This window comes from Meriones unguiculatus, chromosome 10, assembly GCF_030254825.1.
Source record: "Meriones unguiculatus strain TT.TT164.6M chromosome 10, Bangor_MerUng_6.1, whole genome shotgun sequence".
Classification (NCBI taxonomy): Eukaryota; Metazoa; Chordata; class Mammalia; order Rodentia; family Muridae; genus Meriones; species Meriones unguiculatus.
Window position 1 is genome coordinate 76,384,833 of NC_083358.1, and position 144,179 is coordinate 76,529,011.

Genomic DNA, 144,179 nt, shown 5'->3' on the forward strand with positions numbered 1-144,179 from the left:
GATCGCTTATCTCTGCTGAAACTTCTGTAGGTGGTTTGTCTTGGTTATCAAGGAGACACCACCAGGACCAGGCATTTTTGAACAGTCTAACAGAGAAGAAGATGGCTTTGGAGAGAAACAAGGCCAGTCAGTTTATGGAGAGGCACTGCGGGAACTGGATTCCGGGGTGAGACGGAAGTGAGTGGGCTGTGAGAGGAATTAGAGCAGGGCTCTTTCCCAGCCATTGCCCTGGCACTGCAAATACAGATGTGGTAATCCTTTGGTTGCATGTCAGCCAGATGATTGCAAGGAACCATTTCTTAGGCAAACAGGCTCGGGGAGGCAGAAGATGTGCTGTTGGTACTTGGCTGTTCCCTCTTGGTTGCTGTTACGGAGATATCCGGAACCTCTGCATCCTGGTCTCAATACTCTCTGACAAGGCCTTTCCTGAAGATCCTATCTCATACCCTTGCCTGGACTAAGACTCCTGTACGCACGATGGAACCACCTGACTTCAGTCAGGCTGGCCCTCTGGAAAAGGTGCCTTGCGGTCATCCGGCTGCACTGGAACTAAGCCCGAGATTACCACGTCTATATTTAGCGACTTCTAATCACAGAATCAGTAAACATGCCTTCTTAGCGCCAAGCGGGATAATCGTGACTACTCCTGTTAGCATCTCGCGTGCCTCAAAGAGCAGTTACTCCTAACGAGCAAGCCGAGGCTCAGAGGATTGTGCATGCTATTGGATGATGTGTGGACGGTGCCTGGAAGGTGTCGCTGGGATTAATCACTGGGGGATTAAAGTTCTTGCCTTAAACACTGCTAAGCTGGAACCCAAGGGCTCATTCTAAGTCTACTAAGGTGAACACCCTGGAACCCAGACTAATAGTAAAGCAACAGAGTGCTGTCAAGGAATAGGTAGGCTCAGTGGAGTTAGGAACAGAAAGAGACGATATGGATGGGTAGTTATGCAGAAGACAGTCACATTAACCTGTGATGGCTGATCAAAAGGTCCTGGCTGTTAAGCTTTAAACCCAAGTGCTCTGACAGGCTGGGGTTTTATTTTATTTTATTTTTCCAATTTTTTATTTTTATTTTTATTAATTACAGTTTATTCACTTTGTATCCCACCTGTAGCTCCCTTCCTTTCCCCCTCCCAATTCTACCCTCCCTCCCTCTTCTTCACCCATGCCCCTCCCCCAGTCCACTGATAGGGGAGGTCCTCCTCTCCTTCCATTTGATCTTAGTCTATCAGGTCTCATCAAGAGTGGCTTCATTGTCTTCCTCTGTGGCCTGGTAAGGCTGTAACCCCTGAGGGAGAGGTGATCAAAGAGCAGCCCAATCAGTTCATGTTGGAGGCCATCCCTGTCTCCATCACTAGGGAACCCACTTGGACACTGAGCTGCCATGGGCTACATCTGTGCAGGGGTTCTAGGTTGTCTCCATGAATGGTCCTTGGTTGGAGTATCAGTCTCAGAAACACCCGTGTCCAGAGTTTTTGATTCTGTTGCTCTCCTTGTGGAGCTCCTGTCCCCTCCAGGTCTTTCTATGTCCCCCTTTTTTTTAATTTTTATTTTATTTTTAATTACTCTTTATTTACTTTGTATCCCCCCTCTAGTTCCCTCCCTACTCCCTCCCAGTCCCTCTCTTCCTCCCCCTTCTCCATGCATGCCCCTCCCCAAGTCCACTGGTAGGGGAGGGTTTCTTTTTCTTCCTTCTGATCCTAGTCTGTTAGGTCTCATCAGGAGTGGCTGCATTGTCTTCCTCTGTGGCCTGGTAAGGCTGCTTTCCCCTCAGAGCTCCTCCTTCTTTTATAAGATTCCCTGCACTCTGCTCAAAGTTTGCCCATAAGTCTCAGCATCTGCTTTGATACTCTGCAGGGTAGAGTCTTTCAGAGGTCCTCTGTGGTAGGCTCCTGTCCTGTTACCTGTTTTCTTCCTCTTCTGATGTCCATCCTCTTTGCCTTTCTGAATGAGGATTGAGCATCTTACCCAGAGTCCTCCTTGTTTAGCTTCTTTAGGTGTACAGATTTTAGTATGTTTATTCTATATTATATGTCTAATATCCAATTGTAAGTGGGTATATGCCATGTGTGTTTTTCTGCTTCTGGGATACCTCATTCAGTATGATCTTTTCTAGTTCCCACCATTTGCCTGCAAATTTCATGATTTCCTTGTTTTTAATTGCTGAGTAATATTCCATTGTGTAGATGTACCACAATTTCTGCATCCATTCCTCCATTGATGGACATCTGGGTTGTTTCCAGCTTCTGGCTATTACAAATAAAGCTGCTACAGATATGGTTGAGCAAATGTCCTTGTTGTGTACTTCAGCATCTTTTGGATATTATGCAGTCGGGGGTTTTAAATGCTCCTTCCTAGTTGTAACACTAGTTGGGGAGGGAACTGTGGAAGTGTCACCCTGCTGGAAGAGGAAGGTCAGGGAGGGGGGAACACTGAAAGTTATATCAAATCCATGCTCCCTGTGAGCCTGAGCAGCCTTCATCATAGGCTTACACCACCATGAACTAAGTTGCCATGTCGTGTCTTCTCCTCCATGATGAATGGACCGTCTGAAATCGTGGGCCAAAACAACATCCCCTCTGTTAGCTGTGTCTGTGATGTACAAAGTAACTAACACATGTGGAGTCCAAAGGCAGATAAGAGCCTTGTGGTTTGTCTTCCTTAGCAGCCTGCCCGGAACCTCTCAGCTCCATGAATGATAGCTCGCGCGAGGAGGTAGCTGCCAGCTCGGTTCTAGATTGATTTGTCTGTGTTCTGTAACCAAAGTCTCTAGCAATAGGGTCTTACCAGCGAGTTCTGGTGGGCAACCAAGAGACCCGGCAACAAGTATTATTTTGGGAGTCTCTTGACCTCCCTCCCCCCAGCCAACAACTTACAGGAAGGTGTCTATTCCAACTCTGTGACTCCTGGGGGCAGCATGATCTACTCACACAGAGCACAGAGTATTTCCATTCAAATTATCTTTTTCTTAATTATATACTTTAGCTGGCTTATAAAGTGTTACGTTTCATTTAGCCTTTTAAAATATCTTTAGCCTCAGTTAACCTTCCCCCCATTCTTCCCCGACTCTTATTCCCCTCTTGTTGCTTAAGCTTTTCTATACCTACAATTTCTCTTCTCTTGCACATTTCATGTGTTTTCCTGTCTTTACCCTTAAGCAGTGGTTCTCCACCTTCCTAATGCTGAAACCCTTCAATACAGTCCGTTATGTTATGGTGATCACCCAAACATAAAATTATTTCATTGCTACCTCCTAACTGTAATTTTGCTACTCTTGTGAATTGGAATATATATGTCTGGTACACAGAATATCTAATATGTGACCTTACAGGTTGAGAACTGTTGCCCTTAAGACATCACCTCCTTTAATTCCCAACCTCTACCTCTTCCTTGCTTGCAGCTTCTGTAAATGCTCACTCCAAATCAAATTAAAAAATCAAATTCAAAGCTATATCCACTTATGTTATAGGAGCTGTACAAAGTGCTGCTACAAAAGTGTCTTCTTGGCGGCACATGCCTTTAGTCCCAGCACTCAGGAGGAAGAGGAAGGCAGCTCTCTGTGAGTTTGAGGACAGCCTGGTCTACAAAGCAAGTTCCAGGACAGCCAAGGCTACACAGAGAAACCTTGTCTCAAAAACAACAACAAAGAGGGTCTCTTCATGGGCTAATAGTCTGTTTGAGAGGACAGTTACTAGGCCACACTGGTTTATAAATACTAAGACAAATTAGTGTATACTAGTGGAGCCAATCCTGTCTACAGGGATCAGCAAAGACTGCTGAGAGCAGGAAGAGGAGGAGCTGGGAAGCCATAGAAAGTGTGAAACCTTTCTCTGCAGATCGGAGGAGGATCTAGGAAGCCATGGAAAATGTGAAGACCCTGCCTGCAAAGTGAGGAATGGGAGGAAGAGTGAAGGAGGCGGCAGTTGCCTCCATGGAAGAACTGAAGGCATGCTGGATTGAATGGGGAAGGTTGAAAATTCTAGGGTCATTGGAGACCCCACTAAGTTTCATTGAACTCAGTACTTTACCCACGAACCCATCTCCCCAGCCTCAGAATAGCACATTGTTGAAGAAATTGCATGTTCCGCAGCCACTATTAAATTTTTCCCCCCCTCAGGTTACAAAAGCCCAAATTCCCCTGCCCCAAATAGATCAGTGAGGACAATAATGATTGCTGTAGTCAGTGGCTGTCCACTGGGGCTAAACTTACTGATGAGGACCAGAGTTCAAATCCCCAGGACCCACACAGAAACCACCAAGCACTGTCTGTGAGCCCAGCATTTTGGAGGCAAAGACTGTAGAGCCCTGGAGTAAGCTGGCTGGTTATGCTAGCTGGAGCAGGAGAGCTCCCTGTTTACTGAGAGACTGCCTCAAAACTAAAAACATGGATCATGATCGAGAAAGACATTCACTGACATGAAAATGTACACCTTGTCCCCCCCACGCTGCATGAGCTTTCATATATGCCAACACAGATAATCACACCCCGCCCCCAACAGAGAGTAAAAGTAAAAGTTGCAAAAAAAAAGAACGTTCTTCTTTCTGTGGTATACACTGTAAGTGCAGAAGCCTGTCGAGTGAAAGGCTAGCCCATTTCATCAAACGGATGCTGGTCCAGGGTTGTAGTGGTGTCCTTGTCTCCCTTCCCGAAAGGCTCCTGTCACATACCATACACATTGCTCCCTCAAGAGGTTCACTGGCTTCTAAAGTAACACAACTTCACTTACTTTGTCTGATGTAACCCAGGCAAGGGTTGCCACGTTGATGAATGAATTTACCGTGTGTGTGTGTGTGTGTGTGTGTGTGTGTCTGTGTGTGTGTCTGTGTGTGTGTGTGTGGCTTCTAAGTAGCAAAGAAGGATATGGTTCCATATCACATATTCACAAGACACATGCTTTAATATGGGAACTGGAATTAATCAATGCCCGCTGTACAAAAGTCTATTTTGCTTCAATCATTTAATCTTATCACCTAATTTTTTCCCCCCTTGAAAGCTTCTGGGAAATTTCCAGAATGGTCTATTGAACTATAAATGTGAATCTAATTATAATTTACAAGAAAGTAAGCCCCAGGCATGTTTTTACAGGTTTAGACTTCTCTGGTTAGTTCTCACAGCAGAAAAGTGAGGGGAAAATGTAGTTTTGGACAGGAGCTCTGAGTCCCATCCAGATTTCAGTGTGCGTGAAGGAATCTGGGGAAAATTTGCATTTACGTGAGTCCCATTAATATTTCTTCTTATGAAAATATTATAACTGCTGTAGCAAACATGGGGGCAGGAAGCACTTGGCTTTTGTTCGAGCTATCACTCGCGAACATTGTTAAATGGAAGCCACAGAGACAGAGGCCTGTGGTCTCAGGGTAATGAGCTATAGTCTCTTGTTAAAACAGAACTCATACCGTTCCGCATTCATGTATACTCTTAAGACTGCAAAGAGCTGTGCCCTTCCAGGGGCGGGGGCGGGGGTGGAGAGACAAAACCAAACCACAAAAGGAGTGCTTTTCTTGCCAAAGAATGTTTGATTGAGTGGCTCTTGAGAGCTCAAGAAGGCACAGCCTGGGTTTGGCTGATTTGCAGCTGCACAGGTATCAATCTGAGGAAAGTGCCTGAGACATTTAGAAGTTGCCACCTCTTCTAAGTTGCATTGGCGATCTAACTGTCTCTCCAGGTGTTCTGTGAGCAGTGAGACAAGTAGTGGCTCCAGTACTTCTACAGAGAACTGATGGAAGGGGTGGGAGAGCTGCCGAATGCAAATGACATCTCCTGGGTTCTAGTCTGGTAGTGGCTCGCTACGGCACATGCCGAGTAACGTTCGCTAAGGGTGGAAAAGATGCCAACTGCAGAGGCCTTTGTTTATTTATGAATAAGAGGTGATGACCATCCACGTTTGATGGATGAGGAAGTCAAGACAGCAAGAAGCTGAGTGGCTCGCCCGTAGTCACACAGCTCATTGGCGACAGACTTCAGATCTAGATGTTTTGACCCTGACGCACACCCTGCTTGACTTCTTGCTGAGCAGTTTCAAGGGTATATCAGAAGGAATTTGCAGGAGCTGAGAGTGGTGGTACATGCCTGTAATCCCAGCACTCCCCGGGAGGCAGAGGAAAGTGGATCACTGTGAGTTCGAGGGCAGCCTGGGTCTATAAAATGAGTCTAGGATAGCCAAGGCTACACAGAGAAACCCTGTCTCAAAAACAAACAAGCAAACAAACAAATAAATAAAATAAAATAATGAAGAAGGAATTTGTAGGCAAAGTTACAGGAAGAACTAAATTCTTTTTGCGTGGGTTCCATCCACTGTTTCACAGCTTTGTCTTATTTGGTAGAAGTCAAGCTAGGGCTGTCAGTTTCCAAGTCCCCAGTTGCTGTTTCTTTTCCTAATGCGTCTAAAATTTCCACTTGATTTTCTTTGAGTCTGTGCCAACTAAACGGGTACAAGCTAAAAAGCTGGTTTAACTTGACCTCAAGTAAGTCTCTGTCCATGTGAATTGACGGAGGCAGGTGCAGCTCCAGCTGGGAGAAGGGACTCACAGGTCGGCTGGAGATGAGGAGTGTGACACATTGAAGGTGGGGGCTAGGTTGGGAACACACAAAATGGTCAGGGAGGGACTTGAAGTGAATACAGGACTCAAGCTGGCTAGAACAGAGTTCTTTAAAGCCACATAAGCCTTTTAACTGGAATAACTGGACCAACAGCAGACACTTGGAAAAACAAACAAACAACAACAACAACAAAACAGCAGTGAGAAGTCACAGCTCTGGTGACAAGGTGCCTACTGACAAAGAGGCAAAGTCAAATGGGAAGTCCCCCTTCTGGAAGTCTCCAGGGTCTTCAGCTATGGGAGTCTTCTGCAGCAAAAGCCAGCTGGCTCAAATTCACTCTGCCACAAGACACACCCGACAGCCAGGGCTGGGGGAAGAGTGACAATGACAAGCTGGCAGCCAAAAGAACATAAAGCAGATTTTTATGGCCTGAAAACTGAGCTCATGCCACAGGGGAAAGCAGTGAGGGGCTATCACTTACAAAGGACCACGAGCTCTGGGGCTTTGTCAGCTGGAGAAAGCAGGCAACTCCTTCATTCTGTGTTGCTTATGTGTATCATGGGACTATCATTATACCCTTGGCAGTGTGGAAACATCCCATAATGTAACTGACTTACATGTCCATCCCGTCCGTCCTCCCTTGAACTTCCCTGATTTGAAAGGTTCAAAAAGTAGACCACGCTCACCTCAAACTCCTTCCATAGATGAAGCTGACCTTAAACTGCTGATCCTCTTGTCTCCACATCCCACTACAGATAGTCCTTGCCGGGTCCAAAATGCATAATTTTATTTATTTAAAGCTTTAACTTAAGTCATCTTTATTTAACTTGTGAAAACATTTTGTGCGTGAATGTGTTTATGTGAGTTTCAGGAAACATTTGTGTGTGTGTGTGTGTGTGTGTGTGTGTTGAGGGGGAGGAGATGGATATGTGTACCTGTTTGTGTGTGTCTCTGTGTGTGTGAGCATATGTTATGTGGGAGGGGTATGTGTGCCTGTTTGTGTGTGCCTCTCTGTCTCTCTGTCTCTGTCTCTGTCTCTGTCTCTGTCTCTCTCTTTCTCTGTGTGTGCATGCGTGTGTGCGTGCATGTGTGTGTGTGTTTGTGGGCATGTGTATGCAGACCAAAAGGCCATCAGGTCCCTTGGAGCTAGAGTTACAGTCATTTTCAGGGTCCTGACTTATTACATGAGTTCTAGGACTCAAATTCTCTGGTTCTCATGATTGCAGAGCAAGAGAGCTCTTAACTGCTAAGCCATCTCTCTAGCTCCAAAGTTCCTATTTTAGAAATTAATTTTAAATCTCACAGCTACAAGAAGGACTAAGTATGGGAGCCTTAAATTTCCAGGCACATAAATATTTATTGACTGAATAAATCAATGTTTGCCCTTGCTGAGACACTATGCCTCTGGTCGTTCTTTCTGTGTTATCTAGAATAAAATATTAAAATTATGATCAAAACACTACTTTTAAATTATTTAACTGAAACGTAATTAAGTAACTGTCATTATCATTTTGCAGGGTGCCTTGCAGTAGGCTTTGTGAAATTTCTCCAAAGCCTGATATGCTTTTGTGATAGTGAGAGAAGAAGGTTAGGGCCTCGTGGTTTACCTGTACCTGATCATACAATTAGATTTCTGCTCTTTCAGTGAGCTCAGCCTGTTAACTGGGGATACAATGGTTTTGTAGGAATTTAATGGGAATATTGCAAAAAGGGAGGAAGTGTGCAAAGCTCTTTGGTAATCATACTGTGTGAGCTTGGTGTGTCCATTGACTGGAATGACTCCGCACATGGACACACTTGTGGTTTTAAGTCTCGGAAATATCTCAGTTTCCAATCTGACAACATAGCTCAACTCAGTTTGTGTCAAAAAACTGAGTAATTTCAAGTTGTAGGAAATATTCACGTTTTTGCCACTGAAAGAAACTTTGAATCTTTGGGGGAAATGGTTGGGTCTGGGTTTGGGTCTGCAAGACAAAAGACATCCTACTACCAATAAGAAGAAAAACAGAAGTCATCCAAGACTACTGAGGACATGACAAGAAAACGTGGAAGCTATCTATGCTCACGAATGGGAGAATCTGAGAAGTCAAGCTATCAAGGACTCCAGCTGGATCAAATATATTGTGTATAGAGAAATCAGTGCATCCATAAAGATAACGAAAGAGTAAAAGAAGCAAGTTCAGGACTCAAAAGCATTTATGGTGGCTGTGTATCAAGACTGGAAACTGGTTATTTAAGCAAAGAATCAGAGACTTGCCAAACTGTCTCTATAAATTCAGTTCAGATTGCCTAAGGGAAGTGGGTCTCAATTTGTGTGTCTCGACTCCTTTGGGTCTGATATCCTGCCTATTAGATATTTACATTATGATTCATAACAGTTGCAAAATTACAGTTATGAAGTAGCAACAAAATAGTTTTATGGCTGGGGGTCACCACAACATGTGTTAAAGCGTCACAGCATTAGAAAGGTTGAGAACCAGTGACCTAGGATAAGGAATTTTTAAAAAAATTCTAACACAAAAGAATTCTAGTTAATATATGCAAAGCTGTCATCCCAGCACTGAGGAGGCTGAGGCGAGGGGATCACAGGTTCAAGGCCGGCCAGGGCTACAAAAGGAGGAGACTCTTCTGTCAAGCAAACAAAGAGACAGACAGGCATCTTGGAAATAATCATAGGCTTTATTTTAAAATTTTGCTCTCTCTCTCTCTCTCTCTCTGTGTGTGTGTGTGTGTGTGTGTGTGTATGTGTACTTGTGTTACAGCTTGTGTGGAATGCAGAGGACAACTTTTAAGAGTTTTCTTCTTCCACAATATGTCTGTCCTGGCAATCGAACCAAGGATGTAAGGTTTGCTGGCAAGCGGTTTTACCTGTCTCTCTGGCTCAGGGATAGGATATTACATGATAGAAACTAGTACTAAGTTTGCAAAGTTTTATAATACCGATTGCATGGTTATATAAGAGGAAGAAAATGTCTCTGAAAAAATGCTTTTTGAGCCAGGTGGTGATGGCACACACTTTTAATTCCAGCAGTCAGGGAGGCTGAGGCAGGTGGATCTCTTTGAGTTTGAGGCTGAACCAGTCTACAGAGTTAGTTTTAGGACAGCCAAGGCTACACAGAGAATCCCTGTCTTGAAAAACCGAGAGAGAGATAGCTAGAGAGAGCTTTTTTATAGTGCTTAAAGGTGAAATGTCATGTTTGAGCATTGCTTCAAAATAAATATGGTAGAAAAGTTATGCACTGGAATATGATCACCCAGTGCAATACTCTCGCCACCTTCTACATCCTTTCATCTTCTAAAACTCTCATAATAAAGGGTTTGATTGGTGGCTGATACAATGAAAATCCTAATCAAACTATCAGCAACATTTCAAAACATAGTAACTATGTCACATTACTTTTTTTAAAGGGCACATGTAGTTTTTACTGTGAGCCATTTCGGTAAGACCTGAAATAATTTTAGGATGTAAGATGTGGTTTTCTTGATAAGCAAAATTTATGTAATAAAAGAAAAGAGAGAGAGAGAGAGAGAGAGAGAGAGAGAGAGAGAGAGAGAGAACAGGAAACAGCTCATACTATTCTGTTGGCAGGACTACTAGACTGTGGTCTGAGGTCTGGGCACTAATGAAGGCTGACCTCGGTTGACTAGCTGCCAAAGGGCAGCTCTTATAATTGAAATGCAGTCACTGTCGTCTAATGGCAAAATAATCAGAAGCAGGAAGTGCACGGAGATCGGAGAGGAAATGTATGTCTAATAGAGATGAGCTTGATGTCAGCCCCACCGTTAACACAGACTGCTAAAGAAGGCTCCATAAATAGCTCGCCTACTCTGAATGGACAAATACATAAATGTGATTCCTCAACTCACAGTCGGGACAGCTTTTTTTTCCCCCATGGCGTCCTTATGGATATTTTTAAAACTGAAGCTAAGCGAATAGTGTACGCTTGATCATACTTCTAAGTGAGTAATATGCACCCATGGGTTTTGGATGACAAGTGCATATTTAGTTATCTGAGAATTTTATGTGAGAAATGCAGGCTGGGCTGTATTGAATATACTAATCTTTAGGGAGTTGGCTATGTTCCTGGATCAAGCTTCTTTCAGCAGAGAACCTGTATAGAATGGAGATCTTCCTTCCTTTTTTCCTCCCTCCCTACTTCCTTTCCTCCCTCCCCGCCTCTTTCTTTCTTTGAACACCTCACTGTGTAGTCCAGGTTTCTCGTTAGGTAATGTAATCTGGCCTTCAACTCCCAGCAACCCTGCACCTTGACATCCAAGCATGTTCTTGACAAACTTGACCATCAAAACTATGCCAGAGGAAGGCCGTCCCACTTTAAATTCAGGTGTTGAAGTTTGCCTGGAAATTATAAACTGTATTATGTAGAAGTGCTGATCTTTAAGCTACATAATACAGAAATTACTTTCTATTGTCTTAATTTTTTTTCACAATATTAATGTCAGAAGTGAGCCTATAGTGAAAATAAATAAATAAATAAATGAAATTACATTCTTGGGCAGGTTAGAAATATATCACTCAGCAGTAGACATTCAGGGGAAGCCTTCTTTCCTTCCCTCCTCAAAGGTCTTGGCTTAGTTTACATGAATGAATGCACAAAACCAAACTGAAACAAGATTGTCAAGCCAGATGTTAAACAACCCAGATTACTGAAATGCAGTTGTTTATCGTTATCTACAGCTCACCCTCTATGTTTTGATTATAGTTCATATTTTGAACAAAGAATGAGTTGAAAACTTTATTGACAGACACTTAGCGTGTCGTTGCTTGGAGTAAGTTCTAACAGCTGGAGAAGAGTAAAAAAATAACAGTAGACACAGCAACGCTGACTAACATTTATCTGCGGTGACCAGGTACCCACAGCTAGGCTAAGCGCTTTGTAAGTATTACATATGTCAGCTCTCAACAGCTACCCAGTCAGTGACATCATTATCTCCTTTGCACAAATGAGGAAACTGAGGCCCAGAATGGTCAAGTAACTATCCCCGATCCCAGCCAGACCTGTGGTTTCAAGCCTGAAAGAAGACACTCGGTAATCCCAGGCACTGCACCACAGGAGATGGCAATGTTCCCAGTGGGGTAAGAAACTGCTCCTATACAGAGGTCCAAAACACAGTCTGCTGGTGAGAAGTTAACACTGAGGGGCTGGGGAGATGGCTCGGCGAGGGATGCACTTTTCATGTCAGCATCGGGGCATAAGTTTGATCCCCAGCACCCAGATAAAACAAGCCGGGTGAGGTGGATCCCTGGAGCTCACTGGTCGTGAGTCAGGAACCAATACACTCTCAGCAATTGTGCTTGCTCTTTTGATTCAAAAACCCAAACCCCGATGCAAAGATTGGTCCTGTATGGGACTAAGTATGTTTACATTCCATGATGCACACACACACACACACACACACACACACACACAGTCTGCTGCTTTCTGGACCCATGTTCGGCTCCTGATAAAGGGAGAAACTTTCCCTCGCAGACCGTCTTACCTGGCCACAGATGCAGCTGTGTCTGGGGGCCACTGAGCCTGGCGCCTTAGAGAGTTTCCCAGGGCCACAAGAAAAATACAGTAAAGGGTTTGATAAGGCCTGGAGAAAGACCTCTGATAGACTTCAAGACAGCTGGCTCTCTCCCTGTGTTGTGATTTCTAGTTAGATGCAAGAGACTTGGCAGACGTCAGGGCTATCCGTGGGCCCACAATCCAGAAAAACAACAAAACCGAACAAAACCAAACTGTGCCCCAGAGGCCAGTGGCTCCCAGGCAGGTTACATAGAGATGAATAGATGAGTCGACAGGGCTGCTTAAGTCAGCTTGGAAAGCCAATTTATTTATGTTCTGTCGATTTCATCATTTAAAAACTCAGTTGAAATCAGAATTGCTTCTCACTTGGGGCCCAAGCGCTCATTTTGCAAAACCACTCTGACATCTTAGAGCGACCCATACGTAAGTAGAAGCCTTAGAGGATGCATGGCAAGGTCGTCTCTTTACTCGCAGAGGTGCTGGCTGCCTCCAACACCCACTGGAGTTTTCATAAATAAAACAGAGCAGAGCAACACCCGGCCCCGAGGGGGCGGGGAGTTTCCCCTCTAGTATGAAAGGAATTAGTGTAGTCAACAAGAAAAGAAGCTGTGTGTGAAACCTCAGAGGGGAGCACAGGGTTTCCACACCGGGGAGGCTGAAGATACCAGAGAGAGACGACGGAATCTTAGTGTGAGGAGGCAGGCCTGAGTCAGGAGGCCAGCACGCGGCGGCTTCCGAGTGTGTCACATTCTGTTGTTTGCTTCCGTGAAGAAGCTGAACTCGGTAAGTTTGTAACAGTGGAAACCCCACCTCCAATCATTAGGTGGAGCCAAGGGGCTAGTAGCAACCAGCGCTTTGTTACAGCAACAGGTACCCGAGCTGGTCACCGTAGAAAGTGGGAAGACTTACCCCAGCGGTTGTGGAGGTTGTCGTCTGCGACTGCCTGGCCCTCTGCTTTGGAGAGAAGCAGCGGAGACTTACAGTCAAGCCAACCCAAATAGGAAATGCAGACCAAGAAGAAAAGTTGGCAATTCTGTGTGTTCTGTTGGGTTTTGTGGAATGCCTGTGTTTGGCGGGGCCTGCCAATTTGGTGTCAGACACTTCCAGAAATCACCAAAGCCCCAGCATACAGATAGGTGAGGCCTGGAGATCCCAGGCACAGCAGGGCACTGAGGAGGAGCCACCTGGGTTACTTTAACTGAGCTGACTGTTGATGTAGGGGGGGCTTTCAGCGACCACTGGCTTAAGATACCAAATTGAAAGTTCTGAGCCCAAACCCAAGTCTGCCTGAGTATCAAGCTGTGCTAACATTGTTGTTTCCATCTTTTCCTTTTTTGTAGGGAGCCTGCTTAGGATATTTCTTAGTGTCAAAGCCGCTGCAGCACACATAGCTAGGCTTCGGTAGAGTAAGCTTGTATATATTTTTGCTTGGTGAATTCATTTCTGAAACCTGCTTCTTAAGACACACCAGAACAGAAACTATAACACATTCAAATTAGGTTTCTTGCTTACTACCCCCCTCTTTTTTATGCTAATTAAAATACTTTATACAGTGTTTTTTTTTTTTTTTTTTTTTTTTTTTTTCAGATCAGCCCTGAATTAAGAAAATACATTAGATAAGAGGAATTGAAAAGTTCTACCTTAAGGATACAAAGATGAGGGGAGGAGCACCATCGGGCTGTGGAAAACCTCCACACGCGTCAGGCTCTTGGGCTTTAAATAGAAATGCCTCACTGCAAGGTTCCAAAGAACCACGAAGAATGACATAAATCGCTGAACCTCAAACAAAGCATGCAACAGTGGCTTAGCACCCAAACTTCGAGGCTAGAATATCTCAGGGCCAAAGAGTGGCTGGTCTGGGCTGCCCCAGCAGCAGTGGGCACGTGAGTGACATTCTGAGGCATGACTAAATCTTCTCTCCAACATATCTTACCCCGAAAACACTGTCTTTTGACTTTTCGACGCTCGATGCAGAATACTGGAATTTGTATTAAAATTTTTTTTTTTTTTTTTCAAATGAATGGATAGAGCAAAACTGGTCTCTAAGATGGTGCGTCATTCCCACCTCCACCACGGTGGTTTTAACAGCGGCCTATTTCATCTCTCTGCCTCATTAAGACTTTATGAAGAACCAAGAGGCATGGGGATCATGTCATCTGTAGGATGTCGTAACCACAAGAAGCCTTCTGGAGGCGCTGGACACCCTGTAGAATTGGCACCCCCTGTTCATAGTCCTTGCATGTCACCCTTGGGCTATCAGGACACACAGGCAAATTTAGCTGTTCCTGTATCCTATCAGCCCATAGACACAGGAATGGCTCCCCAGAGAATTCTGTTTAACCCGCAGTGTCTTACCTGTCCTCTTTGATGGGCTCCATACCAGAGATGAAAAACAAAAAAAAACCAGAGAACAGTATTAAATCAAAAGTTATGATGACTTTATTTTAAATCTTAATACACCAAAAATATTTTTTTTTAATGTCGTGAAATAAGCACTTGAAAATAAGAATTCCAACACTGCTGTGATTTCCTGTGAGGCTTGATAGTGAGCTTCCCTCTGGATGTGGGCTTAGGGCCTAGGAAGCAGAATGCCAGTCAATTTTCAGGGTAGCAGTGAGCAAAAGTCCAGCCCGATCATGCTCAGACCCACACTTCTGAAACACATCCACACCAGTAGGAGGCACAATCAGGGCGTGCCTTGATCTTTGTCACCCAGGAGAAAAAAAGACAAACCAACAAAAATGCCTCAAGTGCCACCAAGCATTGGGGAAATAAGACTGCAATGCCAGTAAGTCAGGTCCTTTCTGATGTGTCCTAACTAGGTTATAATGTGGTTGTATCTTGATCTGAGGGACCAAACAGCTACCCAGGAGAACTTGACGATAATGCAGTTGTTTTATGGGTGGGTGTGGGCACCTGGTGACACAGAAATATCTGAATTTGGCTTTGTCCGAGCTGCAATTCAGTTTTTTAGTTTCCCAGTCTCCCCCAAGCCACCCAGATGGCTCCCTCTGCACCCACCAGAATAACTTTAGGAAATGTTTGCAGGGGGGAAGAAAAGGAAAAAGGAAGCATGGGCTTCTACCACTCTGAGAATACTGACTTTTCAGAGTATCCGTGTTTGAGAATTCTGGAGATTATACAACAGGCCTTTGGGTATTCTGTAGTGCCGAGTAGGTCGACTTTTAGCTGGCCTTTTCATCAATGGATTCTGCCACATGTGTTTCTAAGTACGGTCGTTAAAACGGACACTGAGAATTCTGTACAGGCACCGGCATCTGTTTTGTGCCACTATCAGGCACAGAGGACGTTGGCTCAATGGCCAACGAGGATGCAGAGCTTCGTAGTGAGTGTTCGAACAAAACAGAGCATCCTTGTTTTTATTAGGAGTCACTTTAATATGCAGAAGTGAGAGATTTCTCACCCAAATCACTTTCTGATGGCAGGGATTTCAGCCACCAGGGAGTCGTACATAACAGGGACAGAATGTTGAGCTGTAGAAGACAGTGATTCACATGACCATAGGCTCTGTTGTCCCGAACTGATAGCAACATATTTACTATCAAAACAAAGACTGGAAAGAGAGGCATTTGCTCTAAGCTATCATCATGATATTCTCGCACAACTGTTGCTCTCCAGAATTGAAATGTTCGCAGGGAAATGTGTCTAGACGTGGATCCTACACACACAACTTCAAGTTTGGAGCTCCAGGGGCAGAGAAGTCTACTTGAGCCTTACCATTTTCCCTCTACCTTTGTGCAACTCAATAGTCACTGGCCTGGAAAAGGCTCTCAGAACATGCTGGGGCTGACTTGGCACCAGCATCTGGCAGTCTCTGAGTAAAAGCTCCTCCTATCAGAGCAAGACAGCAACCGGACACTCCCAAGAAATTGAGCAGTTTGGGAATATAGCCAGACTTCTAGAACATTCTACCCCAGTGCAATGGTGCTTCGTAACTCTAATGTGATAGGAGGATCTGTCTTATCGTGAAGATATAATTGACCTAAAACAAACAACAAAATAATCTGTGGGTCTCTTCCTTGGAAGTGATCTGCTAGGCTCCTGTTGATAGTCCATTCACATGAAGCTTCTGCCTGAGCTATGTTAGGCAGTGGACAATATCGTATAGACAGACATAGCAACGAACCTGCTTTCTCCTGAAGCAATGAATACATGTATTTTCCCTCCAGTCTGGAATTTCTATAGTGCAGAAGGATTAGAAATATGGGGGCAGGGAGACTGCCTGAAATAACTTGAGCTGTGATTTTTTATTCAATACTTTGGCCTGGCATTGGACATAAATACAATAAATAAATAATAATAATAGCTGTTCTTTTCTCACAAGTGACACTAGAAGGTCCAGATAAAAATCCCTTACTGTGTGCATGGAGTGTTTCTCACTAGAATTTCATTGCGAACTCATACATTTGAGTTGATGCTCAGACCTAGTGAACGAAACTGCAGTTACACGAAACCACGGATTTGTTTTCATTCAATCCAGGAATAAAGTTTTCACCACCCTGGGATAGGAATGCAGTGAGAAATCTTCAATAGAAAGATACTCTATTGCAGCATAGTGGGGCAGCTACAAAAACTTGCTTGCCCGGAATGTTCACTGATAGCGGGAATAATATTCATGTGGCAGTCAGTTCTCTGGCAGGTTTCAGATGTGTCATAGGCCGGTGATCCAGCCTCGTATCTTGACATAATTGGAGCAGCTAAGCTGGTATGTTAAAAAAGTGTGCTGAGCCTATATTAGAATTCTGTTGTTTTTTTTTTTTTCTTTTTAAAAAAATGTGGCTTTTTTCTTCCCATGATGAACACTGGAAATGCCTATAGATATAGTTAGCTGGTTTAGACACTATTTATTAGATATCCATCCTGCAAATGAAAAAAGTCTAAGTTATTTTACAAGTGAACACAGCATGAAGCGAACACTAAGATTAAAGTGCTTTGGAAGCATAGCTTAGTCTTTTTAAAGTTTATGCTTATTTCCATATTGTAACCTGTATTCTATGATAAATATCTGAATAACTGATTCAACTAAGATGAGCCTCGGGCTGGCCTTTTGATTAGATTCAAGTCAACTGATAGGTGGCCTCTTCTCCATTTTCATTACTTTGCTCATTTTCTTCTGTAAGGCAAGGGAGAGGCTTATTATTGTACACTACTGTGCATTTTACAAAGCTCAAACAAACAATTACGTCCCGACTTGACGCAGTGTCTCTCTACTTTCAGCTCCAGTCAGCTTCTGCCCTAATAACAATACATCCCTCCAATCTTGTCTCACTCATCAGCCACTACACAACGCTAACATGGATGTCCCCCTGGCCGCAGCCCCTGCTCGGCTCCCTTCCCTGCTCTCTCAGTCATGAATGGACCTGCATGGACTCTTTGTTCACTGGTTAACCCATTCACACAGAATGGAATCAAGTCTTATTCTTTCCTAACTCCACACATAAAGAAGCCACTGAAAACACCCATGCCATCTCTCACAGAAAGGCCGGAACAGCTCTTTCAGGAATGACAGCACAATTAAAGCTAAAATAATATAAAAATAATTTGAAAAAAAAAATCCCTTTTACTGTACACTCTCAAGTAAAGGAAGGTAAGTGATAGTTTCTGCTAGCCAAAACTTGTGTTACTATTCACTTGGGCTTTATAGGTCCGTGCACCTCACACTTCTGTGTGTGTGTGTGTGGCTAGGTGTGTATAATCTACGCAGCATAGCAGCCTCTATTTGTTTCTTCTAGTCTGCCTAATCATTAATCTACTTACCCAATTATTATACTATTATATCACATTGAACAACTTTACATAATTGCGTCTTTGAAATATTAGGAACATCGACACATTTATTTGGCTTGTAGAGGACTGAAATATTACAAATAACATTGTCTACCTTGTCTCTTTTCTTTCTCTTTCTTTTGTTCTTTTTTTTTTTTAAGAATATGGCTCTTAATACATTGACTTTCTGAGTTCCCGAGTGAAAGTCGCTTTAGAAATTTATGAAGCTTACTTGAATCAGAGAGGTTCTGTTCTGATTTGGTCAAATGTATGGCGGGTGGTCTTGACAGCACTTAAAACTTAGGGTTTAGTCTGCGCAGGCCCTTGGTGGTCAACTATTTTCAACCTATTATGAAGTGTGTTTGTTGTAGTTTCTCACTTGGCCAGCAGAGGGCAATTCACACGCCTCTGCAGAAGACGCAGAAACAGTGTTTACCCCAAATCAGGCAGAGCCCTGCAGAGCTATTGTTTTTTTGTTTTGTTTTGAAAGTCACAAAAAATATAGAAAACACGGACTGTGTCACAGGGCCTCATTTAGAAAGCCAGAAAGCATGTGTGAAGTCGAACAGGAAGGAGACGCGAACACACTGTCTACTGGAGGAATCCTGGGCTCTTCTCCTGGCCCTTCCTCCAGTGGTGACTGGCTGAGTCTTGTAACAGACAACACAAGATTCCATTTTCAAGTCACCCGGTTGAGCTCCTATCATTTCAGTTCTGCATTTACTCTTCTGTCCTAAAGTCAGGGGCAACTGAACAAAGGATGCTTTGTATCTCACGGAAGAACAGAAATTTAACAGTTGTCAGCGTGAGGGCTCAGCTAGAGGGTCTGCCGTGGGGTCACCTTCTTGGGGCTTGGGCTGCATGGTTTCCACTCTCCCAGAAAAAGCATCACGGGGAAGTGTTGTCCTGTTTGGTTGTAGCAAACTTACTAGCCTGAGGCTGTGCAGTGAAGGGAAAAATATCTATCCTTTTAATTTCAGTCGCAGTAAAAATAATTAAGACATCTTTCGTCAAGGGGTTACATGCTAACCTTTCTTTAAGAGGCCTTGATTTTTGCCTGCCCATCGATGTTCTAGATATAAACCCTGTGTCTCTTCCATGTTTATCTTTTCTACCAGCTCTGGTTTCATGTTGAAAGGACAGAAAGGATTGTGTCTGTGTGTGCTCACATAGTTTGAAGAGGGGGTAACACCCTTATCCTCAGGATGGAGAAGAACTCTGAATGGATTTTTCCCCCCTCAGCCTCTAGTGTTTTGCTTGTTTTCCACTAATCTCTCTGCCTGTGGCTCCCTTTGGATCGAGCGTGTTCTAGAGTTGACAGGTAAGAGGGAAGGGGTCCCTCAGCAGCAGTGCTTTGAGATGGAGATGCGCTCAGTGAGTCCTCACCCGAAAAGGATCATAAACTTACTGGGTTAAGTCAACCTAATCACCACCCCCAAGCTGCCTTGGGGTTTGCGTCTGCTCTTACGTGTGTTTTGTTTTAGCTGCACCATGTATGATTCCTTGTGCCATTTTCTTTTGTCTATTTTTTTTTTTTCGTGATGACCCTGAGCTATGTCTTCCTCCTCAAGTCTGACACTAGTCAGCCTTCGTGGCTTTCTTCACTTTGCCGATGTAGGCCTCAAAGAAGAAATGGCAGAAGAGCACAAGGTAGCTGAGGTACATGAGCGAGGACCAGAAGATGTTCTGAAAGTGGGAGTAACACTGGTCGTTGTCATGCTGCATCCAGTTGAAGACCAGGTAGTTAATGACACAGCCCATCAGCATCTGAGTGATCTGGGATAAGGTGATGAACATGGCAAACTTCCGGGAGACTCGGAACCCCGCAGCCCGCAGGGCATAGTAAGAGTACATGACGGCATGCACGCCGTAGTTCATAGTCATGAACCAGCCGCCCCCAGCCACCATGTCTTTGTAGGAGTACCAAGAGTACAGGAGCACAGTGATATGGTGGTACCAGTGCAGGAAGATCAGCTTCTGCTTCCTCAGAATGATGAATATCGTATCTCCTGGAAGGCAAAGAGCAGAACGAGGGTACGTGAGTGAGGGACGGATGGCAGCCAGCTCTGTAAGGGCTGGAGTAGACGTCTCGGCTACTTTTCAAGAAGGCCAGCAGAAAATTGTTCCAGCTTTTGATCAGAAGGGGACATTACCAACCGGACCCAACCAGACACAAGAGGAAAAATGAGCAGAAGGGGACGGGTGACTGGTCTCAGAGCAACTACGACTAGGAGGCAGCCTGAGAGGGGCTAACAGAACACTCTGAGATTTTATTTCGGGCAAATGGAACTGGCACCCCCCCCCCCCAAGTCTAACGCCTCATACTTTGTGGATGGCCTAGAGTTCTTGGTATAAATAGGGCCAAGTAATGTGGCGCCTTGGAAAGCCCCACGGTTCTGCTGGCTGCGGTTGCACCACTGCAAGTAGTGTCCTGTTGCATTTACCAGGAGCTATTACTTTATTTCTCTGCTGAATTATTAAACAGAATTACTGCATATTTGTTTAAAACAGAAAGCGAAAGTTGCCAGTGCTTACATTTCTAAGCCTATGACAAAGTTTCCATGAAAATGCTCTCTTGTGAGATGTCAGAAGAAAAGAAAGAAGGCGATGGTCACTCTCGTACATATACTTAAGGGTCTAACTCTATTTTCATCTTAAACTATACTGCTCCGTGCCTCCTTTTCCTCTCCGGATTATAATTTGCACATGGCACTTCTAGCCTGCCTTTGTTAGTAGCAGAAAGAAAGTGGAAGTCTAAGGGATTTCACGTTCAAAACAAATCTAGTTAGTCCTAATCAAGATGGATTTTTAAGGAGTGTCGTAACATTCAAGAAAAGCAACAATCCCGATACAGTGCCCGATTGAGGTAATCAGTCAACCTGCCTAACTCTTTAGGCTTCGCTGTCATGTCCCTCTTACAATGATGAACAGAAACAGGACCTGCTGACGTAGCCTGCGCTGCTCCTGTCCATCAGGGGTGGCGGGTGCATGCTGGGGTGCCTCAGAAGGCCTAGTTACTTTGGGAGGAATGTTCCCCGTTTCTTAACAGGGAATAATCTGTCATGAAACCTTGAAAACAAAATCCACGAGAAGCCGGCCATGGTGGTGCACGCTTTTAATTCCAGCACTCAGGGAGGCAGAGGCAGGTGGATCTCTGTGAGTTCAAGGCTGGCCTGGTCTACAAAGTAAGTCCAGGATGGCCAAGGCTACACAGAGAAACCTTGTCTCAAAAGCAAACAAGCAAATGTACTTCTGATGAATCGCTCCAGCACCAATGTTTTCCATTTCCCTGAGTCATGCCAAATCACGGAGTTTGTAAATATGAAGAAGCTGTAGAGGAACTAAGAAATGCATGCTCCCCCAAACTATGATGAGGTTGATGCTGGTCAGCCAATTTTTCTTGAGCAAACATCCATTGGTATTATGGAATCAGTGTTGGCCAAGTATAAACAAAGGGCTTTGATCTCTTGAATGTGTCTGCTTTGTCATTTTTGTTACCCTCTGACTCATGGTCACCTGTCTGTGGTGACACCTACAACCCCTGGCACAGCTCTTTTCAGCCAAGAGACAGCTGGCAGACAAGACATGGATTTTTCTTTTACCCGAGATCTTGTGTGCCTGTGGAGAAGTCAATAGCAACTCTCCTCCCCGGGCAATCCCGACCACCAAGATCTAACTCTGTGTGTGGCTTGTCACAGACGGCAGAACTCCTCTTCTCGGAGTTAGCTGGCGTGCTGCTGAGTCAGGGCTTCAAAACAATGACAGAGCTCCACTGAGCAAGGGCCTAGACTCAGAGCAGATGTTTCCAAGTTTTAACAAAAGCAAATCTCAGCAGGTTTTAATAGAATTCAAACCGTAGGCACTGGCAATTTGGCACAAAGGGTAGAGGGGCGGTTCTCTTGCTCTCACTTGTTCTCATGGAGTGGAGTCCTTTAGATTCACTGAAATGAGTGCACCGTTTCTGCTGAAACAGAGAGCCCTTATCGCCGTCATGAGGAGTTTAGTGATGGGGGGGTGGGGGTCAGTGCTGAGTGAGTTCGGTTTCAGCCGGGGGAGATATAAGAGTTCCAGAAATGGGTGGTGTGATAGTTATGCCACAATGCAAATATTTTGCCTACTTAACCCCCCTCAGGAAAAAAAGAGGGTAGTGAAAATGAGAGGTGCATTCTTTTGGGGGAGGGTATTAGAAGTTGTATTTATGGTGTGTGTGTGTGTCTTTCTCTTTGGTATTTATAAAGGGCTACATAAATCTTAGAATACAGAAAGGGAGGTAGAACCTAAAGATAAGAAAACTTAATTAAAAATAATCCCAATGAATAAATCTCTTTTAGTAATGGTAAGGCTTACTAATTGCAAAAGATTAGGAGTTATTTAACCTTCAAAGCACACAGGTAAATACACTGTGTAAGCAAGTGCCAAGGCTGCTGTTCTGGGGACACCTTTTTGGATTTTTAGACCCATGACTATCAGCGGCTGACCCCAGAGACTAGGCCACTGTTACACAAGCTGTAGACTGTGTGGAGGCCATGGTGCCATGTTTTTACATCGAGAAAGTGCAGTCAGACCTTAAACTACTTCCCATGAAGGCTCTGGAACTGTATGATCAATGTCTTCACACGGGCTTCCTTGGAGGACTGTCAGCATCTTGCACAGTTTCTACCTCAGTCAACCCAAATAACTCCAGTAAGGGTGAGGACCTACGTCTGTCCTCGGAACTCATAACAAAGCAGGCTGTGTGCAGTGTGTAAGGAAGAGGTAGAGAAACGCTTCGGAGCCAACTAGTATGGTGCAGACCCTGGAAAAAACAAGGAGACCTTATTCCCACCCCCTCTTCTCTCTCTGTCTCTGTCTCTCTCTCTGTAAAACAGCTGTGGCTGTCCTGGACTTGCTCCGTAGATCAGGCTGGCCTCGATCACAGAGATTCCCCTGCCTCTGCCTCCTGGGTGCTGGGATTAAAGGTGTGAGCAGCCACCACCTGGCTTACTTCTTTCTTTCTCCAAATCATGGCATGTATATGCCTGCCTTCCAACACGCAAATGTGCGCACACCCACAGCCACACACAATTTCCCGTGGCCTGATCTGTAGTTTTCATATTGTAAAATTCTGTGTAAAGCAGCTTTGGATTTGGATGGGAGGTGCTTATATAAATTCATTGACTGACTGAATCAATATCAATGCATTTATTTGTTCATGGTGTTGCACATATGTGCCTACCATGTGCACGCACACACACGCACACACGCGCACACGCACACACACACTGGGTCCTGTGGAGACCTGTGTTCACATCCTGATCCTCATAGGGTTTAAATGTTTTGGTTTTGTTTTAGTTTTTTGAGACAGGGTTTTTCTGTGTAGCGTTGGTTGTCCTGGACTCGCTTTGTAGACCAGGCTGGCCTTGAACTCACAGAGCTCTGCCCGCTTATAGGAGAGGTTTTTAGACAGAGCTTCTTGGTACTCTTCCTCAATCTCTGACTTGGGAAGACAGCCAGCTGGCCATCATTCCAACCGTCAGCTGCTCGGGGCAGCAGACTTAAACAGCGCATCGCAGCAAGTGGCTCAGCGGCTCCCCAATGCACTGGAAAGAACTTACATCTGCATGGAGGTGCGACCGCAAACCGTGAGGTTTACAAAAGGCCGGTGTCAGGACAGACTGGCAAGTCTTGTGAGAGAGAGAGGACATTTGTTCCCTTTGATTCCACCTTTTAGATGTCTGACCTAAAGCCACGTAATTATTAATGCTGGGTTAAAAAAGTATTAGGAATCTCACGGAGAAGGGTGACCTCTCTTCCTGAAGACTATAGACCAGTTTGTGAGCTCGTGGTCATAGCTCGGAGCCCACTCTTACAAGTGGATTCCTTACTCTGGCAATAAGAACACGTTTCCAGAGAACTGTGCCCAGGCCAATTCCTGGCCATTGGTCAATGCTTCTGCAAACCTATGCCACCCTTACTTTCAAGACCATCAGAGGGCAAAGCGAATCTGCAAGCAGAGCAAGAATTCCACTAGTTTCTAGCAGGTGCCCACATCCACTTTCCTAAGGGCTAGACTCGGGGTGAATGAAATCAAACAGCGGAACTCAACAGTGAGTGTTTGTTAATGAGAACATGAACCCCAAAAGGGAAGCTTACTGTCCCAGTCTGAAACCTAACTCCAGAAAGGAATGTCCGCTTATCTGCACGACTTGAAAATCGCTGAGCTGCTCATTCCTGTCACCTATCTTAATATTAGCTCAGCTGTTAATGGGCCTTAGAGAACAGGCTGTGTGTTATTTCATACATCCCTGAGAGTGGCTTAGTTTTAGCACTGCTAAGAAACTGGCACTTGAAAACTTTTTTTTCTTCCTGTCAATATACACAGTGTACAGTTTCTTAAGGAGGGAGCGGACGGCTGGGAGGGAACCAGTCAAGTTCTTCAAGTTCAGTGCATTCTAGGTTTTCAGCAACCAGCAAAGACAGTCACACACATACACTGTGTTTCTCTTTCCATTGTATGTGAAGCTGCAACAACAGGTGGGTAGGCGTGGGGTGGGGGAGGGGAGGAGAAAAGCCACTCACCTAGCTCAGGTGCTTTGCTGAGCACGAACGCGTAAGCCCAGAATTTGCTGACAGGTCCATTGTAAAAACTCTGGTCACAGACTGACTGCTTCAGGCCTTTGGTCATCAAAATGTACACCATATAAGCACCAGTTCGAAGAGCACCGAATATACTTCCGTAAGAAAGAAAAGAAACAACAGTTAGGGAAGCAATGTCACTCACGACGGTAACCTTCGCTACGGTCTGAACGTTCCCCCATTCCTTTGAGCACCTGGTCCTCAGCCGGTGGCCTGTTCTGGAAGGCTCTGGAATCTTAACGAGGTAAAGCCTCTTCCTCGATGACTTGCGTCACTGGAGGTGGGCCCTGAAGTTGTATAGCCACACTTCCTATCTTCTCCCTGCCACCTAGCTGTGACTGAGCATTACCAGTTGCCCATTGTTCCTCCTGACATACTTGCGTCCCGCAGTGATGGGAGGTATAGCTAACACAACTGCACCTAGAAATTGGGCTAGCCACTGGTGACAGTAGGCAGGGAAGATTGCTAGGACACAGATGCCTGCGTGTGTTTTCCAATGCCCCGTAAAGGAGCTAACACAGCACTCTGTACTTTGTTTTGAAGACCATTTGCTCCTCATCAGTGTTCCAGAAAGAGGTCATGGGAAAGAAGACTTGGTCCTCGCCAGCATCTCATGTGGAACTGTTTCCGCTTAGGAACCTTTTCATGGACAGGAGACAGAATAGCTGTCAGTCCTTGGCATTACCTCAGTTCTGTCTACATCCAGTCACTTGCCAAGTCTCGTTGGCTCCCATCCTTGAAAGTTCTGTTAGTGTTTTTAGGCTAACTCTCCCTCCACATCTGGATCAGGATCCTCTTACAGCAGGATCCAAGCCGCTGGCCCTGGCTACCTTCTGCTCTGTGATCTTCTTTCTCATCAGATTAGAAGGAGTGCCTTCCAGGCTTACCTCTACCTCCCACCCTAGGAGAGCTAAATATATTCACTCAACGGTGCACGCAAATTACCAACACTATTCTTTGATATGTCTGCCTCCACACAGTCACAGATGCTCCATAAACAGGAAACATTATTGACTCTATAAACACATAACAACAACAACAAAAAAAACCCTTTTCAACTTGGACCCGATGAGGAAACAGGAGCATTTTCTAACACCTTGATGTAATCATGCAACAGGAAACATGAAAGGACTTGGCACTTGGAGCAAGGAGATGCCACTGTGAGACAGCCCCTTACGTGTGTGTCCCAGTATGGAATCTACAGTCTCTATGCAAAGAGAGCTAGCTGGCTGGCCCTATGGAGAGATGGATGTGTCAGCCTTCCCTCTACTGCTCACAGAACCCCACAAGTCAGTGGGAGCTACGGTAATGATCCACTGTGGGATGAAGTGGCATCCTCACTGAACTGGGTAATGGGATTTTCCAAAAGAAAGATAGAGAACACTTTTTCTGTGTTGGAGTTGTCCTAGAACAAGTCATTCCTCTAGGAAAATCGGACCGAGAACCCTGTCCACCAAATAGAACTAGAAGTTAACTCTGCCGAGACTGTCAGCAGCCTCTCTGCGAACAGCGTCATTGCCACTTTTTGGTTGACGGTCCTAGAACCCCTCTGTGTTGTTCAGCAGGAACCACATGACCCTGAAGGCTGTCTTTACTGCTCATCTTCACTTCCTGCTGTTCTGCTCAGTGTGCCAGACTGCTGAGCACTTCATGTTCTCTGCCTCAGGACTTTCTGAGGACTCTTCGCTCTGGGAGCTTAGCTGTGTTCACCCCAAGGCTGCCTCCTGATGGGGACCTCCCCCCCATCTAAACGGTTAAATACACGGCCCTAATGTACAGGCAGCAGTCTGCGTTTCACTGGTCAAGTTGGATAATGGAAACCTTCATTCTTAACCTGATTCCCTTTCCTCCCTCCTCCCCTTACTTCCCTAGAAAAAATGGTTTAATATAAAAGGCTCCAACATCTCCAAATGAAGGCTTAACATTTTAGACACTCCACTGCCTTGGAAAACACCAAAGCGCACACAAGCTGTCTCGTCTGATGAAGAGTCACTTGTTCAGGGTGTCCCAATATCTTATTCTTCTGAGAAAAATCAAACACCTTATCCATAGTTTAGACACAGTCTTGGGTATCTAAACCAGCCTCGGCGCCCCCATTTTTTCTCAGCGGGGATTTGTTAGGCTACATGTAGCCAATTTTAGCCAATGTGATGGGTTGGGAATGGCTCCTTAGCTCTTGAATAGCCACTGCTTGAAAATACAGCTGGCATTTTGCAGCTATGGGGACAAAGTCAGCCCAGGATAGCAAAACAGTCTCTCTGGATGTGGCTGAGGTCATGTCCTAATTATCCTGGCCCGAGACTTCCTGTATTCTAGAAATACATCTGTATTGCATAAGCTATTTGGAAACTTTCTGTTAACTTGCAAACCCGAAAGCGCTAGGTGAGTACCACACATGGATATGATTCCCAATAGATTCTGTTTCTTGAACAGCCTGTGCAGAAATCACCTTTGCGGCTCGGAAGTGCAGGTATCATCAGTCCTGCAGTGTGTAGAGCACATGCTGCATCAGCTGCTTCCATACAGGCATGGAGTAGAGGAATAATGAATGACACTTGCTAAGTCTAAAGCAAGGAAAGAGATGTGATGCCCTTCAAAGCAGGCTGGCTCCATCGAGGGCTTTTCTGTATATTTTATAAATCACAATCTTCCCCATCATACTCCGCCCATCATACATACCCCAAACCCATGTGGCCCAGAGACATTTTTCTACTGTGCTGTCAGACTGAGTACAAATAGTCAGAGTAGATCCAAAACAATCTTCCCAATCTTGGAAGTCTCTGCAATTTATTGCCAGTTTTTAATTGTTAATAATTAAACGCATCACCTCGGTTGTTTAGCATAACGTTTTGTTGTGTTTTTTTTTTTTCTTTTTCCTTTTTGATGGTTCTGGGAGACTTCATGGATAGGGTGGACATGTGACCAACTCCAGCCAATGTTGTGTGAGAGTGGCTTTGGGCTGGGATTGGTTTCTTTGCTCTTAGTATGTATTGCACGGAAATGCAGCAGACACTTTGCTAGCATTTGAGTTGGGGGTAAACAGTTATTCATAAGACTGAGGATTAGAGCTTGGGACGGGAGGGGGGATGGTGGCAGTAAAAAAAAAAAAAATCACCTCAGAACCTTCTACATCACGATGACCCGCAATACTGCTGACAAGTTTATAGCACATATTATTGCCTCTCAGAACTGAGGACAGTGGCACTTTTGAGGGACCTTGTGAATGCCAGCCATTGGGCCCATGTGCTCATGGGCAAAGGCGCATTGTTGGACTATGACAATGCTACCACTGGGGAGCAGCGTACGGTTGCCCGGCCAGCGGGGGTGCCTCTCCTCTGTGGGAAGCCACCAGCTCTGCCTCTGCCGCATCCCAGCCACGTGTACTTCGGATCAGGTGGCTCTCACAGAAGTGCTGTGTGGTGACACATTACTAAAATATACTTTAAGGCGAGACCTCTTCCGTCGGTGAGCTGCGTCATTTCTAGAGGCAGTGTGACCCAGCAGCAAGAGCTTTGGTTCTGTGACTGCCCTTCCCTGGGAGGCTTGGCAGGCCCTTTCCCTCTCTGGAACACATCACTGGTCCTTTTTATAGAGAAACACTCTATCCACACCCACAGCTGGAGTTCAAGTCTTCTGGGCCTACGGCGCTGCGAATGGCAGCCATCCTTTTTGAAGTCTTCAGCGAGAGCTTCTGGTGGCTGCAGAGGTTGCTATTGAGAGCATGCTGCTGAGGAGCTCAACTTGATGAGGGGTTGGGGGGGAGGAGAGGGGAGGCGAAGGCACTCTAGGGTTGGCCTAGACTCCCTGCAAACCCCATGTCTGCCAGCTTTCTACCATCTATGTAAGCTAACAAGTTCCTGATTGGACAGACATGAGCATTTTACAGTGAGCATCTTGAAAGAGAGGCACAGAAAAGCAGCCAACTCCTGTGTGCGGTATATTTAGTCAGGTGAGCTGCGAGTCTGGGCGACAGTGGGTGCTGCGGGCGGGGGACCGCCGCAGTGATGCTTTTCCTGCTGTGAAGTCACACCCATCATCGTCTAAGCTATTTATCAGTTCTGAGGGTGTGCACCTTCTCTTGCAAAGCTTAGTTCTGTTTCTAACAGTGATGGGAGAGCAGAATGCCCTGGGTCGGTGAAGCGTCCTGCTTAGCTAGCTGGGCTGGTACCTCTTCTAGCCTCCTGACTCAGAGTTAAGTGCAAGGAAGTGTGTTTTGAACCTCCTGCCAGCGGGAGTTGTCAGTAGACACTAAACTGGCAAGGCAACAGTCCGAGGGTTGTTGAGAGAACCATGATCTTTATACTTCAGGTATATACATTTAATATTGTTTACTAAAACAAACAAAACAAAACAAAACCCATGCATTAGACTGAATTTAAAAAGCTGCTTGAATGTGGCTGATCACCAACAGACTGAACAAACAATAACAGAGGTGCTAGGGACAAGGCTTACGGCCAACTGTTTGGTGTATAATACACTCCGTGGACTAGTCACAAACCAGCACCAGGATTGTCAGAGAAAAAGGCTGATTCATTTACTGAACCATCAACTGTTTAACAAGCAGCAAGTATAAGCTCCTGAAGGACTCATGGGGAGGGCAAAGAAACTCTGCCACATACCGTAGGAGACAATGACATTTTACACACGCGTGCGCACACACATCGTAAGACAATTTCATTACCCAATCCTGGAAGTAACTGTACTTTTGGTGCAGACCTCAGGGATGGCTGGAGTGTCCCAAAGAGACCATTTCAGAATCCAAATACCTTACAGCTAAAGCATACACACACACACACACACACACACACACACACACACACACAAAGGTATTTGTGCAGTATACACACATACATGTATATATACAATTACTTCCAGATTGGGTAATGAAACTGCTTTATGATACTTCTATCATTTTATGTGTCTGAGATTTCTTCAGTTGTTAAAACATGGAAACAGCTGACTCAGCAGTAGCAGCCCCTTTTATAAACACGAGAGGCCACTGATTTCTGATAACAAAATCCGAGCTGACATTGTTCTTAGACTCAGACAATATCCACAGTAAAATACCCAATGATCCCAGAACAGGATAAAACAAATGAGAAACCAAAACCAACCCCCCCCCCCCCCCGGCAAACCAACCAGCACCCAGCATCCCCAGTAACGCATTCACACTGGGGGAGACTACAAGCATGGTACAGAATCGGGACATCACCCTGCCCCTCTCATCTCTACCCGTAGCTCTGCGTAGCTCAAAGTCTGAACCCCTCCACCCCAGAAGACTGCATTCTCAGTAGAGAACGCCAAAATGTAGGGGACGTTGTTTACCCTTTGCTAAACTGTTTTTCAAAAACACGGCAAGCCAAAGCACGAACTCTTTTTGTTCAGTAAGCCAGCAGCTAATACAAGATAGCTGATCATTTACTCTGTCCCTCCACTATGCGAAGTGTATAACTCTATAATTTTTCTTTAGCTTAGATGGTTGATAAGTATTTCTATAGGTTTTATGTATTCTGGCCTGCAGTACCCATAGAAGCCAGAAGAGGGTGTTGGGTTCCCCTGGAACTGAAGTTAGAGATGATCCTGAACCACCATGTCAATGCCGGGAATTTAACCTGGGTCCTCTGGAACAAGACAGTGCTCGTGACCACTGAGCCATGTTTCTTTTCCAGCCTGTTGAGTCATTTATTTCTACTTGGAATATTAACCCAGCTACTTCAATTGGGAATTGGAAAAATCTCCCAAATATGGTGGCACAAAAGGCAAAATTTGTACATGATATGAATCATAATTGACATGACACGTGTGCTTGGACCCTCTTCTCCTCCCCAGAAGCTACTGGAAAACTAATTCTAAACTCTCATTGTTTTCTTTCATCCTATTTTTAAGCAACGTACAAAGTAAGAGATTTCTCTGTATGATGAAACTCTCATTTCTAATGTTAATAACGTTTATTTTATATTTGGTCTTTGGGATTCCCTTTTAGTATTTGATTAAGAAAAGATACCTTCGGAGCTCTGATGTTACTCAGACAGTACTTCCTTCCTGAAGAGCAATAATCAAGCAAAAGGATAGAAATGAGTAACTGGAGCTGAGGACAGGTGATAAGAACGTATTGGGTGTAAGAGGTGAGCCTAGGTCATAAGGAGGAAAACCAAAGGTCACACTACCATCATCAAGTAGCTTCCAGTTCATTTTCATATGTCATGACATGGAAAAGTGACCGAGAAGAGGCACATAACAATTTCATGTGCTCCCAGGCTACGGAAAGGCTCCATGTTGTGGTATGGCATCCACTAGTCCGTGCAGGCCACAGTCGGCATGGAAAAAAGTCTCAGCACAGAGAAGCTTTGTAAGTGGCTCAGAATGTGCCCTAGAAGCCCATGTTCTATGGTGGGTATGCAGTGTCCAGCTGCTGTCTCCATTCACAACACCTCGCTGATAAGTCAGGGAACCCCTGCCTCAGTTGTTCTAATTCTGTTGATAGGATGGGCTGGCTTTGATTCATTTTCTGATATGTCAGTTTCACTCCCTTAACATGTAAATATAAGCAAATTATAGCATCTTCAACAAATGGTGCTGGTCTAACTGGATATCTACATGTAGAAAAATGCAAATAGATCCATATTTATCACCCTGCACGAAACTAAAGTCCAAGTGGATCAAAGACCTCAACATAAAACCAGACACATTAAATCAGTTAGAAGAAAAAGTGGGCAAGACCCTAGAACTCATTGGTACAGGAGACAACTTCCTGAACAGAACACCAACAGCACAGGCTCTAAGAGCAACAATCAATAAATGGGGCCTCATAAAACTGAAAAGCTTTTGTAAAGCAAAGGACACCGTCATCAAAACAAAACGAATGCCTACAGATTGGGAAAGAATGTTCACCAACCCTCTATCTGACAGAGGGCTAATATCCAGTATATATAAGGAGGTTGTGGAGAAAGGGGAACCCTCCTCCACTGCTGGTGGAAATGTAAACTTGTACAACCACCCTGGAAATCAATCTGGAGCTTTCTTAGCCAACTAGGTATAACACTTCCTCGAGATCCAGCCATACCACTCCTAGGCATATATAAACAAAAGAGGCTCAAGTACACAATAATGACATTTGCTCAAACATGTTTGTAGCAGCTTTATTTGTAATAGCCAGAAGCTGGAAACAACCCAGATGCCCCTCAACTGAAGAATGGATACAGAAATTGTGGTACATCTACACAATGGAATATTACTCAGCAATGAAAAACAAGGAAATCATGAAATTTGCAGGTAAATGGTAGGAACTGGAAAAGATCATCCTGCGTGAGCTGTCCCCAGAAACAGAAAGACACACACTGTATATACTCACTCATATAGGATAAACATATTAAAATCTGTGTATCTAAAGAAACTATTCAAGAGGGAGGACTCTGACTAAAATGCTCAATCCCCATCCTGAAAAGCAAAGAGGATGGACATCAGAAGAAGAAGAAAATAGGAAACAAGTTAGGAACCTGCCACAGAGGGCCTCTGAAAGGCTCTGCCCTGCAGACTATCAAAGCAGATGCTGAGACTTATGGCCAACTGTTGGGCAGAGTGCATGGAATCTTATGAAAGAAGCTGGAAATAGTAAGATCTGGAGAGGACAGGAACTCCACAAGGAGAGCAACAGAACCAGAAAGTTGAACACAGGGGTCTTCCCAGAGACACATACTCCAGCCAAGTACCAGGCATGGAGATAACCTAGAACCCCTGCACAGATGTAGCCCATGACACTTCAGTGTCCGAGTGGGTTTCATAGCAATGGGAAGAGGGACTGTCTCTGACATAATCTGATTGGCCTGCTCTTTGGTCACCTCCACCTGAGAGGGGAGCAGCCTTACCAGGCCACAGAAGATGACAATGCAGCCACTCCTGACAAGAGTTGATAGACTGAGATCAGAAGGAAGGAGAGGAGGACCTCCCCTATTAGTGGACTTGGGGAGGAGCATGCATGCAGAAGTGGGAGGGAAGGTGGGATTAGGAGGGGAGGAGCAAGGGGTTTATGGGGGGGGATACAAAGTGAATGAAGTGTAACTAATAAAAGTTGAAAAAAATAAAAATAAAAGAAAGCCTTAGGGGTCCAAATGTGGTTTAAATAATCACTCTGTATCTCCCAGGGACCCGGCATGTTAAACATAGCTGAGCTGGTGCTTATATCTGGAGTGTACAACTTGAAAATGACCCACTTGTCCCAAGAACCTGGCAAAGTACTGAACTGACACTCGAGGCCAAGTTTGAAGGACCAACTTGATTTAAAAAAAAAAAAAAAGCCTTAGAGAGTGGGGAGGGGAGCAGCAAGAAGAAATTAAAATAAATTATGAGGGCAATGGGTACCAGTGCGGTCCATTAGCAGCTGCCATAGGGAATAGGATGGATGGCTGTAGGATCTGACACTTTAGTTTAGGATCATGTTTTCAAAACACAGCCAGATCTTCTGTTACCGAAGCTCCCATTACAGTTTCCCCATGGGTCACATGGATGTCTGTCTGGCTAGCACAACTTGTGGATTTAGTTCCTTCAGGACCAATGAGGGAAGAGCCCATGCCAAACTCACCCTCACTTCCACAACCTGACAATGCCAGCTCAGTGCAGGTGGGCTCAAACTTGACTCTGCAGCTATCTCAGGATGTCTCACCTCTGAGGAACTCCGTTCAGCCCCTAAATGATGCAATCCCTAGCTCCATGAGGTATTATCATCTCTGTTTCATAGGCAAAGACACAGGCAGCAAGAGGGTTGTGGGCTAAATTAAGGACCCCCAGTTCCTACTGCAGCAGACAGTCAATAGCTTAGCTCTGAGCTGCTTCTGAAAACCCACCAGAGTGTCACTTAGGGAAGTGGCTCTTGATTTGACAAGAAAATCTCCTGCAAGCCCTAAACTGATTTCAATGCCTGGGGCAAAGCTCAGCCCAAGGACAGTTTAGCCCTTGGTCTTGGGAGCGATGCCTGGTGCTAGCCCTAAGCTAAGAACGTTCTGGAGACGTTCCATTTCAAGATGCCTCTTGCTCCATAATCTGTGCGTGATGCTATGATCACGGGCATTCAAGCAAGAACCCTTCTTCTTGAATCTGAAGCAAGAGGGTTCAGAGAATTCTGTAAACCTTTCAAAGTCAGTGTCTTCTAACAGGTGTGCTTTCTTCCTCTGAGTCCACTCCAGAGAAGGCTGGCCCAGGCCTAAGAAATATTTTCAATTTCATATGGGAAGAACGACATGCAGGTGCCTGGACTTTTGTAATGAAAACGACAAACAAAACACTATCAACAGTGCCAGTGTGCTAGGAAACCCCAAGAGTTATGTGGACTAGAAAGAACCTGAAATGAAGGAGGCTACTGGGAAGATTAACAAAGCCAAAGCCAAAAACAAAGGAACATAATAAAACAACAACAAAATACCACCTCACAAACACCACAAAAAAAAAAAAAAAAAAAAAAAAAAAAAAAAAGGTTAGTCATTTTGGTTCTCCAGAAAACTTAGTTCTTCAGGAAAACTCATCACGTTTGGATGATGAGCAGATCATTAAAGCAGTGATGATGATTCCGGTGACAATCGCCTTGCTCTATCAACACGACTTCACAGGCTTTCCTGGCTTACACAGCTACAAGAGGAAGGCAAACTCTTCCGAGGGATGACTAAGGACAATCTCGTGGGGAGAGTTCTTGAAGCGTGCTATAGGACATTGTGTGTGGTCTCTCCCTGCAACCTAATTTAACCAACCTCGGGGGAGGAGGAAGCAAAGAAGGAAAAGGAGAAAGAGGAGAGAAGGAGGAGGACGAGGACGAGGACGAGGAGAACGAGGAGGAGGAGAAAAGGAGGGAGTACAGTGAGGTTTACCATGGTCCTCAGTTTCTCACATTCTTAAAAGGAATGGGCTGGGGATATCCTTCAGGAGACCAGCTTTGGGCTCCCCTGCACTCAAACTACAGCTTTGAGGAAGGGAGGAACCACAAATCATTACATTTCTGACCCTTTACATATCCAATTTCTTCCTTTGGGCACATTAATCTAAAGGTCCATCAGGTCTTGATCACATTAACTCCTTTAGAAATTGGCACTGTCATCACATAATTGGATCATTAGTATCACAAGGCATATCGAAGACGGTGAAGCCAAAAGATGGTCATTCCACAAATGTTAAGTGCAAGCGCTCGCTGGGTGATAAGCTGTACTCTTAATAAGCGCTTAGTTTTGCTCCCCCCCATATCCAATTATTTTTACTAGGTGGGGGCACGTTCTGTAAAATATTCACTCACTTGTGAACGTAAACATTAATGTGCATTTCTCTGTCACCAACTCACACACAGACGATTCCCAGGGTCTAGACACAACAAACTACCTCAAGTAACAAACCACTTTCCTTCTAAAGAGAACAGAGATTCGATCTTAGACTGATTCCCACTTAACCTCTCAGTCTCAATTTTCCCCCTAGTGTGCTCAACCCTCTGCAAAGGAAGGTGGGCATCTACCCACGTGAGAAACCTTGGAGAGGGCATTTTTATTTACCAAGCAATTGACCAAATAGTTATCTGGAAAGAGATGATAGGAAAAGACTTTTCTTCTTAAACCATATCTTTAGCTGATTAGAGAGAGAAAGAGAGAGAGAGAGAGAGGTATATGTAGAAGTACATGTAGTCTGGGTAGCTTTTTGTCATCTTGACACAGACTAGAGTCATATGAGAAGCTGGAACCTTAATTGAGAAAATGCTCCCATCACACTGTCCTATGGGAAAGCCTGTGGGGGATTTTTTGATTGATTTTTGATGTGCATTGATTTTTGATTGAACCACTGTGGATGCTTCCATCCTCAGGCAGATGGTCCTGGGGAGCAGAAAAAAAGCCAACTGTAAAGCAGCTTGGTTTCTATTCCAGTTCCTGCCTTCAGAATTTTTGCCCTGACTTCCCTCACTGTGACCCAAGAGCTGTAAGATCAAATAAAACGTTTTCCTCCCCACGCTGCTTTTGATCGGGACATTTTACCACAGCAACAGAAACCTAACTGAGAACGCAAGATCGTTTCCTGGGCCTGGCAAGCGCTTTGTCGGATGAGCACAATCAGAGGTGGCACGGCCAGCTCTGCATCACCCGGGTCCCTTATCTGAAGCTGAGTGGTTCTCATACACCTCAGGCCACTGCCTTGGGATGAGAAAGATAGAGAGGTTTGGCCTGTTGACCACTCATAACTGACCCCTGAACCCCTAGTATGACAGTGATCCTGCAGAACACTGAGTACGCAGGGTGAAAGAAAAAAATAGAGGCGATGCCTGTAAAAAAAAAAAAAAATCTTTGTACTTTTTTATTTTTAAAAATCACAGGAGCAGGCTGGAGAGATGGCTCAGTGGTTAGTTAAGAGCATCTAGGGCTCTTCCAGAGGACTGGAATTATTTCCCACCTCCCACAACTGTCTGTGACTCCAGTTCCAGAGGAGCCAACCCTTCCCCATACGTGCGGGCAAAACACCAATGCACATAAAGTGAAAATAAATAATTTTTAAAAAGAACCACAGGAATTTGGGCAGAGATAGACGCCTTAGAGGTTAAAAGCACTGGCTGCTCTTCCAGAAGACGGAGGTTCAATTCCCAGTACCCACATGGTGGCTCATGACTGTCTGTAACTCAAGTTCCAGAGGGACCTGATGTCCTCTTCTGGCCTTCTTGGGCAGCAGGCAAACACATTGCCCACAGACATGAAAGTGGGCAAAACACTTATACGCATAATAAAAGTAAGCAGACACAAGAATTTGCCTTCTAACGGAAACTTACTATTAAGGTTTCTTAGTTGTGAAGTGTACACGCATGGAGCTCAGGTTACTCCGCAATGGATCAGCCTTACAGCCCCTGTCAGTGGCGGAGTCACAGAGCGGACACCAAGCGGAGCACACCAGGCCACACTTTCAGCACTGAACTTGTAAGACAACTGAGATTTAGTTTCCCAATTTAATAGCTCCAGAATACCGGCATAGCTCCTCCTGACATCCGTGAATGGCCATGAGGCTGTCCCTGGCACCCTAACCTAAACTTGAAGGCTTCGCTTTCGTTGGAAGGACGCCTGGCAATTTTTGCCCTGTGGTACTTAAAGCCCCAAATCAAAGCCTTTCATGGATCCATAGGACGGGCTGTAAAAACTCGCAGCCCTGATGGAACCACAAAATGATTTTGAAAAAGAAAACCAGTGTGCATATTAGTACATGTTAATATGCTTAACAGGTCTGATTTAAGAAGAGAAACCAATGCAGGTCCATCAATCTCACGATAGTCAAGCTTGGGCTTTCCTAGGTATTCAGCTGATGTCAACACTTCTCTTCATAAACTTCATAAACATTTGAAGGACAATCTGCTGGACTTCCATGACAGCTCGGGTACTTTTCCTAGAGGCATCAGTGGACACGTGATCTTGTCAGTGAGGAGGCCTGACAGTTGATACCTCGGACTGCAGCCTGGCTCAGCATCCTACCAGTCCCACCCCAGAGCTGTTGCCTCCTACAAAGCCATCTTGTTTTTGATGACCAGCATGGTTACTATCAGAAAACACGTAGTGCTGGCTAGACCCCTTTGGTGCCGACGGGAGGGATGTAAACTGGAAGGAAATGCTGAGAATATAGTATAGCAGTCCCCCTAAAAGTTGAAATCACAGGACCACATGACATAGTGGTCTTACCTGGAGCACAGTTTATCCACTAGAACTAAAAACAAAACCTTATGACGTTATCTTCACACACGTGTTCCAGCAACATTATTCACAACAGCCAAGAGGTGGGAGGAACTCAGGTGCCTGGCGATTAATGAATGCATAGCAAAATGTGGAATATTCAAATGATGCATTAATGGGCCGCAAAAAGAAACGGACATAAGCGACAACACATGGGCAAACAGCGAGGACTCTGCGTTAAGTGAAATAAGCCCACTGCAAAAAAGGCAAATGCTACACGACTTAGATTTTAAGTCAAACATGTACAGACCAAAAGAAAAGAAAGTGGTGACTTCCGGGGGTGCAGGGTAAGAGAGGTGGAAACAGACAGCTACCTTTTAATTGGCAGTTTCAATTCTGCAAGATAAAAAGTCCTAAACTTCATTGCACAACCATGTTAGGTGAACACACACACAGGCAAACAGTTGATATCAAAAGAAAAAAAAAGAAGAAAAGCTGGGGGCGGGGAGCTGCACTGAAAAAGGGTCTTTCAAGTATCTCAAACTCTAAATTCTTATGCTTCGAGGTCTCCCTTACATAAAACCAGCTCAAGCGGGTTTCTTGATTAACGACACTTAGGATGTTAAGGGAAAAAAGGGAAAAGAAGTTCAAATGTAAGCTGAAAGTAATGGCCAGCCTGTGCCACCTAGCAAGACTTTGTCCAAACATCACCCACTGTCCCACACTCCGACACAGTTAGCAGCATTTTGATAAAAATGCTAAAGTGGCTTCTTGAAATCAATCAAAAGTTCTAACAGTGAAGAGATAAACGAACAGATTCCCTGAAGCTGTAACAGGCCCGTGGCTGGCCACAAGTCAGAACACACATGACAGCATACAGCAAGAGGATTCGAGACACCAAGACACCGAGCACCTTGGCACGGCCAGCCGCCTGCGAGGGGACCTTGGTTGCCATGGCTCGATAATGACTCTGCGTCAACGACAAATCAGTTTACGGAATTCAATACGGGCACTAGTGAAAAGAGAAACGCTGGTGTGGATGTCGTGGGGCGAGAACGGCTAAGGATAGGACTGTCTCTGTGATGGCTGGGTCAAGTCTGCCGGATCAACAGAGAACCAGCTATGACCCACGGCGGCAGCAGCAAACCAGTGAAGCTTTCTGTTTTCAGGCACTTCTGTGTCAATACCGTAACTAGTTCATTGTAACTGAAGGGCCACACAGGCTTTAGTGTCCCACCTGAAAACAGCTAGAGAGCCAGCGCATAGACGGCTGCCCACAAAACTCTGGTTCAGTTAGATTGTTTCTATCCGGATTTATTTTTAGAAAATGTTTTACTCTATACTTACTACATGCTAGGCTCTCTTTAGTATCCCAGAGATTAAAAAGCCTAGGATAAGAAAGAAATCCATATTTTGCTGAAGTCAAACAACACACAGAGTAACTTAATGATTTCATGATTTACTATCTTAGTGATGGTAAATCTTGGCAAAGTGTCAGTGATGAGTAAGAGGGGGCAGGGCAATCCACTGAGGTGAGAAGCCAAAGAGGTGACAGGTGAGTTGATATTGGGTTCCTGAGAGGCAGCCTGTATTGTCACAGCCTTGATAGGAACACACTGGGCACAGCAGACAAGTCAGCCAAGGCCAGAAAGGCTGGTTGTACTGGGGTGGGGATGAGATATGGCTTTGTAGATAGGTATGGCCACAGAGTGTGGAGCCTCTGAGGATCTCGTAAGGCACAATAACTAGCAACAGTAGAAGCCATTCACTCAATGGCATTGTAGAGCACTGTCTTGGCTTTACACAGCCCAGGGATATGATATGCTTTATTGTTTTAGAGACAATATAGTTTTCTGCCACATGGAGAAAGGACCACAACATGGGATAGCAAACTCTGGCTTTTTAACATACACAATTATGGGTTTTTAAATTAAAAAGAATTATTTTTTTTTACTCGATAGGGTAACTAAAGAGAACATTTAGAAAGGCCTAGCTCTCTCATTCCTAAGGATGCTGGTCGCTGGTAAGAGCAGACATGATGATATGTCAGCAGCTCTCTGAAACACTGCCATGGGTGTCACACAGCAAGGAAGACAGACTAAAGGTCACGGGCCTAAGCAACAGGGGTCTTGAGATAAAAGGGAGCTAGTTTAATTATTAACTTGTTTTCTACTGATTAATTAACTTGTTGGGAATTCTTAGTGGACTAAGAACATTTTTTCTTTTAATGAGGCTCTTCGGAGCATGCTAAGTTTGAGGCAAGATAAACTACTGGTGAAAATGTAGACCTCTATGAAGCAGAGATTCAGGAGCTATTTCCCTCTCGGGAAGTCACCAGAGGGAACTAGACAGTTTACTTGGTAACTGTCTCTCCTGGCTCTGCCAAGATGGCATTGGGCCAACCAGGAAGCTGACTGAAAAAAAGCCACTCCCTGAAGTGAAAGTTTACCAGGGCAGTGCTGCTGTCTCAGGTGAAGGCATCCAGCTAATAGTCCACAGAGGTGGAGAAAAATGGCTGTAGAGAGGTCAGCCCATGAATACAAAGCTTATGAATACAGACAAGCAAGCCAAGCGGGCCACAATCCCAGTCAGACGGCCCTGAAGCACAGCAGGCCATACTGGGCGTCTTGTCTAGACATGTCCCACAGCCTCTGGCTGTTGAAAAGAGACATCTAAGGTGTGGAGAGTTTGAGTCATGTTAGCCCCTAAAATGATATGGAATTGTGGCTTACTGTTAAACCATGGCTGTTATAATAAATGCAGATTTTTAGGTTCAGCCACTAGAGGCCCCAAGTTAACAGCTCGAGGGGAGAACCCAGAAGGCACAATTTTTAATTAACAATGCTTTTATGTAAATGACTGCCAAGTCAGGGCTTGAGAGCACTCCACCTGTGGGCCACAGCCCAGCCTAACCATCCTCTCCAACTGCAATTTCTTAGTCTCTCGCGGCTTAGCCTTCTTCAAAACTCGGGCTGTCCAATTATACAAAGAACAGGGAACTCAGCAAACAGCACTGTCAGGTTAGCTCATGATGTCTGTATACTTGTTTATGGGGACATTTCTTCCCACTCTGTAAGCCCTTTCATCGGGACATGAATCACTACGTTCCGAAATATTCCTCATGCAATTCCACGACATGGGTACCCCAACAATAAACTACATTCAAGAGACAATTTCAAAGCTAGTGTCCACAAAGGAGCAGCGCCTGAAAGTTTCTCCCTGTCCTTCATTGTCAAACTCTGCAATTCTGTTGATTAGGCCAGCCGTGAGTCCCCGGCGTGACCTGGGTGGTAACTGTGCTGGAGGTGGAACTCTGGGATTCGGGTGGGCTGAGCAAGTGCCCCGGTGCACTGGGCCACACCGGCAACCTGACTCGCTGTTTTGCACAGACCAAGCTCAAACTTGTAACTCCCCTGCTACCGGCCCCCAAGCCCTGGCACTATGCTACATTGGTGTGCTACTGTGCCGGACTCACTGGTGAACTGCAGCAGTGCTACTCATATCACCTCTAAATGGTAGTGCTAAGTCAGCTATGAGGACCACGCTTAGACAATAAGGACCCCCGAGGGGATGGAAAACTACTGCTAGTATATGTTCGCTGTGTTGAAAATTATGTTTTGATGCAGGGAGTTACAGGGATCTAGATCTATGCGTTCTGACAATCCCCGTTTGGTTTTTATTCCCACGGGAAAAATAAACCTTGAGCTATAGCAGTTCAGAAATACGACTGTTCTGACATATTGAAAGAACTTGCCTGTCGGAACTAAAGGCTGCAAACCTAGGTAGTATATTCTTTGTAGTTTGGTTGTAGGATGATGGATTAAAAAAAAAAAAAAACACAAAACAAAACCAAACCTGACATACATTGTAGAGGAAAGCCTGTAATTTTTCTGTTTCCAACAGAAGAAAGCTGTTCGTTTTAAATTAGGGTAAAACAAATTTTGGAACAGCAAGCATTTACCACTAAATACGGAGGGTGTCTTCCTGTGCCTTTGCTCTCCTGTCTGTTCTGCAGAAGGCTTGGGTGTGGTGGGCTCTGAGCAGCCACCCCTGCCCTGGGCAGACAGACCCAGCCTGCAGGAGGCTCCTGCAGAAATGTTAGGTAGAGAATGCTCACCTGTTTACCTCAGGTCCACGGCCTCCCCAGTCCCTCCAGAGAAAGATCAGAGTCATCCAAACAGCCTGACAACTTGGCAGTGCAAAAGCAATCATTTTGACTTTTGGACCTTATCCAAAACAGGAAACAATAAAGGGACTCAGGGAACATTCCCAAGCCATCTGCTGACAACACTCCCCATTCTTCAAAATGAGATCTGAATGGTTCTTAGCACGCACCTGCCACTAATGCCACAGGAAGAAGACTCATGTACAGTTACTTAGCCACATCTGCATTTTTACTTAATTTTGTGATTTCTGAGACAGGGTCCTCCTATGTTGCCCAAGGTGGCCGAGAACTCTCCAATCTCCCACCTGTCTCCCTGGTGGTGGAAGGACAGGCATGTGTCACCACACTTGGCTCACAGTTCTGGGCTTGCAAGAAGAAACAATACTTTGCAACTTTCAGTGGATGGGATGAAGGAAGAAGTAATTTTTGAAAAGCAGTTTTTGTTTTTATGTGGCTTCACGATGTCACTTCTAATCGCAGATTAGATTTCCGGTGACTTTGTTTTGTTAAAAGATCTCTCTTTTTACCAGATCCCTACCCTCTGAAGCAAAGGTGGTACATGTTTGATTACTAAATGTTGTGTTTTAAATTATAAATCCACTGAAGGATTTGCATTAACATATCACAGGGTTTGCTTTTTAAGAAAACCAGACAGAGCTGGAGCACAGGCAGGCTGAGATGACCCTGACCATCCTCAGTCTGGAAACTTCTAGGCCCTCACTGCATTCCCGTCAAAGAGGCCCATGGAACTGTGCATATGGAATTTGCTTAATCCAAAGCCAACATAGGGCCCTTACTAGGATGCAGCAGTTGTGTATTTCGTGGAGTAAAACCAAAACAAACAAACAACAACAAAACAGTAAATCCTAACAAAAAGTGACTGCATGCTTTTCTGGGATGCAGCAGAAAGGGGTAATGCTGCTCTTCCAGGCAGGACAGAGGAGGTGGTTCCCCTGGAGACCCTGAAGAAAGCTGGCATCCCTGATTTAGAGCTGACTTTAGATCCCATTCAATTTGTAACCCTACCGTAGTGTTTGGCCGTGAAAGGAGCAATAGTCAATGCATTACAAGGGCAGGCAGAAGGAAGGCCAGTAGATCAGTCACAAGTCAGGCAGAGAGGGCAGGAAGCGGGCAAAGGCAATTTAAGTGGAAATACTGAGTCGTGAAAATGCTTTTTTTTTCTTGACTATGTGTGATCTCACACTATCAATTTAAGGAGCTATGCTATCAAAAAGAACAAAAAAATTATATAAACACTCTAGGCATCCGTTGGCAGATTACAGGACGCTCGAGCGGGGGTCATGCTGTCTTAAATTGCAATGGGAGTCATGTTGTTGTACAAACTCAAATGTTCTTTTACAGAGAACTTAAGTTGTGACAAAAGATTAATGCAAGTACTTTCATCAAAACATTAGGAGTAAATATCTGTGAGTAATAAGATTTATGACTTTCTATTTCTTGAACAACTTGTACAACTAGAAATTAAGATTTAAAAATCTACTGAATAACTAAATAATAATAACAACAATAACAAAAACAACTACAATTACGGGGGAATGTTCCTGGTGCTAGGTCAGCATCGCATGTGAAACTGTGACCTGCCTGTAAGATGGCTATAACCAGAGGCTGTTCCCCGAGAAGACACAGCCCTGCTGTGTGAGGTTTGTGTGCTTCCAACGCAGGAGAACGACCTGCAGGTCAAGTCCATCACAAGGCAGCAAGCCGTGCACACTGCCAGAGCCCACGTGCCATCTGCAGAGCAGGTTACCTACATCTGTCTTCCTGACTTCTCTTTAGTAAACCCCTCATGTACAGCTGGGAAATCACTCCAATTCTAGGCCTTAAAAAACAACAACAACAACAACAAACAAATAAAATAACATTCTACCACAAGAACACACTGCAAATTTACTTATTTAATCTAATAACTACTTTCTTGGAAATACTAAAAACTCTTTTGCTTCTAGATTCAATAGGTCTTATCCCCTTTTATAAAGAAATGTAAACCAGTTGTTGGTAAATCGCCTTCCTTAATTTCCATTACTAATTTTAGAAAAGGACCGTTTAACACGTACTTGGGTTCAAACTTGTCTTTAGTTTTGAAAATGTTAGCAGGTGTCTATCCTGCAGGCAGAAAGCCAGAACTGAGGGCGCTAAATCAAACAGATACTGGTTTTTCAATGGCAGCAAGCTTTAATACTTCTCATTTATTTATGCACATCGATACTTCCTATTTACCTTTGTGCAGAGGTTACGTATAAGTCTGTGACTTGACATCGGGCACAACCCATGTGTGTCAGCTAACATGGTTCCTGTGTTCTTCTCCCTCATTTTGCCTGTTTGATGCTTCAAGAACGGAGCGTGAGAAAAAACTGATTCTACAAAGGAAACTTTTATGCATCCAACTTTCAAAAAAGAATAATAAAAGACAAATATATCTGCTTTGTTCTCAATAAGATAATGAATCACACACATACACAGACAAATTTAAAATTTCTAAAACAGCAGGCCCACTAAAACCAAGCTCTCATTACTGAAATTTGGCTTTCTTTTCTAGTAAATAGTAGGTATTTAATAATTGAAAGTAGGGGCTGGAGAGATGGCTCAGGTTAAGAGCACTGGCTACTCTTCCAGAAGTCCTGAGTGCAATTCCCAGCACCCACATGGTGGCTCACGACCATACAATGCATAATAAAGAAATCTTTAAATAAATAAATAAATAATTGAAAGCATGTCTCCTTTGCCTTCCAAGATGTAATTTTTCTCCTATAATCGTTTCAAAGACTTTTATGAATATTTACATTTATTAATGAATGATATACAAATGTTACAGTTAATGAATAGCCTTTGCATGTACATTATTGAGCAAATTTTTTTAAATACACCAATATATCTTGCTTTATTATTTTAACCATACCACATATTTCAAGGTACTAGAAAAATGTATGCACTTCAGATTACTAATTATGGTGGTTTGAATAAAACTGGCTCCCAAAGGCCCATAGAAAGTGGCACTATTAAGAGGAATGTCCTTGTTGGAGGAAGTGTGTCACTGGGGGTGGTCTTTGAGGTTTCAGATGCTCAAGCTAGGCTCAGTGTCTCTCTCTCTTCCTACTGCCTGCTGATCTGTATGTAAAACTCTCAACTACCTCTCCAGTACCATGTCTACCCGTGCTTTGCCATGCTTCCTACCATGATGATAATGGACTAAACCTCTGGACTATAAGCCAGGTCCAATTAAAAGTTGCCGTGGTCATGGAGTCTTTCCACAGCAACAGAAACCCTAACATCTAGACACTGGTAAGGTAAAATTCTTATAGAAAGTTTTGTGAAATATTAAACATGAATATAATCAACTGACTGTTAAGACAAGGAGGGTTCAAAAGGGTAAAACCAAGCAAAATCCATCCCAGGGGAAACTCTACGGGATAAAGTATAAGGAGTAAAGGGTTGAGTGTCCTCAAAGGATGCATTAGAGAGGGAGAGGGAGGGAAAAAGAAGGCAAAGAAATCTGGAATGAAAGTACACAGAGCTCATTTTGGTTCAGATTTTTTTATAAACAAACTATAAAAAGGAAACTGTAAGTCAAGTAGAAAAATTTGGGTGCATGGTGAATCATTGTACTTTAATCTGTTTATGGGTTAGACAACAGCAAAGAAAAAGGGTTTGGAGGAATATTGAAAAACCAATTTTTCTAAAAGTCCTCTTTAGAATATGAAGACCCCCCCCCCCCCCACATACACACACACTCACCACTGCTAATATCAAAATTCTTCAGGTAGAACATGCTCAGTCAACCAGAAGTATAAACACAAATGGAAATGCTACTTCTTTTTAGAGACTCCCGACTTGACAGGAAAAGAACTGGAAGTCTTCATCTATAGACCCAAGGACAAGCTCTTTGAGTCACCGGCCTCCCCAAATCCAGTGCAATAAAAAGTAGGACCCTGTAGGGATGAGCAATCGTGGCTTCACATGCAGGCAGGCAGCGTAATTCAATGCGTAACTCCTGGAGCTCCATGGAAAAATCTTCTTCCTGAGTGATCCTAATACGTTATATGTGACTAATGAGGCTTTTAATGACACCATCCATCTCTCCTCAGTGCTAGAAAAGTTAGCTTATCATTCCAGAAACTGTAAATGAATGGTTGTAAGATGACAGTGACAGGCTTTGTCTTGCATTCTCTCTCTTCTGCCTCCTTCAACCCTTTTCCTCAACCCAGTCCCAAACTTTGCTGGATTTGAAAGGCAAATCACAATTAGGACAAGTGACTTTGTCAGCGCTGTAGATGAATCCTGGCACCTGCCCGGACTCCAGCTGGGTGCTAATCAGCCTCGTGGCGGCCTACATCACCCATTATTAAAAACTGGAAATGCTCCTTAAGGCTTCCAACAGAATGTGCTTACTTGCAGACTGACTGACGTCCCTGGAGGAGCTGGGGAGCTGTGCGTCAACTCCACAGCTTCTGTGTTGAGTCCTGCCAGGCACACAGAAGGACAGGCTGTATGAACACATGCCGGACAGAGCAGGGAGTGAGTGGATGGGGCAGTGAGGGATGCGGAGCAGCCATGCTCTGTGGTCCAGTGATTCCGGCACAGACTTTCACCCAGTTGGTGGCCTTGCATCTCAGTGCCATCTTTAGGTTAAGTATAGTGACAGCACACCCATGACACTGGGTTCTGATTTCCAATGGACTTAACAACTTACTTGTGTATCTTTGCATTTCGCCTTCTGCTTATGTTTATGCAACTGGCATTACTGAATGACCAACTTGGATAGGAAAAGAGAAGGCCCAAGACCTCAGCCCATGAAAACATGAGTGCACAAGAGCTAATGTGACCAGAACAAAGCATCTCTGTACATGACTTTATGTTTGTAGTGAACTGAAAAAAAAAAAAAAAAATCAAAATATCAGATGCAAAGATTGCTTTCTCTCGGCAGCTCTGAGCAAATGAGAGGAATGCAACCTACCTGAAGACTGCAAGAGTCAGTGACCAGAGCACTAACGGCTTCCGCAGCTCAAACTTTGCTCGCTTGTTCATCAGATGCCGACCACCAAATATAAAGGCAGCATACAGTGCGGAAAACAGGAAAGATTTCTTCCTATGAAGAAACAAATGGACCAAACCTCATGAGACAGGAGTCCTGAAACACTTTTCACAATAGCTTCCCTGTCTGTACTAAAGTTTGATGAAAAATTAATTCACTTGGAGACATGTTCTGTTGGCAAATTCATCCTGTGGTTGCCAGCAGGACACAGTACACACCATTCAGGGTAAACAGATGTTCTTTTCAGGACCTAAAATCAAGATACTCAACATAGCACCAAGGCATAAAAAAGTGACCTTTTCACTAGAGGAGTTGCCTTCTTTCTTTTCAGATAAATTAATTTAAAGTAGACTCGTGGTTTTCAAAGAAGGCAAGTATTAACTTTCAATATTACCATTAATAAAAAGCATAATTGTCAGACACAAACACAAACACACACACACACACACACACACACAAACTCTGATCTAACCATCTGCGGGATGACTGAATTCATCTCTTCAGGTGAGCTGTAAATCAGAAGACCCTGGATTTATCAGATTAAGCCCACTTTGAGGGACACAGCCACATACATGTTAAAACAAAACAAACAAACAACAAAAACCCCCAGAAATCTTATTTGACCAAACTAGTGTAAAAATGCAGTTGCAATAAAATCAAAGTGCTGCTGAATTTTAAAGCTATTTGTCTATTGTGGATACACATTGAGATATATTTATGAATGAGATAGCATCTTAGAGTTGTTTTTTAAAATACCCCAGGAAACAAACAAAAGTAAACAAATTGGGAAATGACACCAGGAATGACAAAAGGGGTGGTGGAGCTGGGGCTCATCAGCTCTCCCCCTTCCCTCTTGCAAACACACAGAAGCCTCTTTACACACTGAAAATCGTAAAAAAAAAAAAAACACACACACACACACACACACAAAAAACACCCAAAAAAAAACCCAAAATAACAACAAAAACCCACTTCACATTTTAAAATATTCCGTAATAAGTATTTCTAAAAGATGATTAGACTGGAAAATATATGTGTAAGAGTTTTGAACCTCTATTAGAACAGCGTGGGAGGGTGGTCACTGCTGGAGTTGCTGTGGTCTCACTCATAGCAGGGTGGAGGTTAGAAATACGTCAGCGAGATAGCACAGGAACTCCACGTCCCAGTAACTGCTGATATGTTACTGTACACAGTAGAATAATGCCAAGTCATACAAGGAACGAGCGAGAGATGGAAGGGGGTGAGGTGAGGTGGGGACTACAGAGGCCTTGTAAGTAATTTAAACATTTAAGCACACTCCCAGAGACAGAAACCTAGCTCTTAGAACTATGCAACTAGACAAGAGGAAAATGGTCAATGAATAAGTTGCAAGACATAGTGCATACAAGTGCTAAAGAACACAGCATGTAAAATGCTTCATCAAGGATTCCCCTGAGTGGTGGCGCATTACTGTTTATCCAAGGAACACTGCTACTCACATACATGCAGGGACCTACCGGGTGACCCACCTTATAAAGCTACAATTCCAGGAAGCAAGCCATAAACACTGAGGAAACTACTCCGTTACAACCCTGCCACCTTGGCACATGCCTGTTGAGACACATCGGCCCGCCACAGAGTAGGCTCTTAGTGAATGGTGACAATCTCATGCTTTCAACGTTTCTGAAGGAGGCAAATAACAGCACAGTGACACCACAGGTCCTCAGTAAACACTGAACAGATGGGCCGTTGGGGACACTGAAAGAAAGTATATTTCCTCAGCAGTATATTTAGAAACAACCAAAGGAAAAAAACCAAACTATTCAAATATAGAATATGGCACATTTCCCTCCTCCATTCTTTTTCCTCTCAAAAACAGAGCCAAAAAAAAAAAATATATATATATATATTGAGGCAATTTCATGAAAACTGTAACTAAGCAATTTTTCAAAAGCTACTTGATACTTAGATCAATGCACACACAGGACTGTGTTTTTGCTCTAAAACCTGCCAAGGGTATGGTATTAGGTCACACAGGATGAGACCCACTCCTTCAGTACTCACTCGAAGTTAAGACAGATAAAACATGTGACGTCTATGCATAAACGATGACTTGTTAAAAGAAAAGAAATCAAAACCAGGCAGTGGTGGTATTAAACAGTGTAATTCTTCTTTTCTTAATTATAAAGGGAACAAGTGACTGCCCCACAAGGTCCTTATTTACTTCTTAATTCTCCTGGGTGGACGTCGGGAGGAAAGGCCTTATCACTCAATCCTCCTAATTGCCTCACCTTGCAGCGAAAGTCCTACTTCCATGAATGAAATGGGCTTAGGCTTGCCTGATCTCCTCAGATAAAAGAGAGGTTGGTTCTTGATTTGCCGTCACCTAAGCGAGTCAGGATTCCTGTGGTGACATCTGTGTAACTGAGCAGGAAACAGTTTCACCGTGAAAAGCCCAAGGCACCCACTCAATCCACACTATCACGCTCCAACTGTTGACTGTCCCAGGTCTGTGAAATATCCATCCCCATCATCCTTGCTTCCTTGAGAATACCCAAAACATTCCCTCAAATGGACTTTTCGTTTTTGAAAAGCTTTATTTTCATTTTATGTGTACGCTTGAGTGTTGGCTTGCATGCGTGTATGTGCACCAATGGGCCTGCCTGGTGTCTGAGGAGGCCAGCAGCTCGTGTCGAATCCCCTTGGAGCCAGAGTTACAGAGAGTTGTGAGCAGCCATGTGGAAGCAAGAACTGAACTGATCATCTGCAAGAGCAGCAAGTGCTCCTAACCACTGAGCCATCCCTCCCACCCCTCATCGTTATTTCTTAGCCACACAATATAACTCATAAAAACCTTCCCTTCGTTCCTCTGTTGTATAATTATCTTTCTATTGTTTGAAAGCTTTGGCAAGCTGGACAGCCCGGGCAACTGAGAACTGGCATTCCCACCAGTACCTCTCCGGTAAGGGTTGAATTAAGGTCTGGTTGAGCAATGACTGGTCACTGGCCCTCTTGGTATTTAGGGTAGATTAGTGCCCTGATGCTTCAATAGTAATCCAATAATTCTCTATTTTCCTGTAGGCATCCAGGGATGGGAATAATGCTTTATTATCAGATAATTGGCATTTTCTAGGGAGCATGGAGTTACCTAGCTTAATAAATCTTAATGTGCAGCCCTTCCTCAGGTGTATTTAATAAGTGCTTTCAGGGTGGTGAAACTGGAGTTGATTACTAGGCACTGGGCCAAACGAGACAAAAAGAAGACAGCTCAGTAGGTGAGAGGATGCGGGTTTGACTCTCCTGCGCCCATGGAAAAAGCCCCACGTGGCCACGCACGCCCGTAGCGGCCTCACTGTGGGGCTCAGCCAGGAGGATCTCCGGAGCTGTCTGGCTAGGCAGTCTGCTGGGAAACTGACTGTGAGCTTCCGGTTCAGTGAGAAACTTAAAAAAAAAAAAAAAAAAAAAAAAGACCCAACCAAACAACAACAAGAAAATAAGGTGGAGGACGACACACAACACTCTCTCAGGCCCTACACACACACACCTAATGTACGTTGCTCTGTTATGCTTGCACTTTTTTTTTTAAACATGCTGAAATTTTGTCTCTTATATTTCTGTCCTCAATAATGAAGGTGAATAATAATGAAAATGAGCCTATAACTAATAAAAAACAGTTAAGTTAGATACTTCAGAGATTTGGACTTCTCTATAATACTACTTTATCCCTAATCATTCCTAGTGGTGGGTTTTTATTCTCACTAGAATAACTGAACACCCTGAATAAATTCAAATGCTTTAAAAAAAACAACAACAAAACAAAACAAAACAAAAAACTTGTGGAATGCCTCTGAAACCAGTACTTAGCTAGCATGTCCTTAGTGTTCACACTGAAATCTGACAGCCATCAGGCCCTCCTCCAGGAGTCAAGCAAGTTGATTTTCCAATGAAAGAACTTTCCACGTGGGTGGTATTTCAACACAGCATAACGCTAATGAGCACTTTGGAAAGACAGCCTGAGTGCCTTCCTCAATCTATCATGTTGGGCCTAAATGGCTTTGTTTCTGGCTGCCATGAGCGTCGAAGGTAAAAAAACATCTCTGGAAGTGAAGACCAAGCTGTCAGTGGGGAATAAAGAAAGACTAGCTCTAGACACCTCCTGGTTCGGTTGATCCAACTTCTTTCATAAAACGGGTCTGTGCTGCCTGAGCAGGTACTGCCTGTGTTTAATCCCAGCACTTGGGAAGCAGAGACAGGAGGATCTCTGTGTGGTCAAAGCCAGCCTGGTTTACACAGTGAGTTCCATGACAGCCAGGACCTTGTCTCAAAGAGAAAAAAAAATAAACAAAACAGAGTTTACGTGACAAGGGAATGTCTGTAGTTCAAATGCTGGCTCAAACTTTGGTCTGGTCTGGAAAGTAGTTTTTGGAAAGTTGGGGGTCCTCGAGAATAAAGGACATGGCACACTGCTTTGGATGTCTATGTGGCAAAGAATGTGGTAAGAAAACATTTTTTTTTCTCTCGAGACAGGTCCTCAGGGTGTCGCCTTGATGTTCTGCTGATGGCTGAATTCTGTCACGTTTTTTTTTTTTTTTGAGAATTCTAAGAGTCCAAACAAACATATTTTTTCTAAGAAAGCAATCAGAATTTTATCAGTAGTTTTAAGTGTTTTAACACGCAGAAACTAAACACATGCTTCAAAATCTTGAAAAATAACTTTTAACTGCTAGAAATACATCCATGATTAACAGAGGCTTTGAGACGGCAAGGCAAAGCCGTTAACTACAGAAAAGAATGGTGTTCTCATCTGTTATGTTCTGACCCAAGAACCCAAATAATGTGTGATTTCTGAGCTACTTTGAGTGCAAACACCTTTCTCATTTGCTCCTGCTCCCAGGTGCTAATTTAGAGATCACTTGTATTTCTTAAACGTGAGAAAACCATGATTTTGTAATTTAGTTTTTTTATTTTAAAGTAGGCCAAAGTATAACTACATTTAGTGAAACTACATTGAACCACGCCACATGCACCTTCCCATTAGGGTCCAGCCCTTGTAGGAACAGACCTGGCATAAGGCTGTCTATGACGGCAAACAGTGGTTCCTATTTACCATATTCAAAAAATAAAAGAAGGTGCCTAGTTATAACTGAAAACAGGACTATCGGGGAGAGAGAATGCTCTCAAAAATCTAACGACCCTCACCAAAAATTGTCTAAGCATGAGGTTTGAGCCCCAGCATCCATGTAAAAAGCTGGTTATGGTGACGCATCCTAGTATCCGGAGCTCTCTCACTAGCCTGCATGGTGAACTCCAGGCTAATGAGTGAGCATGACTTTAAAAACAATGTGGTCATCTCCCGAACAACGATACCTGAGGTTGACCTCTGACTTCCAGAGGCATGCATGCACATGAATTAGCACACATCTGTGCACCCTCCCCCAAAAAACCTCAAAACAACCAAGCAGCCAGCCAGCCAACCAACCAACCAAACAACAAACAGACTCCAAATCTGGCACCACTCATCTTTCCTTTGTGGGTTTACAACAGGCTTCCAGATACTATTTTAAAGTAAGATATACAAATCTACTTCCTTGCCAGGCAGTGGTGGTGCACAACTTTAGACTTAGCAATAGAGAGGCAGAAGCATACAGATCTCAAAGTTTGAGGGCAAGAAAGAAAGAAAGAGAAGGAGGGAGAGAGGAAAGGAGGAAGAAGGAAGGAAGGAAAAAAGGAAGGAGAGAGGGAAGAAGGGAGGAAGGAAGGAAGGAAAGAAGGAAGGAAGGAAGGAAGGAAGGAAGGAAGGAAGGAAGGAAGGAAGGAAGAAAGATCTATTTCCTTTTGTCTTCAAAATGAAGAAGCCACCAGCATTTTCAAGTCATAAAGACAACATATTTGGGGCCAGAGAAATGGCTCAGCAGTTAAGAGACCTCATTGCTCTTGTAGAAATCTGGACTCCCCAGGCAGGCGGATCTCTGTGAGTTTGACACCAGCCTGGTCTACAAAATGAGTCCAGGACAGCCAAGGCTACACAGAGAAACCCTGGGGGGGGGGAGAGAGAAGAAAAAGAAAAGAAAAAAACAAAACCCAGACTCAGTTTCCAGCATGCCTAATAACCACCTGTAACTCAAGCTCCCACAGATCTGACACAGTCTAGCATTCATGGGTAACTGCACATTCTTGGGGCACATAAAGGAATGTGGGTATAAAAATACACACACAAACCTTAAAAAAATTAACTAGATTTATTATCTGAGTGCTAGAGATCCCAACTGGAAGTGAATGCATTAAAAGGATATCATTATGGATAATGGAAACAAAACTGGATTTCAGATTTAAAAGATTAAGTCAATCTGGGCATAATTTTCCTAGATTCAGATCAAAACAGAGAAAAATGACAGCCCCACAGGCAGCTAGATAAACAGGCAAAAAGTCATCCATGCCTGCTGAGCAATTCTCTATCCTCAAGGGCTGGGTACTGAAAATGAAAGATGGCCCCCGTCTGTTACTACCGCCTTGTATCTACAGAGGATTTCTGTAACTTATTGTCTCTTAGACAGTTGAAAACAAGCTAGAAAATAAAGTTAAGGCAGGAAAACATGTTTTCATCGTAAGCACTGGCTGAGCGAATACACCCATCACTAAACTCTTTCCTTGATATAAAAATTCAGAAGGAAAATGGGTATGCCATGAGAAAACACCAAATGCTATTTCTAGGGCAGAGAGGAAATGGGTGAAGAAAACAGTGAAGATTAAGCCTGAGCAAAAAAGCAGCAGCACAAACTGACAAATGACTTCAGCAATGCTTTCACAAGAGATTACTGCCCATTACCCAGGAAAGGGCTATACATTTGATTTCTTTTGAAAACAATGGCAAATATTTTATCCAGATATTCATATTGCTTCATTCAAAATCCGGATGCTCCCTCCCACAATGAAAAACATTGGTGAGAGCATGAACTAACAAAATATGTGAAGAAAGTATTCTTAAGGTCCTCACTCTCAATACTAATTAAAAGCCCATTAGTCTTACCCTTAAAAGCAAACAAAACCCGAGCATTCAGTGACATAGTTGATTTTTACTTAATTAAAAAAAATTGGTGGCTAAGACAAGAGCTTTTATATTACGGTGTGGAGATCAAAAGTTCGAACCAAGTCTCTTGTGGTTAAAATGTCCTCCTTTTGCCTCCAGGCAGAGCCTGCTTCCCTGCTCTTCACAGCACAGAGGTCCTGAGTGTTCACTGCCTCATCTTCATCTCCCAAGCCCCGCTGGTATGGCCATGTCAACTTCTCTGACTCTCATCCCTTTTCCTGCCCCCTTTCCAGGGTTCTTGAAAGTACCACAGGCCTAGGAGACCATTCATGACCACAACCTAGAAAGCTCCTCCGGGTCTCAAGGACCCATGAGGTCTGATTGGCTCCACTTGTTCTGAAAATAATGTCCTCATCTCACATCCCTTCACCTAAGCATGACTGCAGTCTCTGATGCTACACAAAGCATTCACAGAGGACTACTGAATGCGTGAGGATCCCTTATCCAGTTTGCTGTGGGGACCCTTGAGCTCATGGAAAGACTTCTCCACTAACACCAAGGTCACTAGGCGGCAATACTTTCTGTTCCTAGCATGATGTATGATGATACATACATACATACATACATACATTTATTTATTTATTTTCATTTTCCGACTGGCAGGAAAGTGGGAGGTGACGCCTAGTTTCTATTGTGTGGATACTCAGGAGGCTGAGATCCAGCCACCCACTACAAAACAGGACCTTAAAGAAGTCTCAAAGCTGCTGGGACCCAGTAAACTCTGGAGAAGCCAAAAAACCAAACCAAACCAACCAAACAAAAACACCATTAAGAGAAATTAATTAGAAAACTCAAAGGCCTATTGTTAAGGTAGCATTCAGCCTCACAAATGTTTGCTACTGGGATAGTCCAGCCCGTGCTCCAGTGAACTCAACCTCCCCTTCTGCCGCCAGATTCCGAGCAGGATACATCCAGCAAGGCCTTACCCAGCAGTCCAGGTTAAAACTGAAGGCGTGCTGAAACAGCCAACACGGGCCCCGCATTTCTCCCTTCATTTCTTAGTCTCACAGCCATGGAACAGTGGTCAGGCTACCCACACAGGCTGCTAGATTCATTCAATCATCCAAACCGCTGCAGTTCCGCGGGGCCTCCTCTGCCCTGCAGGTCAACTGAAGCTACATTTGGAAATGGACCCGCAGACAGGAGAGGAGAGGGCAAGCTGAACAGAAGCAGACACAGCTGCCAAGACATCCCCTCTCTCAACCCACACAGAGTTCAAGTTCTTGCAGCAGAGTTCCATGGTTGCTACTGCCTCCATCTTGCCATTAGCTTGTACTTCGCAAGGTAATTAATTATACAAAAGCCTGTCTCAACTCAGGAGGGAGCAGCGTTCCTACCACTCTGCTCCTCGTTTGGGAATGATCTCTTGTTCTGGACAAGAAAATCTGATAAGAAGGTTTCTATGGGAATCGCTCCATATTGAAGTGCTAGAATTATAAAGAAAGTGGGTGTTGGTTGTGATGAACAAACTCAAGGTCATATATAAGTGGGAGAAAGAATGATTCACCCTGTTTGTAGATCCTGGAGGCTTTTGTTCCTCTCTCTGTAGATTGCAGTGTTGCAGGCCAACTTTCTACCGAGGATACAAATAACTAAGTGAGTTCCCCTCATATGCCCTGGTCATCAGTTTCTACTCTGAAACCTGGGTGAATCCTGGCAGACAGTGTCCCAGCCGGCTCAGGAACCTTTTATCTTCGTAGTTTAGGCAACTTTTATCTTTATATCTATTCACATAATTTTCCAAAGACTTTGGTGTCCCTCCTCCTTCATCCTTTATTTATAACTTCAAAGCCAAGAAAGAAAGAAAAAAAAAAATGCAAAGGCCCTGCAGGGTGGGGGGTGGGGAATTCCTAGCGGTAAAAATGTCAAGATCGCTCGGAAAATAAGCATTCATCCAATTCTTTGGAGAATGGAAGACTTTGTTTATCTGTCAGTTTCTGTGTACTGTTAGTTTGTGAGTCAGCCAGGTAATCTCTTCATCATTTGCAAATCAGGTGATGTTTGGGATAGGATCCGATGTACAGCTGGGGTTGATTCTTCAGCATGGCTTCAAAGAAAAGATTATCACAACTCCGGTTTTGCCAGCCCTGGTTTCTCCAGGCAGCCAAGGAAAACGCTTAAGGATGAGAAAACTTGTCTCCTTTCCCTTGAGAACTGGAAGACTAACATGCTTCACATTGCCAGGGGCACCTTCTTTAAAAAACACACACTGTAGCAAGTGTCAGATGCCAACTGGCACCCACACACACAACTGGTCTCACAAGAGCAGGACAGTTTTGTAAAGTCAGGCCTCTCCTTCCATCATTACCTGGGTAGCAGGGGTCAAGCTCAGGGCTCTCACTGCCCAGCAGGTTCCTCGACCCATGAGACACCTCTCCGGCCCAAATTTTTGGCTTTCAGACTGTAAAGCACACCTGACATCCACCTTTTCTCTAAGAAAAAGGAATTGAATTGTCTTATGTGTTTATAAGACAATTAAATTCTCGAAGGGAGAAAAATATGCAAGAAAACCTGAAGAGTGGTATCCAGAGATTAGAAGCGTTCCTTCACCGGCCTCTGCACACTGGGAGTCAGAAACTGATGGCTGGCTTTCCATCAGAGGTTTTCCAGGCGTGCCGGCAGCCGGAGTTCCTTGATCACTTAACAGCAGGATGTAATTTAAGATGTTTGGGAGGCAGGGGAAGATACCTCAGTAGGTAAACACCTGTTGGACAAGCATGAAGACTGAGTTTTTAGGCCCTTGGCACCTAAGTTACAGCCGCCATGTTGGGCTGTGAGCCTGGTGTGGGGCAGAAGTGGGTGGAGAAGTTTACAGGTGCATCTCCTCCTTCAATCAGCTAAAAGTTCAATGGATGGGCAGGCTGTGGTGGCACACTTGGGAGGCAGAGGCAGGAGGATCTCTGTGGGTGTGAGGCCAGCCTGGTTTACAGAGGCTAACTGCAGGACAGCCAGGGCTACACGAAGAAAGCTTGCCTTGCAAACAACAAAACAAACAAACAAACAAAAATCAGGATGGAGAACATTTATTGACCTCTGGCCTTCTACACACGCACTAAAATACTGGAATACACATATGTATATGGCCACAAGAATATATATATATATATCACCAGCACCTATGCACCTACAAACAAACAACACAAAACATCATCGGTATGTCCCACAGGTGTGTGCGTCGTCTCACTTAAATGGATTTATTCCGTAGTTGTTGCTGTTCTAACACCCACTACAGAAGAAAATTTGAGCACACATCACACAGAAAAGTATCAGTAGGAAGTTATACAAGGGCAGGAATTTTATATTTCTATATGTAACAGTCTTCACTATTATTAGCCGACCATTCTATTTATTTAAATACAAATTCTAACTTGTCATTTCGCTGATCCCTGCCAAGTTATTCTCTAGTGTCTTTACTTCATCTTCGCTGTGCGTTCATTTCTCTTTAACACAGCAACTGTAGCATTCATCTCTTGTGAGACATCAGGCTTGCCTCCCCTTCAAATTCCGGATGGGTTGTGGCTGTCTTCCTTAATTTTGGATGCCCAGGGCCTCACATCACAGAGCTGCACATATGTGGCTCTCCGTTATACCACTGCATACAACATATCCTGGATATTTAAAAGAGCTCGTGTTGATGGATATGACAGAGCATACCACTGATCCTAAGACTAGGTCACAGAGGCACGCTGATCTCTAAGAGTTTGAGGGCAGCCAGGTCTACAAAATGAATTCCAGACCAACCATGGTTACGCAGGAAGAGCCTTACATGGTAAGATTTTATTCTAAAATAAGATCTTGCATTGAGGACATATTTTAAGGAAAAAGAAAATCTATTACTGGGAGACTAAAAGAGATAATTTATGCAAAAGCTGCAATTTAAGTCTAGGCAGCTAAAAAACTGATTTTACGGCTTTTCTCTCCCTGAGTGCTAAAAGGGTCCAGCAAGTTACTGTAACCCCATCAGCTTTTGTTTTGTCTTGTTTTGTTTTAAACATCTGTGAAAAGCTTGCCGCGTTTTCCCAGGCAGGCTGCTCCTTCGGCAGCTCTCCTGGGCACTGCTGAGTAAGGCTGGCAAACAGCGTCTCCGTGCCTACTCCTTGCAGGCCTAACACCACCTACTATTTTCTCAGTGTGACTGTTAAAGTCAGCAAAGACAGAGGAATAACTGACTGGCATTGGTGCTGTGGGCATGCAGCCTCTCTTTTGCTAGCTGGGTCCTCTTCTTCAGCCACCACACTTCAAGGGCGCTTACGTAAAGTAAGCAGTGTAACCCACGCTTTGGTGAGCGAGGGTTTCCCATGAAGCATTTTATTCTGATCATCCTGAAAACAGAAAGGTGTGATGCGGCACCACAATAATTAAAATATTTTATTCAAAGAAATTCCCAGGGGGTGGTGGACTGGCTCAAGTTAAATAAAAGCACTTGCCAGGCAAGTTGAAGCTGTAGATAGAGCCCATGGTGGAAGGAGAGAACGTTTTGTCCTCCGACCTCCACACACAAGCACTGGCATGCACAATCCCACACTGACATGCACACACATCACAGACGGACAGAAAACCCCTCCCCCACACACAATTGAAAAAAAAATAATCTCAACTCAGCATACAGGTCACAAGAGTCTGAGCTAATCCAGAAGGGTCATTCACGATCTGAGCTGAAGGTACTGGGGCCACCTAAAAGCATTAAAATAAGGAAGGGATATGATAGAGCGATTCTTATTAGCCTTCTACAGGAGGTGTTTCTAAAAGAAAAAAAAATTTTTTTTTTTTAGCGTTTTCCTTCCTGACCTATTATCATGGATGGAAGGGAGGGGGAAGGCTTCCTGTACATATTTAATTACTTACTGAGTGGCAGTGAGAAGGGGAGTCAGATGTAGCCACTCAGTTGTTTCGAGCAAAAGTTAAAAGGCCCATGACATGCTGGCGATTATCTACACGAATTATCTGCAGTCACGAAACCCAGACAACGAACTACTCACTCCTTTCACAACCAACCAGAAGTACCGTCAGCCCCTTTCAAGCCGGCCAGTCCTGGCTGAGCAGGATTGGCTGTTCGTCTGGGAGTACTGTGTTACAGCCTGCAAGTGTTACAAAAGTCATCGCTCTGCCTTGGGGTAAAGAGTGCAGGACTTTTCACGAGGCTAACTAGGTGTCTAACACCGCCCTCTGCCTCTTTATCATCAGCTGTGAGTTTAAATGGCGTCGAGCTGGAGGACGCTAGGCGTGATGGCGCCATCCTCAGATGGCCAAGAATCTGCCCTTCATCCTGTGCACCTGCTGGGGTGTGTCCCCAAGTGACCCTCAGCAAACACCAGTTTCTTCACAGGAAGTAGCACTTCACCTTTGGGCCGTTAGTAACTCATGCCCTCAGGTTTGCAACATCTGCCCTTTGCCCGTAAAGTCCCATGGACCCTTATTATGAAAAGAAGTGAGGAAGGTGACAGATAACCCGGGTCACACCACCAAAGGAACTCTGAGGTTTTGAAAGGGTCTGGGAGGTCTCTGGTCTGTCAGTACCCTCTTTGTGCTCGCTGAAGCTGGGAAGGGCAGAGAACGGAACCAGTGGCTACCCAGTGTTTCGGCTCTGCCAGCCCTCCATGAGTCTAGCTGTCTAGGGAGGACTTTTTTACCCAGACGGCAACAGGCAAAGGTACTTACCTCCAAGCCTGATAACCTGATCTTCACCCCAGGGACCTACGTGGTGGCGGTGGTGTGGTAGCCATAGAACCCCACAACTGGTCCTCAGACTTCACATGTTCACCCTGGCAACCGTATAGTGACACAAACACACGCGCACACACTACATAAACAAACAGATAGTTTTAAGAATGTCCCATGGGTGGCAAAAGGTTAACTTTATTTTCCTATTTTGGGCACTTCCTTTCTGCCCCTACCACCCCAGCCTTCACCATTTACAGTTAAGTTTTCCTCTGTCACAGACTCTTGGCTATATCCACGCTGAGTTGTAACAACCTATAAAAAAAAAAAAAAAAGACTACCGTATAAAAGCACCTTTGCCCAACGAAGGGCTTCGTAGCCATGAATCCTTACCCATAACTGTGCAGGATAACACAGCTAGAAGAGGCTGTAAGTGACGCCAGAGTAACTTGATCCTTTTTTCTATGCTTAACTTGTTTATCTATTCTTTGGACATTTCATGCACACATACAGTGTATTTCAATCACACGCGCAACTGAGTTTTTGTTCATCATCTATATGCTTCCTTGACACAGGCCCAGAAAGGATGGAGCCAAAGGATCGTCAACAGAAACCTCTGAAAACATGAGCAAAAAAGTCTTCCTGTAAATTAGAGCTCAGACTTTTTTTTCCCTCACAGAACTGGTTATATAGATAAAACTATCTCTGCATAGTTGTGAATGTGACTCCTGATCGAGGGGACATGGGCTCAACAGCAAGCTGTAGGGCAGCTGGGCTCCATTATGTATGAGACACTGTCTTTTTTTTTTTAATTTTTTATTTTATGTGCATTAGTGTGAAGGTGTCAGATCCCTTAGAATTGAGATATAGACAGTTATGAGCTGCCATGTGGGTACTGGGAATTGAACCTGGGTCCTTTGGAAGAACAGACAGTGCTCTTAACCACTGAGCCATCTCTCCAGCCCCCGAGACACTGTCTTTAAAGAAACAGCAAAGAAAGGAAGCACTGCCGCAGCCCCCCACAAAAGACATTTATCTAATCCTCTTTGGCGAAGAAAGCGCGTATCCTTCTTTCCACTCGCGCCTCTTGCAAACCCGAACCTGAGGATATGAGAGCGAAGGCCGCAGCTGGGGAGAGGGCTCAGTGGACAAAGCGGTTGTCATGCAAGCACGAGGACCAGAGTTCAGATCTCCGGCTTCCCATCTGCAAGAGCCGGGTGGGCACGGCGGCATACCTATAATCCCAGGGCCTAGGAAGTGGCGACAGGCGACCCATGGGTCAAGCTGGATAGCTTCGCTGACTGAACAGCTGAGCTCCAATCCCAGGGAGAGAGTCTGCCTCAGTAAATCAGGAGTGACTGGGGAGGGCAACCGAGGCAAAGTCTGGCACCCACACGCACTCGTGTAGGCACCAGCCACCCCGTCTCCCAACAAGGGCTGGCTCTTTAAGAAAGCTGCCAAGATAATTACTTAATTAGACGAGAGCTTGGCTACATTGGTCCTGCTTCACCAGCAAGCTGCTTTTAGGCCCAAGACTGAAGAAACTGTGATTCTTGACAATTAAGGAAATGGATTTTTCAATTTTCTTTGTGAGTCAGCCGGGAGCCGGGAGCCACACAGGTGACTACGGTGCGCGCTGCTGCAGCGCATGCTCAGAAGCAAAGGCTGAATGACACTGCAGAAATGAAACTACCGAAAGAAGCCTTTTAGTGAGAGCGAATAAAGCACGACTTTTCATCGAAAAAAAGCTAAGTGCTTTTGTGGAAAAAAAGACCTGCAGCCCGGATAGCGGCTGGCTAGTGAGCTCCAGGGTGTCTGTCTCTGCGTCCCCAAGGGTGGGGGCGCACACACTACTCTGGCTTTTTACACGGATGACGGGGCTCTAACTCAGGTCCCCATGTCTGCCTGGCAAGCACTGAGGACTGAGTTCTCTCTCCAGCCCATAGTCAGGCTTTCTAAGCACCTTCACCTTAAGTATTTCTCAAAATGGCCCACTGTCTACACCCCCTACCCCCACCACAAACCTCAATGGATGTTAATAACACAGATTTCCCAGCTTCAAGATAATGCAAACGTAGCACAAATCAAAATCAGTTATATCCTATAATAAAATTAAACATTTCTAACTATTGTGTGCACACACACACAAAAAGAATGAGAATGAAAACAAAAGGCTGTGAATGAAAAAGAAGTCTTTTAAAAGGGAGGGGGTCTAAGACAAAGTGGCATAGCAGACTATCCCTCATCTGAGGACAAGGCTCTGTCACCACCATGGTTCCACTCCTACAAAGGTGACCAGTGTCTCACCAAGCTCCCACATCTTCTCCTACGTGAAATCTGACAAAAACATCAAGAGTCCTTACTGTTTCTGGACAGAAAACTGAAACCTAGGAATGGCATCTCTTCTTACAAATAATCAGCTAGACTGGGTGAAATACATTGCTTTCTAGGAATTGCTTTGAGGATGACAATTTGGCCCAGCGATGGAGTGCCAAGGTGTTTATTTACTCAAAAAATCAGAGTGCTCAGCCAGGCGTAGCGATGCACACCTGTAGTCCCAGCAGAGGCAGGTGGATCGATGGGAGTTTGAGGCCAGCCTGGTCTACAAAGTGAGTCCAGGGCAGTCAGGGCTACACAGAGAAACCCATCTCAGGGGGGAAGAAAACAAAAACGATAATAACAACAACAGCGATTATAGTGCTCAACTTTCAAGTTCAAAGAGGGTGGTGATAGATAAAGGCCCCAGAAAGTATGTGGAAGCAAGACGAGGGTTGCCATGGTGGTTTGAATGAAAATGACCTCTATACGCTCATAGGGAGTGGTACTATTAGTGACCTTGTTAGAGGAAGTGTGTCACTGGGGGTGGGCTTTGAGGTTTCAGATGCTGAAGCCAGGCCTAGTGGTTTTCTCTCTCTTGCTGCTGCTTGTGGATCTAGAACTCCGGCTACCTCTCCAGCACCATGTCTCCCTACATGCTTTCCCGCCATGTCGGATAATGGACTAAACCTCTGAACTGTAAGCCAGCCTCAACTGAATCCTTTCCTTTTTAAGAGCTGCCTTGATCATGGTGTCTCTTCAAAGCAATAGAAACCCTAAGACAGCATCAATAGACCATATGAAGTTTCCTTTGAGGCCACGCAGAAGAAAGTCACAGGCTGTGGACTTGTGGGATGGAGTGAAGCAAATGCTTGAATGAATCTTCCAGGAGTGGCCTAGATTTAAGAGCAGTGGCTGAGGCGAGCACCACGTGTAGCTAGGTCACATTCCTAGGCCAGCACACCCCACCCAGGAATCATGGCTGTGTAGTGGATCAAACGTTCCACAGAGGCAGAAGTGCATAAGGTTCAACACTTGCTTTCTGCAAACAACTTCTCTCCATATGTATCGGTGAGCGCTGGGCACACGGTCAAGTCTGACACTTCATCGTTTGTTTCGGTGCTCAATCCTGGCTCAAACATCTCCACCCACTATGTATCAATGGGGACAGTTTCAAGTCTAAGAAAACTGTCACCCATGTTCCCAACCAACAGACAGAAAGCCCTCAAGTACCTGGACATGTACAAGATCCAAGAAAGGCTGGACAGATGAGCACAGGTAAATACGAGATTTAGTGAGCAAGATAAGACCAGTTTTTCCATAGAAATAAAGTTATTATCTTCCAATATGTGACAGATCTACCCCAAGGAAAGGATTATAAATGTTCCTTTTGAAACTGAATTGTACTTTGAAAATATTGAGAGGAGCTTTCCTCCCTGAAGAAAAAGTGAATGCTTGTGAATATCAAATATGAATACTGTGCTCTGTATTTCCTCGGGACATACAAATGCTAGAAGTCCCTTCCTCCTTGCCGCTAAACACAGTGTTCAGAAGTCCTTAAATCTTGCAGAAAGATGCCACAGCACCAGCACGGACAATATATTCCTTGGCATGACCCACAAGATGTCTTCCAATGGGAACTTAGTTGCACTGGGCAGGTTCTCTGTGCCTCTCCAGGTTAACTCAACTCCACCCACAGCATGGTCCTCCTTTGCTTTTTCCCTCTAGTGACAACAGAAACAACGGAATGATGGAGCTGAAACAAGACTACCTAAACAGAAGTGGCTAACTAGCACGCCTCTGAGAAAGTATCTGAAATGTATCCACACAGGAGACATGTTCCCTTCCACCTTCCCCTGACTCAGGCCTGCTCCTGATAGCAGCTATCTTGAACCTCGAGCCAACACATGTGAGAAAGACACAGAGCTTTTCCTGATTTCATCAGTGAGCCTTTAAGTTCTAGTTTAGGTTACCTGGACTTGTGAAACAAGGAACCCCCCACCTTCTAATAATCAAGGTGTGGCTTGTTTATTCTTCATTACACCCAGCACAACCTAACCTCAACACTCTGTTCAAACTCGAATGTATTATACAAAATTCTGTTTCTACAAACAGTATTAAGAATTCCGTAGTAATCACTCACACACACACACACACACACACATACACACCCCTACACAATGACACCTGTACAGCCTCCCTCTCTAAGTACACTGATCTGACCCAACCTATGAGAAAGAGCAAGAAAACTCTCCACATACTTCCTGGGCATCTTGGCCTTAAATAGTCCCATTTGGTCAAGTCCCTAGCATATTAGAATCATCTTAGAAAAACCCTGGATGCAACCCACTTCACCCAAACCCCCTCACCCTCCTCCAGGAAAAAAGGAAAGGACAAAAGGTCCAGTGAAAACCCTTAGGGAAACTAAAGTAACATCATAATAACTAATCTTCAAATCAACCAACAGTTCAGCCATAGCTCACCCTGGTGGCTACTGGATAGTTCACTTGAAGTAAACTGTGTCACAGGGGCTGAAGGCAGCAATGACTCCATGTATTTACTGGGGCACAACCTGACTAGAAGGCTCCAGGAGTCTTCGGTTGGTCTATGTGAACATCACGTGCAATCACGTTAAGATACCAAAGGCAACATGCTTGTATCTGTGCATGAGATGTAGTCACGTAAATGTGGCTAAGTATGCAATTCTGTTCAAAATGATGGCGTGCGGGTTTCACAAGTATAAACAGCATTAGCAGCTGAACTCCCACTTCCGGAAAGAGACTCTGTCTGCAGTTCTGTTTCACTGTTATTGTTCAATCTAATAGAAGCTTCCTAACTCATTAACATTTCTGCACCTTGGACAGTGAGGCAAAAAATAATGAAACACATATGAAAACATCTGCCATGGCATCGCTACTGTTCCCGTGGGCTGCTCTGGGCTTTGTACAGGTTCTAATTTGTGTGAGCACTGTGAGATAACGTGCTGGGAAAATGAGTTCTCCTGTGTGGATTATTTTAAACCTGGACTATTCAGATATGAATATAAATTCGAATAGTTTGGACAGATAAGCAATCTTTGCTCTGAGAACTGTCTGCTTTATAAACATAACGTATATTTTTAGAATTATCAGCAGCAAATCTAAATTACTGCTGTGTATGTGAATGCAACAATATGATGAATGGATCCATTTGGATTTACTTATTTATTCTAAAATATTTATTAAATACCCCTTTGATAAGAACTTGGAAGACAGGTATGGTTTTCCAAACGGATAGCATCATATCCCTGTAACCCTGGCACACAGGACAGAGACAAAAAGATTAAGACTTCAAAGGCAGCCTGACACAACACACACACACACACACACGCATGTACACACACACACACAGAGAGAGAGAGAGAGAGAGAGAGAGAGAGCAAATACATTTTCAAAAGCTAGGAATTCTATTATAAACAAACAGCAATTCTGACTGTGTAGGTACTGTGGGGGTGGGGAGAGGGCTCAAGAAACTCAAGAGATTCCTTGAGTTTCACCGTTAAGCTCAGTCAGTCCTACAGAGCAGAAGGCCAGGCCAATACCGCTCCTGAATAGAATTCATACAATTTCAGGGTTGTCTTTAATAAAAAGTCCACTCCTTGTTGAAATCCTCACTTGAAGCTTTAGAAGCACGTAAAAAGCAGTAAAGAAATCTGTCGTGTTCTAACTAAAGCAGGGCTATCAACAGATACAGTGAGCTAAGCAAGGGAAATACAGCACTTTCATAAACGCCAAAGGAAAGCCAGAGACACAAACATCCTAGGTTTATGAGCATTGATTGTGTTTACCCTGAGTGGATTTCTGTAGTGCTGCCACTGAGCTCGTTGCTCTGGCTGTACCCAGTGACCAAGTGGAGCGTGACCCTTGGAACAGCTGGCTCAGGAGCAGGCAAGGTTCTCTGAGTTCAGGTCACCTTTGTACTTTAAGTCACCAAGTGTTTGTTTCTTCTTAAAACAACAAATGTCTCCCATGTTAACACAATATAGAGCCTAGAGGACGAGGCAGAGCAAGAAGGTGGAAAGCAGAGAACGGAGGCCTAAAAAGAAATGGGATCACGGAAGTCTCCCAATATCTTCTGGGATTGTCAGCTAGAGCCGAGGAACCACATAACTGTAGTTTTCCCGCGCCTACCTCACCCCTTTTTTGCTGAAAGGCCAAGGGCACCATGACATTAAATTCCATACACATTAAAGCTAGGAAAGAAAACTAGCAACTCTGAAAATTTTAAATATATACCTCTACATGTGCAGATATATATCAACAAATAAAAACAAATTCTTATTTCCTTAGAAGACCATCAATCAAGGGAACTTAAGACTTGAGAGTTTATAAGAACTGTGAGTTCTAGGAAGAACGAGAAATGAGTGGTTCCAACCTGGAGCCAGGATTAAAGCAGCCTTCCTGATAAGCAATGACTCAGATGACTGGCTAGTCACTGGAACTTTTAACTACTGATTTTCTTCTTACCCCTAATGGTAATAAAACATAAATCTGTTTGGGCTTTCATGATTCACAAAATACTAATATGACACAAATGTTCTTGACAACAGAGTTTTTCTTATAAAGCACAATGACCTTCCTCTTTGTGACAGTTTCCTCTTAAGTTCATTAAGCTCGTTAACAAGCTCTGGGGCAAGACTGAAAAACCAAGGTCAAAGTCAGTCAGAAACGGAGCCAACTGACCTTTCACCTGGTGAGGAGACTCACTCTGGAACGTCAGCAACCCTGGCTTTCTGAGCGATTACGCTCTCATCAAATTTACCTAGATTTAAAAAGGTAATTGTTTTTAAAAGTGCCAAGTCAGTATTAAGAGAGTCCTCTAATTTTATTGATAGAATCTGTGGAATGTTTAACCAGTGGTAACAATAGAACATAATTAACAAAATGATAACACTAACTAAAGGTCCTTGACAGCACACATATTCCATGCCAGCAGCATTTCCTATTGTTATGTTAAGCAGAACTACCCAGAACTCCTAGCAGTGATGACATTGGGATTTAATGGAAGCTCATGTATCACTCCCATCATCCTTATAGACAAACTTACTGCCTTTTACAGGTAAGAAGAGTGAGGTTCACAGACTCTTTAACAAATGACTGGTGCATTACAGGCCTAGGTTCAAAGGCAGACCAGGCCTTTATTCTTAGCACAGTATCGGCTTAAATCTTTTACAGGGAGGCAGAGCCTTCCTGCTCCCTGCTGTTCAGCACATGAGCCACCTTGATGAGAATGTGGAATTGATAAGTCACTGAAAGACACCCCCTCCCAAACACACACACACACAAAATGGGGCCACTAACACTTCCTTACCAAGGAAAGGGAGTTCTTGGGGGCATGAGTTGACATGCAAGGAACATACGGCTCATGAGACAGTAGCGCTAGCAGCATGGCTCCCCAGGTAAACGGTTGCTGGGTGTTAATAGGTGGTACTTGAGTGAAGCCTGTAAGTTGCCCATACTCAAGTAACCACAACCCATGTTCCTGTGGATAAGCGCATTGGTTCACTAAGTTGACTCGAGTTGCCTTCTGGTCAGCTGCTGGTGTCCTTGCTGCCATGAGAACAGGTGACTCACATAGCCAAGAAAACATACAGTGCAACTGCTACATGTTCCGTCACTTAACCTGTGGCATTACTTCGCTAAGGGATCCACTTGTAAGTTCTGGTGTGGAAGCTTAACTCTGAAGCACCACTCAAATGACGCGACCCTCTCTTCACGGCATTCTGCGTTTGTGCCATCAACCTTTTTACTCTTACAAATGCTTCTGGGAACTTAGCATCTGCTAGGCCCTATTTGAGAGCTGGCTACGCAGTGCTGAACAAGACGGTCACTTACACGAGCCTCACAGAACTCGCTGTGACAACTGGGAGAGAGTGGTGTTATGCAATGAACAAAGAAGAGTAGCCCACAATAAATTATTCAGCAGAGTACACAGGGTTCTGGAAGACCTGGCGGATGTTATGTGGGAGGGCTTTAGAGGGAGAATGGGAGCGACTCCCCCAAGAAATGGCAAATACGCCAACATCACAGAACACAGCCTGGATGGAAGGAAGAGGCCCCACAGGGTGGGAACGCATTCCAGAGAACCTAAGAAACAGGATTTGTCTTTCTCTCCAGCTGAGAAATGGTGGGATGATGAAAGTCCAGTGTGCCAAACTCCTGCCTCCTGACCATGTTGCCCAAAGGCCACAGCTGGAACAACCGAACTGAGCCTAACACCATCATAGTTCAATCACAGAAGGCCGAAATGTCAATATTGCCATCAACTTTTACTGCAAATTAACTACAGAATCATAGCTATTGAGGCAGATATACTGATGAATACAGGGACATCTCTTTCATATGAGAAACTTGAATTTTATATCTCAAGGCAATTTTCACACTTAAATTTAAAAAAAAACAGATTATGAACAAGTCGCATTTTGAGGATGCACATATTAATTAAGGAAAGAACACAATGAAACTCTATTCTACATGGGCTGATTAAATTAGGCAATGAAAACAAATTAGAGCCAAGAATGTTCACTGGAATTGAGCTGAATATGTTTTTATTTGAGAAGTAGATGCATTCCTAGCCCTTTGGCGGTCTTGTCCATCAATATTTTACTCTTCAGACACAGGCCAGTGTTGATGGCCGTGGCAGCATAAGCAACATTCTCGTCTCTAAAGCTACTCTTTTGTCTATTTAGATGATCTTTTGGTTATGGCTTGCGCATACTTTTTGTGAGAATTAGCACACACATCAAAATTTTTCTCCATGCTCTGCTGGACACAGACTTTCTCCCTCCTCTGTCCACTCTTTGTCTTTCTTTTGGGAATTGGGTTTGAAAGCAAAGAAAAGACCTGCTGTAAAATAAATGTTGCTTTTCCTAGCAAAAGAATATTTTGGACTTAGAATGGTGTGTGGGTCCAGATTCATGTGTCTGTGTGTCCATGTACATACTTACATGTCTACATGTATATTCCGAGAAGGCCAGAGGCCAATGTTCCATGTCCCCCTCAATTCCTCTCAAAATTATTTTTTGGAACAGGGTTCCTCACTGAAAACCTTGAGCTTGATCTGACTGATAACCAAGGGCCTGGGTCCTCCTCTCTCTCTTTCCCCAGTGCTGGAGATCCAAATTCTAGTCCTCATGATATGTGGGAGGTATTTCATTGGCAGCCATCTTGGCAGCCATCTTTCCAGGCCCTTGGTTCACAACTGTGAAGTGGAAGTTAGCTTTGCTAGGCGAGGGTTTCCCCGCTCCATCAGGACCAGAGCCTAGCTCTGCTCACCTTCCATGGTCGACTTTAAACATTCTCAACAACTAACAAGCCTCAACTGACCTGAGGTCACTACCCTTGCAAGCTACTTGGTTTTAAACCATTTTGCAATCTCTGTGTGTTAGAAGGCTATGCCCTGTCATCACCCTTCCCTGGCAGGGAACCTTACTTCCACAACCCACGATTTGGGCTGCTCATTGCACCTTCATTGCTGGCTGTTTCGTGTCAGCTTGGTGTTCCCCCAGTGTTGCCATGCAGCCATCATATGGGGCTCATTTGTGGTACATCCTTCCAGCACGCACCCCTGCACTGTCTTGTGAGCTTCACCCCAAGTTGGCTTTCAGCCCTTTGTTCTCTGGGTCACTTGTGAGAAGGACAGGGCTGGCGGCTCTATGAGCTTCAAACTGACTTGTCTTTCACGGAAACAGTAGCTGGCAGAAAGCCTGACACTGCTTCTGTATTGCCCCTTCTTAACTTCTCCATGAGTTGGTTCTACTTTTCTGACTCTGTCCCACTGTTCAAGCCTTGATCCCTCACTGATCACTCAAATGGCAGCAGCCACACAGGGAGTCTGAAGAAGTGACCTTAATAAACCACAGCTGTCACCAAGCCTCCCCACCTACTTTTTATTGGTGGCACTAGAATCTCCCGGGAGTGCTAATGCCCTTTGTGTCACAGCCCTGTGGGGTTGGCAGTCTGACAACCAAAAAGGAAACTTGATATAATTACAGAGGCACTTTTGCTTCCAATCTAATTTCCTTATGGGGGAAAAAAAAGTCTCCTTCTTCATGCTGATATAATGAAATTATTGATTCTAAAATGAGTAGTTCTCCTGTCTAAATAGGATGTTTCCTGACTGACTCTCCAAATGCAAGTGCGCTCTATTACGAACAGGTTTTGAAATATTTTCCATGTATTTTCTTCACAAGAAAAGGTTACCACATCCCCACAGACATGCCCTTTCTGCCATGGCAGGTAGGTGGGAAATAACGCTCTACAGTGAGGAGCATGCAACCTCCTTCGCCCCAAGGATACTATCTCTCCAATCCAAAAAATTTCTTCCCCCTGAGGAACAATAATTTGTAGCATGCAGTTAGGACTGTGGACGTCAGATCTGCAATTTCCTCCCTGTGCGTGGTGTCTTTAAGACACCACATTTCAACAAGGTGCTTTCAATTAATTTGGCACGCTGTAAAAATGCATCCATCCTCCCTGACTCAAAACAAGCTCAGGGCTTCTACAGTTTATGGTATCATTGAAACTGTTGAGGGTGTGGGAGCTTAAAGGGTGCTCCGCTTACTGTCGATTCTGGCCTGTGTTTCATTAGACTGGGCTTCAAACCTCGAAAGGAACTGATTCATACACGTATTTTCTGAGACTATTAAACTGTATTTCTATTTTGTAATCTGGAATTTTAAAACATTCTTTTTTTTTTTTGTAGCCTAATTTTTTTTTTTTTTAATTAGATAAAGTCCAATGCCATTTGGGTCATAGCAAAATGTTTTTGATACTATTCATTCACTGAAAGGATAGCTGCGTTGCCATTTTGGCAGCACGGCTGGCATTCCCACTGGAACTTGGTGGACTGCGGTAGAGGCGTAAGTGGTCTGATGTTTTACTGCAAAGCTTATCTTGGCCTTTAGCTGTCAACTATCATCTGTGTTTCCTGGGTTTCTGAGACGTGGTGAACTTCATCCTGGTTAGCTTGCCCTTTACTAATGTTTAGTGATATCACAGGGTCATAGGAAACCTGCCCAGTTTCTTTAAAACAGTGGTTCTCAACCTTCCCGAGGCTGAGACCCTTTAATATAGTTCCTCATGTTTGTGGTGACCCCCAACCATGAAATTATTTTTGTTCCAACCTCATAACTGTAATTTTGTTCCTGTTATTCTATTGTAACATAAATATCTGTGTTTTTCCAATGGCCTTAGGCAACTTCAATGGAGTTGCAACCCAAAGGTTGAGAACTGCTGCTTTAAAAGAAATTAGCAACAGGTTAGGGTGCATAAGAGCACTGGCTGTTCTTCCAGAGGTCCAGGATTTGATTAGCAGTTCTTGCATGGAGGCTAACAACTGTCTGAAACTCCATATCCCAGGGGTTCTGATGTCCTCTTCTGGCCTCTGTAGGTACCACACACTGAGTGGTGCACAGACATACTTACAGGCAAAACACCCATACACATAAAATAATAATGATGATAGTAATAATTTTAAAATAAAACTCAAAAAATAAAGACACTAGCAGGATTAGCTTTGATTCCATTCTAAAGAGAATTTACAGGGGCAGCTTATGTTCCCACGTCGGCCTGCCTCAACGGTAGCCACTGACCACTGAGGCCTTCAGTCTCTACCGTCAGTTTAAGGAAGTTGTGACAACACAGCTGGAGGAACTAATTATTATGACAACCAGAAAGTTCAATTAACTCTTGCTCTCTTGGTAATCAAATTGGTTCTTCCTCCTCGGGACAGACGATGACATTTACCTAATCATAATGAGTAACTAAATGATATAATTACTAACCCCAGGCTACTTTTTTATACCACTTACTGCCCTGTGGCTGGGAGATTTGCTGGCTAGTCACCATTTCCTCCCACACTTACTAAGCATGGTGCAATCTATTGATTTTTCAGTATAGACTATCTTTTAATCATGGGCATACCTTTTCAGAATGTAACTAATTATACCAACACAAAACCTCTTTAAATTAGAGGTTTTCTGGCTTGTTCCCCTACGGATCTCCCACTTATTTCCTTCAGAGTACACAGAATGACTTATCTCCTTCTAGGCTCCTTAGACCCTTAAATCTACTGATTAAAAGTTAATAGCACTAGAGAAGTGGGGTAGTTAAAAGTGTGTGCCTCTTCTATCCAACTATGACTCCAACTCCAGAGAGATTCAATGACTTCGGCCTGTAGTCCCATGCCCATAAACACAGACACACACAATGTTTTAAAAATCCTTTAAGATGAAAAACCTAACATCTCTCCACCATTGTCTTGTTTTATTACTACAACAAAACACCATAACCAAGAAGCAAGTTGGTGAGGAAACATTCAGCTTCCACTTTCATAAATGCTATTCATCACCAAAGAAGTCAGGACAGGAACTCAAACAGGCCAGGAACCTGGAGGCAGGAGATGACGCAGAAATCGTGGAGGGGTGCTGCTTACTGGCTTGCTCCCCATGGCTTGCTCAGCCTGCTGTTTTACAGAACCCAGGACCACCAGCCCAGGGGCGGCACCACCCACAATGGGCTGGGCCCTCCCCCTGATCGTTAATTGAGAAAATGCCTTACAGCTAGATCTCATGATGACATTTCCCCAACTGAGACTCCTTCCTCTCTGATGACTCTAGCTAGTGTCGAGTTGGCGCAAAACCAGCCGGGACAACCATGTAGCGATGTATGCTGATATTTAATTTTTGATGAGTGCATGAAGAACATTAGGATTTGACACGGAGTCGTCCCCAAAATACAAAAACGATCTTGCCCACATTACTGGGTGCTAATGGTGACTCTCAGCCATGTTGGCTCCCATACACAGAGTCCTTTATGTAAAGACTGTGTCTTTTTTAAAATCCTCTTATTTTATGTGCCATGTGTGTATGCCTATTTCCTGTGGAAGTTGGAAGAGGGCATCAGATTCCTGGAACTGGACTTACAGACGGTTGTGATGGCCATACTGGGATTTTACTGAACTTGGGTCTTCTCCATGAGCAGTAATGCCCTCAACCTGTTTCTTTGTTTATCTCTTTGGTAAGCTCTTTCCTGAGGAACTGTCTGTTTCATGCTTCAGGTGCTCTGTTTCTTTGTGATTCTCTTGTTCTCCATGGGAAAAGAAAACACCAAAAGGTTGGAAACGTGTCAATAGAACACAGATAAACAACAGATTGATAATATCACAGGAGTTCCTGGCTTTCATGAGCCTCAGCTTGAGAACAAAATTTTAAGTAAAAATTGTATAAGAAATCAGTAAAAAATTTAAGGCAGATTATATATTTATGAGCAACATTTAAAAATGATACTAGAAGCTAAGGAAGAAACTGTGACTTTTACAGAAATTGGTAAAGGCATATGTATGTATGTATGTATGTATGTATGTCTGTCTGTCTGTCTCTGGCCTATTTTTCCAAGCTTTATCTACATAGTGAGAATTTTAAACATTTTGTGTGTTCCCCGGCTGCCCAAAGCCTCACAACCAAGCTACAGCATCAGTCCAGGGGATGGAGATAGATCAACCGCCCCTCCACCAAGAGATGTGGGAAACAGCAAGTTCACCGAGTGTGGAAGACAGGGAGGCGTACAGTCACTTGCCTCTTGAATTGCAGACTTCCAGGGGAAGAACCCCGCATATGTTTTGGCATTTAGAAATGGCCCAAGGACTGTTCCACTGTGGGAATGACTTGATTGCCAACCAACATACAACTTCTTAAACAAATGGCACCAATTCTCCAGTAAGTGTAATCACAAAGTTGCCCAAGGTCAGACAGGGACATATTCTAGGGCACACTAGATAGAGAAGACTAATACACATCAGCATCTGCTTCTGCGGGAACCACCCCATAATACCGGGTGATGCCTGCATTTTATGCAGGTCCTCTCAAAAGGAATGCAGATCCACAGGGAGTAGCTATGAATACTTTATATAGATAGGATCTCTTCTATTGTAAACCAAAATACTTGGCTCAATGCTTAACAGCATGTTTATACAGTTAGTATGCTATACTGGAATAAAGATCGTGTCTCCCTACCTCCTCTTCCAATTCTTTGATGAGTAAGAATATCTCTTGGAAATGCAATTTTCCCTAGCTGAGCATGGCTAGCCATCAAAAGACAGTTCATCAGGCTGCTTAGCAAGTTAGTGTCACAAGGCGGAGAGACCGGAGAAGAAACCTCAATTGAGAAAATAGCCTCCAATCCACTTGGCTTGCAGACAAGTCTGGGGGGGTGGTGGTAATTCCACTGATTTGATAATTAATATGGGTGGGCCTAATCCCAAGTGGGTGGTACCGCCCCTGGGCAGGTGGTCCTGGGCTGGGTAAGAAAGCAAGCCAAGCAAGTCAGAAGGAGTAATCCAATAAGCAGTGCTCCTCCATGGTCCCTGCTTTTGTCCCTGCCTCAGGTTACTGCCCTAAATCCCCACCCAGGCCCCTCTTCATGATGGACTGTATTAGCCAAAGAAACCCTTTCCTCCCTGGCTGGTTTTGATTAAGGTGTTTACCACAGCAAAAGAAAATCAAACTAACAGAAATACCAACTCTTTTCAACAGACTCTGTTTGCTTTGAAAAGCTGAACTAATTCCAAGTGGAGCAATTGTATCACTGTGAGGAGGGAGCCTGCCAAAAAACACATGGTTAGAGATGGAGGAGTCGGAGTCCAGCACTTAAGGAGATTGAATTTCAATGACAGAAGCCATGGCCTTCTGAAAGCCTTTCTTCTTGTCTTGTCATCAAGCAGCTACCCCTCTTCTTCTCCTGTGATCTAAACTGCGTTACCCAGCACAAGCTCCCAGAAGTGTGTGATGGCCCTGACAGGGCCGGAGAAGGCCAGTGCTCAGTGTGCTGCAATGTAGTAGCCTCAGCCATGGTAGCTGGGGAAGGAGGTGGTCCAGGGTGGAGGGGAACTGTCTGTCTGAGGATGGTGAGCAGGGCAGACAGAGTCAAGTATGGGGAAGAAGATGGAGGGGCAGGCTTTGTGAGGGGAATTAGGACCCAGCTCCTGGCTGACAGGGCTGACAGAAATAAAGGAGAAACAGCCCAGCCAGCCTGCTGGGGCAATTCTTGCCAGCCACCCATTCTCTCGGCCTCTAATCCATAGGATGAGACACGCGCATGCACAGGATATCCAGGGAGAAGGCTGTTCGTCAGCAGCTCTCACCCTAGGAAATGGCTAAGAATGGCTTTATCAAGACCATTGGCTCTTGAACTGTGGGCTAGCCTGCCAGCATCAAGTGGGAAAACAGCACGACAACAGAACAGCACTGTGTTCTTATTAAATATGGGATGTGGTTTTAGGATTAGAATGGGTGTGGGTTTGGATTCTCTCCAGACCTCAAATTCTATCACTGACCTTGGAGGGCTTGTCTACAACAGATAATACCTTAAACCTGCAAAGGCTGTGAAGTAGAGAAATCAAAAGGTCTGACAAACAAAAAGGATTGCGAACATACCCATTTTCCCTGCATGATTGATTTCTCAATATATTGAAGTGGCTATTAATTTCCTTTCGACACTTCTCTTCCTAATACAAATCAACTGCCTATATGAATGATGCAAGTGCGCCAGAAATAACTGATACACAAATGAATGGATTCTTTGTCAAAGATCAAATCCTACAGGCTTAGGGAGCTTTTTAAAGCCTTCTTAGCTTTCTTTAAATCAAGTACATCATGAGGCACGAAAGAGCACTTCCGTGCATTAAGAAATAGAAATTTAAATAGAAGCTATTCTTCCTTTTTGGCACCATACTTCAGACATTTTGAAATACGCCTGAAGATCCATATGATAAAACTCTCTTCACAAATTTGTTACACTAAGGTTCACCTAACCTTCTCATTGCCTGGCCAGCCAAACTTGAATACTTCCAGCCAAACCTGAACAGGCATGCTACAAGAAACAAAAACTCTTCCACATTTGGGATTCTTTGCATCAACCAATCCTGACTTGCTCAAAGTGGCTTTCAATCCAACAGATGTCTGAATATACTGGTCACATTTAAATGCAAGCCATTTAAATGTTAATTGTTTGTGTATCAATTATTTCTGGGGTGCTTGCATTTCTGTCAGCATAATTCCTGGCACTGCAGCAGGAATTCTTGACATACGGTCCCTCTATCAGCCACTTTCTGAAATGATTTATCAACAAGTCATAACTAGAAAAAAATTAGTCTTCTAGTTTATATTCTTAACACAAAGGGGGCTTAAAGTAGTTTATATTATTTTATGTGTATGGGTTGTTTGCCTGCATGCCTGTGTAGTTTGTGTGTGTGTGGTGCCCAAGGAGACCATATGAGAACATCTGATTTACGAGAACATCTACAGAGAGCTGTGAGGGCTGGGAATTGAACCCTGGTCCTCTGGAAGTGTAGCCAGTGTGCTTAACCACTGCTCCATTTCTCTGGTCCTCCAAATTTTAAAACTGAATTATTTGACACTGAAATGATTTTGGATCCTCTTTGAGTTGAAAAGATCCTTGCATTATTATTTGGTCATATTAAATATGTGTGTTTTAAAATAAAATTATGGCTTTAAAATTAAAACTTTCGAACTCTAAACTGAATGTTTGTTTCTGCCCCATTCTGTCCTATTTCTGTCTGTCTGGCCACCCACAGTGTGTGTGTGTGTGTGTGTGTGTGTGTGTGTGTCAGTTTCTGTGCACGTGTGTGGAGAACAAAGGACAGCCTTAGGTGTCATTTCTCAAAAGCTGTCCACTTAGTTCTTTGAGACAGTCTCTCAATGGCTGAAGCTCCCTGATTAAGCTCTGGTTGGCCCAAGAGTTTCAGAAACCTTCCTGTCTCCTCCGCAGTACTGGACCTCCAAGCAGGTGTCATTTCTGGCTTCTTTCATGCAGCATTTGGGTGTCAGACAAGGTCCTAGTGTCCAACCTTCTCCCCAGTCCTAAATGTCTGTATCTCTTTATGGCAAAGTTCCTGACTGACTGGAGCCTAGGAAGTGTTCTAGCATCACTGATTCATAAACAAGCCACCAATAAGATCAGCACTGGGGTGTGACCAATAGGATAGACACAAGTGGGTGTGTAGAGCCTCTGTGTAATTATTACCAAAAAGATTCCAACTAATTAGAACAGTAATGGGAAGGTTTTATGTGCTTACTCATTTAGAGTCATTACCGTCAGGCCAGTCTAAGACGGGATTCAATGTCAGAAGAAGACGGACTTGCAAGAACATGGATGTTTATTTCTAAACAAACTAACCTTTTTCCTCCTGAGCCAATGCTGCATGTATTTTATGGAACAATATCTTCCATTTGCTTGTTTTCTTTCTTTTCTTTTTTTTTTTGGGGGGGTGTGTGATTCGAGACAGGGTTTCTCTGTGTAATAATCCTTTCTGTCCTTGGCTCGCTTTGAAGATCAGGCTGGCTTCGAACTCAAGAGATCTGACTGCCTCTGCCTCCAGAATGCCGAGATTAAAAGCGTGAACCACCACCACCCGGTGTGGCTTAATTTTTTGTTCAAAGTATTTCCAACAATAGCATTTACTTCTTAGCCTATCACTTTTGAGTGTTTGTTTTAGTTTGGTTTTCAGTGCTTTGAGATGGGGTGGTCTTGCTCTTATAGCTCAGGCTGCCCCATGATGCAGTGTACATCGGGTTCTAGACTATCCTGTCTCTCCTCTCAAATGCTGGGACAAGCGCCACCACACCCAGCTTTTCAAAGAGCTTCTTACTGTAATATCAGTGTGGGCACTTAGTAGCTAATTACAGACTGTGGGGGAAAGACTCCAGTGATAGTCGGACAATTTAAGAACTTGTCTCTTACAGAGGATGAGAAATTCACTCACTGATACAAATCAAGGGTGGGGAGAGAGAGGGAGGGAGGGAGGGGGAGAGAGCACACAAAATAAATGTTTCTTTAAGTTGGCATGGCACAGGGCTTATGATCCTAGCACTGTTTAGGCTGAGGTGGGAAAACCTGGGGAAGGTTTCATAGAATGACAGCCTAGGCCACCTCCTGAGACACCCATCTCAAGTAAGTAATCGAATAAACTAGAGTGACACATTTTTATCCTCATGTAAATCACATTCTTAAAGTAGTTTTCAAACTTCAGGATCCCATACAAATCAGGAATTATTTATAATTATAATCTTTAAAAAGTTTACGTTTTATTTTAATGAATTATATTTTTAAAAATGTTAATACTTAAAGTATTATGATCTTAAGCTTTTTTTTTTTTTAAAGAACTTAAATCTGGGTTCACAGGAGAAGGGTCCACAGATCTTTGTTTAAAGCAAGGTCCTTCCACCATCATTCCTGAAATAACTCTCAGATGGAATAATGGGCTCTTCTCACCTATGGAACTTCTCGCTGCAAATGTAAGCGGCTTTCAGAGGCTCAGCTGGCCCCGCTGACCTAAGAGCATTCTTGACCATACCCACAAGGCGACAGAAATGCAGACTTTGTCTACTAAAAATAACAATCGCAATCCCAGCCCTTGGCAGGCTGAGGCAGGAGGATGATGGGTGAGGGCAGCCTAGGCTACACAGTGAGGCTCAAAACTGAAAAACCAGCAAAACCTACTTCATTCTGTAGCTTTGGGAATTTGTAAAAGTACCACTCTGAGGCTGGTCACTAGTGATTTCCAAGCGCCACCTTGAACGTGTCATTTAACTCTTGCTCTGAAGTTAGTTCTTAAATATCTTTTATCAAATTCCAACTGTTTAGATAACCAGCAGCCAAGTCTTCTCTCACAAGGGTCCCACTGGGACAGCGAAGAAAGCCTGGCCCGCTACAAAAAGACAGTCCGGCCGCCGTGGAGAAGATGTGGAGTCCCCTACTGGGTACCGCGGCGGTGAGGCCTCCCTAGAGGAAGTGGACCGCTGGGGGTGGGCCTTGAGGCTTCTTAGCCCAGCCCCACTTCCTGTCCTGTTTGCTTCCTGACTGCGGATGCAACGTGGCGTCCTGCCTCAGGACACTGTTGCCAGGCCTTTCACTGGAGAGGCTGTGTCCCTTCAACTGTAAACCAAAAGAAACAACGTCCTCCTTTACGTGGCTTCCTGATTCGGGTTTGACCATAGCAATGAGAAGAAATGTTACTAACACACCAGGACACCAGTGCTAGTGTGTTTCATCCTCCTCTGCCATGGACGTTTGGGTATAGTCACATAGACAGGAAACGCAACACTGGCTTTGAAGCCAAACAAAAAACATGGAAGCAGCAGAAAGAGTAACGGCTTCCCAGAGAGAGACAGCTCATATTATTCTGTGACTGGGACCCTCACTTCCCACGGAACCGTTACTGTCACCTTATTACTACATTAGTATAGTTGAAGCATATGGTAGGCCCGTAGCATATTCTTGCTTGACTCCAACAGGAATTTTTAAAGCAAATATGGGGGACAGCTGGTAATATATTTTTAATTTTTAGGTCCATAAAAATATAGTTTTGAAGTATACACTGACCGTGTTTTTATATAGGGTAGAAAAAAAAAACAAAAAACAAAAAACAAAACATCTCCCTTTCACTTAAAACTTTCAGGTCTACGTTGATTTTTCTAAAATGAAATCATGGCCATGACTTTAAACATCTCGCATTTGTTCACAGTTGTGCTAATGCCAGAGACCAGGAGTCTGGTAACTGACCTAGTCTACAACCAAACACTGTGCTGTGTATAAATCAGAAAAACTTTTTTTTTTTCTCCCTAACCTACCGTAATGCAACTACTTCATATTGCAAAGTGAGTATTCTACAAGATTAAAGGTTTTTTTGTGTGTGTGTGCCACAAATGTCAGCGATTAATTATGCTACTAAGTTTGTTACAATGCTTATTTTTACTCTTTACTCCTATTCTTTCCAGAGAGAAGCTCCATATGCCATGCCAAATCAGGTACACATTGCAAGGGCACTTAAAAGCGATCACTTAAATATCTAAGCAGATAAATGGGGCCTAAATATTTTTTAATAGCTGGTTCTCACCACACACTTGCAGAAATTTCAAGATTTTGGTCTTGTGCCTGGGAAACCTTTCCAGGAAATTTCCAGGTAGAAAGCACAAATCATGCGAAGGACCGCTGTATCCTAAATGGCTGTTGTTGCAAAGAGCACAGGGTTAATAAAGCACACAGCATTAAAAAGCTGCTGAGATGGCTCAGTGTGTAAATGCACTTGCCGCCAAGGCTGAGGACCTGAGTTCAATCCCTAGCACCCCCTTGATGGATAGGGAGAACTAACTCTTTCCATCAAATTGTCCTCTGGCCTCCACACATACTTAGGGGCACGAGAGGGCACAAATGAGTATGTACAAGATTTTTCAAAAAGGCGCTGTACAAACACTCCCTTGAAATAGTGCCCTGGCAGGCAGGACTCCAACCATGACTGGATTGCTCCGAATGCCTATTCAAAGGCAAGAAAGGCAGAATGAAAAACAGGGAGGCACACTCAGGAGTCAGAGAGAGGAGAATCTAAGTTCCAGGCTATCAAGGGCTACACTATCTCTTTAGAAACATAAACAAAGACAGCAGGGGGAGAGGGGAATCAAAAGCTGTGGAATAGCAAGTTTTGGAACTGGCCACCCTGACCAAACAAGGACATGGCAGCCATAATGACCCTGCCAGGGCTGGTAAGACTTAAATCATTCATGAAGCCAAAATACCTTGTGGAACGGGATTAGATAACAAGTGATCTACAATTAGAACGTGATTCTCCCCAGAGGGCTGCTGTTCCATGGTGAACAAGCTAAGGGCTTTCCCAAGGATATTTCCATGCTTGACTCCATCTACCAGCTTATCCATGGACATTAACAGAAAGACAGGCTCACTGGCAAGGGAACAAATCTTTTTCTTTTAGGACTTAAGCTACCTCTAGGGGAAATTGTAAGCAAATCATTTGGGATTTCCTTGGTTAATAAAATAAATAGGATTAATCAATGTCTGCCACATAACAAAGTACCATGATTTCTGTTGTTTGGGTTTATATTATGTATTACAATTTATTTACTTTGTGTCCCAGCTGTAGCCCCCACCCTCCTCTCCTCCCCTCAACTCCTCTCATGCCCCCTCCCCAGTCCACTGATAGGGGAGGTCCTCCTCCCCTTCCATCTGACCCTAGCCAATCAGGTCTCATCAGGACTGTCCTTCATACTCTTCCGTTGTGGCCTGGTAAGGCTGGGCTGCCCCCCATCCCCTCATGGGGAGGTGATCAAAGAACCAGCCACTGAGTTCATGTCAGAGACAACCCGTGTTCCCCTTACTAGGGTACCCTCTCGGACACTGAGCTGCCATGGGCTACATCTGTGCAGGCGTTCTAGGTTATCTCCATGCCTAGTCTTTGGTTGGCACATCAGTCTCAGAAAAGACCTCTGGGCCCAGATTTTTTGGTACTGTTGCTCTCGTTGTGGAGCTTCTGTACCCTACAGGTCTTTCTATCTCCCCCTTCTTTCATTAGATTCCCTGCACTCTGCCCAAAGTTTGGCTATGAGTGTCAGCATCTGCTTTAATACCCTGCTGAGTAGAGTCTTTCAGAGCCCTCTGTGGTAGGCTCCTGTCTTGTTCCTTGTTTTCACCTTCTTCCAATGTCTATCCCGTTTGCCTTTCTGAATAAGGATTGAGCATCTTACCCAGGGTCCTCCTTCTTAGCTTCTTTAGGTGTACAGATTTTAGTATGATTATCCTATATTGTATGTCTAATATCCACTTATAAGTAAGTACATACAATTGAGATGTCCCTCAATTGAGGAATGGATACAGAACTGTGGTACATTTACACAATGGAATACTACTCAGAAATTAAAAACAAGGAAATCATGAAATCTGCAGGCAAATGGTGGGAACTAGAAAAGATCATCCTGAGTGAGGTAACCCAGAAGCAGAAAGACACACATGGTATATACTCCCTTATAAATGGATATTAGACATATAATGAGATAAAATTTTTTGTTGTTTTTTTAAGTAATAGAAATAGAGATACAGTTTAGGAAAGAGAAAAGCATTTCTGAGAATGGAAAGTGAGCTGAAGGGCCGGGACAGGTGTGAACCTCAAAAGCCCCTGGAATGAAAGTCGTGATCATTTATAGGTCATTTACACAGTGCCTGCCTCCCTCCCTCTCCACTCCCACACAGGGAGGGGGCTGACACTATGTTACCTGCAGGTAGGAGGGGTTTCCAGTCTTTCTGCCAACTGACTTCTTTCATAATTTTAATCTGGATGCCTGTCTTCCCAAGCCCTGTCCACCTGCCACAGCAGGAAGGAGCAGAATTCACTTATGACTCAGACCCGTGTGTCTTAGCTAACTCCACAAGGTCCTCCTGAGCTCTCCAAATGGATCAGAGTCACCTATGGCTAAAATGGCCTTCCATCTGCCGTGGCAGGGGGTAGATGGGAGGGGAGAACATCCACAGAAGGAAATGACCTCAACTAGAATAGCTCTTCATCCCTGTAGGGATGAAGCACCCAAGTCTGTGTGCCCACAGCAAGGCCAAACAAGGACAGCTGAGCCAGGGCTCAGGTCACTTCTCTTGTGCCTAGTGGATTCACCTCCATGCATACATTCACAGTGCCGGGGTACGCCTGTAAAATATCATTTCCATCTCAGTATCAGCTGCATCAAAGATGAAGACACAGCACACATCATCACCTGTAGCAACCAAGAGAATTCCTTTCAGACGCAGGCCAACCCAGGATTCTCCATGTTGGTAAGAATTTCATGATGAGCCACTATGAAGCAGAGCTTGAATTTATTAGAAGAGATTTTTAGCACAAGAGTTAAGAGAAAGAGAGGCAAGAAGAAAGACACACCCTAGGTAAAGGGAATGGGCTCCAAATAGAAGAGTCGCCATGGGTGAAATGAATCCACAACAATGAATCTTTTGCTGGTAGCTGTAGCCCATGGCTAAAGTTGTTTGTGGCTAACAAGAGCCATACAAAGCCCAGCAAAAATGTTTTTTCCCTGCCACTATCTAGTCAGCAACAGTTGACAGATGCTGGCCAAGTATCCAGTAAATCAATCTCTGGGTATGGGAGTGCCTAAAGGCTGAAGGTTGATACCCAGTGTCTTCCTTGGGTTCCTTCACCTTGTTTTTGAGACAGTGTCTACCACTGAACTTGGGACACACCCACTGGCCGCTGGTGCAGGTGGAACAAACAGCTGCCATTGCATATGAAGCAATGACTCAGCCATCTCCCCAGCACCCTGAGCCACTTGACAGGTCTGCTCAACTGGAAAGGGCCAGCTAGCAAAGAGGTTCCTTAAGCAAGGCGAAGACCTCGCGAAGGTGAGATGTAAAGGAGGTAAGCTTCAATAACCCACTGTCAAGTAAACAACCACCAACTGCACTTGGTCTCTTCACAACTTTCTGCTCCAAGTCGGAAAGTCTGAGGGAATCTAAGAAATTAATTCAATATATATAATTGAGGCAAGACTGCTTAGCACTACTCTATTTTGAGCAGCACATGCTATGTAGTGTCACAGAATAATTGGAGAGAAGAAAAACAAACTATACAACATCCTGAAATAGTTAAGATCTTTGTCTTCCCTTAAGGCAGTGGTCTCCAACTTTCCTAATGGTGGCACCCTTTAACACAGTTCCCCATGTTTGGTGACCCCCCCCAACCACACAATTATTTCACTGCTACTTCATAACTGTAATTTGGCTACTGTTATGAATGGTAAGGTAAATGATCTGATATGGAAGGTATCTGTCTGATACGTGACCCACAAAGGGGTCATGACCCACAGGTTGAGAACCATGGCTTTAACAAGAAGAAAAAACAATAACAGCAACAAACAGGAGCCATTGTATATCCATTTTGAGTACCAACTACCTCAAAAACTCAGATTTTCTGGTGGCAGACAGCAAAGCTCTGAGGAAAACACTCAGGTTGAAATGGATGAAATACTTTATGTCATTATACTAAGTAAATTGTAGCAAGAATGGAAAACAGGAAACAAATAATTCTAAAGTTCAGACTGTACTGGAGAAAAATCTTTCTCCAAGAAGATACGTTTAAATGGTAACTAAATGTGCAGTTACTTTATACTAAACACAAAGGTAAAACAAAGTTCACGGATAGAAGTGGTGGTGGTTTGAATGAAAATGGCTCCCTCATGCTCATATGTTTGAATACATGGTCGTCAGTTGGTGGAACTGTTTGGGAAGGATTACGGGGTGTGGCTTGGTTGGAGGAGGTGTGTCACGGAGTAGAGATTTCAAAAGCCTATGCCATGGCCAGTACATGCTTTTTCTCTGCAGGGTGCTGTGGATCAAGGCGTAAGATCTGAGGTAGTGCTCCGGCACTGTCTGCCTGCCGCCTGCCACCTGCTAAAATGGACATGAACTCTCATTTTCCGCAACAGTGAGACCCAAATTAAATGCTTTCTTTTATAAGTCGCCTTGGTCATGGTGTTTTGTCACTAAGTACCAGGTGGTGGTGGGGGGGTGGGGGGGGCCGATGACAAAAAAAGCAGTGTCCAGTCACTGAACTACATTTACTGCCTACAAAACCTGCTCATTTTCTTGACTTCGATTCAATTGAGAGCATGTAGCGTATAATCAATCATATTCCACATCCATGTTCTACTTTCTGTCATGGACTGGCCCATCTTCTCCTATCACGTACTCATCAGCACAGTTATGTACACAACTCGGGGCTACAAAGTGGGTCACTGTAGGCATGTTCTAATATAACAGGCACTATTTTGAATATCACACACGGCAAAATAACTAAATATGACCCCAAACTATTTTGCCAGTATAGGATCAAGCTACACTTTCCTTGAAACGTTCTAGTATGAGACAGGAACACGTCTTTGGCAAAGGTCCTTAGCAAGATCAAGAACCAGGGGAAAGGTCACAACCACGCTCAAAAGCAATGAGGAAGCTGGGTAATTCAAACAATTCATCGTGACTCAGAATTCCCAGCCTGTTTTAATACTAAACGTACTTGGCACAGATTTTTTTAAAACCTACTTTGATCACTTTTGGAAGCACTCGGGATCTGTCGAGAATCTCTTCTCTTTTAATTATAAAAGCAAAGTTTATTATGTGTATGACAAGCATAGTAGAAATGTTAGGATGATGGACAGCTAGTAAAGAGACGTTTCCATGCTGCTGGGGAGATGACTTTAGTTGAGAAGCTGAGATCAGTTCCCCACCACCCACGTAAAGCAGCCTGTAACTCTAGCCCTGGCCAACCTAGCTAAATCAATGAGCTTTGAGACCCTGTTTAAAAGAATAACATGGAAGTCTGTTTAAGGAAGATGCCCAGTGTGAACTTCTGGCCTCCACACTTGTGCCCACCCCCACCCCCACTCCTCTACTCCTCTCTCCTTCCACTCCACCCCAACACACTTTTTCCACTATGTAGTTAACAAACTTCCAGGAAGGACCCACCGCACTCTCGTTACTAGGACAGAGCCAAATAATTAAGAAGCAGAACTTCTTTACTACAAAAACTCCAGGCGGATCTTGTTTGGTTTTGTTTTTGTTTTTTTGAGACAGGGATTTTCTGTGTAAGAGTGCCCTGGCTTTCCTGGATCAGCTCTGTAGACCAGGCTGGCCTTGAACTCAGAGATCTGCCTACCCCTGCCTCCAGAGTGCTGGGATTAAAGGTGTGCACCACCGCGCCTGGCCCCCATATGGATATTTTTAAGTCAAAAGTAATAGTGTAAAATAAAAACTCTCACATTACTCGAATTTATTAATAGATACATGTTCAGATGCAAAACCATGACAAATCACTGTGAAACTTGGCATCTGTTACACACCCGGACATATTTCTGAGATCTTCTTTACCAACACTTGAGACTGGTATTTTTAACGAGCAGAAAACCCAAAAAGCACTTGAAAAAGTGAAGGAGTTCACACTTCCTCCAAAAGCATTTTCTTTCAAACACTGAGATTGCTCAAAAATTTGAGTGTCCCTAAACCTACAGTAATTGCAGCTTTATCTCTTCAGTTATGATTGTAGTTAAGCACTTTTCATACGTCTGTCAGAAAAAAAAAAAGACTAAGTAACATTCTCTTTTATGGGTTCTTCCTATTCAGGCCTTCACACTTCTTTTTCTTATGAATCTGTAAGACCTTCTAACATTATAGGGACCAGTTCATGAGTATGAACTGGTCATTGTCTATGCATGTGGGCAGGCACACACACAAACACACATATGTATGCAAGACACAGGCACACACAAACGTGGGAAATGCCTAACCGATACTATAGCTGCGAGTCCTGAGGATCTTTCCTTAACAGTACCTTGCACCAGCCCTCCCTTTTTAAACTTACATAGTCCATGGTGAGTGTGCCAGACTTTTGCACCTCAGTTCTCTGCTGGCCCTTTAAGGACTTAACCGTAACACACAGTGCTGCAAAGGAACTCCATCACACCTATATCTTTCTAGACATATGGGTAAGGGAGGGAACAGTGGACGGGAAATACCAGACGTTCCCCAAGAAGACTGTAGCCACCAGCTGCCTCTCTAGCAACATGACTGTCTGGTCCTCACACTGATTAAGGCCTCTCCAAGCGCTGTCCCGGACACCCAAGGCTACACAAAGAAACCCTGTCTTGAAAAACAAAACACCCCAGCATCTGGCTCCCAAGTCTTTATCGGCAAAGTCAAACGTGAGATTTTGTTAAAAACTATTATTTCCCACAAGCTACTTGGGAGCGAGCACTGAATGTATTTGTAATCCACTTGTGCCTCAAGAAAGGGAACTGTTGCCCTTCATAACAAACACCCTTTCACAGAGTGATTTTATGCACATTTAAAATTTTATGTATATGTCCTGTTTTTGTTTTAAAGTGAATTAAAGTGAATTAAAAAAAAAAATCAAGAGTGCCCACAGGTGAACATTGAACAGATGCTTTTCAGAGACTATCCAGCATCAGACTAATTCTAAAGGAAGGAGACAGCCTTCCTTTATATAAATGTGTCTTGATTTTAGTCAGACTCGGAACTTTAATGTAGCTAATCTGAAGGGCCATTAAGAATTATTTTGCCATTTGTTTGGGCCTGTGGTGGTACATTCCTGTGGGTTTAGGGTCATATGCCCCTGTGTCCCGCAGTCCCACAGAGAGCAAGCCTTGAGTGCCCCAGAGAACTCCCACAAGGCTCTACCTTGAAAGGACAGCATCACTGCTTTCTTTCAGCAGCCAGGAAGATGGCTGCTACTTGGACATGGCATCTGTCCATCTTTCCAATAGGACGGCTCTGCTGGGAGAAACTGGCATAGGGATCCCCCCTTCAATACTGTCTGCCGGCTTTGGGACACCCAAAGAAGTCACTGAGGACAACTACGTACACAAGCAATGCCCTGTCAGTACTAGTTTCTCCATCCAAAAGCCAGATGGGATGTGGCATGGTGATGCAAGATGGCAGGGTCGCTGTTGTCTCAGGGACCACCTCCACTGCATCTGCAAGCCCAGTGTTGAGGGTGGGTAGTGGCCCTGCACACCTGTGTTTCTGCTTCAGAACAGCCAGTGGGCAGCACTGTTACAGCGGGCTAGTGCAGGCCACCAAGCAACATGGAGTGTATCGATAGGTTTAAGACCCCCAAGGCCATCTGTAGCAAGGTGCAATTCTAGAAGTGCTGAAGCCAGATGCTGGCCCACACCCTCAGAATGAGATAAGCTGGATCACCTGTTTAAATCAAGTTTCCACTGTCTCTCAGTGGTGCCTTGCTTGTGCCCCAGACTTTACCATATGGATTTTTGGGATACCCCTATGTACCAAACTACAGCAGCACACAAACATAACACGTAACACATAAGGGACTTTATTTTGAGCTCCTATCACATGACAAGGTACCTGACAGCCATCACTTAATGACTCACTACTCCATCAAGTACTGAATGGAATCCTATTCAACACGGGAAGCCTGAGTAATGGTGTGTGTGGTGGTGGAGGGGGGGTGACTTATACCTAGGGAGAACAAAGATTTGAACTAAATGTTCTGTCTAAGAACATGCAAAGGAAAAGCAGCATCCTGTGAGAACAGCCAATGATTTAGATGAAAACATCTCTGACCCATATTGAGAATACACAAACTCAAATATCCGACTCACACGTGCCATCAATATCTGAGAAATGTTACAAAACAGAATGGGAAGCTGGTGCTTACTGCGGCTCCGAGGGAGAGGAAGCTGCTGACCTGCTGTGTCTCACCTGTTTCCTCCTCTCCCACGCCCTCGGCACTGCCACGGTCTTCTCAACGATGGTGATCCTTCAGAGCAGCAGTTCTCAACCTTCCTAATGCTGCCACCCTTTAATGCAGTTCCTCATGCTGGGGTGACCCCCAACCACAAAATTATTTTTTGTTGCTACTTCATATCTGTAATTTTGTTAATGTTAGGATTAATAAAGTAAGTATCTGAGATGCAGGATATCAGATGTGACCTCTGAGAGAGGACTGTTTGACCCCCCCAAAGGACATGCAACCCACAGGTTGAGAACGCTTTAGGTAGTCCCTCCTGGCCTGTTATACAGCATTCATTTGTTTGCATGTTTAACAGCTTTAACACCATGGCATGCTCCTACGACAACAGGGGTCTTGGGCCTAGAACAGCATCTACCAAACAGCAGCCAACGTATTGAGTCAGTGAAAATCTGCAATGTGGCTGCACCTACTGCATGCTAGGTAGTTGACAGTCAAGTCTTATCAGGAATACAACAACAGCAATAGCCTTAAAGTACTAAGCATATGTGATCATGAGAAAAACTAACCAGTGTCCAATAGGAAGCAAAAACTGAAGAATCAGGAGTTCAAACACAAAGTTCCAAACTACCAGAGAGCCTAAAAAGACTTTATGAGGTGGTAGCATGAATAAAAAAAGGTGACATCTTCCAGGTGACATGCTGGCTGGTCAGCTGACCAGAGTCCAAAAGCTAGATGCTGGGAGGGGAGCCTTTAAGGCTGAAATGATGAGCTGGAGGCAGAACTTAGGAGTCTGTTATATCAGGATGGGAAACTCATGTCACCATGATAGATAAGTAATGTGGCAGCAATGAAAAATCCTGGGCAGGGTGGTGACATGGCATTCCTGCACCCTTTATTAGTTAAAAGGCACCGTTGATATGCTGAAAGCAGGGCAGGGCTACTGGGTATCTGCCATTCCTACAGGCAGAGCTATTGTGTAGAGCGGAATTATACAGTGTCTGATACTATGTAGGCCATCGACACCCCTCAAACTGTATAATTCTTACCACAGCCCCATTTGATTATCTCATTTTTGCTCTTAGAAATGAAAAGGCCTGCTCCATGAAAAAGCCTGCACTCACGTCCATGAACCAACCAGTTTCAGAGAGAGACTTGTATAAGGACCCGTGTTTGCCATAGATTAACTCACTGCTTGCCTGGTAACAAATTCCGGGTAAGGAAGGAGGAGGCCAGAGGCATCTCAGAAGAGGAAGGCTGCGGGTATGGCTTGAGCGCTCTGAGCAAGGCGGCTAGGCAAGCCCTTTCACAAGTCAGCCACTCAGTGAGAGCAGGCAGTACGGGAGGATTGCCTCAACTCTGCGCCGTTGCCATTTGTGGCCCTTTTGTGTATTTAGGCTTTATAATACCCACCCAAAGCGTGGCACACACAAGCCTGTGAGGCAGGTTTGCTTGACCTCTATTTTGCAAAAAGAGAATTGGCTTCAACTAGTTGGACAAGCCAAACAGCCTGCGTGCTTGCTTGACACCTGCAGGCAGCAGCTGGCCAGGATGGCAGCCTCTGCATTATCCTTCACATAAAAAGCAAATCTGGGAAGAAAACAGGACCGGCAAACCTGTCTGGTGGAGCCAGGCCTTTTCACAGAACCAAACAAATCACTTTGTATTTACCATCCTCGAGATTATTTACGTTTATAGCAGATGAAGCCACTTCGGCCATGCTGTTCCTTCTTGGATTCATATGGTTCCTGTCTGTCTACCGTATCTTTTTCCAGTTCCTCAGGCTGGCTCCCAAACTGCTGGTACTTCCCCCTGCTCAGATACCTGACTTTATTCTCCCCAATAAATACTCTTAAACCTCAGTCAAGTCTGTCCGGTTCTCCTCTCAGCTGTAGATGCTTATCAAATCAGCATTTTAATGATGCTGCAAAAATCAGAATAAGCACGAATGTGCTCGCCCAGATCACAAAGGCGTGAGAAGGTTTCACATTAGCTGCATTCTCTTTGACACATGCTGCGTGGGCAGGGAAGCGTAGGCCCTGATCTCGAGCTGGGCAGCTCTGATCTCAGTCACACACCCCATGAAGGGCAGGGGTGAGTTAATCACCTCTCCTGCTGGATTACAGGCCAACAATGATACTGCGTTCCTGCCAGGATTATCAAGGTTTACAAAATAAGGTATGTGGAAATCCTCAGGGTTTAATGCCTGCTTGGAAAAACAGAACATTTACCCGTGAAAAATCAAAGACTAACTCCCATAGGCAACACCACAGGTCTGCCTGTACCCTCTGGTCTTTCCCCTATACCAGGGAAAGTGTTGGAAAGTGGGGTTCTCTTCTCCAGGCAAGATGGCCGACTTAGGCTTCTCTAGGCCAATAAACAGCTACAACTCTCCTGTAACAGCTTAGCAAAAAATAGCCTAGCCCAGAGCTGATCTTAGGAGCAGATACCAAGAGCACTATCTGTTCCTCAGGCGCTGTATGTGACTTCCAATGGGCTATCAGGTGAGATCTCCAGAAGGTTGCTCAAGCCCATATTAATTTAGCCCCTGGACTGCCTGTTCTTGGACATTTTCATCTGTAACTAGCCCTCGAGTCTTTAATACCTTTGTTTGTCCTTAACCTACCTCCTGTGAAAGCATAAGGCTCCCTCCAACAGTCATTAGACATGGCTCCTCCTTTCAGGTTATAAGAACACTCTTCCATTCTGGGCTCCTCTCTTTGCACACCACCACCCCATCGCAGTGTGGTCAGCCCTCAAGGCTTTTAGCACGAGGCACTATGCCACCATTCCTGTCAGGAAAGTACCCCACCATAGCCACCGCCCCTTCATTAATCCTACTATAAACCCAGGCCCCAGCTTCTCCATCGCCTGCAGAGCCCACGACCCAGTCATTTTCCTCTTGCGTTGGCCAGGAGTTGCTATATGCCAGCCCCGGACCTGTGTTTTGCACGCACATTTTTTCTTCCTGGACAGACAATAACTCAAGTGAGTTGAAAGAGTTAAGGCTACTTTGCCTTAACCTTGTCTCCCACTGTAACAAGCTACTCCAATCATCCCGCACTCACCAGCTGGCTGACCAAAGGGCAGTTTAGTTTGCACAGCCTCACTGCACACAGCGGCTAGAGGCCAAAGCTCTGAACCAGAACAAGTATTTGGTGCGCAGATTTACTCTTAGTATCCTGACAACATGAAACATTACCCTCTCCTCTGAGATAAGCACAGTTAGAATATGGTGTCAGTGCAGACACTAAGTCCCAATCCTATGCTAACCATGTTTTTACATCGTGGGCACAGGTGCTCTATAATCTGTACAGACCTGCTGTATTACACCTTTGCATACACCTGCTGTCGACTTCTCCCTATTTTATAATGTAAATTTCCCATCCAAATATACTCTTCAATACCATGATTTTAATGGTTATATAACGGTCTACTGAAGGATTGGGGAACTGGGGAGAATTCATTAAGCAGGTATTTTACTATATGTTTGATCTTTGTAAAAACAAACAAACACACAAAATAGCCCTCATGACATTAAAAAAAAAAAAAACAACAAAACATGTAGACTTCTCTGATTTTTCTTTTAATAGAGGGAAAAGAACCAAATGTTTCCACTTAAAGTTAATCTGATGGTTTTTATAAAACTCCTTGAGGCCTGTAAGGGCTGACAAGTATCTGACCATTTAAGGATGTTTCCCTTGTGTTTTAGGGGTGCTACTTTAGATTAAGTGCTACGGCCTAGTTAGGGAGTGTTTGTTATTCACGATTAATGTTTCAGTCGAAATGTTGCTTTCTGAGTACAACCAGAATTTAAGTGACATAAAAAAAGAATCATTCAGAGGCAAACATTAGCATTCTTCGAAGAATGAATCAGCATTTTGTCCCACGTTCTACCACGTGCTATGAATTAACAGACTCCTGGGACAGGTAAGTAGACGTGAGAGGCTGTCAAAAATTGGCAACTCGTGTATTTTCACTGAGCTGAGCCTTCTTTAATGAAATGCACCCACCTCACCCCCTCAAGAGATAGTGTCCACAATGATCCAAGTATGTAACCAAGTCTCAGTCCGAGGGAAGAGGTGGGACACAGCTATCTGGGGACCCCAAAGGACTGGATTTTGAAACCTGGCTCGTGACTGGCAAAGGCACAACATTCTGCAAGTTGCTTACCTCTCTGTGCCCACCCAGTCTTCAGGGCTCAATCACAGGGATCCACGTCACAAAACACAAGGCGGCAGAGTGTCCCCAGAGCCCCTGGTAGGCAGCTCTCCATAATTACGTAATATCCCTGGTCAATGTCCAGCGCAAGTCCTCAACTAAGCATTTCGACCAAATACAGTCCAATCTCCCTCCACCTTCATAAAAGAACAACAAAGAGCTCTCGGTGGGTCTGGAATGAACCACCCTTCTCTCGGATTCCAAGGAAACAGTGACCGTTTTGATCTCATTCTTACCTCTTTTAATTATGTTCTCTAACTTCCGACTTTAAAAGCAGGCTTTCGTAACTTACGAAAGAGGACAAAGGCTCATCTTCTCAATGTCCTATGGAAAAATGTTTTATGTTCAGGCCGCCAGTATAAACATCAGTCATTCAGGGCAGGATGAGGACGTGAACTTGGTTTTAGGCTTTGTTCTCCTCAGGGCCTTGAGCATGGTAGGCAAGAGCTCCATCACTGAGCCCACCGTCAGCCCCACAAAACTTAAAGTTTGGGTGGTACTTTCCACAAGTGTGGCTGAGACTTCCTGAGAATTCACCTCAAAAAAAAAAAAAATGAGATTCAAAATTTCATAGCTCTGGGTGGGTATAATCAAGATACACTGTAGGCATGGAGGCCGTTGTCAGAGAATGGATAAAAAGCTTATTCTTTCAAAATCTCACAGTTCTTTTGCATGTGTGCGCTTGTGGTTGCTTGTATTGGCTCAAGGCAGGGAACAGTCTCGGACTTGATGGCCACAACCACCGAGGTCAAGCCTGACAGTGGTCTGCCGCCTTTGACTTTCATACTACATTAGACCAATTACCACTCCCTCAGCTTCCTTAGTCACGATATTTTCACTTAAAATCGCCTCTAAGACTAAAATGCTGTAAAACGGCCTCTTGAGCACAAGGACGTGACACGCCTTGCGAAGAAACGTATTAAGTGAGCTGCTTTGTCACAGGAGGTGGTGGCAGTGAACTGATGGGACAGATGCAGCAAGGCGCCTTTAACAGAAGCACTCCTAAAATAAGGCTATAGTTTGATCAGTCAGTCAGAAGCCCTTGAGCAGACACCTGCAGAAACCTACCTCTGCACTTGGCCTGGGAGCAATGGTTCAGTACTCACCATGGGCTGAGCAGACATACGGGTTTGGGAAGAAAGATCAAGGCCCACCTGCATACCTGTGTACTGAAATAGTTCCTTTGACCTGCTTCTCCACCTACACAGAACAGACTGCACTCGGAGAGGCCTGAACAAGCGTGAGACAGGCAATAAAAGGGAACAAGCCCGTGTGATATCTGCAGAGCAGTTTTCTGGGAGTGTGAGTCTCAGGGCAGCCACAAACGCCTCAGGCCCCTCGGATGCTCCTGAGAGCACGCACGGCTAGCACCGAGGGCTACCACCCACGGCTAGCCACTCTCTTATCCCAAGGCATTCAGTGTGATATAACCTGAAAGCGACTAATTCCTGACCTGACTTCATGATATCCAGCGGGCTATCCATAACATAATTCTCCTGTTATTAAATCATCCAAGTCATGGCTGTTCTTGCAAGACATCACATCCAATGACCTTCTAGGTCTTGTGTGATCCAGCTGGCAAAAGATCACATCCAAAATCTTCCAAGTCCGGGTGATCCAGCTGGAACGCAGACAGGCCTTTAATCGCAGGAGTCTAGGGCAAACGAATCTCTGAGCCCAAGGCCAGCCTGGTATAGAGCACGTTTCAGGTAAAGAAAAGTTTAGATACAGGTGTGGTGGTACATACTTTTAATCCCAAACTATGAAGGTAGAAAGTGATGTCTAATTGAGTGACAGAAAATGTAATGAATCAGAGAAAAGTTGATAGAATAGGATATGCCCAACTCTCAGGAGAGGAGGAAAGGGAAGCTACTTAATGGGCAATGCAAAGAGGGAAGAAGGCAGTTCTTACCAGGACAGTAATGAGAGACAGTTTGCAGAGAAAGAACTCAGGTGAAAACCGAATGACCCAGAGCATGAGAATGAGCCAAAGATTAGATTGCTGGAGTTAGGTTAGGGTCAACCAGAGCAACTCTGGGGCCAAGAGAGAAAAGTTATATTGAATAAATCAGCTGGAAGCGTTAAGAGTCAGAACAGTTAACTTGAACCAGCCAGAGCAGAACTCAGTCAGAATGAGAAAGGGTGAGTTTATTAAGCAGTAAGTCTCAGAGGCTGAAAACATTCTAGGCCCAGGTTAGATTGTATAAGAAACTAAGGAGCTTCCAGGCCTAGGCCTAGGTTAACAGACAGAGACAACATTTGAAACAGGTGAATAAAAGTTCTTTTACACAGCCTGCCTGCATTGTACTATAGAAATACATTGTACTCCTGAACTATAGAAAACAAAACAAAACCTTTCTTAATGGGCTGGTCCTTATGCATGGAGTGTAGAGGATAGCAGGTGGGGATTAAGGAGTTGGGAGTGATGGCAGAAGCCAGAAATCCCTGCATATTAGGAATTAGGAGGTTAAAGTAGGAAGGCTCAAGTTTGAGACCAGCCTGGGTGAAACAAGTAAATACATAAAAGCAGACTGTCATTACCAGCATTTTTAAAAGACGTATGGGGATGTAAAGCCATTCTGCTTTTCTGTCTGAATATATATTTTCACAATAATGAGTTCTATGTTTGATCATGAATCAAGTAAAAGAAGTTGCACTGATTTTGTCTGCGGTCTTATTGAGTTAGATCCAACTTGCCAAGTTTCCCACCATCCTTGGAGTCCCTAAGCTTAACCCTCCAACCAGCAACACAGCCTCACCACGGTGACCGTTCCATCAGCTTAGACAGATGGGAAATTACGCTGGATAAACTTGCACCCAGAACATTGCCACACACTGTCCCACCATTGTCACCAAACCAGCATTTAAACCCACGACCAAAATGTGACACAGTGAACATTACCCTCAGTGAGTAAAATTATCTGCTAAGACATTGTGAAACATTCCTTTCTCAATGAGACTGTCATGGTCCACCTGGTATAAAAATTAAAATTCTACATGAAATTTCCTGCTTGCATCATAAATAAAATTTATATAGAAAGAAAAATCGAAAAAGAAAGGGGCCAAGAGATGGCTAGTTGGTAACGTGTTTGCCAAGCAAAAAATGAAGATCTGAGTTTAATCCTCAGAACCCACGTAAAAAAACAGGCATGCACATGAAATCCTAGCTCTGTGGTTCCCTGGGCCAGTCAACCCTGCCTAACAAGCAAGTTCCAGGTCAGTGAGGGAGCCTGTTTCAAAAACCAAGGTGGGGACTGGAGAGATAGCTCTGAGGTTAAGAGTACTGGCTGCTCTTCCAAAGGTCCTGAGTTCAGTTCCCAGCAACCACATGGTGGCTCACAACCATCTATAATGAGATCTGGTGCCCTCTTCTGGTGTGCAGGTGTACATACCTTGGGAGTGGGGGGAGGCAGAACACTGTGCACATTAAAAAAAAAAAAAAAAAAAAAGAGCTTACTGCTCTTCCAGAGGACCAAGTTTTGTTGTTCTCAGGCAGCTCACAACCACCTTTAACTCCAACTCTAGATCATCTGACTCCTGGCCTTGGTTTGCACTTGCATATATGTGGCATACTGTCAAAGCAACTTTTATTCACCTGAGGTAACTGCCATCTTAGAGGCTTACTGCCTCTGTCTGCTAACCTAGGCCTAGTCCTGGAAGCTTCTAGCCTCCATACAACCTAATCTAGGCCTACAGTGTTTTCAGCCTCTGAGACTTACTGCTGAATAAGCTCACCCTTTCTAGCTTTTCCTGAACTATGGCAGGCTGGTTCAACTCAGCTGTTCTGGCTCAAACTCCTCTCCAAGCTGACTGATTCAATATGGCTTCTCTCAGCTTCTCACTGAATCGCTCTGGTTGGCCTCTAACTCTGGCAGTCTGTTCTAATCTTCTGGCTCCTTTTCACTCTCTGGCTCATTCTGTCTTCACTGTGTCTAGCTTGTTCTCTCTTAAGCCTCTCTCTGTAAAACTCTCCTGGGAAAAAACTGCCCGTGAATTCCACAAACTGAACTAACACAAACTCAACTCCACTGCACTGCCTCTCAACTCACTCTCAAACAAACTGTTTGAACAGAACTGACTAGAGCTCAAGAACCTGTATGCCTCTGTCTCCTAGGTGCTGGGATTAAAGATGCGTACCACCACGCCTGGATCTAAACTGTTCTTTACCTGAAACTTGCTTTATACCAGGCTGGCCTTGAATTCAGAGATATGCTTGTGTTTGTTTCCTAGGCTTCAAGGCGTGTCTGTATTTCAGTTGGATCACACAGACCTAGAAGGTCTTTGGATGTGATCTCTTGCCTGAACATCCATGTTCTTCTGAATTAAAATTCCTCTACAGCATATGGTCACACAAACACACACAGAGGTAAATAAAAATAAGCTTAAGAACTCAAAACCACAAATTAGACAGTGCCTAAGAAAATGGCATCTCTGGCTTACCCATGCACAAAGGCTTTAAACCCTTTTAAGCATAAACCAAAGAAATTCAAGGTTGTACCTCAGTGGTTGAATTTGCCTAGTATGTATGACAGTCCTGGGTTTGATGCTCAGAACAAACAAGAGAAGGAAGGAAGGAAGGAAGGAAGGAAGGAAGGAAGGAAGGAAGGAAGGAAGGGTAAAAGCATCCAAGGATCTGAGATTGCTTTGGGCTCCCTATGAAGCCAAGGTGGGAGTTCCGACTTTGCACAGTTTTAACAGGAAACCGATGAGAACGTGAGGCTACCAGGTAAATTTTTTAATATTGAAACATTTTTAAAAAGTCAATGTTAAACATAATTACAGCTTAGATGTAGCATCGCCGAATGCTTTCCATATATCAACTCAGGATAGCAGTGCGACACCACTGGGTCAGTGCTTTAGAGATGAGGACACAAGATTCAGAAAGGACTTATGACCCCAGGGCCAGAAGCCACACAGTGTACCCTAGAGTCACATTCTTTCTGTGGTCTGTGGTAAAAAAACATGCTAACGACGCGGTACTGCTTTGGAGAGCAGAGTAAGATTTTCATGCACTGAGCGAATGCTCCAGGATTCATTCTGATGCCTGGTCTTGATGCCTTGTCAATGCTCGGTTTGAAGGATCTCATCTCCTCATAGGTAAGGTGTGAAACTTTCTTTCATAATTGTAAGAACACAACGTCTGAATGCAGCTGCTGCCCCGCCCCCTCATAGGTACAGACAAGCATCCCACTAAAATGTCTGTGAATCCCTAGGTTAGCAGACTCTGGATGCCAGGATCTCTCATAAGGGACGTTAGTTTATACCCAAAGGGGGTACTCCTGGCCACACTCCTGCTCCCCACCCATTCCCATTCTTGCCCGAGAATCAGGACCTGGCTCCAGGCTTGTGCTGTGAAACCACCCCCACCTTCTGAAAGGTCTAAAAATGATGTCTCTTCTGCAATGTGGGTTCTGATTCCTCGCCTCAGAGACCCTGCCACAATGCCTGTCTCTGATGCTGAGACCCCACCATGCTGCTGCTGCTGTCCGTTCGAGGCATGAATAATTCTAATAAGCCCCCTTCCTCCAACAATCCATCTCAGCATCCCCTTGAGCTGTCCACGTCAGACTTTACAATAATGTTTGCACTTTGATTTTTTAAAAATGATACACTGTTATATACCAATATAATTCACATAATAAATAACACTATAATAGAATGATCTGATATAGCTTTAAACAAAAGAAAAGTGTGTGTGGGAGAGCAGATTCCAAGTTACAAAATCCCTCATCCCAGAATAAAAAAAAACAAACAAATTAATCACTTTTTCTAAGTGGGTCAATGTCATGTGTAATTCCTCCTGCACCAACAGTCAATGGAAGTACAACTTCATAACCACATCCTCAAAGGAACAGGTGCTGGATTCTTTTGGAATGTAGAAATGGTTCCTGCTCCAGAAGGCTGAGTCCACAGTATAAGCATTTTTCTCCCACTTCCATTAGGAAGGCAGTACTTATAGCTCTATTTTTAGAGATTAAAGAGTAATTCACATTTAAAATCATAACTCAATGCTTCCACATTTTTAAGTGTATCCTATAAAAAGTGCAAAATGAATAGGATTTCTTTTCAGTCCAATTTTTTTTTCTTTTTTTCTCAGAGTTAGCCAGCACAGTCAACATTCATCTTCCATGCGCTGCCCTATGCTAACACAGACATTCCTGCTATACATAGCTCAAGGCCAGCAATGCGTTCAGTAAGAGTAAGCAAAGAAAGCCCAGGCGCTTTGCCATCAAAGGGTCTACAAGTGAGACCTGTGACCCAGATCTGACAGGTCTGACGACAGACAGTTCTGTGAGAAGGGCAAGGCCTTGTACACGTGAGTAAGAACATGTTAGGGGACCAGTAACATGTCTCAGCAAAAGGACCTGCCACTAAGCAAGGCTGATGAGCTGAGCTTGGGTCGCAGGACTCACACGGTGGGAGAAGAGAGCCAACTCCCACAGGTTATCTTCTGACCTCCACATGCACCTTACACACACACACACACACACACACACACACACACACACACACTGACGAAAATAAACAAATCTCACCAAAAGATGTTACCTTAGACGTTTCTCCTTGAGGGAAAGAATTGAGACAAGTGCCTACTTTCTCGCTTCTTCCTTTTCTGTTTGGAAGGTGGTAGAAAGCTTGGCACGTTACAGCAGCCATCAGTTAACTACACAGAAACTGGCTGCAGGTTAAAGTAAACAGAGCAGAAAACTCAGATGGAACCTGGAATTTGACAGGATAATCCAGTGAACAATTGGGCTTTCTGGTTACCTAAAATACCTAACCGTCTTTATGTTCTGGGCTTTAAGTTCTGTAACTTGTAGCCAAACCAGCTCTAGAGTCCTTGATTAGCAAACACGTTCTACACAGGAAACTGAGAATAATCACCGCCCAGGAGGACACAGTATGGGAAAAGAATATGAAGATAAAGGAGATCAGAAAGACAGGAAAATTAAGGAAATTTGGGGAGGGATGAGGGCCCCTCACGCCTGGCATCTGGTTAAAGTCTCTAAAACAGCTAAGAATACAAATTTTGACACTAACAAAACACTCGGGATGATCGCCTACATAGAGATAATACTCTTCTTTCTATAAAAAGATATTTCAAATAAAAATGTCAAAATAACAATGAATCATGCGTGTTTAAGGCCCAAGTATATACAAAATTTAACTTCTCCTTCCTTAGCTATAAACTGAAAATTTCTGAAAAATCTCAGACTAGGAATTTTGTTTATAGTCAAAAATGTTTCTTAACTTCCCTGTGACTTACAAGCAAGAACTTTTCAAATTGTAATCCTATCCAGTGTGCCTCAAAAACCAGCCTAGGATCTCATTTTCTTTAAAAAAAAAAAAAAAAAGGGAAGGGAAGTGAGCAAAATGGCTCTACACACACACACACACACACTCACCCACCCACTCACACGCACCCTATCCCTAAAAAACACTGAAAAATGTCATTTCAGAAACCACCAAAACCATATGTGTAAGTATTACTAAGACACCAAAGCTGGGCATGGTGGCACATGCCTCTGATACCAGCACAGGCAGTTCTGAGTTCGAGGCCAGCCTGCTGTGACACTGTGATGGTACACATCTTTAATCTCATCACCTCGTATCTCTATGAGAGCCAGACCAGGCTACACAGACTAGGAAAACCAAGGGATACTGAAATGTATTCTCAAGGTCAAAAACTCTGGCTCCACCTGGGCGGAACAACTCCCCACCCTGACACAATCAGCAGCATGGAGCTGTGACTCGCTCTCCCTGTTGACAAAATTCTGAACTCCAGGGATCACAGCGAAATTCCTGGGTGATGTAGTGTGGAGTGTTGAGTGCTTTGTTTGTTTGGTCTCACATCAGGCCAGCCTTGAACTTGCTAGTAGCTGAAGATAATCTTAAATTTCTGATCCTCCTGCCTCTAGTGCCCTGATTTATATGGTCTCAAGGACTGAAACCGGAGCTCTGTTCAAATGAGAAAAGTAATAATTCTACTGAGTGACATCAGCAGCCCATGGTTGGAAACTCGGAAATGCTACTATTCCAGAGGAGATCCACATTTTTAAAGCTCCTATCTTTCTTTCTCCATGCTTTTGAAGACAAACAGGAAAAACAAAAACTGATTACAAAAAGTGTTATTTATGTGTCAACTAGATTAAAGAAACGTTTCCACTCACTGTTTCGCCCACTAAGTATCCTTCCCGTGTTCTCCTAGGGCACAGCAAGAATCCTAGGATTTGGGAGACCATAAGTTTGGGCCAGCCTGGTCTACATAGTGACTACCTTACTTGCTGGGGCTATGCAGCCAGACCCTGTCTCAAAAGAGGTAAGCAAGCAAAACAGTAAGAGAAGGGAAGATAATGAATACTTTTGTTTCAAAACATGGGCCTGGGGTGGTGGTGCATGCCTTTAATCCCAGTGCCAGGAAACAGGTAGCAAATTCTCCATAAATTCAAGACCAGCCAAGGTTGAACAGTGAGACCCTGGCTTACAAAAAAAAAAAAAAAAGGATTGAGTGTTCTTCAAATATTTGTTCTAAAATGTAAGCACTATTTTGTTGATTTTTTTTTTTTTTTTTTTTTTACTTAATTATGTTTTCCAAAATTTCTGCAATGTATTAAAGTTCTTGTTCCAGGCCTATTCATAATAAGCAAAAAGTACTAAATAGAGTCCAAAGATGCTTGGTCTACAAAGTGAGGTCCAGGACAGCCAGGGCTACACAGAGAACCCCCAACTTGAAAAACAAAACAAAAACAAATACAAACAAACAAACAAAGGAACAACAACAACAAAAGGAACAAAATTGTCCAAGGGCACAGTGAGATGGCTCAGTGGTTAAGAGCACTGTCTGCATCATTAGGCATCCTCTCCGTGTCCTGTCTGTATTTCATGATCACTGAATTCTTAGAACTTGGTAAACTGCAGAAAACTCTCATCTGCACATAGAAATAATGGGTTACTGCCCTTTTGAAAGAGAGAGCAAGAGAGAAAGAAAACGAGAGCAAGACAGACAGACAGACAGAACTGGTAATCTCAGTCCCAAGGGATCTCACTGATGTCACTGGTCTGAAGGCACATGGCACACGTATGTTGCACAGACATGCACACAGACGAAACACTCAAACACATAAAATAAATTAATGTGAAAATATCTGTCTGGGATAACACAGATCTTTGTTCTACAAATTTAAAACCTAGTACTCCCTGCATTAAAACAAAACAAACAACAACAACAAAAACAAACATCGTGTCTATCTCTCTAATTCTAGTTCTCACAAACTGCAATCGATGAATAAAACAATACCTCTACATATATAAATTTGGAAGGTTTTCTTTCAGAAAGTTGGGTATACATACTGCGTGGTTAAGGCCAGCTGAACTCCCAGGAAAACATAAGCACTGCACAGCCTCTTAACGTGGAAAACAACCACAAACACAGTAATTTAAGGTAACTAAGGGACGACAACTGGCAAGCTACTGGAGGTCTGGCTGGAGACCGAAGAAAACCGTTTCAGAAAGCGGCTGCACTGCAAACGTCCCAGTTATGGCACATCAACAAGACATATGGAGCCGTTACACTGTTAACTACCCAAGGAAAACAGCTCTGTGAGAGCACACCCAGAAGAGGCTGAGCTCCTTCCACCGAGTGAACTCAGTCCTGAGGAAGGCCCCGCCTCACACCTACTTATTACTGTGTGGACTCCATTGAGACACAGTAAGATACGCTCAGTCCCACAGTTTCCAGGTCCCTATCTTTGCACCTCTGGCACAGCTAGGACAAAAGGTGCCAGTCCCTTGTGAGTAAGAAATACTCCCCACAAGAGCTTTCATCCGACGACAGACCCATAGGTCTGAAGCTGGGATTCCTATTCCTTACTCAAATAATTCTTACATCCTGGGTGTGTTATTTCACCCTAGTAAAGCAAAAATAAAAATAAAATAAAAAAATCTTAGGCTTGCCTGAATTATCCACAGGAAATAACGCCCAACTCTTAACGCCAAACTGCAGGACCTTGCTGAGCAAGCTCTGGGCACCGTAACAGCCAAACTCAAGAGGGCCGCATGCACGCTGGGATGAGCCCCATCACGAGTGAAGTTTAGATGGCACTAATATTGAAGTTTATTTTTCTTAATGAAATAAGCTTGATCTTAGTACATGAAAATTGTGAAAGCACAGAAGTATCAACCCTACACAAAGGACTGCAGGCAACTACATAAAGGAATGTTGAGGGCAGGGGACACGGGTCTTGACCCCTGGGGAAGAGCATACAAACATGCGAGTAACATTTTATAGACTGAACAGGTTGTATCTATGTACAACAGATTGATATATGTAACAATGAAAAAAAGTGGTCATGAATTTGAAAAAAGCAAAGAGGGGTTGGAGGGAGGAAGAAGGGGGAAAGATGTAATTATGCTGTAATCTCAAATAATAAAAGAAACTAGCTGAAAGTGCCTTTCGTCCCTTTAATGCCTTTAATCACAGAAAAGCCCTGTCTTGAAAGAAAAAGAAAAAGAAAATTTAAAAAACGTGGCTGGGAGGTTTTAGAGTTAAATACAGCACATAGCCTTCCTTTTCAGATGGGAGCTATGCCTGTGTATTCAGGAACTGATCTAGGAAACCAAGCTTAATAAGTGGAAGTTTTAATACCGACAAATGCAAAAATATATGGCATAGAATATGAAATGATGCATAAACTTTTATGATTTACTCTGGGGTAGCTAATCGCTTAAAAATGAATTTTAATAATGAATTTTGATAAGAAAGTTTCCCTTAAAAACTACAGAAAGAATCCTGTTGTTTTTTTTTTAATAACGCAAGAGTCACAGGGTTGAGCAGATTAAATGATTAAACTACTGTAGGATAAGTTATGTGAGGAAACAGTGTGTTTTAATGCTGTCCTTAAAAAGCAAAGTCTAATATGCCTAAAACATTAATTATCTTAATTCAACTGGTATACGAATCATTAGCTTACTAATTCAGCTTGACACTGATTCTCTACAGCATTTATTTTCTATAACAAATCTATGCAGAAACATCATTTTACTTTCTAATCTACAGTTTGCTTTTTGCACTCAAAAAGTCTTTAACTCAATCTGTAGGTTAACAATGGTATTTCATCTAAAACTTAGAAAAAGGGAAGAACCCTGGGTATTACTGACTTCTTTCAGAAGTTTTTCTAAAGAACTGTACTCAGACTTAGAACAGCTTTCCATCATGTCTTTTTCTCTCTCCCTCCGTCTTGCTTCTTGGCATGGCCATCAGACAGAAAAAGACTAGCAGGGAAAGGTGAGACATGGACTTAGCATAACTTCCTAGAGAGCCTGGCTAACTCAACAACTACAAGATAACGAAGACGAAAAACTGAAACTAAAGCCAACCCTACTTTCTATACACTCGGAAGTGATGTATTCCGTCTCTCCCTAAGTGGACGGATGCCAAAACAACACCTAGAACAATTTGCAGTCCCATGAAGAAGCTGAACACACGCTTCCACCAGCTCATCCAGCCCCCTGGCTCCATACCCTGGGACACACTGGTCTCATTTCAGCAGCAAGGCCCCTTGATTTTAGCCTCTCTCCATCCAGCCTAGGTTGTCCTTCAGTGTGAGACATATTTGCTAATGAGAGCTCCCAGGAATGCGCGAATGTTTCCAGGTGCCGAGAGGTCCCTCAGCCAATTATGCTATTCATTCTTTCTCTCTAGGGACAGGTTTATGTATAATCTTTCATCTCTATTAGATAATTCTATCCCTAGGGAGCCTTAGCCCCACTAGATCCATTTCTGGGCCTGTGCATAAAAATATTAAGGCTAATTAATGTCTTTTAACCTTCTCTCTTAAAGAATATGGTCCTTTCCCACTTAAAAAAAATGACTATATAATTTATTACTAAAGAAAGATTTGAATACAACACCAAACTCTGGCTCCCCTTTGCCCTAACCCAAGAAAGCACACGGGATGAAGAAGCCCTCTTACACTGCTTCTCTACTTACCCGTAGGCTGGCCTTAATGCTAATGCTAACTTTAAAAGTATTCACTTAAAAACATACCGTCAGGCTGGGCGTGGTGGTGCACGCCTTTGGTTCCAGTGCTCAAGCAGAGGCAGGGTGATCTCTCTGAGTCTGAGGCCAGCCTCGTCTACAAAGCAAGTTCCAGGACAGCCAGAGCTACACAGAAAAACTCTTGTCTCAAAAAAATTAAATAAAATAAAAAAAAGAACATATTGTCACCTGACAACTAGATGTTTTATAAAGATAAGACCTCAGGAGTCACATGTACCGAGGACGCACTACAGACTACAGGAAATAACAACACAGGCAAACATTACCTGACATCAGCCATCTTTATACAGCTACTTCTCAGTACTCTTAAACTTCCTTCCAGTCGCCAACCTTTCTCCCTGGACATTTGACTCTACCCTTCCACACCCAGTTTCAGGGAAATTCCTTTTTAATTTTTTTTTTTTTCTGAGTGGCATGGATGGTGTGAGTCCTGAGAAGAGCTAATCAACCCCAAATTAGCAAGCGTCCCTTAAAAGTCATGCCAAACTGATGTCTATTCATCTTAAAAATAAAACCAGCTAACAGAAGCAAGACATGCATTTTCAAGACACTGGACAATCTTCTCCAACTCACTAACGAAATAAAAAGATGTAGCGGAGAGCAATCGGATACATTTAAGATGAGGTGAGCGCCCTCGGCGTTGGTGCATACGTCCATTCTTTTAGTCAATACATTAATGTGTGTAACTGCTGATAAACACTGCGGCTGGCATAGACTTGGCGGGAGAGAAAACAGCAATCTTTTTATGAATCCAGTGAGAGCAAGCCACAGGCAAAGAACAGTGACCTTCTGACGACAGGCTGGGAGGAGGGCGGCCAGAGCAGGCCAAGTTAATAAGGTCACAGGTGCAAAAGAGCATCTCAAAACATAAACAGTGGATGGGAATCCACTCTAAGTTTAAGGGCAGGCATGAAATGATAACAGACTAAGATAATAAATAATACTGAGGGCTAAAGAGGAGGCGGGAGGGCAACAGAAGAAACGACAGTGGTGAGGCAGGAGGATAACCTCAGTAAAGGAGACTGGAAACAGATCACGCAAGGACCTTGCCTGTGATCTCCAGACAGGAGAGGAACAGCCCAGAGGACGGCTGAAGGTGAGCTGAGTCTGAATTCTTCTTCGGGAGGCTGCCCCAGAATGCAGGACAGCACCAATTCAGGGGGAGCAGAGCTTCTCCAACTGCCTGAGGCCCTCCACAGACCTGCCAATGTTCATGGCAAGAAATGCCCGAATATTCAAGATGACGCCTGCATACGTGTACAAGAGTAAGGGGAAACTGGGGTGAGTAGGGCCCAGATACCAGATTTAAGAGTGAAAACCCAAGTCCTGCTTCTTTCTAATCAGTACAGAAATATTTTAATAATCCTAGAAAAAAAACTAGGTACCAACAAAGAGGTATCACAATCAGGAAGGAGTCACAAAATGCAGGCTCACAGCAGTGGTTCTGAGAATGCCAGCATAAAGACACCAAGTAGGCTGGGCGGTGGCAATGCGTGCCTTTACTCCCAGCGCTCAGGAGGCAGAGGCCAGTCGGGTCTACAGAGCGAATCCCAGGACAGCCAGAGCTACACAGAGAAACTTGGTCTTCAAAAAACAAAAAACAGCAGTTGCAACTGCAGCTAACCCTGGTGGTTCACTGGCAGCAAGCAGTATGCTTACAGTTTCTAGAATTATATACAGTAGGAGGTTTGGAGGAAGCCTCCACCTCTTCTTCCAAGGTCTCTACTGCAGGCGCCTTCATTTGAATGTACGAGTGTCAAATTTTTATAAGCTTCAGTAAGTCTCATAACAGTATCCTAATAAAAAGGACTTAATTGTTCAAACCCAAAGACGCCCGACCATTTATTTTTAAAAGCATGTTTATCGGGACTACAAATGGCATTTGAGAAACGGCATTAGAAAGAGATTAGAGAGAGGTGAGAAAGGCATTTAAAAACATGCACTGGTGGCCTTGGCAACAGTAAGAGTTGAGTATAGTCAGAATCAGAAACATGAAAGACTAGAAGCTTTTAGATCAATATGTAAGCAAAGAATCCATAGTCACAAAGAACCTCAAGCCATGAGAGCTGCCCAGAGAGGAGTAGATTAAAAGCCACTTAAGGAAGCTCTCTGTTTCTACACCTAGACCACCAAGTCAAGAACAAAGCCACTACTCCTGTAGTTCAGGAGCAGAGCACTTGCCTATCCATGAATCTGGGGTGTGTGTGTGTGTGTGTGTGTGTGTGTGTGTGTGTGTTTAAAAAGAATTAAGAAGAATTGTTTCACTTCTTATTACAACCAAGGATTTAAAATACTAAATCTAGCCAGGCTTGGTGGCGCTCACCTTTAATCCCGGATCTCTGTGAATTCAAAGCCAGCCTGGTCCACAAAGTGAGTCCAGGACAGCCAAGGCTACACAGAGAAACCTTGTGTTGAAAATCCAAAAAACAGATAAAAATAAATTTTAAATAAAATACTAAATCTGAGAAGGAAATCACCAGGCAGCTGCCCATAGGGAAAAGAAAAAAAAAGTCTACTGATAAGAATTAGATAACACATGCCTTATCTCTGCTCCCCTTTAGCTGCAAGGCCTGCCAAAGGGCTCCAATGCAGCCCACCTAGCAAGGCCCTGCCTGAAGCAGATAAAGAAACACCCTCATCTGTCCCCTTACCATGGTTCAACAGTAAAAGAAACTAATATGGGATATTGTCAAATTTTAAATCCATTAACAAAATGGTTAGGTCCCTGCCACCAAACTGAAAGATTTTTTGATCAATAACAAAATATTTCATGAAAGTCTGTAAACTCACAGTCCCCAAGTGTTTGGTCACTACCATTTCATTCACTGGCAAAGCAATTTTATCTTTGGTGGCACATGTAGAGAGGTTGCAAGCATTTGATGGACAGATGTCTGAGGTAATCCCAGGCCCTTTATAGAAAATATATTAGCATTCTGTCTACCGGTGGGCTGTCTGTCCTTCATACTGTTTATCAGCTAGGACTGCAGAAGAAACATAGCTTCTCAAAATGTTTCCAAACGTGCACAGCAAGGGCTTCTGATGAAACCACGTTAATATCACCACGTTTTTCTCTTGCCAAGATCTTTCGAAGTGGATTATAGATTTCTCCTAGGCAGAGTTGAAGCCATACTTCCTTCCTGTCCCTCAGGGCCTACCCACTGACACCTATCAGTTTGCAGGGTTGACATGGAGCCATCTGGAGTTACCTCAGAAACGGCATTCCAAAGAGACTCCCTTCTTCTCTCCTGAACCCACAGGGCAGTGGTGAAGGTGACTATAATAATGTAATAAAAATGCATCTTCTGGCACAGCGCTGGAGACCGAACACCCTTGGTCTTACTTAATTCTCACAGCCTGCAGACAGCTGACTTCATTGCATCACGGAAAGCCAAAGAGGGAGTGGCAAGAGCATCTCCAGGTTGGAGACGAGACAACCAGTATTTTGTTATTAGGAATAATTCTCTGGACGTCTTCAGATTTATTTTTGTTTTATGAGTGTTTGTTTGCTCACCCAGCTTCTCCAAGGCAGAGCAAGAACGCCGAATCCTCAGTCTGTACACTCACCACTACACTATCTGGCCATAATAAGCGCTAGCTGCCACACCCTTGAAAACCTGAAAAATAAGCGCAGCCGTCAGAAAGTCCAAAAATGGCAGGAAGCCAAAGAAACAAATAATTCTTTATAAATGCAGTGAAGGATGAATCTAATACCCTTCTTCCTGAGACAGCGGACCTATACAGACAAGCACAAATGTTTCGGTTGATTTGGTACATACAAAATATGTCTCTACTGCATATACTACACAGGTTTCTTCTTTATTATTATTATTACTGTTTTTTAAAACAGGGTCTTACTATGCAAGTCCAACTGTCATGGAACTCACTATGTAAACCAGGCTGGTCTTGAACTCAGAGCTCTGCCTGCCTCCATTTCCCAAGTGTGGGATTAAAGGTGTGTGCTGCTGCAGCCACTAAACTGGTTTTGAGTTTGCTCCCAACTATGTAATCAGGGCAGTAAAGGCCACACTTATCCTCCCAGAGAAGAAAGTCTGAAGTCATGCTGGACAAAATACTAATCTCCCTAATACAGGAATAAAAATTTGCAAAAACAAAAAGGAAATAAACAAACAAACCCTGAATCTCTCTAGATATCAAAGAGATAGAAACTAAAACAGTATCCAACTTATCTAAGATTTTTTAACATGAAGTTACTTTCACTGTTACGTCTTAAATACTGTCCACCCTTGCCAGAATACAAACTGATCCAACTTCTCCAGAGATCAGCCTTACCATTAACATCATAATCTTTTAAATTAGAACTTACTATTTCTCCAAAAGAAATCACTGAGTAAACAGAAAGATGTTCATTGGGCTGGAGAGATGGCTCCTTAAAGGCTAGGCTCACAACCAAAAACAGAAAAGATGTTCATCACCTTGGGGCTTGAGCAATGGTTCAGAAGGTCAAGAGCACTTACTGCTCTGGCAGTCAACCCAGGTTTAGTTCAAGTTTAGTTCTCAGTACCCATACAGTGGCTCACAAGCACCCGTAGCTCTAGTCCCAGAGAATCTGGCCCACTCTTCTGACTTCTGACAGCACCAGGCTTGCACATGGTACAGATACATGCTAACAAACTCTCATAAAATAAAAACAAATCTAAAGACGTCCAGAGAATTATTCCTAATAACAAAATAACAGAAATATAACATTCTACATATTAAGAATGTTTACCTAAGCTGGATGTAGCACCGCACACCTTGAATCCCAGGACTCAGGAGGCAGAGGCAAGTGGATCTCTGTGCGTTCTGGGCCAGCCTGGTCTACCTAGTGAGTTCTAGCATAGCCAGAGAAACCCTGCCTCAAAACAACAAATACCAAAGGGAGGGCAGAAAAAAGAATGTTTATCTAAGAGTAGGCAAACAACAAAAATACTAAGTAGCCACTAATGTCAAAGTTTTAAGAACATACAAAAAAAAAAAAGAAAGAAAAAAGAAAAAACTATTATATAAAGACAAAAACAGCAAAATAGAAAGGTATGGAGAGGCAGTATGAAAATGCCAAATACCCAGTTCAATGCCAGGCATGGATTATCAAATGCCTTAACTGAGAGAAAAGCCTTGCAAATAGAGTCAAAGGAAATGTATCAAAAGAGTAGTGGTTACTAAGTAAAATTAAAGGTATCTTTCTCCTGGCTCTATTTTTTTTTTTTAATGATTTTTTTGTAGTAGTTGTTGTTTCCTATAACAGGCTTTTTTTTTTTTTTTAACGATTTTTATGTTTTCCATAACAAGCACTTTTTTTTTACTTTAGTACTGAGGAAAAGGTTTCAAGAGCAAAACACTGAAAAAAGCACTGAAGCACTGACCTCTGAGAGCCGGGCAATTCCCAGCCTGTATTCCTGCTTTTATCAGCAGATAAGTAACCAAATCCTGCCCCAGGGAAGCATGGCCAGCGGCATCACCTGTGGGCTCTAGAGCCATGCTAAGTGTATTAGGTGGAAATCACAAAGAGGAGAGAGAGAGAGACCAAAGCTTAAGGGATGTTGCAACTCTCTGTGCCAGTGTTTTAGATGAAACTGTCAAAGTCCTACAATTCAAATATCATTAAAGGCGCTGAAACTTGGGGAACAAGCAGTATTTGGAAGGTAACACTTTCAGGGGTTCAAGTCTTCACATGGCTCTATGTTCACCGTGTTACCCAGTAAAGCTAACAGGGGCTTTCTGTAGTTATTCTGGCTGTTAAGTGTTTAGGATCCACTTAAAGAAAATTATGACAAGACACTTACAGACCATTTATACTAAAACCACAGGAATGTTTGGGGACAGCTAAGTTTTCATGTCTATTGTTACAGTGACTACATACTTATTAATATTTAAACAATAGAATGATTGGGCCTGTGACGCCCTTCCCCATCGGACCCTCTTATCTTTTCACTTGTCCCTATGCAAATCATACAGTGCCTGCTTTCTTCTGTGTATATATATATATATATTCATATATATATTTACATATATATATTCATATATACACAGCCAGGTGTGGTGGTGCACACCTTTGAAGGCAAGGGTAACTCTGTGAGTTCAAGGCCAGCCTGTCTACAAAGTGAGTCCCGGACAGCGAAACCCTGCCTCAATAGATAGATAGATAGATAGATAGACAGACAGACAGATAGATAGAAAGACAGACAGATAGAAAAATATTAAGCAGGCTGGAGAGTCGGCTCAACGGTTAAGAGCACTGGCTGTTCTTCCAGAGGATGCGGGGTTTCCAGCACCCACAAGGCAGCTCATTAACTGTCTGTAACTCCTGTCCTAGGAGCTTCAACACCCTCACACAGACATACATGCAGGAAAAAGACCAATGAACATAAAATACAAATAAATAAATTATAAAAAAAAAAAAAAAAAAACAAGGCACAGGGATGACTTGGCGCTTTTCAAACCTCTGAAAAGAAACTCTGCCATCAGTAAGTAACCCTACCCTGTAAGCAACAGCTTTTAACATCCAAACAACATATCGAAGGTAGAATTATGTTTTACGTTCCTACATCCCTAATTCTGTTCCAAACAGTCATATGGTTGAGAGGAAATTGCCAAAGGTGATATATAAGGTGCTTTTCGTCATAAAACGCCAACTAATGAGCTTCCTACCCTCTCAGGAATAGCTAACCCAGCTCCTCTGTAGTTAAGGTACTCCAGATTTCAGTAGAAGTCTCAAAACAAAACAAAAAAAAGTTTGAGAGGAATCTTTTCATTAGCTCTTTGTTTTCATTAATCCTCCAAAACTGGGACCCTGAAATTCCACAGCAGTCAGTGCCACTAATTACCTTTTCCCTGAAAGTGCAAAATACAAGAAATAAAGAACCAGCCAGGTGCTGTGGCACATGTCTGTAATCCCAGCACTCTGGGAGGCAGAGGCAGGTGGATCTCTGTGAGTGCCAGGCCAGCCTGGTCTACAAAGTGAGTCAAGGACAGCCAAGGCTGCACAGAGAAGCCCTGTCCTGAAAAACAAAACAAAACAAACATGAAAAAAGAAGAAGCAGGAAACTAGTTGGGTAATTAAATACCTGTAATTCTAGCACTGAGACAGGAGGATTCCAAGTTCCAGACAAGCTTGGCTTTTTATATATCCAGAACCTGTTTCAAAAACAAGACAAAACCCTGAAGACTAAAAATCACAAATGCCCAATATAGAAAAGTAGAAACGAGGCATGATACATGCCCAGACTTCATCTTGATGACTTCCCATGGCCCATGACTCTGGAGGATCTTGTACCAAAAAAACTAGAAATTCCTAGTTTCTTACCCTACAGCAATACTTTTCTTTAAAAAGGCCCACTTTATTTGTAAAATACATCACTGGAGGCCAAATATAAGTAGAGATGCTTTTAAAGACTTATCTGAATAATGTACAAACGTTACAGACATGTATTTACCTATAACGAAACATTCTGGTCAAATGATGGCTTCATGTAGATTTCACAGGGTTGTCTATAGGAATTGTGAGTTGTACAGATAACTTTCCTAAACAAATGTGAGTTACCTAACAAAGATTCTGGGAAACAAAACGGAGCTCTTAGGATCTAAATGCAGAAGCTGACCCAAGCCTCATGGACCGGTGTTTGATTTCTAGTAAAAAAGTGTAGCACAGTTTACCTGTCCATGTGTGAAATATTAAGTAAGTCACTGAGGCAAGAAATTCTGGAAAACTAATTGCAGCAAATACACGGCCCTACCATATTCCAGATCACTGTCACAGGATGAATTAATCTTCATGTTACTTTGCTGGCTAATGACTCAGTGGTTGCCTTATTTCTTCCTAGGCGTTTGAAGGTCTCCTTCCCTCTTGTAATCTTTCCAATTTCTTGGGTTGAGTCTTCTTTCAAGGAAATACATAAAGTGACTGTTGGTTGTGGTGTCAGTTGACTTTGGGGTTGAATTCTAATCTGCACAACATCACTTTTAGAATCAGCAATGGAAAGGCAACCAGCAATTTTCCAGAAACAAAAACTACCACTATTAACAAAAGGCCTTACACAAAAAACAAACAAACAAATCAACAAAAACAGAAATAAAAACCAACCAACCAACCAAACAAACAAAAAAAAAACCTTCCTATATACTAACACAAACATATAGGTAGATAACAGAATGAACACATAATCTGCATTAAACTAGCTTTCATCCCCGGGACCCTGAACAACAAAAGACTTGTGAATGCTTGGGAGAAACCTGGAAGCTCGGGTCAAAGTTCCGACATAGCTTTTTATTACTTCCTGTGTTACATTACGAACCATGATTCTCTTCTCTATAAAACAGAGAGCCTTATCTCTCTTAACTCGGCTCCTGTACCCCAGAGTGCATTGAAGGTCACTCAGAGGGCTGTCAGTTCCTTAGACTCCGCAGTCATAACACTAGCCTGAACTATGATTCTAGAAAACAAGTGACAACAACAGACAGAACCCACTAAAGACACAGCATTTTCCTAGACGGCCGACTCAAATCACATTCCTGTAATATTAATAACCACCCAGAAAAATTCTGGCCTACTCTGTTCCACACTGTGGACGCCACGGTTTCTCTGCGCTTTCTTCAGATACATGCAAGTTACATGGAAAAATTCTGCAGCAATTCAGCAGTTCTCCTTACAGGAGAAACGACTGAAATCTACTCATTTGAAAAACTGTAAACCGCTAACGCATGCTCTAGAATCCTGACACGCTATACCATGTAACTTTTAAAACTTCATACATAAGAACGCAGAGACATGCAGCTCCTTTTAAAGTCCATTTTCCCCCTTCAGTGAGAATAAATTTGTGAATAAAAATGCTTCCTCTGTTAGACAGTATTTATTCTAAAACTTGCCTCATAACCCTGGAATACAGAACACAAACGCGAAAAAAAAACAATAAGAGCCTTCTAGAAATCACCACAGGAGGCGAGGAGAAAGTCAGAAAAATATACAAAGCACTCAAAGCTGGATCTGTGGAGGATGCCAGGAGAGGGGGGAGGGCTTCAGGAGGTTCTAGGCAAGCCCTCTGGTGACGTCACCGCACATACTTAATGTTACAGCAGTCAGCACAGGCCTCCTGCTTTCCTATTGGTGAACACCGTGTCAGCCGACATCAGAAGATAATTATCATTGGCCAGACAATTACAACCGAAGCAACTAGCATCCACTGTGGTTAGCACAAACCTGGCAGGCTACTGACGGGGGAAAGCACAGCCTGCACAGCTGCTTTCCTTCTCAGTGAATTTTATGTCTCCTTTCCGGCCTGTCCGAAGGCTGCGTGACTTCGCTCCCTCGCTAGCCGAATTTACCAACGGAATCAGCTATTAGTGAGCACAACAGGTTAGCCAGGCATCTCTTGAAAGAACAAAATGTCCCTACATCAACGCTGTTAAATCTCAAGGGCCTTTCAGTCTAAAACTGGAACTAAAAAAAAAAAAAAAAAAAAAAAGTTATTTGGAGCTGAAAAGCAGCTCTACCTCATGTCAGAAACTGCACCAGGTAAGATTACCCAGGATATTTTTAACGAGGAAGCAAGCAGTCTGAAGAAAAATCACACAGGGTGACTTTCCAGGGGAATACACACTTAATACTCTGCACAGAAACTGCCAGCTCCTTATTCTGAGCCCTCCTAAATGGTGCTAGGTAGTGCATTCAAACTCCTGCAATGTAAGGCGTCAAACCCGGCTTCCCCCCACCCCCCAAGTCAACTCTCGCACTAGAGATAACTTACAATTAGCAACAGCTTTGTTTAGACTAGGTCTAAGCGAATTTTAAAGAACTCTTACAAATAAGTTCTCAAGTGGCAGGGCAGAGGCTTCTCTACATGTTTTCCTTCAAGAAGCTACTCCAAAAACGGGCCTTCATGCTTTTTCAAGCCCTCCACTCCCCTCTCAAGAGGGTATTTATGAGGTGTACTCCATTCTAGTGACATGAGAAGAAAAAAAAAATCTTCCTTTTATTCAAGACATTTTGATTGTTGGGGATTTATCGAGGTCTCAGGGCCAGGTGGGAACATTCCAAAATCAGGGTGCGAGGGAACTAGAAGAAACTTAGTGAGGTGGAAAGGAAAAGCGATGAGGATCAGCAAGGAAGGGATAGGTCCTTCCACTTTAATAAGGAAGACAAAGATCAAAAGGCGGGAAGGCCATACAGCCTACAGTGTCACTAGAGAAGGATTCAAGGTGCAGTAAGCCGAGCATGCTGCACTCCAGGCACGAGTACGAGCAGGCTGGCATTTCAATCAGGAGCTGAGAAGGAACAGTGGTCCGAGATTAACAAGTGAAAAGAAATTGGTATATCCGGGACGTTTTTAACCCCACGAGGGCCAAGGACCTGTTTGGTTCTGACAGAGTGGCTGTCACTTATTGAATATCTGGAGAAAGAGGCGGGAAATTGGTCGTGGGGCAGAAACAGGAAGTAGCCTTAGGGGCAAAAAAGGACAACAGAGACAGCCGGCACCCGGGTGGTGCTACGAAGGGCAGTGGGTGTCATGCGCCTGCAGAGACTAGGAAAGCCAACTCCCCACAGGCAGGCCCAAGCGAGAGATGCAGCAAGCAAGAGACAGCACTTGTTAGGAAAGGCGAGCAGCGCGCTCCTGGAGGAGGAAGGCAGGCTAGAGCAGTGCAAGGGACACTGACAAACTGTCTCAGACTAAGACCTCAGCCCCAGGCTTGGAGAGGTCACCCCCAAACCTCTTGCAGGAGGAAGTGCACCTCTGAGAGTCCAGAAAGGCAGCCCAAGGAGGCTGGGCTTCCTGCAGCTCCCTGGCCTCCCTACGATCGCCGCCTCACTGGGCGATCCAGACTCCCCGGGGTGCAAACACCCTCCGGACCCGGGCCAGCGCCCTCGGCCTCCGCGTCCGGGAGGACGCCAGTGGCCACACCGAGCTGGCCCCCGAGGCTCGGGCCTCACGCAGGCAGCCGCCATGCCGCAGCCCAACTCGCGCACCCCGGAGCCCGGCTCCTCCCGGCGGCCGCCGCAAACCGCCCGAGGGCTCGGCTCGCAGGCCGAAGGCCCACGGGTGGGCGCGCGCGGCCCGCGGGCGGAAAGGGGGTGGCCACGAGCCGCGGGCTGGGCAGGGGAAGCCGAACTCCGGGCCTCCGCCGCCCGCACCCCCGCCGGGCGCGCCGGCTTCTCCGGTTTCCCATTGATGAATGGAGGGAGAGAAGGCGGGTCGCGAGCGCCCTCGCACGCGGCAGCGGAACCTCCCCGAGCCCGGAAGCCCCCCGACGGACGGCCGCTGCGCAGAGGGCCAGGGGTGCGCGCGCGCCCGGCGCCGGGGGGAGGGGAGGGGGTGGACCGCAGGGCTTGCACTGAACGCGAGGGAAACGTCCCCACCACAACACCGTCCAGGGGAGGGAGGGACCTCCCTTGTTAAATATTGCAAGGTGACACTGGATCGCCTCCTGCAACAGGGATTTTTTTCAAAGAGACGGAAGGGACACAGTAAACAAGATGTTTTCCCTGATTGCAAGTTCTGGGGAAGGCCCCCCGCGAGATTCGGCCTGGCAGGAGCTTTCCAGTACCCAAACTCCTGCCGCCCCTCACTGAGAAGCGTGTCCAAAAGGCGTTTCCTTTACACAGAAACTTAATAATGGCGTGGCTCCACTTGCTCGGGTTCATTCATTTTTACTGCAGTTTTCATTGTCCCCCTCCTCCCCCGGTGTCTTTATGAAGCCAGAAAGTAGTGTGAGTAGAGAAGGGGTCCTGGACCCCCGGAATCCACGGCCGGAGGCGGCAGTCAGGCGAGGGCAGTGAAGTGGGAGAACTACAAGGAGAAAGGAAGGACACGAGGGATGGGGAGAGGGAAAGCACCATAAAGAGGAGGGCTGGAGAGGGTTAAAGGGAGCGGAGACGGGGTCCTCCCCCCACTGCCTTGCACGCTCCAGTTGCAGGAGGCCAAGCAGAACCCCCAAATGTAGGCGAAAGCCGGGAGGCAGCACAGGTGGGGTGTATCTGGATTGTAACGTGCCTCCGTCTCCCTTGTTTCCTGTATATCAGTCAAGGCACACATTGTATGTTCTACGTTATATAATCCACACAAAGATGCCCGCGTGGCCGCGGCTCACACAGGGCACCCCCAGACCTCACGTTCCATGCAGCCTCCGAGTCTCCGGCAGACATGAGACCCGAGAACTCCACGACCCCACTGGCTGCTGCCAGCAATCCATCGCTCCGCTCACGCTCAGACGGGCCATACCGACATGAATGCGCTCCCGGGAACAAGTACCACGCGAAAGCATCACCTACCAGTTTTCCTGCATCCATTGGATGGCTTCGTTCTCGTTGAACTGCTTTTCGAATTCATATTCTTGTAAAGTCAACACTGACATGTTCATTGGGGCTGATCTTCGGAATCGCTACGTGCTCTCTATACAAAATAAAAAAATCTGTAAAGAGCCTTTTATTTTGAGTGCTCTCCTGTCTGTTTCCCCCACCCACCCCCCGAGGTAGCGCCCCGCCGTCAGTCTCCTGGCCAATCTCTCTCCCAGCCTCTCAGCTACATCCAGGGTTGAGCATTGCCTGCGCCTCCGCTCCCAGCTCCTGGCTCAGGGGCTCTCCTCCCGGCGTCCGCATCCACCGTAGGAGGAAATGAATGCCTTGCGGTCTTAGTGCCCGCACGTTTGTCCATCACGCTTTTTACTCGTCTACAGGGAAATCTCCTCCCCCTCGTGCGATCGGGAAAATTAACCCTTTGCGCGAGAGGGCGTAGAAGAGCAAGACCTCCCCTTGCCCTGGGGGACAGTTTTGTTTACTAGAAGGTGGTTGGTGGACTAGGGGAAGGGCGCGGAGAGGGAGGAAGCGGCCTTGAGGTCATCCACCAGCCCATTCGCAACCTCGTGGGCCTCCCTGGATGGCCTTTGAATGAAGTTTCGGCGAGCGAGGCGCAGCCGGGAGGCGCGTGGACCCGAAAGCTTGGCGAGCAAACAATTGGGAAATAGTAAAATCGGCCAGGTCTCTGGCCTGAGAACTCCAGGCATGAGAACGTGAGGGTCTCGTCGGGCGAGCGCGCCTCCGTACCCCCCTGACCCCGCTGTACCCTCTGCGACCACCTCCACCGGGCACCTTGGGCGTGGACTCACCTTGACCGCTGGGCTAAGTGGCCCTTTAGACCATGTGCCGACGGGATGCTGAAGAGGAGGACCTGGGAAGTCAAGGGTGACTAGGAAGAAGGGCAAAGAAGAGTTAGATGGTGGGGTTGGGTACCTCCTGGGGATATTAGCGGACAAAGGAAAGGAATTTGGCATACTTTATTAGGCCTGCGGGTCTAATGCCAAAACTTTATCTGTATTTTTTTACTTTAGTTCTGCTTTATTCTTGTGCAATTAAGAAGAACAGAGTAATGTAGGAGAGAGGTGATTGTAATGCCGGTCCCTCTGAACACCCAGTCCGCAGCAACATCATTTTAATCTTACCTTTCCCATATACCCTACTTATTTTCCTGGGGCATAGTATTTTCTATTCTTAAACGGGAGAATAAAGTAAGCGACAATAAGCTACCTGATAGTATAATAATTTGCATCCAAATAAACAAAAGATAGTGATCAACAACCTATTTAGTTTTTTTTTAACTGTTTTTGGTTTTTTGAGATGAGGTTTCTTTGTGTGTGTGTGTAGCCCTGGCTGTCCTGGAAACTTCCCCTGTAGACCAGGCTGGCCTTGAACTCAAAAATTCCCCTGCCTAAATATGCCTCACTCACAAGTTTGAGATTAAAGAAAGGCATGTTCCAACACAGCCCAGCCAACAACCTATTAGTTTAAAGATGTACACTAGGACCAGAAAGAAAATTCCCTCTGTGATGTGCATTTCCCCACCTACCAACCAACGTGAAAGCACTTCATTCAAATTTAGGTAATTTCTTGTAATCCCAGCATGACGTTGGAGGCTGAGGCAGGAAGATTGGTGTGATTGGTGCTAGTAAAACTGCCAGAAAGCCTGGTGGAGCACACACCTTTAGTCCTAGCACTTGAGAGGCAGAGGCAGAGGCAGGCAGATCTTTGTGAGTTCCAGGCCAGCCTGGTCTACATAAGCGAGTTCAGAACAGCCAGGGCTACACAGAGAATCCCAGTCTCAAAATAAACAAACAAAAAAAGAAAGAAAGAAACTGAAAACATTCGAGGTCATCTGGATTTAACAGTGATACCACTAACTCAAAAAAGACGAGGCAGGAACCAGATGGCCTTAGTCCCACTACTCTCTGCAAGCATGTGGTTGGTTCTTTGTGAGTTTGAGACTAGCCTGGTCTAGTTCCAGGTCATCCAAGGATACAGAGGGAGATCCTGTCTTTTTGTTTGTTTGTTTTGTTTTTGTTTTTTGAGACAATGTTCTCTGTGTATCCCTGGCTTTCCTAGAACCCTTCTGTAGATCAGGGGGACCTCGAATATAGAGATCTACCTGCCTATGCCTCCCTTGTCCTGGGATTAAAGGCATTGCACCACCATGTTGGGAAAGGGGCTCAGCATGAGGCCCGAGTTCCGATTCCTAGAACCTACAGAAGGCTAGCCAGGGAAGCTTATGCCTTTAGGGCTACCCCTGGAGGCTGAGACAGGAGGAAACTGGTGCTTGCTGGCCTGCCAGTCAAACCTGAAACTGGAGCTAGGCTCCCATCTCTAAAAGGAAAATGGGGAAGCCTTGAGAAATGATACCCCCAAGTCAACCTTTGGCGTCCTCATGGACTTGCTCCCCTGCACAGGGAAGGAACCCCACCTACACATACCTACCTACCTACCTACACACACACACACACACACACACACACACACACACACACAAGTAAATAAAACCTGCATAGTAACCCATGCCTATAATTCCAACATTTGGGAGGTAGAGGCAGGAGAATCAGGAGTTTGGGGTCATCTTCAGCTAAGTAGCCAACTTAGTTGACGCTGCCCTAACATAGAGCCACCACAGTCTCACAGAGACAAAGTACAAAAGCCATGTAGTTATAAAAAAAAAAAAAAAAGTTTGGTTTTGATTTTTTTGAGTCAGGTTTCACTGTATAGCCTTGGCTATCCTGGACCTCACTTTGTAGACCAGGCTGGCCTTGAACTTACAGAGAACCTTCTTCCTCGGACTCATGAGTGCTGAGTGTTAGGATTAAAGGTGTGTGGCACCACTGCCCAGCTCACATAGCAATTTCTAGCTAGTGTAAGATAAAAAGGGTACCTGGTCTCCAAAAAAAAAAGAAAAGAAAGAAAGAAAGAAAGAAAGAAAAAAGAAACAATGAATTTGAATTTTCAAGACTGAGGATGAAAAACTGTTCTAATCTCACATTATAAACGAGGAATATATTACAGACAGGAAAATGGAGAGGGCCCAAATTTGGAACCTAAATAAATTAAGATATTTAGATCTCATTCTAACTGCAAAGAAAGGATGGGGAGTGCCATTTAAAGCATGTTAAGATGAGGAATGATCTTTTAATTTTTATTTTGAGACAAGGTTTCATTTAAGTTCCCAAACTTGCCTTGAAATTCTGATTCTTCTAGCTGGGCAGCGGCAGTACATGCCTTAAATCCCAGCGTTGGGAGGCAGATCTGAGTTTAAGGCCAGCCTGGTTTATAAAGGGAGTTCTAGGACAGCCAGGCCTACACAGAGAAACCCTGTCTTAAAAGGAAAGAAAGAAAAAGAAAATGTGAACCTCCTGCCTCAGTTTGCAAAGTAGCTGAAGTTACTGCTACATGCCTTTGGGCCTGGCTTCTGATACATGTATAAGGAAGATGAAGAGATGACTCAGGGCCAGGTGTGAGTGATAATCCCAGTATTCCAGAGAGTAAGATGAGACTCAAGGCATAAAGTCATGCAAGCCTGGGCCATACATGCAAATTCTCATACAATTTACAGCTTGAACAACATGGGAAGACACTGTCTGGAAAGAACGTGGGAGATGATGGGGCAGGGGAAACTACTGTGTACATTCCTGTTTTAAAGAAAAACCCAACATTTACCTAGTCTGGTGGTATATGGCTGTAATAGCACTGGGGAGTCGGAGACAGGAGGATCAGAATTCTGTTTAACAGTTCACATTTAGATTGTTTATTTTTCTTCAGTACTTGCATTGTACTATATACTTGTATTTCATTTCTTAAAAAAAACAAACAAACAGAAGTTAGTTGGGCAGTAGATAAAATGATGAGACACTTTTCTACCTAACAAAAAAAATTAATGTTGAAACCTTTTTTTATTTTTATTTTTAGAGAGAGGGTTTCTCCGTGTATTAGACTCCTTTTGTGGGTTCAAGGCCAGCCTGGTCTACAGAGGAAGTTCCAGGACCTCCAGAGCTGTTACACTGTTATTATTTTGTGAGTGTGTGCTCATGATGTGTGAGTGTGCACGTGCCTGTGCCGTGGTGGGTGTGTGGAGGTCAGAGGACAACTTTGTGGAGTCAGTTCTTTGCTTCCACCCTTACCTGGATTCCAGGAACCAAACTCAGGTAGTCAGGCTTGAGTGAACACTGATTGTTTTTATCTCCTGAACCATCTCACCAGCCCACAGATTGGGGGTTGGGGGGGGAAAATGTTCCACTAAAGATTCAGAATTTAGCTGGGCCTGGTGGCACACACCTTTAATCCCAGCACTGGGGAGGCAGAGGCAGATGTTTGTGAGTTCCGAGGCCAGCCTGGTCTGCAAAGTAAGTTCAGGACAGCCAAGGCTGCACAGAGAAACCCTGTCTGGAAAAAAAAAAGAAGATTCATAATTTAGTCTCATCCCTTGCTTTTTGACCTTAGGGTAAAATAAATGGATTTTTAAATTTCCGTTTCTTTCTATAAAAAAAAAAACAAAAATCTAAGATATATGGTGTTAATGCTAGCTCAGAACTTATGTTGCAGATGAATGTATTTTAATGTACATATATTGTTTGTGGGAACTTCTGAGAAGGACTTATTTTCTTAGACCTTTTTCCTCAAACCAAGCTGGACCACGTGACATCTCAGAGCATCCTAAGGTTTGCCTCCTTTGTGACCTTTCTTCCCTGGCAGCCTCTGCTTGGAATCCCCTCCCCTCCTATGTCTGCCTTCCATTTCTGCCTGTAAATCCGGTCCATTTTTTTGGGTTCCTATGAGGTAGCCTGTCCTGTTCACAAAAATTTCTTTCTTTTGACTCCTAAACTCTGGAAGCTTTTGTTGGCATGGCTCTTCCTGACCATAGGTAAGCTATCACAGCTCTTAGCTCATTTGGTCTATGTAGGACAATATCAGTTTTCGTGAGTACATGGATAATGACTTTCTGATTGTGATGTTTTCTAAGGATGCCATGACAGAAGGCCAAGCTAAACAACAATGGAGAGAAACTTGCCAAAGATAATGAGTTTTTGTTTGTTTGGTATTGTTTTTCGAGGCTGTCCTACACTTGCTGTGTAGACCTTTCTGCAAAAGAGATCTGCCTGCTTCTGCCTTCCAAGTGCTGGAATTAAAGGCTTGTACCACCACTCCTGGCTTTAAGATAAGGAATTTAATGTGGGTCTAAGTAGGACCTTCAGAATAGGGATGTGGTGGGAAGCCATGGGTATATTCAGAAAGTGAAAAACTTCAAAAGTAAAGTGAAGAGAATTCCGTATTATTTGAAGCTATTATCTTTGGTTACAGAATTTAATAATGATATTGACATCAGTGCATGGTTGAATAAGCATTTACTGGCAGATGTGAGTATGTTCTGGTAGAGGAATTTTAATTCAGTACATGGCTGCTCTGACAAGCGATCAGATCCGAAGAACTTCTAGGTCTGTGTGCTCTGGCTGGAATACAAACATGCCTTTGATCCAGGAGACAGAGGCAAGCAGATCTGAGTTCAAGGCCAGCCTGGCATAGAGAAAGTTTCAGGTAAAGAAAAGCTTAGGTCCAGGCATGGTGGTACTCATCTTTATTCCCAAACAATGAAGGTAAAGTTAGTTTGTAGAACGAAGCACCCATGTTTTTAAAGTGATGTATAATTGAATGGCAAAGAAAGTAACAAATCAGAGAAGATTTGACAGAATAGGATATGTAAGGAGCAATGCAGAGAGAGAAAGGAGGCAGTTTTACAAGGACAGATATACAAAGAGAGGTTGAATGAGAGAACAAGCTAGACACAGGTGAAGACCCAGTGAGCCAGAGAACGAGAAAGAGCCAGGAGATTTGAGCAGATTGCTGGAGCTAGTTTCAGGCCAAGCAGAACAATTCAGAGGCACAGAAAGGCCAGACTGAATAAGTCAACTGGGAGACGAGTTTGAGCCAGAATAGCTGAGCTGAGCCAGTCAGCAGAGCTGAAAAAGAAAAAGAAAGGATGAACTTATTAAGCAGTAATTCTTAGAGGCTGAAAACATCCTAGGCCTAGGTTCGATTGTATGGAGGCTAGAAGCTTTCAGGACCAGGCCTAGGTTAGCAGACAGAAGCAGTAAGCCTGTGAGACAGCAATTGAAGCAGAGAAGTAAAAGTTCCTTTACAAATTCTCACAGACATACCTTTTGTTGTCGTGGCCTTTGTGCAAGATTGTAAATATAGTGACAGTTCTTCTTCACAAATGTCTGTGAGTAGGCCCCTTCTGTCACCACCTGCCTTCTGCTTGTTTATTTTGGTTAGAATCTGACACAAGTGACTCCATTTTACTTCCCACCTGTTTCACACCACAGATTTGGCAGCTAAACTGGGTAAAAACTTTGGAACCCCAAAGCATGAGATCAAGGATCAGTGTGGTGATGTCTCTCTGCACTCTGTGCTAGAGAACTATCCCAATCCTGACTCCTAATATTTGATGGCTACCAGCAATCTGGCATGCTTTGCCTTATAGTCATCATCTGTCACCATCTTCAGATCACCTTCTCCATCTCTGCATGTCACCTTTGCCTATGTCTTATAATCTTGTTCTTGTTGGGTAAGTGCCTACCTTACTCTTGTGTTCTCCTATTGTAATTCTTACTGCTCTCACATCTGCAATGACCATAATTCTAAATAAGGCCATGTTCTGGGGTCCTCATAAAACTTCCCAACCCAATACAGCAGTTATGGCTGGCATGAAGAGATGGCTCAGCAGTTATGAGCTCTGACTGCTCTTTCAGAGGACCTGGTTCAATTCCCAGCACCCACATGATAGCCCACAACTGTCTGTAACTCCACTTCCAGAGGATCTGACACCCTCACACAGACATACATACAAACAAAACACCAATGCATATAAGTTAAAAACAAAACATCAGTTATGCTTTGCAGTAGCCTTTCTTTTGTGTGATTTCTGCTTACATATGATTCCAGTATCATTCCAACATGTAGGTGAGACACAGAAGCATTCCAAAGAACTCTCAACTCTTTGGTTGTAAGGTCAGAAATTAAGCCTAGCTACATCCCTCTCCTCGTTTTTCCCCTGTTCAGAGAATATGCCTGTTGGACCGCAAAGGGGCAACTCTCCTAACGTCAGAACCTTGAGCATAGTCTACCTGTGTTCCTTTCCAATTCCTGTTGTCTCAGAGACCATTGGCCAACTGGACGTTTATAAAAAAGGATCTCATTTGGGGGAAAGAGGCCTTTCTTTCTTTCTCTCTCTCTCTCTCTCTGTCTCTCTCTCTCTCTCTCCCTCTCTCGTTTTCTTTCTTTCTGTTTGTTTTTGAGACAGAATTTCTTTGTGTATATAGTCCTGGCTGTCCTAGAACTCACTCTGTAGACCAGGCTGACCTAGAGCTAGGATTAAATCATGCACGGACATGCCTGTCTATGAGGTTCTCTCTTTTAATCTGTGTAGAGCTGCAAAATAGTTCTCAGTTGCCCTGAAGTAGTCCTACATCTGATTTAACTCTGGGATTTTGATAGCTACAAATGGACATATTAGAGGTCACAAAGGTTTTGCTAGAAAATAAGATATTTTAAGACACATGGCAGAGAACTAGCTGTCTTAAATACGTGGCAGGTGTCTGTAAATAAATAACAAAATTGAGCTGGGAATGTTGACACATGTCTGTAATCACAGCATTCTGGGAAGCAGAGGCAGGTAGATCTCTATGAGTTTGAGGCCAGCCTGGTCTACAAAGTGAGTCTAGGATAGCCAAGGTTACACAGAGAAACTCTGCCTCTAAATAATTAATTAGATTTTGTATCTTCCCAACTAATGAATGAGAAAGGTGAAAACAGTGTCGCATGAGATAATCAGTAGATGAAGAAAATATGTGTTAACAGAAACAATAAACAGCCATTATGTGTCTTGTATAGTGTACATTATACATTGACTTTGAACATATTATTTGAGCATTTTTATAACTTTATGAGAGAACCCTTCTTAAAGATTTATTCATTTTATTGTATGTGTTTGAGCATTTTGCATGCATGTGCACACAGGTATCACATGTGTGCACATGTACCACCTATGTGCCTGGTGCCCATGGAGATCAGAAGAGGGTGCTGGATACCCTGAAAGCAGACTTATGGGTAGTTGTGAGCAGCCATGTTGTTTCTGGTAACCAAAACCGGGTACTTTGTAGGACCGGCAAGTGCTCTTAAGTACTGAGCCATTTCTCCATTTAACAGGTGAGAAAACAAGCTTGAAAATGTTGAGGATGTGTCCAGTTTACTGCCTGCTCAGGACAGGCTGCTAATCCTGATTTGTCCTTCACACCATCTCTCCAGCCCCCTTGTTTGATTTGTTTTGAATGTGTATCAAAGGTGCCTGCCTTACACACTTAATCCCTGGGGTGGTGATGCTGAGAGGTGAGGGAGCCTGTGAGAGGCAAGGCCTATTGGATTAGATTGTGGGGTACCATTATAGAGGGGATTAGTGTTGGCTGTGTGGAGTGAGTTTCTCAAAGTAGGTGTTAACAAAATGAGCCTACCTCCCACGCTCAGCCCTTTCTTCAAGCGTCTGTTTCTACTTCTGCTTCTCCACTACATTATAACTGGTAGACACACAGAGGGACTGCCTGAACTTGAACTGTGAGTGATTTAAAGTTTCCTTTGTTTACGAATAAAGCTGCTGTGAATGTAGTTGAGCAAGTGTTCTTTGGTAGGGTGGAGAGTCCTTTGGGTATATGCCCAGGAGTGGTATAGCTGAGAAACAGCCATATTGATTTCCAAAGTGGTTGTACAAGTTTGCATTCCCACCAGTGATGGAGGAATGTTCCCCTTGCTCTACATTCTCACTAGCATGAGCTGTCTGTCACTTGTGTTATTGATCTTAGCCCATCTGACAGGTGTAAGATGGAATCTCAGATATCAAACATTTCTTTACGGTTGAGATTTCTCTATCAAGAAGTCTCTGTTTAGATCTGTACCCCCTTTTAAATTGGGTTATTTGAATTGTTGATGTCTAATTTCTTGAGTTCTTTATGTATTTTGGATATTAACCCTCTGCCAGATGTGGTGGAGTTGGTGAAAATCTTTTCCCATTCTGTAGGCTGCTGTTTTGTCCTATGACAGTGTCTTTTGTCTTACAGAAGGTTTTCAGTTTCATGAGATCTCATTTATCAACTGTTGATCTTAGTGATTGTGCTATCAGTGTTCTCTTCAGGATGTTGTCTCCTGTGCCAATTTGTTCAAGGCTGTTCCCCACTTTCTTTTCTATGACAGTCAGTGTACCTGGTTTTATATTGAGGTCTTTGGTCCACTTGGACCTGAGTTTTTTGCAGGGTGATAGATAGGGATCTATTTGCAGTCTTCTGCGTGCAGATATCCAGTTAGACAAGCACCATTTATTGAAGATGCTTTCTTTTTTCCATTGTATATTTCTGGCCTCTTTATCAAAAAAACAAGTGCCCGTAGGTGTGTGGATTTATATCCGGGTCTTTGATTCCATTCCATTAATCAGCGTGTCTGTCTTTCCGCCAATACCTTGTGGGTTTTTTATTACTATAACTTTATAGTACAGCTTGAAATCAGAGATGGTGATACCTCCAGAAGTCCTTCTATTGTAAAGGATTGTTTATCCTAGCCTGGATTTTGTTTTGTTTTGTTTTCATATGAAGTTGAGCATCTTTTCAAAGTATGTAAAGAAATTTTCCTTTTCTTTTTTTTTTTTTGTTTTGTTGTTGTTATTTTTCAAGAAGACAACAACACACACTGTGAATGGTAGCATAGTTATCTGTACATTGTGACTAATATCCATGTACAAGTGTAGGTTTCTCTGTGTAACATAGCCCTGGCTGTCCTGGACTCCCTTTGTGGACCAAGCTGGCCTCAAACTCACAAAGATCACCTGCCTCTGCCACCCAAGTGCTAGGATTAAAAGTGTGGGCTACCACACCTGGTTTTGTGTTGAAATTTTAATGGGGATTGCATTGAATCTGTGAATTGCTTTTGGTATAAGATGGGCATTTTTATAATATTAATTGTACTGATCCTTGAGCATGGGAAATCTTTCCATCTTCTGATACTGTCTTTAATTTCTTTCTTCTAAGACTTGAAATTATTGTCCTTCTGGTCTTCCACTTGCTTGGTTAAAGTTGCACCAAGATATTTAATACTATTTGTGGCTATTGTGAGGATGTTGTGTAGTTTACTAAGCTGTTAAAAAAATGACATCATCAAATTTGTAGGCAGATGGGTGGAAGTAGAAAAAAATCATCCTGCATGATAGAACCAAGCATGATTGGCTGCTCACACACACACACACACACACACACACACACACACACAGTGTGTGTGTATGTGTATAAAGCCAATGAAATGACTGCTAATCGTACTCTGCTATATTTGTAGACTAGAGTCTAACATAATTGTCATCAAAGAGGCTTCATCCAGCAACTGATGGAAACAGATGCAGAGATCCACTGCCAAACAATAGGTGGAGCTTGAGGAATCCTGAGGAAGAAGGGGAGGAAGGTAGAAGCCAGAGAGGACAAGGACACCACAAGAAAACGGCCCATGGAATCCACAAACCAGGGTTCACAGGGACTCACAGAGACTGAACCAACAATCAGGGAACCTGTATGGGTCTGACCCAGACCCTCTGAAGATACGCTATGGTTGTGTAGCTTGGTGTTCTGGGGCTGTCTCTGACTCTTTCGCCTGCTTTTGGAACCCCTTTCTTCATATAGGGTTGCCCCATTCAGCCATAAGATGAGGGAGGGGCCTAGTCTTGATGAAAAATGGTGTACAATGTTTGGTTGATAACGCTGGGAGGCCTATCCATTTTTTGAAGGGAAATGGAGGAGGAGTGAATCTAGGGGAGGGTGGGGCAGGACTAAGAGAAAACGAAGGTAGGAAAACTGGCCAGGACGTAATATAAGAGAAGAATAAATAAAGTTTCTCTCTTTTTTTTTCTTCCCCCCACCCCTTTTTCTTCTGTTCCTCGTTTCATTGTTAAACAGTTGAAGTATGGAAATGGATGTGAGGGCTGGAGAAATGGCTCAACGAGAGGAAGCATTGGTTGAGCAAGCATCAGGACTTCGGTTGGGATCCAAGCATCCATGTAAATTTCCAGGCAGAGTGTGTGAGTGTGTGTGTGTGTACACTTGTGTGTGTGTGTGTGTGTGTGTGTGTGTGTGTTTGCCTATATCTCCAGTGCTATGGGGTGTAGACACACGCACACGCGCACACGCGCGCATGCACACGCACACGCACACACACATTGCTGTGGCTTGCTGCCTACCAGCTTAGCTGCAGGTTAAGTTAGAAACTCTATCTCAAAACAAGATGTAAGAGAAGAGTAAAGTACGGTCACTCTACATCCGGCTCTTGTTTCTCCACGTGTGCACATAGAAAAGCACACCTGCACACACATGTGTACACACATGTCACACACACCATACTCACACATTCTCTATGCATGTCTCTCTCTCTCTCTCTCATACACACAGAGTTAAGGAGAGAGATTTTAAATTAAAAAAAAATTATTACGAACAACAAAATCCAACTGTATACCATGCAAGAAACTGAGTTTTGTGCTAATAACACAGTAGATTGAAAAGGAAGGATGGCACCAGGTGTGGCAGAGCACGCCTTTAGTCTCATCACTCCGGAGGCAGAGGGAGGCAGATCTCTGTGAGGTCCAGGCCTGGTCTACAAAGAGAGTCTAGGAGAGTCAAGGTTATACAGAGAAACCCTGTCTTGAAAATAAAAAAAAGAAAAAAAGAAAAGGAAAGAAAGAAAGGAAGAAAGGAAGAAAGAAAGAAAGAAAGAAAGAAAGAAAGAAAGAAAGAAAGAAAGAAAGAAAGAAAGAGGATAGAGGTCAACAAGACGTCTCAGTAGGTAAAGGCAGCTGCTGCCAAACCCAATGATCTGAAGTTGGTCCCCAGGACCCACGTGGTGGAAGGAGAGAGCCAACTCCTGCAAGCTGCCTTTGCTGTCTACATGCCCACTGTGGCACATCTGCACTAACTAAATAAGGAAGTGAAAGGGAGAAGATATTCCATTTTTAAAGAACATAAGTGGTTATACTTATATGAGATAAAATAAACCTCAAATCAAAGAGTACCAGAAGGTTGGTGAGATGGCTCAGTGAATCATGGAACAAGTCCGTCAGCCTGAGTTGAGCCAAATCCTACAAGTTGTCCTTTGACCTCCACATTCATGCATGGCACATGAGTGTATGCACACACACGCACACACACATACACACACACACACACACACACGAGAGAGAGAGATAGACAGACAGACAGACAGAATAAATTATTGTCAACAGAATTTTGTTGATTAAAAAAACTTACTAGAGACAAAAGCTTGTCGTTAAATAGCGATAGAGGACCTAGCTGATGAGTTTGCTATAACACTTACAAACATTAAGTAAGCCTAAACTGGAGCACCTGGACATGTAAAATGAAGGGCATAAAGAAACATCCTAGAGACACGAAAAACAAGCATAATGTGTGGCTTCAGTCACCAACTTCCAACAATGGTTAGATCATATGTGAGGGAATGCTGGATTCAGCCCGCATTTGAAGCCAGGTGGACCCCATGACACACGTAGAACTTCCCATCCCGCTGCTGTGGAGTACCAGTTCTGCTTTAGCAGGTACCAAACATTCTTAAGTACAGACCCAATGTTGGGCCAGGAAACAAGCCTTCACAATTCCAGGAAGACTGAAGTCAGGCCAAGTAGCGCATCTAGCCACATTGTATGAACTCAATAACAGAAGGAATCTTAGGGACAAACATTGTGGAGCTGTCTGTCTGTCTGTCTGTCTGATAGACTCTTGCCTCTAGGGCTCTGATGAACAAACAGGACGTGAGCAGAAATTAAGCTGTGGCCCGCCTTGCCATACTTATTTACAGTAAGTTCTATAAGCAGAAGCGTCAGCTCCAAATCAGCGATGAAAAGCAGAGTGTAGGGGCTGGAGAGATGGCTCAGTGGCTAAGAGCACTTAAAGTTCTTGCGGAGGACCTGGGTTCAGTTCCCCGCACCCAAATCAGCTCCAGGGGAGGAACTCCTCTGGCCTCCTTAGGCTCCTTGCGTGCATGTGAAAACATATAAGCTCATGCAAGCAGACCCAGACACAAATTTAAATTCTTAAAAGAAAAGCAGACAGCGGTAAATACACACTCTGGGGGACTGTTGTCTGCCACCATCAGGAGGTACCCTGTACTCACAGGGCTGCCAGTGCAGCAGGCCAATTGCCACCAGTGTCCCACAAATACAGGAATGTAGCGAGAGTGAGAGCTGAGCTGGATGGCTACCCACGGTAGGGGGCCAGGGTTTCTCAGGTTTCAGTTTGCATTTTGAACACCCCCATCTACCAGGGCTAAAGATTTGGGCCTTACAGTAGATTCGTGGCACATGCCTGTAATCCTAGCGCTCAGGAGGCAGAGGCAGGTGGATCTCTGCGAGGCTGGCCTGGTCTACAGAGTGAGTCCAGTTCAGCCAGGGCTGTTACGCAGAGAAACCCTGTCTCTCACACATATACAACCAGGAAAAAGAAAGAAAGAAGGAAAGAAAGGAAGAAAGAAAGAAAGAAAGGAAGGAAGGAAGGAAGGAAGGAAGGAAGGAAGGAAGGAAGGAAGGAAGGAAGGAAGGGAAAATATGTTTTACAAATAATAGCATATTTAATGCTTGTAACCACTTTATAAGGTAGATGCTATAATTGAGGCCCAGAGAGACAAATATTTAACCCAGATCACCCAGCTGGTGAGTAGGCACAGGAAGACTGTGAATGGTGCCCTTGCCTCACTCCTTAAAACAAACACCCATACCGAGGCCAGTTGTGGTGCCACAGGCCTGTGACCCTAGTGGCTCTGGAGGCGGAGGCAGCCAGGAGCTGAGGAGTTCAGTTGATAGAGTGCATGCTTTTCATTTGGAAAGTCTTAGCTTCCGTCTCTTGAGCCACGTAAAACTGGAGGAGGTATATGTCAGGTCATCCGCCACACAGCAGGTTCCAGGCTAGCGTCTAACCTGTCTCAAAAACAAAAACAAACTGAACATGGCCAGCTGTTAAGATCCTGTCTCAGAAGAAGAGCTCAACCCACAGCTGCGGGTATAGCTCAGCGGCAAAGCACTTCCCTAGCATGCAGGAGGCCCTGGGCTCAGTTGCCAGGATAGGGGGGACAAGGTCATTTAATTGTGTTATCTTAATTTATAATAAACTGTGAGTTCGAGGCTTGACAAATAGTTCAACCATCAAGAAGACTCGCTGCTCTTGCAGACAATCTGCATTCTGTGCCCCACAACAACTTTGGTGGCTCGCCACCATCTGTAACTCCGGTTCTAGGGAATCTGATCCCCTCTTCTGACTTCCCTGGAAGCGAGGCATTGCAAAGAACACACACGGTTCATCTTCATACATGCAAGTAAATGTAAGTTAAAAAGCGAGCTTTGTTTAGTTATTTTACTTAAGGATACATACTTGTGTAACTCATGGAGCTGGTGACCCAGATTTGTCACCAAGCTCTGAAGATGGACAGATGGCAGATGTTCTCTGGGACAACAGCTGACACTTGACTGAGTTAGTTGTTTTCTTGATGAAATGTTTAGGTCCAGCTTCTTTGGGTTATTAACTCTCATGATCTGTGAGTAGGAGGCTTTGATCCTTCTAAATGAACAAAGATCAAGAGCAAAATTGCTTTCAAAAGCCATGCAACCATCCCAGGACTCATGATGTCTTCAGAGGCAGAGGAGGCTGGCCTGGATTTTGCTCTATGCCCCATTCGGTTCTAACTGAGAGGGGTGAGAATATGAGCCATGTTCCTGCTCTGACCCCAGGCACCATGCTGACCTCATTTTCAGAGATATCAACAAGAGAGAAATAGAATTTAATGTTGATATAAAGTGTTGTTTCCTGAAGTGCCTTCGTGTCAAGCCTTTCCTTTACTGGCTCTGTAAATCCTTCCCTGTTCCTGTCCTGTATACATACCTTGAAAATATTAACACAACCTAGACCATGGAGCTGTTGTGAATATTAAATATGAATGTATGGAAGGTGCTAGCTAATGGCACTCTGAGAAATGGTGAACTGCTGTCTTTCCAGTTGTCTAAAGAATCACAACTAGGTCCTGATGTATCTTGATGTGCTGGGGTTGGTGGGTGGGGAGGCCCCTTTTCTGAAGACAAGGAGAGAGGAGACAGGGTGAAGAGGATGGGAGGGAGGGGGTGGGAGGAAAGGAGGGAGGGGGCAAAGTTTGGGGTTTAAAGTTAAAATATATATATCACAATCAGAAAGAGTAGCCATGGGGTTAGAGAGATGGCTCAGTGGATAAAAGGTGCTTGCTGTCAAAATGATCTGCATTTGATTCCTGGGAGCGATATGGTATAAGCTGAGAATCAATTCCCACAGGTTGTCCTTTGACACCTCCATGTGCTTGGCATACTTGTACAGGCAGACACTCACTCACACGCAAATAAACAGGTATAATTTAAAAAGAAAGAGGAGCCACCAGGAGAGAGTCCTAAGGCCAAAAATCACGTTCTTTGGTATAATTCTTTGACAAGCGATGGAGAGCAAGAGGCCCCTGATTTACTGCGAATCGTGGTTTGTGCTAATTCCTCTGGGACCCTTACACAAGCCTCATGGCCTGTTGCATACCTCTTCTCCGGTGGATACCCTCAGGCCAACCCCATGTACGTCTTGAAGTGTCCTTACATTATTCTATATCAGTAGCTGGATTAGCTCTATAAATCTATACATCTACTATTACTGTGGCTTCAATGTGTCCCTCAAAATTCAAGAGTTGAAAATATGATCCCCAATATTAAGAGCATTGAGAAGTAGGGCAGTTAGGAGGTGAACAGGTTATGAGGGGTCAGTCTCTCTTTATGCAACAGGAATGAGTTTCTGATGGAAGAATGGTTTGGTTTCCTCCCCACCCACTATCTTCCTTTCCTTCCTTCTCACTATTGTGTCTCTTTGTCTCTCTCTCTTGGTCCTTTTATACCTCCCTCTTTTTCCCCTTTCCCACTTATCCCTCTTGTCTCTCATGTTTCTGTCTATTGCCAGCCAATGATTCATCAAGAAAATCCTTATACCTGTGTTTTCTCATATCTATGATCTCAGCACTTGGAAGGCTGGAGGCTGGGCAGGAAACTGCCAGGAGTCTGAGGCAGCTTAGGTCATGGATTGAGATCCTACTTTTAAAAACAAGACAAAACACTGGACAGTGCCAAACAGGAGGCAGAAGCAGGCTGACCTTTGAGTTTGAGGCCAGCCTGGTCTTCAGAATGAGTTCCAGGACAGCCAGGGCTACCCAGATAAACCCTGTCTCTAAAAACTATAAACAAACAAACAAATATATAAAATAAAACACCCTTCCAGGAATAGCCCCCCTTTGGCCCTTAGAAGTTCAAGAAAGAAACCTCTGTTCTTTATATTATCCAGTTTGCGGCATTCTGTTATAGTAGCCTAAAACTGCCAAAACCATTACCCATCACTCCCACTGGGCTATGAGTGTTTAAGAGCTTCTTGCATTTCATTTAGTGTCTGACATTGAAACAAAAGTGAGTGACTATTATGAATAAATTCATTCATTCATCATTGGGGGGGAAGATAACAAATAATCACTTTTTTGTTGTTGTTGTTGTTACAAACCAGTTCTAATAGCACAAAATGGCTGGTTAATCTTCATGTAAGGTTTGGACAAATCTTACAGTCTTTTCAAAGGGCAACATCCAAAAGAGAACTAGAAAGTCCCTAAGCCTAGGAACTGTGGATGCAACAGATGCAGACAGTTAATTGTCATGTAAGAAATTAGGTCAGGGAGATTGTTTGGAAGTTAAGAGCACCTGCTGCTCTTGCAGAAGACGCAGATTGGGTCCCTATGGCAGTGGACATCTATAAATAACTCCAGTTCCAGGGTGTGTCTGAGGCCTTCTTCCTGCATCTACTGGCCTCTACAAGTGGTATGCATACATACATGCAGGCAAACCCTTATAAATGTATAAATTTAAAAACAAGCAAAAATGAAATAAGGTCACATAATTTGTTTCACAGACTATATAAAAAAATTAATAGTACCTCAAGAGAATCTTATGTGATAGAATTTAATTTGTCATTTCAAAGTATCCATTTTTACCCTCCTCTGTGGTTAGATTAATTTCTATTTTCGGGGCTGGAGAGATGGCTAATAGGTTAAGAGCACTGGCTGCTCTTCTGAAGATCTTGAGTTCAATTCCCAGCAACCACATGGTAGTTCACAACCATCTATAATGAGATCTGGTACCCTCTGCTGGTATTCAGGCAGAACACTGCATATGTGATAAAAAATAAATCTATTTTCTTCCTCTTTCAACATGGAGATCTTTGAGTGTAGGACCTGGGAAATGGTTACAGTTAAACTAGTGGACAAGTTGAACTACTGAGGGTATGAAGGAGTGTGAGATGGGAGAAGGCAGACCAAGTGGAGAGACAAGCAAAGGAAGTCTCTTTGGATCCCAGGGACATTTCCTTGCCAGCACTCAGATTGATGCAAGCTCAGGCTGCTGCCTTTCACTCTACTAGCCTCACCTTCTCCAACACTAGTGTGATAGCATTTCTCCAGCCACCTTTGGACTTGTGACAGTCGTGTTTTACACAGGTGCCTCGAGAGGAAATCTCAAAAGAGACAGTTGAAGGTATGGCTCCTGAGTCTGAAAAGAAAGGATGAAAGGAGGGGATGGAGGGAGGAAGAAAGAGGGAAGAAATAGATGGTAGACAGAAGATAGATATCTACATATCCAGATGGGGGCTGAAGAGATGGCTCAATGGTTAAGAGCACTGGCTGCTCTTCCAAAGGGCCCAGGTTCAATTCCCAGGACCCACGTGGCAGCTCACAACTGTCTGTAACTCTACTTCCAGGGAATCTGACACCCTCACATGGGCATACATACAGGCAAAACACCAATGCAAATAAAAAAATTATGAGGGAGTGGCAGCCTTTAATCCTAGCACTTCAGAGGCAGAGGCAGACAGAATTTTGTGAGTTAGAGACCAGCCTGGTCTACAAATTGATATCCTAGACAGCTATGGCTACACAGAGAAACCCTGTCTCAAACAAACAAACAAACAAACAAATAAGCAAATAATCAAACAAAAAAGTATTAAGATAGCTGACTGGATGAATGAATGGGTGAATGGATGGATGGATGGACAGATGGATGGGTGGGGTGGATGAATGGATGGATGGAAGACAAATAGGTCAAAAATAAAAGCAAATATTCCACACTGACCACTTGGAGCCTCATTCCAGTTACTTGTGATGTCTTTTAGAAGCATCTACAACCTATTTCCTAATAACTCCTGGACCTTACGGGGAAACAACTTAGGTGTCCAATGAGAGGAACAGATAAAAAACAATGTACACTTGCATGAAGACTAAAATAAACTTCACTTAAAGAAAAAAGGAGAACAGGACCTGTAGGTTTCCTACTCGACGTGCTTGAGATGCTCACTCATTCGTGCAGATATGAGCCCACACAAGTGGCACACAAACCAAGATCGACTTCCCTCACCGCCCTAAAAGCACTTCCATATCCTTTCAATATGATGGTTTTCTCTCTCGGAGAACCTGCTATACCTCCCTTTGCATCATAATTTCTCAAAAAAGAAGTTTTTGGGTGTGTTCATGTTCATGTCCGCACACCTGTGTGCACGTGTGGGCGTGGGCGTGAGCGTGTGGGTGCACAAGGAGGCCAGAGGCCGACGATGTTGGATATATTCCTTCCTCACCCTCCACCTTATTTTTGAGGCACGCTTTGTCACTGGATGTCTAGCTCTCTGATTCTGCTAGACCTCCTTGCCAGAAAGCCCCTAGGACCCTCGTTTCTGTGCCTTCCCCGTAATGTGCTGGCGTCTACCACTTTACCCATTTTTTTATGTGGGTGCTGCAAGTCAAACTCAGAGTTTGCATAGCAAACTCTCACCTCAGCCATCAGTTGTCAGAGGACAACTTACGGGAGTCAGTTCTCTTGTTATCCCGTGTGGACCCCCAGAGACTGAACTCCAGAATCAGAGTTGGCAGCTAAGCCATATTACCAGCCCCAATTTTTCTATAGTAAATCTCTCCATCTCTGTTTTGATCTGCTTGCTAACTGCTTTTTACCGCTGCCCGTTGGCTTGTCACCATCACTGTTGGCATGGTATGTTTGGTGGTCCCGATAGAAACGTCTCTTTGCCTTGCTTGGCAGATCTTGACTTTGGCCCTGGCGGTGGTTAACTGACAAGCCTCACTGAGGGTTTGGCTGGCTCTCCTGTTCTCCAGTAAGACTCGAAGTCCCCCTGGCTGTGACTGCGGACCTCTGTTGCTCGTAGAGGCACAAACCCGGGAACTCTTTGCGTCGTGAAAGCCTGACTTCTTGTTTGCAATTGAAGGGTTCTGGGCAAGGCCACCCTTGGGTGGGCCCTGTAAACAGTGGGGGAAGGAGGTCTGCCTGCTGTACTCTTCAAGGGGAAGCGGCCGCTTTGAGGGCCGCTCTCTCAACACGTGGCGGGGGCAGCAGAGACAGCCCGAGAAGGATAAATCAACACATACTGTTAGGACTCTCTTTCCCCTTTCACTTCTCCACTAGAGCCCTCCTCCCCGCACACGGCCCTAGCGTTTGGGGAGTGGAGTGTACGGCTAATGGTGTCCACGCCCACCAGCCCACGCTCAGTCAGTCTAGCCAGGCTTTTGCTCTCTCCAAAGCAGAGAACCTCCCTCTCCTTGTGACTTATTAGTGGCCATTTTCCCTTTGAGGTCGGTCTGGCCTGACTAACCGAACAGGTTTGGCTTCTGAGTGGAATCAGATAGAGCGTGATGCAGACAAGCCAATGTGATGAGACCAAGCTTCCCCTTACTCCCACCCGCGACGCTGGGGTGGCCTTTGCTCTCAAGGGATGCCTTCTGGGTGAAGAGTGCTCCTCTGGTAGAACTCATGGGAAAAATTGCCTTTTATTTCATCCGATCTACCCCTAGGGTGTAGAGACAAAAGCTGCTCTAAACTTTAACCTCACAGTCTCACAAAGAAAACTCTCTTCTCTCTCTTTTTTTTAAAGATTTATTATTTTTTGTGTGTGCATTGGTGTTTTGCCTGCATGTCTGTCTGTGTGAGGGTGTCAGACCCCTGATACTGGGGTTACAGACAGTTGTGAGCTCTCTTCGGGTGCTGGGAATTGAACCTGAGTCCTCTGGAAGAGCAGCCAGCAATCTTAACCTCTGAGCCATCTCCCCAGCCCAATACTTCTTTTCATTTGTAACAAAATTTGTTCTTTTTATCCTCTCCCTAATCTAGAATGCCGGCTACCTCATGACATAGAAAGCTCTAGTTGCATCCCATAATTAAATACCCCGTGTCGTAAGCTAGGTAAGGACTGAGATATTTTACATCCAAGCCTTTATGTTTTTGTCCATGGTCCTCATCAGCTATAAGGAATCTGTGCACTGTTTGTGCCTCACTAGATTCTCTTACCCCAGCCAAATCTCCAATAAACTCAGCCCCAGATCCTATCTTGGATGACCCCTTCCTTCCTTTCTTCCTTCCTTCCTTCCTTCCTCCTTCCTTCCTTCCTTGCTTTTTTCTTTCCTTCTTTAGTTTCCTCCTCTCCTTGTAGCCTTGGCTGTCCTGGACTCACTTTGTAGAGCAGGCTGACCTTGAACTCACAGTGATCCTCCTGCCTCAGTTTCCGGAGGGCTGGGACTAAAGGCAAGCATCAACCGAGCCGGATGATGACCCCTTTTTTATGCACAGCAGAGACCCTGCCCAACCTCCAACCTCTCCCCCACCATCCACCCCTCCTCCTGGCAACTCTGCTCCCACCCCTCATTCTTCAATGTTTCCTCTACTTCTCCTACCTTCTGAACTACCCCCACTTACCCCTACAGATTAATGGCATACACTCTGTCACGTGGTCTTTAAGGAACTTCATGTTAAAAGCCTCCGCCTCAGAAAACAGTCTCCCCCTATGCTGGGTAGATACAGGAACACTGGGCACCATTTATTTATGTGTCTGATCCACCTAAAATACAATCCAAAGTAGGGTTGGTAAGCCAGGCCACCTCAGCCTTCATTACGGAATCCAAAGGGCTTCTGGTAACTTGTGATCTAATCTGCCAGCTGATTCTACCATTTCAATAATCTGCTGTGGGTATAAAGGCCTGTGATGTCTCCGGTCTTCAGCATGTGACTAGGCTGTAACTAGCATGTGACTAGGATGTTTATGACATCCATGTTCATAAAAGAATAACAGTCTGGCCAGGCTCTGTGGCGTGCCTGCTTCGGAGCCTAACTTGTCGTATCTGGCCACAGATGTAGGAAATGACGGGGGAAGAACCTGCTAGAATCATGAGATTACCTGGTTATTAGAGGAGATGAAAATGGCTATTATCAAACCCATTAATTATAACAAGTTGTAGGAGATAACAAAGAGTTTCCAAGTACCTTGTTCTCTTGCTACTTCAGCTAACTAAAAACCAAGTACAGATGTGCTATTCTGTACCCCAAGAGTGAGAAGGGCCAAGTAAATCTGGCTTTGTATTTTATAAACGGAACCTTTCCCCAATATTAGATACAAAAACTTCAAACACACAGCCTTCCTTTTCACTTTATTAGATCTGTCCTTGAAAGTCTTTAATAACTAGGAGGCGACTTTGAGAGCGAAAAGGACCAAACCAGAGGAGGAAAGAGAGAAATGACAAGCTCAGCAAATAAAGGGTGGCAGCAACCTGTCCAGTGTCTTGGGAAAATCTGGGAGCTCCACATCTTGCAGCCACGTGGTTCAGCCCAAGGGAACAAACCTAGCTGTGGGTCAAAGGACTCCTTGTTATGCCTGTGGTCAGCTAGGATACTTCAGCCCAGAGTTTCCAAAGCTACTGCGCTGTAAGCCTTCCCCTGCATCATCTCCAGGCTGTAAAGAGGGACTCCATGAATGGCAGGGATGTTTCCTTTGTGAGATAAGGTTAACCTCTATCAGAGTAGGTCCTGAAGAAAGACAAATGGCCCTAACTTGGGCTATGAGGAGCCTAGCAAGTAAGAATTCCCTCTTCCTTTGAGATCTGATGAGACTCGAGCTACATCAGCCTCCATATTTTTCAGTGTAGATGGCACTCCCAGATGTGGAAGGACCAGCATTATATTCCTTATCAAAGTGGAAGCTCCTTTTTGATCCTGCTTACATTTTCTCTTTAACCTTCTTGTCCCTGGTTCTTTTCAGTCAGCCTGTTTTTACAACTTTCTTTACCTGTAAGGTACATGTGTTCATTTAAGAATGAATCCTACATGCTTGCTCCCTTGCCCTCCTAGGTAGGGCCATCCTGAGATTACAAAGGGCCTTTTTAGTTTTGTTTTTTGTTTTTTCTAGACAGGGTTTCTCTATGTAGCTCTAGCTGTCCTGGACTCGCTTTGTAGACCAGGTTGGCCTTGAACTCACAGCCTGGCTCTGCTCCCCGAGTGCTGGAATTACAGCTGTGCGCCTCCACGGCCAGCTGCAGAGGCTCTTATGATATTAACTATCTTGTCACAGTATAGAACTGTTGGGCCCTGAAGGTTCTCCCTATAGTCCCTACTGTAGATCCTTACATCACCCAATGAAATCTGGGATGTCTCCATTCCTGAATTCCTAACAGCCTCTTCTTTCCTGATTACCCTTAATGACCTTTACAATTTTCCACAAAGGTTCCAGAATCCTTTAAAACTTGAAGTATGGTTAAAGGCGTATGCCCTCTCATGGATAAATTACTGACTTCTATGCTTCTGTGTTCCTGTAACTATCCATGTAACAACCCTCTCTAGGCAATCAAGGAGTCGAATGGATGTCTGTAAAATGGGATGGGACCAAGAGAACTATAAGTAAGGTCATGGTCCTGATCCATCTCATAGTTCCCATGGAGAAGACATTTCCAAAACACACACACACACATCTCATAGTCATACTCACTCAAACACTTTTTGTTTATTTATTTATTTATTTATTTATTTATTTATTTTCTGTGCTTTGGTGTTTTGCCTACATGTATGTCTGTGTGAGAGTGTCAGGTCTCAGTGTTACAGACAGTTGTGAGCTGTCATGTGGGTGCTGAGAATTGAACCAGGTCCTCTAGAAAAGCGGTCAGTGCCCTTAACTACTGAACCATCTCTTTCCAGCCCCAAAACACTCATTATTTGCCTTCAAATGACAAGACCCTTCCATTTGTGCTACTCATCACTTACCTAGAGTGCCCCTCTACACCTTTTGGACAGGTCTTAGGCAAAGATTTCCCCCTGGAAGGAGCTGTTTTTATTAAACTGTGACCCAGTTCAGAACAAAACAGAATCCTAACTTTTCAAAAACTTGCCTTATCTGGACATAAGGTTTCCCCATCAGAGGCAAAAGTCTCCCCATGAAATTTGAACTGAGGATGAGTACAAGAAACCCTGCCGATCACTATAAAGACCTCCTTTTAACTAGCAGACTCCCAGACATAACAACTAAGGGTCCTTATTGGACAAGAGGGGATTTTACAGAGTTTGAATTCACCACTTCAGCCTGGTCACAGCTCCCTTCATGTCTTGAGGAGAACAGAAGACATGCCATTAGATTGGAACCCCGGGCCTCTTAAAACATGCACTTCCACCTCTGCTCTCCCTGTTCTTACTAAATTCTTTTCTCTGTATGTACAGGAGCAAAATGGCTGCATTTGGGGCTCTTCAAGTACCCAGCTGCTTATCTTTCCAAGTCGTTAGCTTTGTGGCTCGGGGCTGGGCTTCTTGCCTCCAGGCACTGGCAGCTATGGCTTTCTTGGTCAGAAGGCCTCTAAAGAAACTCTGGGACAGAGTGCAATGGCTTACACGCCCCAGCAGGTCCATAAAATCCTCTACTTGAAGGCCTCCCACTGAGGCTCACACTCTTGTCTCCAGAGGTTACCGTAAGACCATGCCAAACTCTCAATCATGCTACTTAATGGCAGCCCCTAATCCTGAGGCCTCTCTACAGCATTCCTGTGCAGAGGCAATTGACTTCATCTGCACTGCTAGACCAGATTTACAACATTTCCTACTTGCTCAACCAGAGACTACCTGTCTCACAGACAGGTGGGTTCAAAGAGGCAGGGCATGGACTCTTCAGGTATGTTGTAGCACACCATACAGAGGTCATGGGTTCTGGGCCCTCACTGTCTAACTCCATGTCAGCACCTGAAACAGATGTATTTGTTCTTCATTGGGCTTATCAATGGAGGCAGGAATGAGACCCAGCGCTTACATAGACATGGCTTGTGTGGTCCTTGTGCCCCCACCTGTGCGCTTATTTAGAGAAAAGGGGGCACCCTTACTACTTATAATACCCTGGTCAAACAAGCACCAGAGATTTCGGCTCTGCTGGATGCTGTCTGCCACTCAACTCAGCCATTTGTGTTAGGATTCTCTAAAGGAACAGAACTGATCAGATGAACATGTAAAAGCATATGAAGAACTGAAATACAAGCTATGTTAGATTGGTTTACATTATATGGCCTGGGTGGCACAGCAGTGAGTGCTTCATGTGGGAGAGGCCAGGGATCCAGGAGCTGCTCAGTTCACAAAGCTGGGTGCTTCAGTGACCTCAATCTGGTACTGTAACCCTGGAAGATGACTCATCGTCATTCTATGTTAGAAGCCCAGAGAGGCTGGTTTTAACTCTGGTGATGGAACACTGCAGCAACAGGATAGACAAATTTGCCAGAAGGAGTGAAAGCAAACAGGTAAAACAAACAAACGAACAAACAAAATAATAAAATGCTTTACTTTCCCCTATCCTTTAATTTGGGATGCCACCAGACTATTCCAACCAGATTTAAGAGTGGGCCTTCCCACTTCGGATAATCTGTTCAAGAAAATCCCTCACAGGAATGCCCATCGCTTATATTTTAGTTGATTCCAGAAGCGGTCAAATTGACAACCAAGATTAGTCATCTCAGCACTCTGTATTTCCAGGCCCCACACTCAGGGACCTGACGGAGCAGCTCAAGAGACTGGAGGGTGGCATGACTTTTACTCCTGGTTGCTTAGTTCCCAATCCAGTGTCCTATGCCCACAGCACACTGCCTGGGAAACCCAAAGGCTTTAGATCAGGCTTCATAATCAGCCCAGAGCCCCCTCAAAAGCTTCTTCAAGCTTCTGTTATCTAAGTAGAAGTCTTCTTTCTAAGTCTTCTCAGTGGAAGATCCTTAGTTTTCATAAACTACCCATTTTGGGGTCAAGGTCCCCAATTCTACTGGAGCCTTTCTTTGTGGGCACAATAATTCTTCAGCCCTTGGCTGACCAAACCTTTTCATTGGCTTCCGGTCCTGATGTGTCTGTGCTCCATATGATCTGTCTTTTTGGTTGTTGTTTGCCTAAAGATTTATTTAGTTATTTATTATGTATACAGTGCTCTGCCTGTATGTACACCTGCATGTCAGAAGAGGGCACTAGATCCCATTATAGATGGTTTAGAGCCACCATGTGTTTGCTGGGAATTGAACTCAGGACCTTTGGAAGAGCAACTAGTGCTCTTAACCTCTGAGCCATCTCTCTAGCCCTCATAGGGTCTGTCTCATCTGGCTTCCCACTGAGCATTTCACTTGACATTGAAATTTTTACTTTGTAGCATCATTTCATTTTGGGTTTTTTGGAGCATTTCCATCTCTCTACTGACTGGACCTTTAACCTGGGAGTGAAAAGAAACTCTTCCTTAACTTGTTATTTCATGTATTTTTTCACAGTAATGAGAAAAGTAACAACGGGACTGCAGAATTGGCTCAGCGGTTAAGAACACTGACTGCTCTTCCAGAGGACCTGGGTTCAAATTCCCAGCACCCACAAGGCAGCTCACAACTGTCTGGAACTCCAAGATCTGATACCCTCATACATGCAGGCCAAACACCAAGGCAAAGAGAGAGAGAGAGGGAGAGAGAGAGAGAGGTATAACAAAGATACTCACTTCACTGGCATTGTGATCCAGTAGTTTTGGCAAACCCTCCCAAGAGCTGCGTTTTTGAGGCATTGCATAGGCCTCTCATCCACCATCTGTTAAAGTCCTGCACAGCGTTCTCTTCCTCTGATGCAGCGGCAGCTCACCAACCACCCCAGAAGGGTGTCTTAGAGGAATAGATGATCGAGATCATTGCTGACTACACAGCCCAAACCTGAACCTTTTTCAATGGACTAGAATAAAAGACCTAAATAGAAGCCCTCACAGTTACATGTATATAATTTTAAAGCCATTTTTCTTAAATTCATTCTTAAACTTTGTTTTTTTGTCTTTTCCAGACAGGTTTTCTCTGTGGTGCCTTTGGCTGTCCTGGACTTTATAAACCAGGCTGGCCTTGAACTCACAGAGATCCGCCTGCCTCTGCCTCCCTGAGCGCTGGGATTACAGGCGTGCCCCACCTCTGACTGCCTTCTTTGACAATTTATATAAGTAAAGGACGCATTCGATTAGTCTCATTCAACACTTTCTAATCTCCCTCCTACTCCTACTTGATTTCTTTTTTTCCCCCACAAACATATCAAAAATACACACTGGAGAAAGGACAACCCCTTTAACAGATGGCCCTGGGAAGACTGGACATTTACACTTACAAGAATGAAACTAGATCCTTATTTCTCATCCCATACAGAAATTAGCTGCAAAGGAATCGAAAAGCTCTGAAACTACTAGAGAACACAGCACAGAATAGAAACCGTGGGGATAGGCAAGCACATTCTGAATAAAGTTCCAGAGAAAAGACTGACAATGGACAGAGGGACAGCATGAGATTACAAAGCTTCTGGCCAGCAAAGGGACAGACCAGTAGAGAGTCAGCCTACAGCCTACAAGATGGGAGAAACTTTGCCAGCCAGATAATGGCAGAGGGTTTGTGTTGAGGCATGCTGCCTTTTTTTTTTCATCCACACACGAGCTAGAATTATAGGGAAAGAGAAACATCTCTCTAAAGCTGCCTACTTCAGACTGACCTGTTGGCAACTCTGTAGAACATTTTCTGATTAATGATTCATGCAGAAGGGCCCAGCTCACTGGAGGCTGTGCTACCATGGGCAGGTGGTTTTCCCACTGACAATTTGGAAGGCCTTTATCTCTAAGAACATCTTGAAGCCAGGCATGGTTCTACGTGCCTATAATTCTAACATCAGGAAGGCTGAGGCTTGAGGATCACAAGTTTGAAGCCAACCTGAAGCACAAAAGCAAGACCTTGTCAGGTAGAAGGGAGGGAAGAAGGAAGGGAGGGAGGGACAGAGACAGAGAGACAGGGACAAAGAGAAACTGGGAGAGGGGGGTTGAAAATGGGGATTTTAAATTTAGATTGGAGCTCTTTAGAGACCTAGACAGGTGAAGAAGGTAAATATTTGTGTCTAAACAGAAATGGAGTGTTCATAATGGACAGGTCAGCAGGGCAAGACCAAATTTTGTGTCTTTTAAACTAATTCTGCAATCTATCCATTTATACAGATACAAAAGGTGACAAAATATTTATTTCTTGTCTTATTCTGTGACCTTTAACATTCCTACCAGCTTTCTAAAATAGCTTCTCATCTTAAAACAAAATCAACACTATTAGTAATAACTTCTAATGCCCTTTGACTGGTACATGGCATACTTTTATCAGAAAAGTCACTATTTATTAATATAATATATTCAATATATACAATATGACATTCAATTGAAACAAAGGTCCTTAAAGTCATACTGCATACTCCTCTACTTAGAATTTTGGAATGGTAAAAGCATCAATATTTATTTGTAGAGTATATATATTCACTAACAACAGAATTCAGATCTCTTCCCCCTTTTTTGTCTCTCTGTAAAAAACACTTTTGTTTTGGTTTTGGTTTTTTGGTTTCTCTGTATAGCCTTGGCTGTCTTGGACTCACTCAGTAGACCAACCTGACCTTGAACTCACAGAGATCCACCTGCCTCTGACTACCAGAGTGCTGGGATTACAGACATGAGCCACCACACCTGGCTAAGAACACTCTTGAAGATAAAGCAAATTCATCAACCCCCTTTACAAGGCAACTCTAAGGAAGATTAATTGATTGGCTCTGTGTGGGTCATAAGTCCATCTCCAGAATAGCAATTAGGCCTAGAGACTGGGGCAC

At 44.1% G+C, this 144,179-nt stretch overlaps 1 protein-coding gene across 4 annotated transcripts; it reads right to left on the bottom strand.

Moving 5' to 3' along the window:
• Window positions 1-14,491: 14,491 nt before the first annotated feature.
• Elovl6 (ELOVL fatty acid elongase 6) lies at window positions 14,492-116,477 on the bottom strand. Of its 4 annotated transcripts, none has more exons than XM_021644976.2 (5): window positions 116,336-116,476; window positions 116,063-116,183; window positions 46,280-46,411; window positions 24,421-24,572; window positions 14,492-19,871 (listed from the first exon to the last, which is right to left on the bottom strand). In XM_021644976.2, exons 2-5 carry the CDS (start codon window positions 116,149-116,151, stop codon window positions 19,441-19,443), a joined length of 804 nt encoding a protein of 267 aa, XP_021500651.1. In that variant the 5' UTR covers window positions 116,152-116,183; window positions 116,336-116,476; the 3' UTR covers window positions 14,492-19,440. The 4 variants fall into 4 exon arrangements, with proteins under 4 accessions (XP_021500651.1, XP_060248687.1, XP_060248685.1 ...); XM_060392704.1 differs by lacking the exons at window positions 116,063-116,183; window positions 116,336-116,476 and adding exons at window positions 91,698-91,882; window positions 91,982-92,282; XM_060392702.1 differs by lacking the exon at window positions 46,280-46,411 and having other exon boundaries at window positions 116,336-116,477.
• Between the last annotated feature and the right edge of the window lie 27,702 nt (window positions 116,478-144,179).

Bases quoted from the DNA above. Each gene is read 5' to 3' on its own strand.
- Elovl6 (XM_021644976.2), bottom strand. From the start codon at position 116,151: ATGAACATGTCAGTGTTGACTTTACAAGAATATGAATTCGAAAAGCAG. The intron at 46,412-116,062 runs GTAGGTGATGCT...GTTTCTTCATAG, and splicing joins CAATGGATGCAGGAAAACTG to GAAGAAATCTTTCCTGTTTT. The intron at 24,573-46,279 runs GTAGGTTGCATT...TTCTTACGGAAG, and splicing joins CTGACTCTTGCAGTCTTCAG to TATATTCGGTGCTCTTCGAA.